This window comes from Lygodium microphyllum, chromosome 12, assembly GCF_053477565.2.
Source record: "Lygodium microphyllum isolate KBCC chromosome 12, Lygodium_microphyllum_v1.1.10, whole genome shotgun sequence".
Lineage (NCBI taxonomy): Eukaryota > Viridiplantae > Streptophyta > Polypodiopsida > Schizaeales > Lygodiaceae > Lygodium > Lygodium microphyllum.
This window is the reverse complement of record NC_141146.1, coordinates 124,622,624-124,766,802: the sequence shown is the minus strand read 5'-3', so window position 1 is coordinate 124,766,802 and position 144,179 is coordinate 124,622,624.

Below are 144,179 nucleotides of genomic sequence, written 5' to 3'. Positions count from 1 at the left end.
TGGCATTAATGATGTGATCCCTATACAACATTTTGATTCTATGAGTGCTATTCAATTGACTAAGAATTTGATCTTCCATGTGAAAACAAAGCAAATTGAGGTGCATTGCCATTTATCAGAGAGGTAATTGAGGATAAGTCCATCAAGTTCTAACCAAAATCCTATAGATTTACTAATTAAAAGTCTCTCAATGAAGTGTTTTGCATTCCTTAGGAAGATGATGGGCATTGGATGAGATCACATCTTTCCTCATCCTATTGTACTTTATATATGTTTGTACTTTGTCACCTTTTTTCTAGTTCTCTCCTCACTAGAGGCACATTCTCCTTTGAGTGGGAGGCTATTGGGAGGTAAAGACACCTATTCCTATGCCTCCTGTGTATTCACTACACTAGTAATACCTGCACATCTATACACTGTAGGTGGCAAGTACCCATCATTGTTACTTCATTCTTTATTCTTTCAATGACTAACAAAATAAGGGAGATTGGTCACACATTGTGACTATTGGAGTTCCCACATTGTGAGCCTCTTTCTCTCTTGCTAGCTTACTCCATCCACCATAGCTCACACCTCCATTACTTTCGCATGCCTTTTGTTACATAATTATGCATTCATAATTATACATGTGCTTCTATTATTGATGCTATATGCCAATGGATTCCATTGGAATCTACTAAAGACATGGAACAAGCCTTTGATATTCAAATTTATATGCTAGGTGGAATACTTGAGCCAGTCATAGTGAGTGATTGTTGGAGATTGTTAAATCTATGGGAGCATCTTTTGTATTGATAGAAAGCATAAGCATGGAGAGCTTTTACTTTTGAATTGATATTAGGAAGGTGAGCTTGTTTAATATTAGTGTTTTTTTGTTTATATTGGAATGACTATGCTTTGGAACTTATTTTTAAAAAATCCTTTTCTAGATGGAAAAAATAAGGGAGAAGAATTATATGGTACCAAATACTTTACAACAAGTCAGAATTTTTGCGAAGATAGATAATGTATCAAATATTACAAATTATTACAAAATTTTTAAACAATTTAAAATTGCATTGCCTACACATATCAAATAACTAGCCCTCATTCTCACTTTCTAACTCTATAACCATTACTTTGCTACCAAACACCCCTTGCACTTATCTCCTACCCCCCCTCCCCCCCGCCCCATGGATCACACTAATATTATGATGCCATATTGTGGCATGCTCTAAGCTTGCAACATCCTATCCAATACATGAATACCTACATTTGAGAGTACAATTTGGCCTTTGAGGATTCCAATGAAGACTATGTAATATGTGATCTTCTCAAGTACATCAATGACATAATGGCCTTTCCCAAATGAGTAAATCATTTTTGTGAAAATCTCACTCTATCTGTTTCAACAAGCTCCACCCTTGGGCAATCCAGGTTATTCAAAATAGATTAGCATGGCATTGATTTCCTCTCTTGGATTGCAACCTTTGTGTTGATGTTCAATGAAAGTGAGGAACCCCCTCCACTGATAGTGAGTGTACGAAAGAGTAGGTGGGAGGGTTGCTATGTCCTTGACCCAAAGCCTTTATCACTAGACAAGGAAAAAGAAGAAGTTGAGTCTATATAAGAAGTAAAATCTCTAGACCTTATGGTCAGCACAACTATAGTGACCATGGAGGCTAGCATGCAGATTGTGTGATATCCTGACTTTAATTTAAAATCTTCCAGCTTCTCGCGCAGAATGGACTTGAAGAACTCTAAAATCATTAAATAGAGAAGATTGCAAGCCAAAAAGACCCAAGGGTCATAACTCGACATTTTCCCGAATTAACAAAGACTGTAGCCATCCGTCACACAAAAGTGACCGTGCGAATGAGCGTTAGGAGGCATAAGTCGAATATGACTACACACATTTAAAACTTCGTAAGTAGAAATTAAATCACAAATCTTAAGCCTTAAAGCTTTAAAAAATCTTGAGAAAATAAGGAAGAGAGGAAGATGACGACGATCTAGCCGCCCCCCTCTTTTTTTGGGAAAAAAGGCATAATCTTTCCCCCAAACTTGGCATCTTTGATCCTAAACTAAAAAGCTTAAATTCACTATCAGTAGTTTCAGCAATTAACTCCAGCAATCTCCTCCTCTTTTTATTTCAACGAGAGGCTTGGGATGAAGCAAGAACCAAGAAAATTAGTCATGTCATCTCTGGTAGCCTTTCTAGACCTCAAAGATCAAATCACCAGCATCAGATTGCATCTTGGAAGCTTTAGATCGCTGATTTTGCCAAGATACCTTCCATAAAGAGTTCTTCTTCTTAGCCACAACCCTTCTTCTCCAATTTAGCTATAAATAAGAGGAATGGAAAGTCATTGAGAGCAGTCGGAGGAAGAAAGGAGAGGCCCCTCTTAGGAGTATAGAGCAAGAGGGAGTGGAGCAGGAGAAGTGCAAGCACGGGAATTTCTTGTCAAGAAGACAAGGAGGATACTCTGCGAGCTCTCGAATTTAATTTCTCCATCCCTTCTATCCTATTCCCCGTGGAATCAAGACTCTTCTCGATTTCTTAAAATTATTGGTGATCACTCCCCCCCCGGTCAATCAAAATTACATTAATCTAATTACCCCCAAGCTCCTTTGCCAAATTCCCCTTTTTATGATCTCACAATTAAAGACCATGGCCCCAAAGAAGAAAGCTACGAAGGTCACAGAGGCAAGAGCTGCCAATAACATTGCGGACACAATTACTACAAATGGAATGGCGAGTATGAGGATTACAAAAAAGCCACAAATACCATCAACCAAGCACCCGTCATGGATCCTTAGGTACTATTTTTCTTAAATAAAAAAATAGCTAGTATGCCTTTATCCCATGAACAAGCAACAAAAGCTGCATGTGTAAAATAAGATTTTATTCGATTACTGTATATAATTTCTTTGAGGAATTCTTAACTGCAAATTCTAAGGGGTAACTTGGGTTTGTATAAGATGAACCTAATCAAGTATGAGGAAGGTACTATGTCCATAAAAGATTTAATATTTCTGATTTTTTGTGTGGATCAAACGAAATCTCTGATGGGTAATCATAGACGCTAATCCTTGATATATAAGAGACCTTGAGATGCAATTGCCAAATGATATTGTTCATAATTAAATTAACCAATATTTTTGTTTAATTGCAAGCAAAGAAGCACCAAGGGAGTTATCCTCAAGTATGAAGTTTTCGCTTAAATTCAATCCAAACTAATCCCCACGGAAGAGGAAGTCCATGCAGACTATTTGCCACTTATGCCAATTTGTCTCGATGTTGTTGAGTATTTCCACTTACACTAATTTTTCCACTTATGCTATTTTGTCTTGATGTTATTACGTATTTCCACTCACGCTAATTTTTCCATTTATGCTAACTTGTCTTGAAGTTATTTTACCACTTATGCTAATCTGTCCCAATGTTATTAATTTTTAGAAATAAAATATTTGTATTGGAAACAAACTTGTTAGAAGTTTAAGTAGAATGCATTTGAAATATGCTCTAGACCTCCCCAAGGCCAACGTGAATAAAACCTACTCCAAGGGGTTTTCTCTTTTTCTTCGTGTTAGTGAGAATAGACGAATCATGACGGGAAAGGTCTTGTCATAGTAGGGAACTCTAGTCGGTAGGAGGAGGTGAGGATACCAGGGGGCTCTAGCCACAAACTCCTTAGGCTCTTACAAACTGCCAACTACCCTTCGATTTCCAAAATGTGTCCTAGAAGTTCCAATACTAGTTGGGAAATGGAACTTGGAGATAATAATACCTTTGAATAAGAAACTATTTGTAAAAGGTCATTTTTTTGAAAGGAATTATTAAGAAGGAATTGCTTTACTGTGTTTTTGTCTCATGAATTAAGGGCTTGTAAATGAATTTGTACTAGGGGATCATTCAAAGAAGTTGTTTTTATATGTTGAATCTAAAGTGGTAGCTAATTAGATAACTAAAACTACTCTCTCGAGGGAACTGGGAGTATGGACCCTCAATGGATCTAGATCTATGGCTAGGTGGTCTAGGTAAGCCAAGAACTTTTCTAAAAAGGAATAAAAATCACACTTAATGGACCATTAGAAAACCAAAAAATCTTAATTCTCATCACTTTAGAAATTGCTAATACTAATTAGCTGCTAATAATAGATTTGACCAAAAGAACTCAGGTCGATCCTTGTGGGAGCGGCTAGAACTTCCACTATGGGGGACTCAAGTGAGCCTAGTTAACAAACTCCTAGGGTTTTATCAAAATCCTAGACGACGCTTCCTAGGACATCTCTTGACGGGCTAGTAAGAACGTACTACCAAGGAAAGCTCTGATGGCACATTACAGAGTGGCTTGAATGAACAAGAGGACACCCCATCTATAGTTGATGCAGATTATTATACATTAACAAGCCACAATCACAATGTGGAGAAAAGTTTTAGAGTGAGAGAGGATGAGGCATTGTCAATGTTGGAAATTGCCAATGAATTTTCCTTGGTGTTAGAGGACATGCCCATGGAGTACAACATGAAAGGAGAGAAGGATCGAAGCTTGCACTCAAGAGCTATGGCGGGAGAGCAAAAGCAAGAAAGAGAGAGATAAGAAATGGAAACTCCAACAGTCAGAATGTGTGACCGGGCCTTCCTTTATTCAAATTGTCACTAAAAGAATAAAGAATAAAGTGACGGTGACGGGTGCCCACCACCTGCAGTGTGCACTGGTGGTGACTGTCAGTGTAGTAGTATACGGGTGGCTAGGTAGAGGCGCCTTTACCCCCAACAACCTCCCACTTAAAGGTGAATCTGCCCTAGTTAGGAGTGAAAAGAAAAAGAAGAAAGACAGTATAACATGTACACATGTACATCAGGATGAGGAAAGATGTCATCTCATCCCACACCCATCAACCTCCTGAGGAAGGCAAAGCGCTCTGTAGAGAGGCTTTTCATGAGCAGATCTGTAGGATTCTGGTCAGTCGAGATCTTGACAAGGTCAACAGACTTGTCCTCAATGACCCCACGTATGAAGTGATACCTCACCTAAATGTGTTTCATCTTCGCATGGAAGATCGGATTCTTGGCTAACTGAATAGCACTCATAGATTCCGAATGCAGTGTAGGGATAGCATCAATACCAAGGTCAGCAACCAAACGACCCAACCAAATGGCCTCCTTGCAAGCCTCAGTGCTTGCAACATACTCGGCCTCTGTAGTAGAAAGGGCTGTGCATTTCTGCACCCTGGACATCCAAGAAACAACACCTCCAGCATAGGTGAAGACATAGCCGGAAGTGGACTTTCTACTATTTGCATGTCGTGCATAATCAGAGTCAGTGTACCCCACGACTTCTATATCCTAGTTGCCATAGCATATGCACATATCTGCAGTGTCCTTCACGTACCTCATGATACCCTTCACGGCATCCCAATGCTTCTTGCCAGGTGTATCTATATAGCGGCCACAACACCAACTGCAAAGGCGATATCTAGACCAGTGGCTATCATGGCATACATAAGACTACCCACTGCGGATGCATAGTGTTGAGTGTTGAAATGACTTATTTTTTGGCTGATTTTTGTTGTTTTTGAGAGCTGAATGGTTGATTTTATGAGATGATTGATTGGTTTAGAAGTGGTTTGAGAGTGTTTTGGATGATATTGATTGTGTTTTGGAAGTTCATGATGTTTATTAGTGGAGATATGAGGTTCTGATAAGTTCTGATTGGTTCTATATACCTTCTGTATAGCTTCTGTTTTGTTCTGTTTTGTTCTGATTGTCTTCTGTAAGGAGGGATGGATTGATGATTGATGAAGATTGAGATCTTGTGAAAGCTTATTGAATAGTTTTTGAGAGTTTGGAATGGTTTAAGTATGAGTTATGAGGTTTTGATGACCTTCTGTAGGTCTTCTGTAGAGCTTCTGTCACTGTTCTGTCTCTGTACTGTAGCTCTTCTGGTATTGTACTGTGACTGTTCTGTATGCTTCTGTATGTGTTCTGTTGGATGAGAGTGTAGCTTAGGAAAGTTTTCTAGCCTTGGAAAGAGGTGAATACAAGTGCAAAAGAGCTAAAAGAAGTGAAAGAAGTAGCTGTTGAAGACTCAAGTAAAGACTGAAGTGAAGTGACAGTAGTGAGCTATGAAAGGACACTGTAGTGGCTCTAGTGACTCTTCATATCAGACATACCTCTTGGGAGGGGTATCCACGACCTAAGAAGGATTATTGAGAGTGATTATGGGAGATTGTAGTGAGGATATGATGTATTATTGATGGAGAGAGAGAGAGAGAGAGAGAGTCAGAGATAGTCAATTCTACTAAAACAGAGTGATTGTATATGAGAGATTGAGAGAGAAGACTATGAAGATATTGAAGATGAATACTATGTGATGTATTTCCATTCAAAGATGGTGTATTCCTTTGCTTTCTTTGTTATATTGATGGATTTTGTGAAGATATTGAAGAATATGGTTGATTCTATCAAATCCGTGGGAGATTTACATGATGCTGCATGAAGATTTGTTGTGCCTGGTGTTCTTTTCTTCATTGCGATCATATGAAACATAATAAACAAGCTTGTTGATGTTACAAGATAGATTTTCTTGCAAGAGAATTCCCTTTTCCTTGGTGTTCCTCTTGGGGATCCATGTTTTTGGTGCGCAGCCGGGGAAACTTGCCATCAACAAGCACGAGAAGAGGCTGAAAATGAAGGAAATGGCATTGCCAAGAAGAGAAGAATTCAATGGATGTTTGTAAAGTTTCTTCTTCCACTGAAGAGTTGGAATTTCTCATCATCAAAGCCACTTTCCACAAGAAGTTCATCCCACAATGGCGGAAACACATCATCATTATGATGCATGCTCTGTGTAGTGGACAGTTTCCTCTTCCTGTTGAAGCAGCAGAAACTTGCATCTTAGTGGCAAATTGTTTGGGAACAAACTGAAGAGCAGAAACAGAGAGAATGACCATACATGGAAGATTTAGCATTCATTGAGAAGTTTCCAGACATCATCAAGTGGGAGATTGTGAAGAAGCTTCAGGAGTCTTGGTCTGTAGAGGTTCACGAAGAAAAGAAGGAAAAGAGTTGGAATTTGTTCGTGGATGCTCAACAACAAGATACATGGGATGCTTGGTGCACTGATAATCTTATGTTTGTCCAATTAGCAACCCACTAGAAGTTGATAGACAGATTGTTCTTCACAACATACACTGTTGAAACCATCAGAAGCTGGCATTACTATGATGATGGCACCACTACAATGCTCACATGTATGCATTTTGACACCTTCAGAAGCGAATACCTTCCTCTGTGTAGTGGCATGAAAGCAGAATTTAGAGACGTTGAAAAGGAAGAAGTAGAAGAAATGTTGGCAAGATAGTCCTCCAGAGACTGAAGCCTTCTATTAACCCTCTGTGGAGCACTAACAACATAGTGGATCCAACCCCCTAATGAATGACGCAATAAAGAGGAAAGCGTTAGAACGAGTCCAGAGGTACGTGAGAAGAGAGAAAGCAAAAATCAAAGCTGAGAACGAGCTCACAGCAGAAGCTGCCTTTGACGCCCTTGCGGAACTCTTTACAAAAGTCCCAATGGCACATCAAGCCCTTCCTCCTCCTGCTAGAGGTCCACTTCCAAGCCAGATTTGTCCTGGAAATATTGATGACAGGCCAGCAAATGTAGTTCTGTTGAGAGTTTTTAAGGGAGAGTACAATGAAGACCCCGATCTTCATGTAGCAGAGTTTATGGTAGCATGTGTGGCTAACAATGCTAGAACCCTTGAGCATTGGTTAGCAATATTCCCCGCCACTTTCAAGGGTGCGGTGTTTCAGTGGTATGAGAGACAAGCAGCAGGAACTTTTGGCCCATGGGACGACCTGAAGTTGGCCTTCCTCACTAAATTCAGGCTTGAAGGTTTTGAAGAGCGGATGCGAGAGGAATTTATGAATTTAAGTCAGTCCTCTGGAGAAAGAGTAGAAGCTTATGTCTCACGAATGGAATCCATCCTGAAGAGATGGAATAACCATAATCTAGATGATGGCATTCAGAAGGGGGTGTTTCTCAGAGGATTACAACCAGAAGTCCGTAAGTTTGTGGAGCTGCAAAGACCAGCCACACTGCAAGCTGCAACAGAAGGTGCAAGACTGTAGGATGAAGTGAAAGCTAGATTGGCGATGAATCCAGGAAGAGGAGTCCTACCTCCTCTGATGCCAGGAATGATGTACCCACCAAATGCAGTCCCAAGGACAGTCCCCTACCCCTACCAATAGATGCCCCCAGTATCACAGTACAGTGCACCAAATCCACAGTGGCCACAATCAATGCCTCAAATGATGGTTCAACCACAACAACAATGGTCCCAACCAATTTCCCCAATGCCAAATCAGCAGCAACAATGGAACCCTACCAATTGGAGCCAACATCCACCAACAATTCAAACAGGAGCTCTGAATTAGAACCAGAACAGAGATCCCTCTGCACCAGCCCAACCTGTTTATGCAATGATTACAGAGACTCCTCAAAAACCTACTGCCAATACCTCAGGAGGATAAAGCTTGAAGGATTATTTATCCAACTCAGTTGCAAATATAAAAAAGAAGTTGATGGATGTGATTACAAAGCAGCTACAGACGCTGAAAGTGAATACTGCCAGCATATCCAACGTTGCAGGAGCAGGAAGAGAGGTGATGCGGTCAAATACTTGGTGTGCTAAGTGTCATCAAGCAGGCCATTTAGCCACTGAATGTACACGAAAACCAACCATCCCTGGAGCTTTTTGTTCCTATTGTTTGCGGAAGAACCATACAGAGGACATTTGCTCTCTGAAGGAGATGCATGATAGGAGAAGGAAGGAAGAAGACGCAAGATTCAACTTGCTGGAATCCAAAATGACAACACAGGATATTGGACCCAAGCCTAGAGAGTTTGGTCCTAATTTCAAACCCAGAAGATTTCCATCCCAAAGTTACAGAGGAAGACAGTCTAGCGGTGGTCAGAGATCGGAAGTGGAGTGTTACAGATGCGGAGAAAAGGGACACATTTCACCAAATTGTCAAAATCCCAGAAGGTCAGTGGATTACAAGCCGTTATGCAATCGATGCAAAGGAGAAGGCCACACTGCAAAAGACTGTCCAAGCCCAGCCCTAGTGAAAAACAGTTCTACTGATAGTCCAAGAGCCTACCTCCAATTTAGTGGAATTGGAAGATGCTGCCATCACATGTGCAAAGAAGAAGGAACCCCCTATCCAGAAAGAAAATAATCCTCCTGCCAGAACAGTGAAGTTCAATCTTCCACCAGAAGAACAGAAGAGAACAGCGCCTGACAGTGCCGTATAGAGCACTACAGTGCCACAGAGAGTCACAGAAACAGTTCCAAAGACAGGACCAGAGGTCCAGGAGATAGAAGAGGAGGAAGTGCCACAAGTGGCCGAAGAAGTCCCCATGATGCCCCTGTTGGAAGAAAGAGGGAAAATGAAAATGGGTGTTGCCCCATTTCCTAACCATTTAGAGAAGCCAGTGGATCCTATTAAGGAATACGATCTGGTCAGAGATCTAGATACCTTTAAACCAAACCTCACATTCCGAAAATTATTGATGTTGTCTCCCAGTTGCCGAAAAAGGTTCAAAAGTATACTAACAAGAAGATGTGGCTTAAGGATTGCTCCCTCAACAGCAACAAAGTCCAACAAAGCTCCAGAGCCTATCAAAGAAGTGGACGTGGCCAACGCCTTTCTAGATCCTGGTACCCCAGAGACTGGCATGTGGATAGAAGGCTGCTTTTTTGCAAATGCACTGATTGATGGTGGTTCATCAGTGAACATTATAACGGATGTGACAATGAAGGATCTAGGCCTACAAGGTGTGCAACCAACCCAATGGCTCATCAGACTGGCAGATCAGAGCAGAATCAAGCCTTTGGGCATTCTCCCATATGTGAAGACTACAATAGTCGGAGAATATTATTGGCTAACCTATCTGGTGGTGAAGCCAAACTCTTATGGTACATCCTACCCTCTGTTACTAGGTAGACCATGGCTTTTTAAAGCCAACGGATTGGTTGAAAGGAACCTTGACCTTGGGTAGAGGACCCAACAAAGTGGTGCTGAAGCTATATGGTTCTCAAAAAGGACATGGATCCACCTCCTTGGAATTATCTTTTGACTCCCCTAATGAGGCTACAGATGGAACATCAGCAGATGAAGATGTTGTCAAACAGATCCTTCCCAAGAAAACAGTGGCACGTTCCTTATCAGTGGTGGATACTGTAAGCCAACTCCCAAAAGATACAAAGCCATTATCAATGGGTAAATACTTCTTACCTGAACTAGGAACGATTTCCGAAATCACTTCTGACAGTGAGATAGAAGCGTGGATGTACTGCTCTCCCTGTTACATGGCCATAGTAGAGCCAGAGATGGAGGCAGAAGATAAAACAGAGAACATGTTCTTCTCTTACAGAGCTCCTACAGAGACAGAACCAGAGACAAAGACAGAGACAGAGACAGAAGAGGAGGGAGATGATATGGAAGAAGAAGGTTATGAAAGCGAGATGGAAGAGTCTCTCCCACCCGAAGAGGATACATATGAAGAAGAAGTTCCAAAAGCCTCAGAAGTAGACGAGCTCATGCTGTGGGACAGAATGGCGATGGTACCATTTGGTCTGGTAAATGGATCTTCTCATATGAAAAATCTTTATAAGAAATGGATTAAGAAGAACAAGCCGTCTTTGAGCAGTGGCTCTTGCCATCCTCAACCACCTTTGCCAAAGAAAGATGATGATAATGCATCGTGCCAATAAGCACTAGTCCCACAATTCCAACAGGCATCAGAGGTTCCCTGTTATGTGACGTTCTGGGACGTGTCATCAGAAGATGAGTCTTCAAGCCAAGAGGTAATTAATCTTGAAACCAAACCCGAAATGGCTCTAATCCCATTTCAACATCTCAAGGAGCACCCTAAGTCTCCACCAAAGGAAGAAGTTGGTTCTAGTGGGACATCAGAAGAGGACACCACTCCCTTGAAGGAGTCGGATCTGTACCCAGAAGCAATCCGCTGGACCTTCATCCGTGAAGTAGAAGGTGAAAGGCAGTTAACCTTTGTGGATGCAGATGGCACTGAACGCCACTTGAAGGTGGGTAGCAGCCTCCCAGAAGAGGAGTTGTCAACCTTGTATAACCTTGGACGTGTTTGCTTGGTCCTACAAAGATCTAAAGGGAATTGATCCCACAATATGTTAGCATCATATTGACTTCAAGCCTGATGCCAAACCAGTATGGCAACGACAGAGGCGAATGAACCCGAATTATTCCACATTGGTGAAAGCGGAGCTGCTGAAGCTTCTGGAAGCCGAGTTCATCTATCCAGTGGCAAATAGTGAATGGGTTTCACCCATCGTGGTGGTACCCAAGAAGAATGGCAAGCTTCGTATATGTGTGGATTTCCGCAAGGTGAATTCCAAGACCGAGAAGGATCACTTTCCTATCCCTTTCACAGACCAACTGTTGGACACAGTGGCATGACATGAGCTTTATTCCCTTCTGGATGGATTTCGCGGATACAACCAAGTGCAGATAGCAGAAGAAGACCAATCCAAAACAACCTTCACCACAGAATGGGGAACCTATGCTTATAGAGTGACGCCGTTTGGGCTCTGCAATGCCCCTGCTACCTTCCAACGAGTCATGATGGCCGCATTCCAAAATCATCTGCACGACTTTATTGAGGTATATTTGGATGACTTCTGTGTCTATAGTTTGATCCGTGAACAGTGGGGACACCTGGAACAATGCTTTGACCGATGCCAGGAGTATGGGATTCCCCTCAACCCCGACAAATGCATCTTTGGGGTCTCTTCTGGAGTTCTGTTAGGCAACATTGTCTCTGCACAAGGGATATCAACAGACCCTGCAAAGATCGAAATGATCGCAGCTCTGACAACACCCACCAACCTCAAACAGTTGAGGGAATTCTTAGGCCATGTGGGTTACTACAGAAGGTTCATAGCTCATTTCGCAACAAAGGCAATCTCCTTGCACAAGCTTCTGAGGAAAGATGCAGAGTTTGTTTGGACGGAAGAATGTGTCAAAGCCTTCAACACTCTGAAGCAGTGTCTGATCGAGGCACCCATTCTTCAACCTCCTGATTTGACGAAGGAGTTCCATGTACACACTGATGCATCCATTGAAGGCTTAGGCGCAGTTCTCTGCCAAAAGGGCTCCTCGAAGCTGGATCAACCGATCTATTACGCAAGCCGAAAAGTCACTGATAGGGAACGGAACTATACAGTGACAGAGCTGGAGTGCTTGGCAATGGTGTTTGCCTTAGAAAAGTTTTGCCACTACCTCCTATCTACCCACTTTAAATTTTACGTGGATCATGAGGCCCTATCCTTCCTACTGAACAAAGCGGATGTGAAAGGACGCATGATGAGATGGCTCCTTCTATTCCAGGAGTTCGACTTTGAGGTGATTACCAAACCAGGTCGTTCCCATGTTTTGGCTGATCATCTATCGCGTATCCCACAAATTGCAGACGAGGAGCAGGATGATCCAGACCTCCCTGATGCTTCCCTATTCTTACTAGAAACTATAGCCCCCTGGTATGCAGATATTGCCAATCTGCTGGCAACCCAACAGTTCCCTCTTGGAATTTCTAGTCGGGAGAGGAAGAAGCTTATGTTAGAATCAGCCCCCTACACCCTGTTAGGCGGTGCACTGTACAAGAAAGGCAAAGATGAAGTGCTTAGAAGATGTGTTGCAGGAGATGAGATTGGGATTGTTTTGAAGGCTTGCCATGAGGCCACTTTGCAGGAGAAGCCACAGCCAGGAAGGCTCTGCTAGCAGGATACTGGTGGCCTACCCTTCATAAGGATGCCTATGATTACTGTAAAAGATGTGATGCTTGTCAAAGAATGGGGAAACCCACGAAGACAAGTGCCATGCCACTACAACCTATCCTTCCCTTGAAGCCATTTGAGAAGTGGGGCATTGACTTCGTAGGCCCAATCGATCCTCCTACCAGAAGGAAACAAAACAGATATATCCTCGTATGTACGGATTATGACACAAAGTGGTGTGAAGCTAAAGCCCTAAAGCGGGACGATGGTAACAGCATGGCCTTGTTCATGTACGAGAATATCATCACCCGTTTTGGCAGTCCCTTAGAGCTGATAAGTGACAGAGGCACTCATTTCATTAATAAAGTCATGGAAGAGTTGACAAAGTTGTATAAGATCTGCCATCGCAAGTCCACTCCTTACTACCCCAAAGCCAACGGCCAAGTCGAAGTCACCAATCGCATCCTCTACTCGATCCTGACAAGAACAATTGCCGCACATTGTCATGACTAGGATGATCGACTTACAGAGGAGCTCTGGGCGTACAAAACCTCCCATAAAGCAGCAACAGGACAGACACCCTTTTAGCTGGTGTATGGTACAGAAGCTGTTTTCACTGTTGAACTGGAATTGCCCTCTTTGAGAGTGGCCATCAAAGAGCATTTGGGGGATGATGATTCACTGCAACGCCATCTCTTGCACCTGGAATGTTTGGATGAAACTCGCAGGATGGCTCTACAGTGCATGGAAGCCACGCAAGCTCAACGCAAGGCTTACCATGACAGCTTCATCAAGCACAAGGAGTTCCAAGAAGGTGATTTGGTCCTAGCCTATGATTCACGATTTGGCAAGTTTCCTGGCAAGCTCCAACAGCGGTGGATGGGCCCATATAAGGTACTTGCTGTCAACCCTAATGGCTCTGTCCAAGTGCAGACCATTGATGCCTCTGATGATCCCTTCCTGATCAATGGATATCACCTGAAAAAGTACTTCCCTCCTTGGGGATCTTTACAATCACGGTCATCTGATCCTTTCCCTCGTTGGCGCGGCACTGTACTTCTTATGACGCTACTTCTGATAGCTGTTCTTCAGCCACTCCTAATAAGGTGGATGCAACCCTCTGTCTCCTCAATCCCATCTTCCAGCCTTGATCTCTTATCCTCTATTTTCCACCAGCGACAGTGGCGAGGTGGGTTCTGACAAGTGGTATTTCTACCATTCCCTTGCTCAATTCGAAAAAAAAAACAAAAAGAAAGAATATACATATCGGTCATGGGAGAAAAGGACTTAGGTCCCTGTCATGCCGACCTATTCTTTGAGAAAAGGTGGAAACACCCTCGGGAGTAGGAGAAAAAGAAAAGAAAAAGAAAAACAAGAAAAAATAAAATCTGTTATGGGAGAAAAGGAAGCAATTCCCTGTCATAGCAGGCCTCGTTCCAAGAAAAGGTGGCAAACACCCTTGGGCGGGAAGCTGGCTGTGGAAAAGGTGGCAACACCCAATAGTCCAGAAAGTGGATTCATCAATTGAAATTTCCAGGATCCAGTTCCGAAGCTGCCTCCCTTGGTACGCTGTGTCCTGGGCCTCTCTGTAGAGCGTCTGACTGTCCTCTAGCACACGACATGTCCTATCTAACACAACGTTCGATTTGATGGCTACCTCCCTGGGTACATCTCTTCAAGAATTGACGACGCGATCTTCATCGATAAACAATCGAGTGATGTGAGCTTTCATCCTAACCGGATGGGGAAGTGAGTATGGTTTCCCTCCTGTATCTATCAGCAGAGTGTGAGATAGAGGGTGGGCCGAGAGACCAGTCTTTTCCCTTTAAGTCAAATGAGAGGTGAGCACTGTGAATGAAGTGTTGCACGCAGAGGATGGCCCTCTCAATGCACAAAGCACAATTTGTTTCTGTGCACTGCACCATAAGGCTCCATGGCCTTCCTTCTTGCACCATATGTCGGCACAGGGCGGGATGCACAATTGCACCATCAAATGCGCACAAGGCATACAACCTTTACACAAGTGACTGTGAGGATTACATCAATGGGTTTCAGGAAAGGGCTGCCCTCCTGTATCTATCAGCAGAGCATGAGACAGAGGGTGGGTTGAGTATGACTGGAGTTTCTTCAATCAATTATCGAGAGGTGAGATTGAGGGATGTTACGACATTTGGAGTCAGGTATGTTCCCGTTTCCCTATGCATCCACGGGATGGGTCTTTGCCATCAACACAAGACACGTCACCCTGTTCTATACACTGCACTGTAAGGCTCCCTTGCCTTCCTCCTTGCACTTATGCCAGACGGGTTGGATGCACTAATGCACCATCAACTGTGCACCCTGGCATACTCCTTCTGCACCATTCCCCTATCGATTTCTAAACCGAGTACAAGATATGGATTTCAATCATTCTTCCTCGAGTGATATTAGTCATGGGGCGAGTGACAGTTCTTTCATTCCATTTGAGTGATTGTGAGTTAAGTGCAATATCCCTCATCATCGATGAATTTCTTGCGATTCCTTCAACCAGCTACCTCCCTGGATGCTACCGCTTGGTCCGTGCCATGACGGATGTGTGCCGAGAAGATGCCTCGGTACCTCCTGCAGCCGACAACGACGGTGGAAGTGCCATCGACAATCGACCTTGATTCTCGACAATATGGGCCAAGTTTTTCTAACCCTACACCTTTTGTTTCTGAGTGACGGTCATGTTTTAAGTGTGGGGACGTTACTGGATGGTCTGTGGCATGGTCCTAGGTCCCTGTTGCTTGGTTAACCCTGTCCGTTAAGGTCTTAAGTGTGGGGACGCATCCCTACGTGTCTACATTGCATACCCCTCTGCATATGCCTCAACCTGCTAATGCCTCTATGCCATGACTTTCTTTTACCCTGATAGGGTTCCTTCCCATCCACTCGTTCATTTTTCATCCACCCTCGGGGCTGTTCCCTTGCAGTTTTCCTTCATTCCCTGATTTTTCTGTGTTTTCCATGTGAACACACACTATGTTCACCGAAGTCCACATCCAACTTCATAGCCCTGTTCCTCCCTCTGAACTGACCATTTTTCCTTTTTACCTACCCTTGTTCCGGGGCACGGTTTTTGAGTTATTAATTTTTGAAGCATTTTGCGCAAATTAGTCGATTTTCCATATGAACGTGCTTTGCTTGCTTCGGAACCGTGATCTAACATCATAACCCTACCAACCACTTTTCCCTTGATATTTTTCCTTTTTATTCCGTGTCCTTCCGATGCGCGGTTTGTCCAATATTAATTTTGAGGTTTTTAAAGACTTTTTCGTGCGTCTTTTTGACATTTTTCCATGTGAACCTGCCTTTTTCTGCATCGGAATTCCAATTTGATCTGATAGCCGTGTCCCCTGTGCCTTCCCCCACCTTTTTCCTTTTTCCTCCACCCACTTTCGCCTTCTGGATTTTTAATTATTAATTTTTCAATGTGTTTTCGGACGTCTTTTTGGTGTTTTTTGCATGTGAACCCCTCCTGCTTCAACCGGAACTGCGTTTTGCCATGATGACCCTGTACTCCCCTTCCTGCGGACATTTTTCCTTTTTACTGCCTGTCATTCCGGCGAATGGTTCGTCCAATATTAATTTTTGCTTCCATTTTCAGGTTTTTTTTTGGTTTTTCCTACGTGAACGCGTCTTATCTTAGTCGGCACTATGTTTTGATATGATAGGATTGTCGGGCACGTCTTTTTGCACATTTTTCCTTTTTCTTGCAACTCGTTCCGATGCACGGATCTTCCGATATTAATTTTTAATTACGTTTTTTGATCCGTTTTTTTTACGTTTTTGCACGTGAACGCCCTATCTTTCCCCCGAACCCCCGTTGCACATTTTCCCTGTCTTCCCCCTGTCGTCCTGCCCACTTTTTGTTTTTAGGAAATTTTTTTAAATTATCGGATTGGGAGATATTAATTTTTATTTATTTTTACATGTTCTCGTGTGATTCGTCGCGCGCGTGAACGCGCTCGTTTTCAATTTTACCTGTCTTAATGTGCCCCAATCGTGTCCGTGTGCCCCGTCCCGACATCCCGACGTCCTTTCAATCCCATCACGGCAAATTTTTTTACCCCGCCCCGCGCACAGGCACGGGACGGGGGTACCCCACCCCTTGGCACCTTCTTGGGCCCCTACCCTAACCTCCCTAACCTAACCTTTCCACCCCCTCCCCCTACCCCACCCCTCGGGCACCCCCCCTATGGGCTCCCCTACCCAACCCTATCCCTACCCTTCCCCGGGCACCCCCCACCCCCCATGGGCCCTTGCCCAGACCCTCCCGCCCCTTACCCCACCCCCACCTTTCCCTATCCCCTATCCCCTCTCCCGACCCCTCCCCAACCTAACTACCTTTCCCTCTCCCTGTTTGTACCCCCCTTCCCCTCCTCCTCCATTCCTTCCTCCTCTCGTACCTTCTCCTCCTCTGTTCCTCCCTCTCCTCCATTTTCTTCTCCCTCTCCTACTCTTCTTCCCTCCTTTCCCTCCCTCGTAGCCGCCCTCTCGTTGTGGCCCTCTCGATGCTGCCTGAGGATGCCTTGCCCGCCGTGATGACCTCCTGCACGCCGCTCGCGCCACCTTGTCGCGGCTCCTCACCGCTGTGGGACGCCTCCGCCCTGCCCCGCCTCGTGCCGCCTCCAGCCCATGACGTCTGCCCACCGCCGGGTCCTTCGGCCCTGCCACATGACAGCGCCCGCTCCCCCACCCGCTTGTGGCCCTCTGCGCCCGTGCCGTCGCGCCGCCTTCGTGGCCCGACGCCTCTGTCGTGCAGGTCTTCGTTGACCTCCTGCCCTCTTCCCGCCGTGTCCGCCGTACTACCCTGCCACGTGCCCTACCCACTAACCCTTACCCTATCTAACCCCCCTTCCCACCCTAAACCCACATTACTCCACCTAAGCCCCCCCCCCCCCCCCCCCCCCCCCCCCGCCCCCCCTACCCCACAAACACACAACAACATACACCCAACCCCCCCACCTAAGCCCCCCTTCACACTCAACCCACCTACCCCCATCCAAGCCCCCTTTCCCACCACCAACACCCACACACCCTACCCCCTGCAAGCCCCTAGTCACACACTCAAACCCTACCCTAACCCACACCCGCAGCTCACCACACCCCCTCCATAAACCCCCGTCCCACCCGCAGACACCCTCGAGACATGTGCAGGTGTGTACGCGCAAGTGCGTGCTTGTTCGATTGTTCGTGCTTGATCGTGTGATTGTGCGGGATCGGGTGCGCGAGCTTGATAGCTGCTTGTTCCCACGCAACTGCCACGCAGCCTATTTCTGGGTATTTTCCCAGATTTTTAATTCAAACACCTGAACCCTTTAAAAAAAACCATTGAAAATTAAACAAAAAAAAACATTAAACAACCTTTAAAATTCTGAAAAAAAAATCCAGAAAAATCTAGAAAAAATCCTACTATTTCTGCAACCAATTGCCTATTTTTTCTAACCTGTAAATTTCACGAAAAAAATTCAAACCATTTTCAAAATCCAAAATTCTTTTACAAATACTCAAAAAAACAAAAAAAGCACAATTCATTAAAAATGTTTAACAATTCCAACTTAATTATCGAAAAATTCTTAAAAATTCCATTAACATTTTTCCTTATTTTTGGCATGTTTTCTAGGCTGTACAAGTACTTCATTACCCACCTAAATTCATCAAACCTAAAAAATACACAAAACAACAATAAATTACAAAAATCATTTTTCATCCAAACACCAACTAAACATCTAAAAAAAATCCAGATCTTTTTTGGATTGAGGAGAGCGCATTCTTTGCATTTACATACACCCACTACCAGGTATTTTTCTTTTATTTTTTATTTTTTTCAGCTACCCCAAAACTCACGATTAATTTTTTTAATTAAAAAAAGAACCGTAAACACTACCATGGCATGCACGTTCGCGCTAAAAACACCATTCTTTTAAATAAAAATAAACCCGTCGTTCACTTAGTACGCGCTAAGTGCGCTAAAGAGGCACTTTAATATTTTTAATTAAAATGAACCAGCCGTCACACGAGCACGCACTGGCAAAAAAGCGCTCCACATCACCTTAATTTTTTAATAAATGAACTTGCATTTAGAGACCTAGTCTGGGTATCAAAGTCCGGGATTTGAATTAAAGCACCGTTTTAACCTAATAATTTGTAATTAAATTTTTAAGAAGGAACCACTGTTTTCCTGTTAAGGTTTATCACTTAATAAAAATTCACCCATTTCTTAATAATTGACTCAAATGAACCTTTAATTTCAATTAATTTTCCCCTCACTGCACTTAATTCCCCTTTTTAATGAACTCGTTTCGTGGGATGGGTACGCGCAGTCTTTGGAGTTCTCTCCATGGTCAAACAACTGATTCTCTCCATGTGTGGGTTGTTGTGATGTTTTGGTTCAGTTTCTTTGTTACGGTTAAGGGTACGGTGTGTAGTTTTTTTTCTTTATTGCCTGATACGGGGATTTGGGTGTTTGCATGTTTCATAGCATGAAGCTTTCGGTTGCATAAGTGTAGAGGTCATGTCGAATTTTTTCTAGCCTATGGTTTGCTTGGGGATAGTTGGTCGAGTCACGTTTTACCGTTTTGGTTTATATCTTATCCTTGGTTTTTTGGTCTGTTGCTTTGCAGGCATTCTCTTTGCTTATCTGTGTTTGTGGTGTGCGTGTAACCATCTGAATGGCGCATTCTCACGATCCTCCCCCTGTTTAGTATGTCCCACTAGTCAGTAGGGATTACTCTTCCCTACTCACTTTTGAGCCTCTCACGAAGGCGAGACTCACTGCTTTTGTGGCTACCTCCTTTCCATTGCTTCCAGGGGATCCATCGATGTGTGATGAGTTTCTGGCCTCTTACAGCAAGAAGTCGGGACTGGTTCAGGGTATTTCTATGACTTTGACACCTCGTGGCCTAGGGAAGGCTCTGTCTCTTCCTTCCAAGGGTGAACCCTTTGTTACCACTCGCCAGCTTTTCTCTAATGAAGAGATTTTGAAGCTGTTACAAAAGCAGACAAGGGAACTGCTGGATGTTAAGAAGGTGATCAACTCTTTAGGAGTTTCCTTTTCCATGATCACTGATCCTGTATGGAAGTTGGTCTGTCAGTTTCTCCAAGACAAGTTTATGCCTACAAAAATGCCATCCCATTACTTGTCCAAAGAGCTTTTCACAGCTTCAAGGATGGTGTTGAAAGGAGTCGCTATTGATCGGAGCACTTACCTACTCACTAAAATGGATCAACATTTCGTCAAAGTCACCAGGGGCAATGTTACCAATGTCACCTATGGATCGTATTTGTCTGCCTTCTTAACCTACTCAGGTTTACAGAAGAGTGTGCCTCCACCTCCTCCATCAGATCCAGTATCTCCTCCTCCACCTTCAAATGAGTCAGAACCCATTGATATAGAGGATGATGATTCTCCGCCTCCCCTGGTCATATAGCGCAAACGCTTGAAGCGGGTAGTAGATAAAGCTCATTCAGTTCTTCCTTCAGTGTCCATTCCTGCTACCTCTGGCAGTGATCTCCCTGGTTATCTCACCTGTAATAACCTGTTTAGAGCACATCGCGAAGGTTCGTTGGATATATCAGTACCCTCACTGCACAGTCTAGTCTCGGGAGATGCAATTCCTTTCCTATGTAAAGACATTCAGAGTTCCATTGAATTGTCAGTGACAGCCTGTGTTCAACAGCTGTACGCTTCCTTTTATGAAGAACTGATGCAGTCTAAGGACCAGTTGCATAAGGCAACATCCGAGTTAGCCTCTGCTAAGGATACCCTAGTAGATTTGTTTAAGCAGATGGAGCAACAAACCCAACTGGTTGCAACCCAAAGAGATGAGATATCTTCTTTGAAGATTCAATTAATCGAGGCTCAATCAGAGGTTACTAGCCTTTCAAAGGAGAAGGAGAGGATTTCCAAAGACGCGTAGGAGTTCCAAACTCTTTTATATGTCAAACTTTCAGCCTTACAGACTGCTAATGACACAGTGGAATCACAAGCTTCCCATATGAAGCAGTTGCAAGATCAACTGGCAAAGTCACGGTCTGTTCCTCCAAGACCTAATGTTCCCTTGATCCCTTCTCTCTCATAGCAGGACTTGGCAACTCTTCAGAGACAGGCTACCTTGTGTCCTCTATTCCAAGATAAAGTGGAAAGATTGCAATCCAAAATGGACTTGCTATGGTCTACATTTGAGCAGTTTCAGGAATATGTTCCTCCAGACCATTCTTTCTTTGTCCACTACCAATTACAGAAGTTGGCCTTCTACATGAAGCTTTCCACGATGGATCTTCCTATTCTAGAGGATGGTTGGAGTGGGGCTTGGTCTGCTGAGTTGCTGACAGAGGTGGTAAGGATGGTGTTTGAAGATTCTGTCACGACCGATACCATGTTGATGTCATATATGTATCTACGAGGAGACTTGTTGATTCCAGATGTAGTGGATATGGCTTGGTATGTGGGAGACGTGGTTCTACAAGCTGTTTTGTATGTCAATCATTTGGAGTTGCGAATAGATGACATGTTTTAGAGTTACTCCCCCGAAGTGGCTAATTGCCCTAATAATTCCTGGCATACCATGATTGATTATGTGGTCTTGAATCAAAGACAGAACACAACCCCTACCTATGCCCAGAGTACTAATCAACTGAGAGTGGATCTCTTAGCTTATCTTTCCAAACATAATCCATTTGATTCTACCTTTTTTGATGCCTATCATAGAAGATCTCTCTTAGGACCTTCTGTTCCTACCCTCCTGTATTACCAACAAACGGCTCACCGATATGATATATATCTTTCCCTTTGTCAAACTAATTCCACAACTATCTTACCCCTTCTTTTTCAGCCTCAATCTTTTCCTCAAATTTCCATTTTTACATACTGTTCTTTTATTGAGGATAGAGCATTTTCCCCTTCTCCACCATGTCCTTCTCCATCCATTCATGTACCTTCTACATTTCCTATTTATCAGTTAACACTCTTTTTAAGTGATTCCCTACAAATTTCAGCCACTCCTTCTTTAAATCATTCTTCCTTTTATGATTTTTCCTACCCCTCTCTTCATCCACTTTTCCTTATTCCACTTTCCTCTCCTGCCACTTCTATATCTCAACCACCTCAGGTGGTTAGTGACTATGACGGGTTTGATCATCAGATTTCCAAAAGAAGGGGATGGAGCTTGAATGATTCCCTTACAGGACCTCAGATAAACTGTCCAGTAATTCCAGGAGATTGGACAGCTGCCAGTCAAGCATATCAGAACTATATTCATTTTGCTCAGCAGTATTCATAGTCTACAGATCCTTCAGTGAGATTAACTGCTCACTTTGCTTCGTATCTGGCGTATATGCATAGGCATTCTCATAATGATTCAAATCCTATTCCAAAGTTGTGCATGAATGTCAATGTGAGCATTGATTCCCAGCAGCTGGATATATTGTATTTTCATGCTCTTTGTTTGCCTAGCAGATACCTTGTCCTGTTGGAAAGTATGTGCTGTCTTCAGTTTTTTCAGAATCCTCCCAAAACATTTGTAGATGAATCTTTATCTATGGATCATTTCTGAAATCACCAATCTTTCAAGAGGGATCATCTTCATTGATACATTTTCCAATGTATGGTGGATGCTTTTTAATGAAAATCTCTTTTTGGAGGAGTCATTCAGATGGTTGTGTTGTGTGTAGTGTTTGTGTTGTGAGTTCATTTATGTAAAAAGATTGTGGTGGTTGCCTATTGGATTGGCTTTCGTGAGAGCTACATTTTTGGAGAATTGTGGTGATGGGGTCGTGGTTGGAGAGTTGAAGATGCTGATGATGCAGAAGAAGAAGAAGAAGAAGAAACCTCTTATATCCTTTACAAGTTTGTTGTGATTTCTAGTTTGATAAGAAGTGTTAATGTATAAAGGGTTTTCCTTTCGTTGTATTTTTAATATTAGATACAGGTTATAAGTTCGGGTCGTGGTTGGATGGATTGCTTTTAAAGATATATTGAAGATCAAAGTTGAGTTTTGGACTGAACTTGTATTCCCTTTTTCCTGGGTCACGAGGACGCTTCCTTATTAAGTGTGGGGATATGTTGAGTGTTGAAATGACTTGGTTTTTGGCTGATTTTTGTTGTTTTTGAGAGCTGAATGGTTGATTTTATGAGATGATTGATTGGTTTGGAAGTGGTTTGAGAGTGTTTTGGATGATATTGATTGTGTTTTGGAAGTTCATGATGTTTATTAGTGGAGATATGAGGTTCTGATAAGTTCTGATTGGTTCTGTATACCTTCTGTATAGCTTCTGTTTTGTTCTGTTTTGTTCTGATTGTCTTCTGTAAGGAGGGATGGATTGATGATTGATGAAGATTGAGATCTTGTGAAAGCTTATTGAATAGTTTTTGAGAGTTTGGAATGGTTTAAGTATGAGTTATGAGGTTTTGATGACCTTCTGTAACCTTCTGTAGGTCTTCTGTAGAGCTTCTCTCTCTGTACTGTAGCTCTTCTGGTATTGTACTGTGACTGTTCTGTATGCTTCTGTATGTGTTCTATTGGATGAGAGTGTAGCTTAGGAAAGTTTTCTAGCCTTGGAAAGAGGTGAATACAAGTGCAAAAGAGCTAAAAGAAGTGAAAGAAGTAGCTGTTGAAGACTCAAGTAAAGACTAAAGTGAAGTGACAGTAGTGAGCTATGAAAGGACACTGTAGTGGCTCTAGTGACTCTTCATATCAGACATACCTCTTGGGAGGGGTATCCACGACCTAAGAAGGATTATTGAGAGTGATTATGGGAGATTGTAGTGAGGATATGATGTATTATTGATGGAGAGAGAGAGAGAGAGAGAGAGTCAGAGATAGTCAATTCTACTAAAACAGAGTGATTGTATATGAGAGATTGAGAGAGAAGACTATGAAGATATTGAAGATGAATACTATGTGATGTATTTCCATTCAAAGATGGTGTATTCCTTTGCTTTCTTTGTTATATTGATGGATTTTGTGAAGATATTGAAGAATATGGTTGATTCTATCAAATCCGTGGGAGATTTACATGATGCTGCATGAAGATTTGTTGTGCCTGGTGTTCTTTTCTTCATTGCGATCATATGAAACATAATAAACAAGCTTGTTGATGTTACAAGATAGATTTTCTTGCAAGAGAATTCCCTTTTCCTTGGTGTTCCTCTTGGGGCTCCATGTTTTTGGTGCGTAGCCGGGGAAACTTGCCATCAACAAGCACGAGAAGAGGCTGAAAATGAAGGAAATGGCATTGCCAAGAAGAGAAGAATTCAATGGATGTTTGTAAAGTTCCTTCTTCCACTGAAGAGTTGGAATTTCTCATCATCCAAGCCACTTTCCACAAGAAGTTCATCCCACAATGGCGGAAACATATCACCATTATGATGCATGCTCTGTGTAGTGGACAGTTTCCTCTTCCTGTTGAAGCAGCAGAAACTTGCATCTTAGTGGCAAATTGTTTGGGAACAAACTGAAGAGCAGAAACAGAGAGAATGATCATACATGGAAGATTTGGAATTCATTGAGAAGTTTCCAGACATCATCAAGTGGGAGATTGTGAAGAAACTTCAGGAGTCTTGGTCTGTAGAGGTTCACGAAGACAAGAAGGAAAAGAGTTGGAATTTGTTCGTGGATGCTCAATAGCAAGATACATGGGATGCTTGGTGCACTGATAATCTTATGTTTGTCCAATTAGCAACCCACTGGAAGTTGATAGACAGAGTGTTCTTCACAATATACACTGTTGAAACCATCAGAAGTTGGCATTACTATGATGATGGCACCACTACAATGCTCACACGTATGCATTTTGACACCTTCAGAAGCGAATACCTTCCTCTGTGTAGTGGCATGAAAGCAGAATTCAGAGACGTTGAAAAGGAAGAAGTAGAAGAAATGTTGGCAAGACAGTCCTCCAGAGACTGAAGCCTTCTGTTAACCCTCTGTGGAGCACTAACAACATAGTGGATCCAACCCCCTCATGAATGACGCAATAAAGAGGCAAGCGTTAGAATGAGTCCAGAGGTACGTGAGAAGAGAGAAAGCAAAAATCAAAGCTGAGAACGAGCTCGCAGCAGAAGCCGCCTTTGACGCCCTTGCGGAACTCTTTACAGAAGTCCCAATGGCACATCAAGCCCTTCCTCCTCCTGCTGGAGGTCCACTTCCAAGCCAGATCCGTCCTAGAAATATTGATGACAGGCCAGCAAATGTAGTTCCATTGCCAGTTTTTAAGGGAGAGTACAATGAAGACCCCGATCTTCATGTAGCAGAGTTTATGGTAGCATGTGTGGCTAACAATGCCAGAACCCTTGAGCATTGGTTAGCAATATTCACCGCCACTTTCAAGGGCGCGGTGTTTCAGTGGTATGAGAGACAAGCAGCAGGAACTTTTGGCACATGGAACGACCTGAAGTTGGCATTCCTCACTAAATTTAGGCGTGAAGGTTTTGAAGAGCGGATGCGAGAGGAATTTATGAATTTAAGTCAGTCCTCTGGAGAAAGAGTAGAAGCTTATGTCTCACGAATGGAATCCATCCTGAAGAGATGGACTAACCATAATCTAGATGATGGCATTCAGAAGGGGGTGTTTCTCAGAGGATTACAACCAGAAGTCCGTAAGTTTGTGGAGCTGCAAAGACCAGCCACACTGCAAGCTGCAACAGAAGGTCCAAGACTGTAGGATGAAGTGGAAGCTAGATTGGCGATGAATCCAGGAAGAGGAGTCCTACCTCCTCTGATGCCAGGAATGATGTACCCACCAAATGCAGTCCCAGGGACAGTCCCCTACCCCTACCAATAGATGCCCCCAGTATCACAGTACAGTGCACCAAATCCATAGTGGCCACAATCAATGCCTCAAATGATGGTTCAACCACAACAACAATGGTCCCAACCAATTTCCCCAATGCCAAATCAGCAGCAACAATGGAACCCTACCAATTGGAGCCAACATCCACCAACAATTCAAACAGGAGCTCTGAATTAGAACCAGAACAGAGATCCCTCTGCACCAGCCCAACCTGTTTATGCAATGATTACAGAGACTCCTCAAAAACCTACTGCCAATACCTCAGGAGGATAAAGCTTGAAGGATTATTTATCCAACTCAGTTGCAAATATAAAAAAGAAGTTGATGGATGTGATTACAAAGCAGCTACAGACGCTGAAAGTGAATACTGCCAGCATATCCAACGTTGCAGGAGCAGGAAGAGAGGTGATGCGGTTAAATACTTGGTGTGCTAAGTGTCATCAAGCAGGCCATTTAGCCACTGAATGTACACGAAAACCAACCATCCCTGGAGCTTTTTGTTCCTATTGTTTGCGGAAGAACCATACAGAGGACATTTGCTCTCTGAAGGAGATGCATGATAGGAGAAGGAAGGAAGAAGACGCAAGATTCAACTTGCTGGAATCCAAAATGACAACACAGGATATTGGACCCAAGCCTAGAGAGTTTGGTCCTAATTTCAAACCCAAAAGATTTCCATCCCAAAGTTACAGAGGAAGACAGTCTAGCGGTGGTCAGAGATCGGAAGTGGAGTGTTACAGATGCGGAGAAAAGGGACACATTTCACCAAATTGTCAAAATCCCAGAAGGTCAGTGGATTACAAGCCATTATGCAATCGATGCAAAGGAGAAGGCCACACTGCAAAAGACTGTCCAAGCCCAGCCCTAGTGAAAAACAGTTCTACTGATAGTCCAAGAGCCTACCTCCAATTTAGTGGAATTGGAAGATGCTGCCATCACATGTGCAAAGAAGAAGGAACCCCCATCCAGAAAGAAAATAATCCTCCTGCCAGAACAGTGAAGTTCAATCTTCCACCAGAAGAACAGAAGAGAATAGCGCATGACAGTGCCGTATAGAGCACTACAGTGCCACAGAGAGTCACAGAGACAGTTCCAAAGTGTAAACGCCCCGAACAACATAGTATGCTTAACAATTATGATATTTGCTTGTTTTCGAGATTTAATATAAAAGAGAATGAACACTTAAAGTTGAAAATGAAAATTACTCACAAAATTACAGCCATAAAAATGTAAAAGTAATGGAGACAAGATTGAGGGTTGAAGATGGGCAACCCCCCCCGAAGGAATGTATTTCTGCTCAACCCGAGTCCCTTAGGGAAGAGCTCAGTTACAATCAACCTGAGAGTGAGAAGAAGTAATTCTCACTCTCACAAGATCATGCAAAGATGTACAAACACACATGCATTATCTATTATGCAATGATAAGAACTGATTTCTTTACAGTATGAGAGAAGAAAAAGGGGAATTCAGCCTTTCTCCATCGTTGATCAGCAGTACAGGGATAGAGCTTGCTTCTTGTAGCTAAAATGGAAGAAAGAGCTCAAGAAGGAGGTGCTGTAATGAATTTACAGGCTTGCTGTCTTGTAAAACAGCAATGATAGAAGAGGGAATATGGAGGAATTTGATAATGGAGAAGTGGGGAATGATGATGGGGATGGATGGGGCCAGTTTCTGGCTATCTGTGGGTGCTGTACATGAGTTTACAGCAAAGAAAAATGATGCTCAATGAGTAAAAACGAGCTCTTATTTATAGGAGAGGGGAGAGCTAGTACAAAAGGGGAAAGTGGAGTAGCACAAGACAAGTGTCCAGCCACATGTCATGAGATGTGACAAGTGGTGGGACACTTGGAAACTTGTGTGACAAGTGTCTTGACACTTGTCTCTTCTTTATGGCCTTCCTTTTTGGGTTGAATACTGTCAAGAATAGAAACAACCAAATTTAGTAAGCACAGTCAGAGTACAGAACTTACTATTTTTAGAATGACATCCCTATTTTTTAGGACTAGCATTTTTAGGCTAATTCGAGGCTCCTAAAATTTAGGGACCTCCTAAAATTTAGAGATCTCCTAGAATTTAGGGACCCCCCCAATATGGGTATCATATGAAAGCTTTTTCCGTGTACATCGCAAAAATGGTATCCAAATCTTCATGTGACTTTCCTATGCAAAGAAATGTGCATTTCAAGCTTTCAGCCCACACATGCACATTATACAAGCATTTCATGATCATGCCATCTTGTTGATTGTAATTGTCTGTTCTGGTGGATCTAGCCCACACTTCAAGGCATCAATCATTTCTGTGTGCGAGTCTAACCTTGATATGCATGAGTTCTAGTCACAGGCGCCCAATCGGGTCATAAAGGTGGAAGTGTGAACTATCTTTTCTCTAACCCACCGTGTGGGTCCACCATAACCTGTGACCACTCAGCAGTGGCAAGCTCCAATGCACTTTTCTTTATATCTAATTAGTGCAAAGGAAATAAATTTAATAAATCATTATATAGATAAATTAATGAAAAAGGATACAAATTCTATTTCTATAGAGTTGTGACAGCCCTCTGGCTTTTATTCAGCTGTCCTCAGCTGAAAATCTTCTTGATATTGTTGTAGAATATTTGGGTAATCCTTCATGAATTTTTCATCTACCCACAGTGCATCTGTGGTGGGTAGATTCTTGAATTTTAGCAAGAATTTTTGTGTCACAAGGCCACTTCTCGTGGTTCGATCCTTGAGAAACAAAATCTTTTCAGGTTCCAAGAGTTGCTCTGTTTCTTCAACTTCTGGGGGATCTTCAGTAATGGGTTCCTTTGGTTCTGGTCCTATGTAAGGTTTTAGCAAACTTACATGAAGAGCATTGTGTATTTTCCAATGAGTAGGAAGCTCAAGTCGATAAGAAACTTCATTTATTTTCTCAATCACTTTGAAGGGTCCAAAGTATCTACTGGAGAGCTTTGGAAAAGATGAATTTTGACCAGAACCTTGTTTGAGCCTGCTTTTATCAAACTTTAGCAAGACATATTGACCTTTTTCAAAAGCCAAAGGTCTTCTTCGTTTATCTGCTTGCTTCTTTTGTCGCTCTTGCGCAACTTTGATAGTGGCTCGAACTTGATCCGTTGTTGTTTTTAAATCTGAAGCAAACTCATCAGTAGCAAAAATCTTATCTTTAGTGCGAATAATTGGAGGAGGAATCACTTTACCCTGTACTATTTCATTTGGAGCTTTCCCTATGGATGAGTGCACTGTATTGTTGTAAGCAAACTCCAATAATGGAAGATATTTCTCCCATTGTGACTTATGTTCACTAACATAAGCTTTCAACATATCCAAAAGAGTGAGATTCATCACCTCTGTTTGGCCGTCAGTTTGAGGATGAAAAGCTGAGGAGAACTTTAAAGTGGTTCCCAAATTCTCAAATAAAGCACGCCAAAAGTTACTTGTGAATTTGGAGTCTCTATCTGAAATGATCTCAGAAGGCATACCATGTAATCTGAAGATATGTTGAATGAAAAGTCTTGCAGCTTATGCGGATTTCAATGTTTTATGACATGGAATAAAATGTGATTGTTTGCTGAATCTATCAATTATGACCCAAATCATATCATGACCTTGAGGTGTTCTTGGAATACCTGAGATGAAATCCATTGTGATAGATTCCCATAGATCTTTGGGCACTGGAAGAGGTTGCAACAATCCTGGAATCTTCTGCCTATCATATTTGGATTTTTGGCATACCAGACAAGCCTCAATGAAGTTATGTGTATCTTTTCGTAATGTTGGCCAATAAAAGTAGCGCTCAATTGCACTTAGAGTGGCTGCCCTCCCTCTATGCCCTGCATAAGGGGGTTCATGACTTTGTTTAAGCACCTTTTGTCGAACAAGAAGAGTGACACAAAGGCGATTGTTCATGAGAAGGTAACCATCTTTGATGGAATAATCTGGATGAGAACCTCCTTGCTGTGAATTTGACCAAATTGCTGCAAAATCAGTATCTTCATCATAAGTATTCTTCATCGTTTGAAAATCTTCATGATGAGCCACTGTAATAGTTGCAATGCGAGGCACTCTAGAAAGTGCATCAGCAACTACATTTTGTTTCCCTGGAGTGTACATAATTTGAAAATGAAACATAGACAAGAAATTTTCCCATCTTGCATGTTTCTCCTGCAAATGCTTTTGAGTCTTGAAATACTTCAAGCTTTGATGATCGGTTTTAATAAGGAATTCATTGCCTAAAAGATAATGTTTCCATATCTTTAAAGCATGAACCACTGCTAAGAGCTCCTTTTCATAAATGTCATACCTTTTCTCCACATCATTTAGACGGTGACTTTCAAAGGCTACGGCATGGCCTTCTTGATTTAGCACTGCACCAATACAATCACCACAAGCATCTGCTTCCACCACAAATGGTTTTACCAGATCTGGAATGATAAGAACAGGTCCAGAAGTAAGAGCTGTTTTCAGCCTTGTGAAGGCTGCCTTCTCTTTTTCCTTCCATTGGAAAGAGATCTTCTTCTTTGTAAGGTCATGAAGTGGAGAAGCCATATGTGCAAAATGCTTGATGAAGCGGCGGTAATAAGAACATAAGCCAAGAAACGATCGCACCTCATGTACATCACGAAGATGAGGCCATTCTTGGATTATCCTGATCTTTTCAGGATCCATCTGAATCCCTTCAAAAGAGATGACATGCCCAAGGTAATTTATTTTATGCATGAAAAATTCACTCTTTTTACCATTTACCAAGAGTTGATTTTATTGTAGTAATTGTAGAACAATTTCCAAGTGTTGATGATGCTCCTCTTCATTCTTGCTAAAGACAAGAATATCATCAAAGAAAGTACCGACATATTGTCGATGCTCTCTAAAGATGCGCTCCATCATTCGATTAAAGGTGGCTGGTGCATTGGTTAATCCGAAAGGAACCACCAAGAATTCATAAAGACCGTATGAAGTGCGGAAAGCAGTTTTGTGTACATCTTGTGGTATTACCCTAATTTGATGATAACCACTCTTTAAATCAATGCGGCTGAAAACCTTTGAGCCTCCTAGACGATCCAAAATGTCGTCAAATCTGGGAATAGGAAACCGATTCTTCACGGTGATTTTGTTGAGGGCTCGATAATCAATGCACATCCTGAATGTGCCATCTTTCTTTTGAACAAGAAGAACCGGTGAACAAAATGGTGAGCTACTTGGCCTAATTAGCCCACGGTTGAGTAGGTCTTCGACTTGCTTTCTGATTTCTTCTTGTTGAGGATGGCTCACATGGTATGGTGCTATATTAGGAGGAGAACTGCCCGGGATAATATCAATATGATGGTCTTCTGGCCTTTCTGGGGGAAGCTGATAAGGAAGATCTTCCAAAAAACAATCTTTATACTTTTCCAAGAGCTGAAGTTGCTCTTGGTTTTCAGCATTCATATTATCTTTTACATCAGTGACATAAAGAAGACAACATTGAACACAATCCTTAATTGCTCTAGAGACTTGCATATGGCTTACCATAGGTATGGTGTCTCCAGAAACTCCAGCTTGGATCTCATACTTCTTGCCTTTGTTGGTGAGTTCTACCTTCTTTTTCTGAGAGAAGATGGTTGAATCTATTCTATGATTCCAGGGCATGCCAAGAATCACATCGCAACCATCAAGGTCTCCGATACAGAAGGTATCTTCGTCACTGTAGCCTTGAATTTGAAACTTGAGCTTGCCAATGTAGGGTATCACAGTCTTCATTGTGTCACCTTCATCAACATTTAAAGCTTGGCGAACTTCTACCGAAGTGTCCATCTCTTCATTCTTTAATCCAAGCTCTTTAGCTAATTGCAAGGAAATAATATTTTCATTCGCCCCAAGATCTATCAAGAATAGTGCTTGCTTACCTTGCAACTGTCCCCAAGCTTTTAATCATTTGCACGTCTCTGGAGTGTGAGTTGTGTTTGCAACTACATCACTGATAGCATTGATTTTCACTGGCGAATTAGGCTTGTTGTCAGAAACCTTGCTTTGTCCCTTGTTTGGACATTGCTTCGCTATGTGGCCTGTTTGTCCACATTTAAAGCACTTCCCTTCTTTCATGAAGCGTTGCTTTTCTTCTTCGGAAAATTGCTTTGCTTGTGGGTATAGATTGGAGCGAAATTGAGGAGCATTAGGAGGTGCATAGGGCGTCATCTTCTTTTGATTTTATGGCTGCTTTTGCCACTGTTTTTGTCCTTCATTTGGGGCTGAATACTCCTCATCATCAGCTACTCTCTTCTTATCATTCTTTTGGAATGATTTGTTGCCATTGTGCTCCATTTCCCATGTCTCAGCATGGTCAATGAGTTCCCTGAGACTAGAACAATGATAATGATTAAGAGCAGTACGAAGTTTAAAATGCAAACCTCCTTGAAACTTCCTAAGCTTTTTCGAACTGCTGATCTTCTTGAAATGTTGGACCTTCAAAAGTAGCTCCCAAAATCTCTTGGTATAGTCACCAAGTGACTCATTTTTCCTTTGCCAAAGCCGATCCCATTCCATTTTTACATCTCTTTTGAAATGAACAGGAAGAAATTGGCTTTGTATCAGGCGAACAAAGGACCGCCATGATTTTGGGGCAGCATGATCATATTCCAACCCCGTCCACCAAGTATGGGCTAAGTCGGTTAAATGTAAAGCTGCAAACTTAATCTTTTCTTTTTCTTTATACTTGTCACGACCATACAAAATTTGAAATTGACGAATAAACTTCAGAAGAAGATCAGGATTTCGGGAACCATCATACATACTGAACTTGATCTTCTTTTCAAGTTGAGATAGTGACTTAGTCTTCTTCTTCTTCTTATGCCTTCGTCCATGCTCGGATATTGAGGTTGAAGATGATGAAGTGCTTGATGGGGATGAAGATGGAGACGAGGGCGAAGAATGTTGACGCCTTTGACGATGATGAGGTCTTCCACGAGAAGGGTGTGACTCTTCATTACTAGAAGAGGATCCATCAGAATAGGCGCCAGATGACTTTGAAGAAGAGGATGAGCTTCGACGCGATCTCTTTCTTTGTCTTGAAGTAGAATGGGACTGCCTCTTAGAAGTAGTTGGACTTCTTGATCGGCTCCTTTCATTGGTATGGCTTTGTCTCCTTGAAGTAGATGGGCTTCTTTCCTTGAATTCTTTGGGATTCTCAACTTTTTCTAGTTTGAGAATTTGCTCACGAATTTGCTGATTCTCCTCTCTAAGACTTTGAATGGCTTGAAGGATAGCACTCGATTGATCCATTGAGACTAAAGAAAAAAAAAATGCTCACGCACTCAATGGAAGGGCTGAAAACAAACAAACTTATAGTTGTAAGCACTACCAGTGTTGGGGGTGAGGACCGAGCCAAAGCTCTGATACCACTGTAAACGCCCCGAACAACGTAGTATGCTTAACAATTATGATATTTGCTTGTTTTCGAGATTTAATATAAAAGAGAATGAACACTTAAAGTTGAAAATGAAAATTACTCACAAAATTACAGCCATAAAAATGTAAAAGTAATGGAGACAAGATTGAGGGTTGAAGATGGGCAACCCCCCCGAAGGAATGTATTTCTGCTCAACCCAAGTCCCTTAGGAAAGAGCTCAGTTACAATCAACCTGAGAGTGAGAAGAAGTAATTCTCACTCTCACAAGATCATGCAAAGATGTACAAACACACATGCATTATCTATTATGCAATGATAAGAACTGATTTCTTTACAGTATGAGAGAAGAAAAAGGGGAATTCAGCCTTTCTCCATAGTTGATCAGCAGTATAGGGATAGAGCTTGCTTCTTGTAGCTAAAATGGAAGAAAGAGCTCAAGAAGGAGGTGCTGTAATGAATTTACAGGCTTGCTGTCTTGTAAAACAGCAATGATAGAAGAGGGAATATGGAGGAATTTGATAATGGAGAAGTGGGGAATGATGATGGGGATGGATGGGGCCAGTTTCTGGCTATCTGTGGGTGCTGTACATGAGTTTACAGCAAAGAAAAATTATGCTCAATGAGTAAAAACGAGCTCTTATTTATAGGAGAGGGGAGAGCTAGTACAAAAGGGGAAAGTGGAGTAGCACAAGACAAGTGTCCAGCCACATGTCATGAGATGTGACAAGTGGTGGGACACTTGGAAACTTGTGTGACAAGTGTCTTGACACTTGTCTCTTCTTTATGGCCTTCCTTTTTGGGTTGAATACTGTCAAGAATAGAAACAACCAAATTTAGTAAGCACAGTCAGAGTACAGAACTTACTATTTTTAGAATGACATCCCTATTTTTTAGGACTAGCATTTTTAGGCTAATTCGAGGCTCCTAAAATTTAGGGACCTAAAATTTAGGGATCTCCTAGAATTTAGGGACCCCCCCCCCAATATGGGTATCATATGAAAGCTTTTTCCGTGTACATCGCAAAAATGGTATCCGAATCTTCATGTGACTTTCCTATGCAAAGAAATGTGCATTTCAAGCTTTCAGCCCACACATGCACATTATACAAGCATTTCATGATCATGCCATCTTGTTGATTGTAATTGTCTGTTCTGGTGGATCTAGCCCACACTTCAAGGCATCAATCCTTTCTGTGTGCGAGTCTAACCCTAATATGCGTGAGTTCTAGTCACAGGCGCCCAATCGGGTCATATAGGTGGAAGTGTGAACTATCTTTTCTCTAACCCACCATGTGGGTCCACCATAACCTGTGACCACTCATCAGTGGCCAGCTCCAATGCACTTTTCTTTATATCTAATTAGTGCAAAGGAAATAAATTTAATAAATCATTATATAGATAAATTAATGAAAAAGGATACAAATTCTGTTTCTATAGAGTTGTGACACAAAGACAGGACCAGAGGTCCAGGAGATAGAAGAGGAGGAAGTGCCACAAGTGGCCGAAGAAGTCCCCATGATGCCCCTATTGGAAGAAAGAGGGAAAATGAAAATGGGTGTTGCCCCATTTCCTAACCGTTTAGAGAAGCTAGTGGATCCTATTAAGGAATATGATCCAGTCAGAGATCTAGATACCTTTAAACCAAACCTCACATTTCGACAATTATTGATGTTGTCTCCCAGTTGCCGAAAAAGGTTCAAAAGTATACTCACAAGAAGACGTGGCTTAAGGATTGCTCCCTCAACAGTAACAAAGTCCAACAAAGCTCCAGAGCCTGTCAAAGAAGTGGACGTGGCCAACGCCTTTCTAGATCCTGGTACCCCAGAGATTGGCGTGTGGATAGAAGGCTGCTTTATTGCAAATGCACTGATTGATGGTGGTTCATCAGTGAATATTATAACTGATGTGACAATGAAGGATATAGGCCTACAAGGTGTGCAGCCAACCCAATGGCTCATCAGACTGGCAGATCAGAGCATAATCAAGCCTTTGGGCATTCTCCCATATGTGAAGACTACAGTAGCCGGAAAAGATTATTGGCTAACTTATCTGGTGGTGAAGCCAAACTCTTATGGTACATCCTACCCTCTGTTACTAGGTAGACCATGGCTTTTTGAAGCCAAAGCAAGGACGAATTGGTTCAAAGGAACCTTGACCTTGGGTAGAGGACCCAACAAAGTGGTGCTGAAGCTATATGGTTCTCAAAAAGGACATGGATCCACCTCCTTGGAATTATCTTCTGACTCCCCTAATGAGGCTACAGATGGAACATCAGCAGATGAAGATGTTGTCAAACAGATCCTTCCCAAGAAAACAGTGGCACGTTCCTTATCATTAGATACTGTAAGCCAACTCCCAAAAGATGCAAAGCCATTATCAATGGGTGAATACTTCCTTCCTGAACCAGGAACGATTTCCGAAATCACTTCTGACAGTGAGATAGAAGCATGGATGTACTGCTCTCCCTGTTACATGGCCATAGCAGAGCCAGAGACGGAGGCAGAAGATGAAACAGAGAACCTGTTCTTCTCTTACAGAGCTCCTACAGAGACAGAACCAGAGACAGAGACAAAGACAGAGACAGAAGAGGAGGGAGATGATATGGAAGAAGAAGGTTATGAAAGCGAGATGGAAGAGTCTCTCCCACCCGAAGAGGATACATATGAAGAAGAAGTTCCAGAAGCCTCAGAAGTAGATGAGCTCATGCTGTGGGATAGAATGTCGATGGTACCATTTGGTCTGGTAAATGGATCTTCTCATATGCAAAATCTTTATAAGAAATGGATTAAGAAGAACAAGCCGTCTTTCAGCAGTGGCTCTTGCCGTCCTCAACCATCTTTGCCAAAGAAAGATGATGATGATGCATCGTGCCAACAAGCACTAGTCCCACAATTCCAACAGGCATCAGAGGTTCCCTGTTATGTGACATTCCTGGACGTGTCATCAGAAGATGAGTCTTCAAGCCAAGAGGTAATTAATCTTGAAACCAAACCCAAAACGGCTCTAATCCCATTTCAACATCTCAAGGAGCACCCTAAGTCTCCACCAAAAGAAGAAGTTGGTTCTAGTGGGACATCAGAAGAGGACACCACTCCCTTGAAGTAGTAGGATCTGTACCCAGAAGCAGTCCGCGGGACCTTCATCCTTGAAGTAGAAGGTGAAAGGTAGTTAACCTTTGTGGATGCAGATGGCACTGAACGCCACTTGAAGGTGGGTAGCAGCCTCCCAGAAGAGGAGTTGTCAACCTTGTATAACTTGTTGAAAGAGAATTTGGACGTGTTCGCTTGGTCCTACAAAGACCTAAAGGGGATTGATCCCACAATATGTCAGCATCATATTGACTTGGAGCTTGATGCCAAGCCAATACGGCAACGACAGAGGCGAATGAATCCGAATTATTCCACATTGGTGAAAGCGGAGCTGTTGAAGCTTCTGGAAGCCGAGTTCATCTATCCAGTGGTGGTAAATAGTGAATGGGTTTCACCCATCGTGGTGGTACCCAAGAAGAATGGCAAGCTTTGTATATGTGTGGATTTCCGCAAGTTGAATTCCAAGACCAAGAAGGATCACTTTCCTATCCCTTTCACAGACCAACTGTTGGACATAGTGGCATGACATGAGCTTTATTCCCTTCTGGATGGATTCAGCGGATACAACCAAGTGCAGATAGCAGAAGAAGACCAATCCAAAACAACCTTCACCACAGAATGGGGAACCTATGCTTACCGAGTGATGCCGTTTGGGCTCTGCAATGCCCCTGCTACCTTCCAACGAGTCATGATGGCCGCATTTCAAAATCATCTACACGACTTTATTGAGGTATATTTGGATGACTTCTGTGTCTATAGTTTGATCCGTGAACAGTGGGGACACCTGGAACAATGCTTTGACTGATGCCAGGAGTATGGGATTCCCCTCAACCCCAACAAATGCATCTTTGGGGTCTCTTCTGGAGTTCTGTTGGGCCACATTGTCTCTGCACAAGGGATATCAACAGACACTGCAAAGATAAAAAAGATCGCAGCTCTGACAGCACCCACCAACCTCAAACAGTTGAGGGGATTCTTAGGCCATGTGGGTTACTACAGAAGGTTCATATCTCATTTCACAACAAAGGCAACCTCCTTGCATAAGCTTCTGAGGAAAGATGTAGAGTTTGTTTGGACGGAAGAATGTGACAAAGCCTTCAACACTCTGAAGCAGTGTCTGATCGAGGCACCCATTCTTCAACCTCCTGATTGGACGATGGAGTTCCATGTACACACTGATGCATCCATTGAAGGCTTAGGCACAGTTCTCTGCCAAAAGGGCTCCTCGAAGCTGGATCAATCGATGTATTACGCAAGCCAAAAAGTCACTGATAGAGAACGGAACTATACAATGACAGAGCTGGAGTGCTTAGCAATGGTGTTTGCTTAGAAAAGTTTCGCCACTACCTCCTATCTACCCACTTTAAATTTTATGTGGATCATGAGGTCCTATCCTTCCTACTGAACAAAGCCGATGTGAAAGGACACATGATGAGATGGCTCCTTCTATTCCAGGAGTTCGACTTTGAGGTGATTACCAAACCGGGTCGTTCCCATGTTTTGGCTGATCATCTATCGCGTATCCCACAAATTGCAGATGAGGAGCAGGATGATCCAGACCTCCCTGATGCTTCACTATTCTTAGTAGAAACTATAACCCCCTGGTATGCAGATATTGCCAATCTGCTGGCAACCCAACAATACCCTCCTGGCATTTCTAGTCGGGAGAGGAAGAAGCTTATGTTAAAATCAGCCCCCTACGCCCTGTTAGGCGGTGCACTGTACAAGAAAGGCAAAGATGAAGTGCTTAGAAGATGTGTTGCAGGAGATGAGATTGGGATTGTTCTAAAGGCTTGCCATGAGGCCACTTTGCAGGAGAAGCCACAGCCAGGAAGGCTCTGCTAGCAGGATACTAGTGGCCTATCCTTCATAAGGATGCCTATGATTACTGTAAAAGATGTGATGCTTGTCAAAGAATGGGGAAACCCACGAAGACAAGTGCCATGCCACTGCAACCTGTCCTTCCCTTGAAGCCGTTTGAGAAGTGGGGCATCAACTTCGTAGGCCCAATCGATCCTCCTACCAGAAGGAAACAAAACAGATATATCCTCATATGTACGGATTATGTGACAAAGTGGTGTAAAGCTAAAGCCCTAAAGCGGGACAATGGTAACAGCGTGGCCGTGTTCATGTACAAGAATATCATCACTCGTTTTGGCAGTCCCTTAGAGCTGGTAAGTGGCAGAGGCACTCATTTCATTAATAAAGTCATGGAAGAGTTGACAGAGTTCTATAAGATCCGCCATCGCAAGTCCACTCCTTACTACCCCAGAGCCAACGGCCAAGTCGAAGTCACCAATCGCATCCTCTACTCGATCCTGACAAGAACAATTGCCGCACATCGTCGTGACTAGGATGATCGACTTACAGAGGAGCTCTGGGCGTACAGAACCTCCCATAAAGCACCAACAGGACTGACACCCTTTTAGCTGGTGTATGGTACAGAAGCTGTTTTCCCTGTTGAACTGGAATTGCCCTCTTTGAGAGTGGCCATCAAAGAGCATTTGGGGGACGATGATTCACTGCAACGCCGTCTCTTGCATGGAAGCCACGCAAGCTCGACGCAAGGCTTACCATGACAGCTTCATCAAGCACAAGGAGTTCCAAGAAGGTGATTTGGTCCTAGCCTATGATTCAGGATTTGGCAAGTTTCCTAGCAAGCTCCAATAGTGGTGGATGGGCCCATATAAGGTACTTGCTGTCAACCCTAATGGCTCTGTCCAAGTGCAGACCATTGATGCCTCTGATGATCCCTTCCTAATCAATGGATATCGCCTGAAAAAGTACTTTCCTCCTTGGGGATCTTGACAATCACAGTCATCTGATCCTTTCCCTCGTTGGCGCGGCACTGTACTTCTTATGACGCTACTTCTGATAGCCGTTCTTCAGCCACTCCTGATAAGGTGGATGTAACCCTCTGTCCCCTCAATCCCATCTTCCAGCCTTGATCTCTTATCCTCTATTTTCCACCAGCGATAGTGGCGAGGTGGGTTCTGACAAGTGGTATTTCTACCATTCCCTTGCTTAATTCGAAAAAAAAAACAAAAAGAAAAAATATACATATCGGTCATGGGAGAAAAGGACTTAGGTCCTTGTCATGCCGACCTATTCTTTGAGAAAAGGTGGAAACACCCTCATGAGTAGGAGAAAAAGAAAAGAAAAAGAAAAACAAGAAAAAATAAAATCTGTTATGCGAGAAAAGGAAGCCATTCCCTGTCATAGCAGGCCTCGTTCCAAGAAAATGTGGCAAACACCCTTGGGCGGGAAGCTAGCTGTGGGTTGGAAAAGGTGGCAACACCCAGCAGTCCAGAAAGTGGATTCATCAATTGAAATTTCCAGGATCCAGTTCCGAAGCTGCCTCCCTTGGTACACTGTGTCTTGGGCCTCTCTGTAAAGCGTCTAACTGTCCTCTAGCAGACGACATGTCCTATCCAACACAACGTTCGATTTGATGGCTACCTCCCTGGGTATGTCTCTTCAACAACTGACGACGCGATCTTCATCGATAAACAATCGAGTGATGTGAGCTTTCATCCTAACCGGATGGGGAAGTGAGTATGGTTGCCCTCCTATATCTATCAGCAGAGTGTGAGACAGAGGGTGGGCCGAGAGACCAGTCTTTTCCCTTTAAGTTAAATGAGAGGTGAGCACTGTGAATGAAGTGTTGCACGCAGAGGATGGGCCTCTCAATGCACAAAGCACAATTTGTTTCTGTGCACTGCACCATAAGGCTCCCTGGCCTTCCTTCTTGCACCATATGCCGGCACAGGGCAGGATGCACAGTTGCACCATCAAATGCGCACAAGGCATACAACCTTTACACAAGTGACTATGAGGATTACATCAATGGGTTTCAGGAAAGGGCTGCCCTCATGTATCTATCAGCAGAGCGTGAGATAGAGGGTGGGTTGAGTGTGACTGGAGTTTCTTCAATCAATTACCGAGAGGTGAGATTGAGGAACATTACGACATTTGGAGTCAGGTATGTTCCCATTTCCCTATGCACCCACGGGATGGGTCTTTGCCATCAACACAAGACACATCACCCTATTCTATACACTGCACTGTAAGGCTCCCTTGCTTTCCTCCTTGCACTTATGCCAGACGGGTTGGACGCACTAATGCACCATCAACTGTGCACCCTGGCATACTCCTTCTGCACCATTCCCCTATCGATTTCTAAACCGGGTACAAGATATGGGTTTCAATCATTCTTCCTTGAGTGATATTAGTCATGGGGCGAGTGACAGTTCTTTCATTCCATTTGAGTGATTGTGAGTTGAGTGCAATATCCCTCATCATCGATGAATTTCCTGCGATTCCTTCAACCAGCTACCTCCCTGGGTGCTACCGCTTGGTCCCTGCCATGACGGATGTGTGCCGAGAAGATGCCTCGGTACCTCCTGCAGCTGACAACGACGGTGGAAGTGCCATCGACAATCAACCTTGATTCTCGACAATATGGGCCAAGTTTTTCTAACCCTACACCTTCTGTTTCTCAGTGACGGTCATGTTTTAAGTGTGGGGACGTTTGTGGATGGTCTGTGGCGTGGTCCTAGGTCCCTGTTGCTTGGTTAACCCTGTTCGTTAAGGTCTTAAGTGTGGGGACGCATCCCTGCGTGTCTACATTGCATACCCCTCTGCATATGCCTCAACCTACTAATGCCTCTATGCCATGACTTGCTTTTACCCTGATAAGGTCCCTTCCCACCCACTCGTTCATTTTCCATCCACCCTCGGGGCTGTTCCCTTGTAGTTTTCCTTCATTCCCTGATTTTGCTGTGTTTTCCATGTGAACGCACCGTACGTTCACCGAAGTCCACATCCAACTTTATAGCCCTGTTCCTCCCTCTGAATTGACCATTTTTCATTTTTACCTACCCTTGTTTCGGTGCACAGTTTTTGAGTTATTAATTTTTGAAGCATTTTGTGTAAATTAGCCGGTTTTCCATATGAACGTGCTTTGCTTGCTTTGGAACCGTGATCTAACGTCATAATCCTGCCAACCACTTTTCCCCTCATATTTTTCCTTTTTATTCCGTGTCCTTCCGATGCACGGTTTGTCCAATATTAATTTTGAGGTTTTTTAAGACTTTTTCGTGCGTCTTTTTGACATTTTTCCATGTGAACCTGCCTTGTTTGCATCAGAATTCCAATTTGATCTGACAGTCGTGTCCCCCGTGCCTTCCCCCACCTTTTTTCTTTTTCCTCCACCCACTTTTGCCTTCTGGATTTTTAATTATTAATTTTTCAATGTGTTTTTGGACGTCTTTTTGGTGTTTTTGGCATGTGAACCCCTCCTACTTCAACTGGAACTGGGTTTTGCCATGATGACCCTGTACCCCCGTTCCTGTGGACATTTTTCATTTTTACTGCCTATCATTTCGGCGAGCGGTTTGTCCAATATTAATTTCCGCTTCCATTTTTGGGTTTTTTTTTTGTTTTTCCCACGTGAACACGTCTTATCTTAGTTTGCACTATGTTTTGATGTGATAGGATTTTCGGGCACGTCTTTTTGCACCTTTTTCCTTTTTCCTGCACCTCGTTTCGATGCATGGATCTTCCGATATTAATTTTTAATTACGTTTTTTGATCCGTTTTTTTTACATTTTTGTACGTGAATGCCCTGTCTTTCCCCCGGAACCCCCGTTGCACATTCCCCCTGTCATCCTGCCCACTTTTTCTTTTTACTACATTTTGTTTTGATGATCGGATTGGGAGATATTAATTTTTATTTATTTTTACGTGTTTTCGTGCGCTTCGTCCCGCGCGTGAACGTGCTCGTTTTCAATTTTACGCGTCTTAACACGCCCCAATCGCGTCCACGTGTCCCATCCCAACATTCCAACGTCCTTTCAATCCCATTATGGCAAATTTTTTTACTCCGCCCCGCGCACGAGCGCGGGACGGGGGTACCCCACCCCTTGGGCACCTTCTTGGGGCCCTACCCTAACCTCCCTAACTATCACGGGCTTTCTTCATGTAAAGACATGGATCCATAGCACTCTTGCTGTAGCCTTGTGACTGCATAAAGGCATCAAACTTATGATACCACTCCCTAGGTGCCTGCTTCAAGCCATAAAGACTTTTCTTCAATTTCCACACTAGGTGCTCTTTGCCAAGTTTTGCAAAGCCCTTAGGTTGCTCCATATAAATCTCATCATGCAAGTCCCCATGTAAGAAAGCTGTCTTGACATCCATCTGGCATAAATTCAAGTCAAGATGAGCAACCAAAGCCAAGACTAAGCGCAAGGAGGTCATCTTAACCATAGGAGAAAAGAACTCATCAAAGTCCACACCATGCTCCTGCTTAAAACCCTTTGCTATCGGTCTAGCCTTGTATGCCAGCTTGGGGTGTCCAAGGGTACTTTTCAGCTTGTACACCCACTTGCGTGACAAAGCCTTCTTGCCTCAGGTAAGGAAACCAAATCCCAAGTTTCATTCTTTTGCAAGGAGTCTATCTCAGACTGCATAGCCCTCTCCAAGGAGTGACTTCACCCCTGCGCATAGCCTCATCATAGGTGAAAGGCTCTACTGTATTTGTAACCAAGACAGAATGCATTGAGGGCTGAAATCTATCAGGTGGACGTCTATCTCTATTAGACCGTCTCACAGCAGGCTCTGCTGCTGCCCAGCTGCTTGTCCAACACCCTGGCCATGAGCATCTACTGCAGCTGTAGGCTGTCCAACTGGATGTGCGGGAGCCCTCGGCTCCTCCTGAAATATGACCATGCGGATCTCAACAACTCTCTCAGGCTGCCTATGCATCTTGTCTTCATGGATGACTACATCATGATTGTGGATGACTTTCTGCACCTGCGGATCCCAGAGACGGTAACCCATCTCGCCTACATCCCCATAACCAAGGAAAATGCATTTGACACTCTTAGGATCCAACTTACTTCTCTTGTCCTTGGGCACATGGCAAAATGCCTCACATCCAAAGACACGGAGATGCGCATAAGAGAGGGAGATTTTCTAGTCCATACCTCCTTTGCAACCTGGAAATCCAAACCACTAGAAGGTGATCTGTTTATGATATGCACAGCTGTACTAACTGCCTCAGCCCAAAAGCTCTATGGTAGGCTGGCATGGCTAAGCATACTACGTACATGCTCCTAGATGGTTCTATTCATCCACTCAACCAAACCATTCTGGGGGGGTGTAGGGGGTAGTCAACTAACGCTTAATACCCCTCTCATCACATAACTGCTCAAAAGCACGTGAGACATACTCACCCCCATTATCTGTCCTTAGGCATTTTAGCCTATACCCAGACTGGTTCTCGACCAATGCAAGCCATCTCTGAAACATAGCCAAGACATCGGATTTCAGCTTAATGGGATAAGCCCAAAATTTCTATGAAAAATCATCTATGAAAGTAACAAAATACTTTGCACCACCCATAGACTAACAAGGCATGGGCCCATAGACATCCGAATGTACCAATGCCAAGGGCTCACTCATGCGTGGCCTACTAGACTTCTTATGTGTAGACCTAGTCTACCTTCCATAAAGATAATGCTCACATGAATCAAAACATGCATAATCAAGGGGTGGTAAGTACTATAAACCAGAAAGCATTTTCATTCCCTTCAAAGACATATGGCCAAAACGGGCATGGCAAAGAGATACATGTGGGATAGAACCCACAGACAAAACATGATCAAGGGAAGAAGCGGATACAATCAAGGGATAGAGGCTGTTGTGCTTGGCACCTCTCGCAATCACAAGTCTGCCACGAGTGATCTTCCATGCAGAGTCTCCAAAAGATACATGATAACCTACATCATCAAGCTGTCCAACTGACATGAGACTGCATGTCAAAGCAGATACATGATGTACATCCTACATAACAAAACTGCTACCAGAAGGAAACTGCAGCCTAACATCACCAATGCCCACAATATCAAGAGAGTTGTCATCACCCAAGCGCACAGAACCCGAAACAGTACGGTAGGAATGAAATCACTCTCGGCAAGGTGTCACATGAAAGGATGCACCTGAGTCCAAGAGCCAACACTGTGCATACATAGAGTGCATCTTTGTTATCTGTGAAGCACTAGAAGAAGCTGCAAGGATATAATCATCATCAACATCCTCAGGCTGCATAACATTGATCTCTTCAATTTTAACACTGGACTTTGCACGCACTATGCTGCGATCAGAAGACTTATCCTGCACTTTGTCATCCCCTTATCTTTGCGCCTTTCATTGCGCAGTTCATGGCATTGTGGCCTAATATGGCCCTTTTTCCCACAATGGTGACAAGTAACATCTACATTCCTGCCACAGGATTTGCTACATGACTTCCCACGAGACTTGGACTGAGATTTTTGGGAATCTCGTCCACGGCCACTGCCACTGCCATGCTTTCCATATCCATCATTCCTGCCTCTAACTCTCATAGCATGCGACACACGAGAGGCATTCAAATTCTTACGGTTAACCTCTTCCTGCAGAAGAGCACTCTCAACATCAGATAATTTCAAGGTAGCAGCAGAGGCACATAATGTAGTGTGAAATAAATCCCATGACTCATTAAGAGTACCAAGCAAGAAAAGAGGAGTGACATCCTCTGGAAAAATGATATCCTGCGAAGTCAAGTTCTCGAGTATAGCATGGAACTGGCTCAAGTGAGTAGACATGGTCACATTCTCCTTCATGCGCAGATCCATAAGCTGCTTCAGCCAATACATCTGACTTGCTAGACTTTTCTTGTCATAGAGATTCTTTATTTTATCCCACAACTACCATGCACTCTGTTCTTCCTCAAATACATTGTAATGAACCTGTTCTGTGAGAGATAATACAATAGTGGACTTGCATAACTCATCAATCTCAAACCACTCCTCATTTGGCATAGTTGCAGGCGGTTGCCCGCTGAACCTCAATGGTTTGATCTTTGATTTTTGCACCAACACTTGCCAAATCTGGCTCTTTCAATAAGAGTAATTCGTGCCATCGAGCTTAGTGATGTTGAAAATAGCATGATTAGTGGACGAACTCGCCATAATACAAGTTGGAAGACTACAGTCAGTTCAAAACTGCTTGCTGTTTACTACAGAAATTGACAAAAAAATCACCAAAATCGAGAGAAAATGGCGAGAAGGGTACATGTAACCAAAGTTGCTGCCCACCAAGTACTAGTGAAAGTATATCATTTCAAAATATTTCAACATGAAAAATCCATGTTAGTACAGAGTTATATGCTTGCTATAATAAATGACAGCAGGGTACTGTGAGAGTCAATTGCTGACCAAATCATTGCACCAAGTCAATAAATGATAGCCAAGACATGACCAGCCATAAACGGGCATAAATCAGCACCAAACAGTCATCAAGACCCTGAGCAAACACCCAAACATGTCACCAAAGCATCCGTTAGAGTAGGCATATCCCCTGGACAGTAGGGCAAAGTATACATAACACTGGCAAGACCTGACACCAGTAGGTGTATGCTCAAAAGAGTGCAAAGCCCAAGCTCAGGTCAAAAAGCAACTCCAAGATATTACTGCATGAACCATGCAATAGTTAAGTGTAAGAGATCCCAAAGTCTCAAGTATCTGCAAAATGCTCAAATAGCATAAACCTCCTGCTCAATGTCGGTAAAACATACAAGATGCTCCCACTGGCACAAAAGGCGGATAAACGAGCTCAACAGCTCAATCAAACCAAGTCAAAGTACCAAAGACAGGTAACCAAGACAATGCCTCAATAGCATCCCAAGAGCATGACGGCTACAAAACAACCGTAGGTAGCAACCATGAGCAAGACATACATCCCAATAAATATCTATGACAACCAAAGTGATATCCAATACAAAATTCTAGAATAGCAAATGAGAATCCAAGCCAAGTCTTCAAAGAACACTAAAGCTCAACATGTACATGGTTCACTGTGCCAATACAAATGCATCAAGCCGTAGGCGTTGGGTAAGCATGTACCCAAATAGCATATAACTGTCAAAGCATTGACCACCGTCAAGCATAGAACAATGCCAATAAGTGCAGGCTGAAATAAGCTCAAGCTTCCAAAAGCATCCAAATCCAATGACAAGCTCGAAGTCGTCCCTCGATGATTAATACATCATAGCATAACCCAAGACATACACCCGGAACCAATAGGCATATGTCAAAGCATGAAAGATAGCTTCAACCCAAGAGTATTTATCATGCATTTATGTTATAAACTAAGTATTTTCAGCTCTACAATTAGGCCAAAATCATAGCATTACATGTAGCTTCAACCCCCAAGTCATGGGATGCAATAAGCATCAAACGGATTATGTAGTCATGCCCAAACAAGCATAGGCATAAATTGTGAATGTAGAACTAGCACAAAATGTTTGTGGACTATTTATAATTGTCATGAAACACTGTTTTCAGCCACCAACCAATGCCTAATCCCAAAGGAGCAATGCCAAGCATCAATACATGTGCAAAAGGCCTGAAATGGAGCCCCAAACAAGTGCTTAATGCCAAGCTGGAGCGGGGGCTGGAGTGACTAATGTGTTGCTATCCACAAAATAGGCGCAAATTTGCATGGAGTTGCTGCTAGTCCTTTTGGTCCACGTGGCAACTTTGGAGTGGTTGGAGGGCTTAAACATGAGCCAAAGGGGCTTGGGAACAAGCCTCTAGTAGCCCACAACCGGGGGCAAAGAGATATGAAGGTTGGAAGCTTCAATGGTGGCTGCCCTATTTACCTAGACATATGGACTGAAGTAAAACTCTGAAATAACGAAGCAATACCTCAATGTCAATGTCGTGATGGTGCCTCAATAGGCCAGGAAGAAGCTCGGGAAGCCGGGGAGTGACAAGAGCTCAAGAGAGTGAGCTATGGCTGCCGAGAAGGAGACCCAATGCAAGTGGGGAGTCAATGGGAAGCTGAGAATGCCATGAGCCAAGCTCAAGAGTCGGGAAGCCGTGCTCTGATACTAGTTGAAAGGAGAGAAGGATTGAAGCTTGCACTCGAGAGCTATGGCAGGAGAGTAAGAGCAAGAAATAGAGAGACAAGAAATGGGAACTCCAACAGTCACAATGTGTGACCGGGCCTTCCTTTATTCAAACTGTCACTAAAAGAATAAAGAATAAAGTGATGGTGACTGACGCTCGCCACCTGCAGTGTGCAGTGGCAGTGACTGTCAGTGTAGTAATACACGGGCGGCTAGGCAGAGGTGCCTTAACCCCCAACACAACAATCCATAACTTAAAGATGTACAAGGCACAATCATGGCTCTTGGGAATGCCATCGACTTAGAAGAGTACATTGCAATCAACCCCCAATTGTTCAAGTCAATGCAAGCTATCTTGGTGGTGGGCTAGGTATCCCTACAACATGAAGAGTAGCAAGTGTTCAATTGAAGGTTGTTGTCAATGATGAGCAAGAAGTAAGTCTAACAATTGTCCGTATAGAGATTTTGTTTTACTTTGCATACTATTTTGAGCTGACTTATTATCAATGTAGGTGTAATATCTCCCCCGTGCCTCCCCCATGAGAACCCCCCTTTTAAATTTTTTAAAATTTAATTCAATTTTTCTCTCTCTCTCTCTTGCTGACAGCATGTCGGGGAGAGAGAGAGAGAGAGAGGGAGTAGAGTGGTAGAGGGGGCATGCACCCCCCCAGATGTGGGGTGGCGGCCGTTAAACAGTCGTCTCCCCCCTCATAAACCACCCCCTCCCCACTATTTAAAGGGACCCCCCCGTGGTATGGAGTAACGCCGTCCCCCCTCCGCCTGACATGCAGTGCCACCCCCCCGCTCTTCCTGAAATCGCCGCCAAGCTGCCAGGACGCCCCCCCCCACCCCCCACATCATCATCATCATTTTCATCTTCCTTCCTATCCTCAGTTCGACACCGTCAGGGTCCCCCTATCAGAAAATAGGAAATTTAAAAAAAAAGCTTCCAAGAAGCTTCCTAAAAGCTTCCACAAAAAAGCTTCCTAGGGGGTGTTTCACCCGCAGAGTGCGGAAGGACACAACCCGTTTGCGAAGGGAGTTCCCTTGCGGGAAGGAAGGTCTACCAGTTCGTGGAGAACTTCAACACACCCTCCACCTGCCCAAGCCCCAATTGCAATGGTCCCAAAGTGCCACATGAGAGGAGCACATGTGGGAGTAAGAGGAGCACATGTAGGAGTCCCCACCCGAAGTTTAAGGATTGATAACACCACTCTTGTAGATGTGCATTAAGTTTAAATTCGCACAGGAAAAACTTAATTGCATTATTAGAACGCTTTGTTTTAGAAAGATCATAGGAATGTTTGGGAAAGTTTTAAATCGCATCACAAGGTACTTATATTTCCTGCACCATCATGATGAAAGGTTGTTGCATTTTTGAATATATGGTTCATGTGTTAAAAGGTGCACTTATGCAATAAAGTCCTAGTTGCATCTCGCATATAGGTTAAATATAAATTGTGATGTTCTTGTGCATTGGAAGGTTTGCATTGAGTAATTTACTTTGGAAGAAATGAATTATGCATTTGTGCAACAAAAATCCCTTGCGATGACCGTAAATAGGTTAATTCATAGAAGGATGTTTAATTAAAGAATGGATTGTTTCTATGGAGAGGAGTAAAAGGGTTATATTTTATTTAGAATTCCATAAGCAATTGCATTCTTATTCGCGTGACTTACATGGGAAAAGAAAAGATTATGTTTTTATAACATTATAAATTTATGTAGCATAACTTGCACGCATAAGCAACTTGCATGCATAAGTAAATGTATGAAAAGGAAAAGGGTTATATTTCATTCGATGAAAAGCATAGAGGATGCAATACGCATTTAATGATAGTTAAATTCAATATGAAGATAGGGTAAGTTAAGTTAAAAAGTTGCTTAGTATTGCGCTTGCAGAGTTAATCCAGCATTCTCGTACTTTGATCATTCTATGTTGCAAGTAAGAGAGGGTACCAGGCCTTAGGACATGAATACTAGTAATATTGACAAACAAAGGGATGTAATTCCTCAAGATAGGCACTGCTACCTATCTCTTGCAACTAGTCTACAGGGTTAGATGCTATTGCAACTAACCCATAAGATGCTACTACTACATCTTAGGCCAAGGGAGCCAAGATCTAATTACTAGTTAGATTCGTTAAGAGGTCGAGTAGTTGCCCTACTACAACTCTCTCTCTTGGGGACCGATTTGTCAAACTTACGGAAATTGTGAATTGTTAAGAAGCAAATTGACCAACCGAGGACGACGGGGTTGTCCAAGATCTATTTGACTATAGTACAAGGAGACCTAAGGTAGGGTTAATTGGGGTCGGTAGGGTAGAAACCCTAACCCAAGGAAAAAGGGAAAACAAGCCACCTAGCTTGCCAAGCCCTTGGAATCTCGCCAAGTCACAAACGATCCAGGATCGAATGCTAGGAGTATTCGGGAAGAAGGAATCACACCTGAGTAGTTGGTCGTACGAACGACCAGAGAAATGATCGTGATTGTACACTTAGGTACATTGTTTGAACTTCTTTGCTCAAGGAAGTAATTCAAGGCCAAACACTTAATGCTAGCCTGGAGGGAGAGGCAGGTTTAGTTACCTTCGATTGCCTGCTTGGCACTATCCAAGGGGGTTGTTAGCCGCATTGGGTACATGGACCGAACCCACTGTGAGAGGTCTCTCCGTGGGTGCTGCTTGGAGCGAGAGGACGCTTGGGCACATGCCAGGGTAGGCTCTGGTTGTAAATTCCTTGCCTCCGGATCTCACACAAGAGGCCGACATGACTGGAGATGGGATCTTGAGGCTCGTGTACTAGTCTACGAGCAAAACTTGGAGCAGCAATCCTGTTGATTGCTAGGATAACCTTCGGGCATGATACTTGATGTATTCCAAGACTATGATAAATAAAGGTCAAATATTTGGAAAATGAACTTGCTTGACATTGTTTTTTTATGTTAGTGCCTAAGTTGCATGAAGGAACCTGTGTTTAAATTGATGAATTAAGGTAGCTGCTTTTGCATGCCAAATATAATGTGGTAGGTAATTAGATAGCTAAGCAAACCGAGAAAAGTGTGGTGGACGTGACTTGTGTCCATCCTATGGAAGGGTGGTCCCGGTTAGCTGGGAACTTTTCTCAAAAGACGTGATAACGAAATTGTGAAGACCTAGAGTCAGAAGAGTTAGAGTCTTGATTTATGTTGTTTTAGGGGAGCGGAATGGGACTATGCCTTATGGACAGAGAGGTTGAGCTTTGCATCCCTCTCGTTTCCCATTCTCCATGAACCAAGTGTAGCATAAATCCGCTTCGACTCTATTGTTCCTATGCAAAGTGGTTCATCTGGAGCTCGACGCTATCTACTTCCTAGAGACTTGGCTGATAGGAAAGAAACCCTGACTTCAGGTTGGTCCTAAGTGGGAACGGCGAGATACTTCCGCTTTGGGGCAGACTCAGGAAGACCTAGATCGCAGTGCTTTCTAGACTCCCCTCCCGATGGGCTGCTAAGACGTGTCCCACAAGTGGACAATCAAACACATTACAGTTGGTATTAGTGCAAACCAACGAGATCTTAATATTATAAGGGAACTTAATGGAGGAAAATAAAGGGAATAAGGGGGTAAACAAGGGAGAGTGAGTAGAATAGAGCAGCGTTTTCTATTGAAAACATTTCTTTACTCACTTATGGATGCTGGGTTGTAGAGTCACAAAGCATGGAGCAAGTTCTTGGTGTTCCAGGTCATGTTCATGACTTCAATGCATGCTTCAAATTATCGTCAAAGGCTTGGCATGATGAATATTCTGGACCGCATCTATAATCCTTCGCTTGTGTATGAGGAGCGGAGATGGATAGGAGACTCAAGAATATACTACATAGCAGCCCACCGACTCACGTACCTTCAAACCAACTTGAAGAGAATCAAGTGGATGGAGGATTTAAAGATCGTGAAGCTATTCATCTTTGTCGAAGCTCGCATGACCTCGGTGATCTCTGCTCAAAATCAAAGTATTAGGGCGCTATTAGAAGAACTAGTATCAAAGGAAGGGATACCCCAAGCTTCCTATGACTAACCGTTTCTTGAAAATCCATGATCCCAATCCATATTATTATTCTGTCCCTATAGTCGATTGTAACACAATCCTATTTTTTCCAAACTGATGTATCAATCAGCCAGTCCTACTTATCGAAAATAAATACACTCAAAGGAATATGCCTTGATGAATAAATAAGACTTTTTACAATTGTCTATCTTGATCATAAATGTTAACTGAGGTGTTAAGTGATTAAATCACTTAGCTAAAAAGCTGTGCTAGCCATATTAACATAATATGGGAATGTATGATAAGATGTTAACATAAAGAATCTTAATGTTTAGATGCAACCCCAAGCGTAGGTTCCAAATCCGACTCCTACACTAAGTCCAACTATGGCTCAAGAGAAGAAATTCCTTCTTAAAAAAATTAAGCCACCCGAGTTTGATAGCAAGGGAAGGACTGTTCAAGCCGACGCCGAGATTTGGATTGAGTCCATGGAGGATCATTTTGAGGCAGTAGGAACTGCACCTGCTAACCAAGCCATGCTCGCCAAACTTAATCTTACAGGCGAAGCGAGACTTTGGTGGAAATAGTGATGCAGGGACCAAGTGATCTCGGAGAGGATAGTCACTTGGGATAAGCTTAAGGAAGCTGTGCGAGGGAGGTATCTGCCACTTGCCTACCGCACAAAAAAGATGAATGAATTCTATGACTTGAAGTAGCTAGGATTATCCCTTGAAGCATATTATTCGAAGTTCGTCTGACTCCTAAAGTATGCACCTCCAATGGATATGACACAGCAGGTGTCAAAATTTGTATTGGTTTGAATCCACCCATAAACACTCGATTGGAATCAATGTGCCCAACGGATCTACAAGATGCACTCATTCGAGCTGCTCCAATAATACAGGAGGTGCAAACCAAACCAAGGAACAATAGGATTTGACCTTACAAATATCAGAATAAGGGCATGTCTAAGGCTCAGACTAGGAGAGCACGGGGTCAGAATCAGGGCCAAAGAAAGAAAGCTAGGGTCAATGCTGTCAACAACTTTGTCCCAACACAAAGCAATGATCAAAACCCACGTTGCTTCCATTGCAACGAGCCCGGACACTTCAAGAGGGAGTGTCCCAAGCTTGGCAGAGGGTATCCCCAGGGGCAATTCCAAGGTCAAAATAGAGCCACTCATGGCCAAGGAACCACCGTTATGGCCAGAGGGAGAACCTCCAGTGTTTCCAATAAGGAGATGGACAATGAAGAAGATCCATCCATGGATGCTGACATTGAGAGGGCAACCACTCTTCACAAGAAGGGTCCAAATCGCCAATTCTCGGTGATTCAAACTGCATCAGAATATCAAGGTAAAAGCTTCAAAACCTTGATTGATTGTGGCAGTACACATTCCTTCATTTCACTAACCTGTGCAAAAAGTTTAGGGATAACCTCAATAGATGCATCTACTTTACTTGTGGAATTAGCAAATGGTCGTGAGGTCACTTGTACTAGGCAAACTACTAAGGTGAAATTCCTACTGGGCGGGAAGCCAACTTCTATGAGATTCAAGGTAATGAACCTAGGTGTCCACGAATGTTTACTTGGAATGGATTGGCTAATACCCAATTATGCCCACATCCACTGTGGGAAGGGTCAAGTCTCCTTCCGCAATTCTGAAGGGGAACTAGTCACGACTCAAGGTGAGACTGGTAAGCCAAAAATACAGTTGGCAAAAGCAACATGGATAATAAAAGGTGTTTAAAAGGGTCTACCTATCTATCTGATTGAATTGAATAAGCTAGATCAAAATTAGGAATCCGGAGAAGAACCTTCATGGTTAAAGGAATACGCAGACGTATTCCCTGAAGATCTGACGGAACTTCGTCCCCAAAGGGAAGTCGACCACGAAATCAAACTTGTGCTAGGAGCTGCATTGGTCGCAAAGAGGCCATATAAAATGTCCATCCCGGAAGCTATCGCGAACTGAAAGAGCAACTCAAGCAATTGTTAGACCAAGGCTCCTAGCAGTTCTCCATGGGGAGCTCCAGTGTTGTTCCAAAAGAAGAAAGATGGAACGCTTCGCCTATGCAGCATTGACTACAGAGGGTTGAACCAAGTAACCATAAAAAATAAAAACCCCATTCCAAGAATAGATGAATTACTTGACCGTCTTCAAAGGGCGAAGATCTTCTCAAAGATAGATCTCAGATCTGGATATTATCAAATAAGGATCAAAGAGGAAGATATTCCAAAGACTACATTTAGTACAAGGTATGGACACTTCAAATTCCTAGTAATGTCATTTGGGCTGACAAATGCTCCGGCTACCTTCAGCAGGTTAATGCAGGATAACTTTAGGCCCTATCTTGATGACTTCATACTCGTCTTTTTTTACGATACCCTAGTATACTCAAAACAAGTAAAGAATCATGAACCCCAGCTTCGCATTGTTCTTGAAACAATGAGAGCACACAAGCTTTACGCCAAGAAGAAGAAGTGCGCATTTTTCAAGCGACAGATTGAATATCTGGGATTCATTGTATCAATAGAAGGAATTTTAGTAGATCCAGAGACATTCTGGAATGGCCAACACCAACCTCTGTCAAAGAAATACGAAGATTTCCTGGGTTGACAGGGTGGTACAGAATTTTCATCAAAGATTATGCCTTGGTTGCAACACCTCTAACTGATCTACTAAAGAAGCAAGTAGCAATTGCATGGTCACATGCTAAACAAACTAGCTTTGACAAACTAAATCAAAGCTTAGTATCAGCACCCATCCTGAAACTTCCTCATCTTAGTAAGGAGTTCTAAGTGGTAACTTATGCTAGCGCACTTGCTTTAGGATGTGTACTCATGCAAGAAGGTCATCTCGTAGAATATTCTTCAAGAAAATTGAAGATCCATGAAAGGAATTGTGCTACCCACGGCCTGGAGCTGTTGGCTATCATCCATGCTCTCAAACTTTGGAGACATTACTTGCTAGGTAACAAATTTTCCTTAGTAATGGACCATAAGAGTCTTAAATGGATTTTCACCCAGAATGAGCTCAATATGAGGCAATGTCAATGAATCAAAGTGCTAAATATGATTTTGAAATCAAATATAGGCCTAGAAAAGAGAATGTAGTTGCCAATGTACTTAGTCGCAAGGCATTTCTAAATTCTCTCATTTTGCAAGATCCATCAACAACAAGATCTCTAGCCACAAAGGTATTAATGCCAAACAACCCGATTCTTGAGCTAGCAAAAGAAGGGGCATATCATGACCCAGTCTATCAGAAAATGCTAATGGAGATCCCCATCAAGGATCAAGACCCGAAGCTAAAGACAAAGTATCAAGAATTCTCCATCAGTAATGGACTTGTCTACTTTAGGACAAGGTTATGTATCCCGGCAAGCCAAACTCTCAAGCAGAAGATACTTTGGAAAGCCCATGACTTCCCTTTCTCAAGGCATCCTGGTTATGCCAAGACCCTTAACATGGTCAGGAAGAGCTATTTTTAGGAAAGGCTCAAGGGAGACGTACTCAAATATGTCACAGAATGTTTTTCTTGTCAATGCATTAAGGCAAAACATGTTAAAATGCCTAGGAAACTGCAACCACTTGACATTCCACAAATGAAATGGGAGTTCATTAGTATGGACTTTATTGTTGGCTTACCCCAAGTTCAGGGAGGATGTAACTCTATTTTGGTTGTAGTAGATATGCTCACCAAGGTCGCACATCTCATCCCTGTCAAGACGAACTATAAAAAGGAAATATTCAAACTTCATGGGTTACCCAGAAGAATCATTAGTGATCATGACTCTCTTTTCACATCACACTTCTGGAGGGCTATCTTTGAGGCTATTGGAACTCAACTCTGTTTCAGCACAGCTTACCATCCCCAAACTGATGGTCAAACAGAATGAGTCAATCAAGTCATTGAAGATATGCTTAGGGCATACTATTGTTGCGAACCCAAAAAGCGGATTCAATACTTACCACTAATTGAGTTTGCTTACAATGCTTCTTACCAACAGAGTATTCAGATGACCCCTTTTCAAGCATTGTATGGGCATGATTGTCGTACCCCTTTGAACTTCTCAGATCCAACTTTGAGGATAGAAGCTTCAAGACAGATACTGGAAGACATGGATGATCAAATCAAATCAATAAGACAAGACATTCAAGCTGTCAAGGATAGATAGAAGGCTTACGGTAACTTGAAATGGCAAGACAAATTCTTCGTCGAAGGTGATATGGTCTTCATCCGTGTATGCCCTAAAAAGAGTTCACTGTCCTTGGGAGATTACAAGAAGCTAAGTTCGAGGTATTGTGGACCTTATAAGATCATCAAGTGCCTAGGGCCTAATGCTTATAGACTACAACTGCCCGTAACTCTAAAGATTCATAATGTATTCCACGTTAGCCTATTGAAAAAGTATCTACCTAATCTAAATCATGTACTTGATGATCAGCAAATTGTAATGCCTAGCCAAGGAGTCCTTGAGCTATGGCTTGATAGAATCCTAGATGTTAGGGAGAGGCATTTGAGATCAAGGACCTTGAGAGGGTGGAGGCATTTGAGATCAAGGACCTCAAATGCCTCCATCCTCTCAAGGTCCTTGATCTCAAATGACAACTAGGACTCCTTGATCAAGGACCTAGAAAGAGGCATTTTTGTCTTCCTCCCCATCCTCAGCTTGACGCCATCAGGGTTCCCCTGTCAGAAAATAGGAAATTAAAAAAAAAAGCTTCCAAGAAGCTTCCACAAAAAAGCTTCCTAGGGGTGTTTCAACCACATAATGCGGAAGAACACAACCCGTTTGCGAAGGGAGTTCCCCTGCGGCGGGAAGGAAGGTCTACCAGTTCACAGAGAACTTCAGCACACCCTCCACCTGCCCAAGCCCTAATTGCAATGGCCCCAAAGTGCCACACAAGAGGAGCACACATGGGAGTAAGAGGAGCACATGTAGGAGTCCCCACTCGAAGCGCAAGGATCAATAACACCCCTCCTACAGATGTTCAGGTTCCATCAAATTCACTCTTTTCATTTTCGCATGATATGGGTGCATTAAGTTTAAATTCGCATAGGGAAAACTTAAATGCATTATTAGAATGGTTTGTTTTAAAAAGATCATAGGAATGCTCGGGAAAGTTTTAAATCGCATCACAAGGTACTTATATTTCCCGCACCATCATGATGAAAGGTTGTTGCATTTTTGAATATATGGTTCATGTGTTAAAAGGTGCACTTATGCAATAATGTCCTAGTTGCATCTTGCATATAGATTAAATATAAACTGTGATGTTCTTGTGCATTGGAAGCTTTGCATTGGGTAATTTACATTGGAAGAAATGAATTATGCATTTGTGCAACAAAAATCCCTTGCAACGATCGTAAATAGGTTAATTCATAGAAGGATGTTTAATTAAAGAATGGATACTTGCTATGGAGAGGAGTAAAAGAGTTATATTTTATTTAGAATTCGCATAAGCAACTGCATTCTTATTCACGTGACTTGCAAGGGAAAAGAGAACATTATGTTTTTATAACATTATAAATTTACGTAGCATAACTTGCACGCATAAGCAACTTGCATGCATAAGTAAATGTATGAAAAGGAAAATGGTTATATTTCATTCGATGAAAAGCATATAGGATGCAATACACATTTAATGATAGTTACATTCAATATGAAGATAGGGTAAGTTAAGTTAAAAAGTTTCTTAGTATTGCGCTTGCAGAGTTAATCCAACGTTCTCATACTTAGATCGTTCTATGTTGCAAGTAAAAGAGGGTACCAGGCCTTAGGACACAAATACTAGTAATATCGGCAAACAAAGGGATGTAATTCCTCAAGATAGGCACTGCTACCTATCTCTGCAACTAGTCTGGAGGGTCAGATGCTATTGCAACTAAACCATATGATGCTACTACTACATCTTAGGCCAAGGGAGATATTACCGTGTTTCCGTAGCACAAAGGAGCGAAAAACGAAAAAAAGGGAAATAACAAAAAAGGCGTAGGATAAAAGCAGAAAAAGATAAAAGTAGGAAAAGGTGCCTTGACCGGCAACCAATCCCTGAAAAATTCAAATGTTCGGGCACGACCCTCAGAAAGCTTCGGTGTCGGGCCAAGGCAACGAAAGAGAAAAAATGCGCACCATTAAAATGCGGAAGCGCCCCCGAATGTATGTAAAAGAGTGCCAGGCTTGCTCCTGTGCAAAGTGTATGCATTAGTTGGGAATATGATGAATTAGAATGGTGGTAAATGGGAAAAAGGGCCTAGGCTACGGCCGGCCATGTAAAAGAGGGAAAAGGGGATGACCACCCAAAAAGGATTTAGGGCTTTGTATATAAAGTTGAAAAGTGAATGAGAAGCTCATTCTTTGGTGTGTGGCAAAAAGAGTCTTCTTCTTCCTCTCTTTTTCTCTCCTTCTTACTTGTGTGTGCTCTTAAGAGAGGGAGTGTGAGAGTGTGAGGGAGTGAGTGTGTGTGAGAGTGAGGGATCAAGAGGGTGAAGCTCTTCACCATCTCCTCTTCTCTTCTTCTCTTCCCTTCTCTTCTCTTCTCTTGCGTGCGCGGCTATGGAGGATGGAGCTTGGAGATGGAGGAGGCTTGAGGATGCTTGAGCTAGCATCAAGAATCGTGGAGCTACCGGAGTGCAAGAGAGAGAAGGGTACTTGATCGGGCATCAAGGTAAGCTCACTACACTCCTAGGATGGACGACGCGTCGGCTAGGTGAGAGATAGCCATTAGAGCTTGCTTGGACGCTTGAAACAATAAACGGTCCGTGGATCTTGGAGGTTTAGCGAAAGCTCCCACATTTTGGTTCCATTGCCAGGACCAACGGATTTAAGCTTGAGCACTTGCGCGCCTCACATCGAGCATCGAAGTAGGGTATTCATCCCCGAAACGGAGTTTGAGATAGGTAGGAAGTTGGGTGCTTTAAATCTTCAAAATAAGTAAGTATTTTGGGATATTCTGGTTGTTTGATGATTGGAAAGCATGGAGGATCTATTTTAGTTTTTTGCCTTCCATGTTTGTTGCATTTAGCGTAGGTTAGAGTTAGGAAATCGAACCAGAAAAGGGTAGGGTTTACTATTTCAAAATAGGGCAAAACAGGGAAAAAATCGTGCAAAATGCGCAAAATGCTTGCTAATGAGGCCTAAGATCGACAAGAGAGCGATTGGGGGGATCAACGCCACATTTGGGAAGGCATATAAGAGCCAAGGGGCCAAAAGAGAGCTCATTTGTGCCATTTCAATGAGAGAGAGAGAGAGAGAGAGAGAGAGAGAGAGAGAGAGAGCTAGAGAGCCCCAGCCCGTGTGATTGGATCGCATCATCGACGCACTCACCGACTCATTCAGGTATATGAATCCCTTCCTCTATCCCCCTAGATAGGATTTGGAGGGTTATGCTTGGTATGATTGTGTAAATCCCAAGAATCGATTGAAATCGACATTGCGATGTTTCTGTTGCGCCACGTTCGGCCCGTTCGAGCGATCGCTTTTGGGCCGAGTCCCAGAATCGGCCCTCGGTCCCTTACCATTCGGCCACTCGGCCCAAAACCCTAGTCGGCCCTCGGACCCCGTCCGAGGCAATGGTCCGAGTCAACCCACTCGGCCATCTGAGTCAAAGCTCTTGCCACATGGCACATCTACCCTTCGGCCCCCATCCGAACGACCCGTCCGAGTCCCAAATTCGAAACTCGGCCACACCCGGGATTCGGCCCTCGGCCAAGCGCTATTCGGCCCGTCCAAATTACCATGTTCGAACCTGCCATTCGGCCCATCCAAATAAAAATTATCTAAGTTGAATCCAGAGATTCGGCCCTTGACCCTGTGCCATTCGGCCCGTCCGAGTGACCCACTCGGACCCTGCAATTTGGACCAGTTGGTCCGAGTGTAACTTTTTGTGAAATTTGTCAGAAATTCAACCCGACCCGGCAAATACGCATTAGCGCAACTTGTCGAAACCCTTAGGGCGCTCAAAACTTGATTCTGGCACACGTGATAAGAGAAATTGTAGTACACAGCCGCTTAGCGGTTAGCAGTAGACAGTTGAGGGACCCAAGGACTCGGATGCGAGCCGTTGAACCGTAAAACGTGATCGACCGAAAGCGAACGAGACAACGTACAAGGAAACCCTAAACCCTGACTAAATGGCCAGAAAATGGACCTACAAGCCTATCGGGCCCAAAATGAGTGAGAGTGAGTAAGACGCCGAGGAATTGCTTGCAGCACTCACATTGAATTTCCGCACTTGAAGTACACTTAAGAAAGCTGAAAGCCTGATTGGGCATAAGTGCACGAGGAACAACATACTCACCGAGTGACCATAAATTGAGGTTTGTATTCAATAATCAAAGGAACTCACTTAGATAAATCGCTCAAGGAACCCACCAATAGGAGAGGACCCAAGACATAGACAAACACGCGAAGCGCAGGGTAGAACCAAGCAAGGAGCGCCAACGACGAGGATCTGTTCAACGACTGTTCAACCTAATTGACAGCACAGCGGGGCGCAAGAATTTGACCATGACGGAAGAAAGCTCAGACCATCAGTCTAATGAGGAGCTCGATTTGAGTGTATTCCCAAATGCTATACAGCAGATGGTGAGTAGCTACGACACACACGCCCGGTACGAGCACCGTGGTAGGATAGCAAATGCAATCATTGTAGACCTAGAGGAGGAGAGAAGGCTAGCCCGCAAGGCATTGCAAGGCATAGCTGATTATAATAGGGATCAACAGGCTAGGAGCCAAAGGCAAAGCATGGAGCTGCATGAGGTGTAGCGAGTGCTGAACTTGGCTGGCCGAAACCGAACAGACCATGAGAGAGCACTAGAGGGAGACCTGACACTGAGTGAGCTCCTCATGAAACGACTGTTTGATAACACTGCAGTAGAGCAGAGTGCCACTGCACTAGTGACGTCTCTGCTTGCAAGATTAGGGGCAAACCAGGGCTCAAAGAGCCAGGCCAAAATACCGATTGTTGCCAAGCAACTTGACAAGTACCAACTGCATGACGATCCGTACAACTTTGTTGAGCAGTTTGAGCAAGTCTGCAAAGCCAACGGCCTCAACGACCAGACTCAACATTCGCAAGCATTCGGGCTTTGCTTAGGCAACAAGGGTAGGACGTGGTACACAAGCCTAGATGCCGTGGAACGAGCCAACTTCAATAATCTCAAGGATCTCTTCGTCAAGAGGTTTGCCAAGCCTGGATACTCCGATAACCTGCTAGTATTCTTGATGAATGTCAAGCAGAAAGAGAAGAAGGACATCCGCGACTATGTGACCCATGTGAGAAGTCTCTTTAAGAGAATCCCTCTAGGCCAGCAAGTGACTGACAGAGCAGTTTCAACTATATTCATCAGCGGAATTAGAGACGAGGAGTTATATAAGGCATTGGCAGGAAATTCAAGCTTGTAGCGGGATGTGGTGGCTAGAGTTTTTGAGGAGGCCATTAGAGTCAATGATTAGTTGAAAGAGCAAAGCTCTAGGAGCTCAACTCTAGAAGAGACCAACCTGCAAAGCTTAGAGAGAACGTCAGCCTCTAGTGAGCGGTCAAACCCATCATCCCAAGATAAGGGGAAGGCCACCGAGAGAGACCAAGGCTTGGCTGAGGTCAAGATGGAATTAGCCAAGATACAAGACATGTTGAGATGACCAATGTGCCCGCACATCTAGTGCGTGTACTATGGCGGCCGGCCGAGTGTCAAGACCCTAGGTCAAGACCTTGCGCTAATTGTGGTAGGTTCAGCCACAATGTCGCACATTGCAGACTACCATGAAGACTTCCATACTCGCAACCCTACGGCCCAGCCTTATCTAGCTAACAAGCCGCAGCCATTCTTCGGAAGGGGAGCCCCATTGGCTCTACCCGCACCTAACGATATGAAACCAGCTGTCCCTAGAATGGACATAAATCCTACAGACATTCCTAGACCGCCTAGTCCTTATGTGACCCACCGCTCCAGTACACTACGTGGAGGAGCCGAATGACGAAGAGACCTACATATATCCTTACATCTTGCATGACGACGAGGGCAACGCGGTCCTCATGGATTATCGACCCATGCTGGTGATGGTGTTAGGACGAGGACGGGGTAGAGGCCTAGGAGGGAAGCCACAGGATCCAGTCACTTGTTGGACTTGAGGACACCCCGGTCATGTCTCATCACGCTGCCCTAAAAGAGAGCAGCAAAACAGGGACAAGGCTGACCAAAGGTGCGCAGAGTGCAGAATCACCCATCATTTCATTGACTGCCCAAAGCAAAAGCCATCCTCTAGCTCAGCTAATTTGCCATCCGTCCCATTGGGGCTGTTTGGTGTTGAAAACCCCGATGGGGAGGCTACCCCTATTCCCTTGCGAGTTATGACCCGAGCCCAAACGAAGCAGGCCGACATCTCTCTGCCAGGACCTAGCAATCTTGACGCAACCTCAATAGGAAAGAAAAGCCACAGGCAGAAAAAGAAGAGATCGGAAGCTAAGGTCGCATTAAAGACCGAGAGTGCTATGTCTTTACCTACTGGAAAGAAAGTCTCAGACATGGAGGCAGAGACTTCAGCCCCTAAGACAGCTGAAAAGGGAAGCGCTAAGATAGGGAAATACCTGCATCCAAAGCGACAATTAGAGGCCATAGAAAAGGTGAAGGAATGGGCGAGGGAGGCTCAACAGCATCTCAAAGATGCCAAACCCATCATAGAGGACGAGATCGATGATCTCTCCAACATGAGCACGCCAATGTCACCGCCTCAACCTAAGTCAGCCGAAACCACTGTGCCACAAGCAGTGCCGCTGAGACCAAGCCTAGACGCAATAGAGCCGCAGATCAGCCGCGGCCATTGGCCCGAACAGTCTAGGCTAAAAGAAGGACAAGTATCTAACAACCTCTTGACCACGCTAGTGACCACACCTGTAACACTTAGCCTGGGGGATCTGCTTAAGCAGCACCCTGCCCTATGGCAAGACCTTAAGCAGTGGGTCGAGGGATCGCAAGAGCAGGTCACGGTAGACTCTCGAGACCAGGATGTAGAAACACAATTGCCAAGCCTGACGCTGCACTCCGTGCCTAAATCTTTGCACATCAACGCCTTTTGGGAAGCCTCTGAGATGCACATAGTCCTACCCATCCTAGCCCTGGGTGACAAAACAAGGAAGGGAATCATAGACATGGGAGCTGGGGTTAGTGTGCTTAGCCACGCAGTGCTGCAGACTTGGGGAAACCCTCTTGTCGAAGCTGCTCGGTTTAATGTCACGCTAACAAACGGTATGAGAGTGAATCCATTCAGGGTCCTAAAGAATTGGCCAGTGAAGATCGCAGCTGTCCAGTTCTCTGTCGACTTTATAGTCATGAAGGGAGTGGACTATGATGTCCTATTAGGCCGACCCTGGATGCGCAATGCTAGAGTCATCAAAGATTGGGGTAACGGCTTGATCTTCCTTGGCAATAGAACTGACGCCGTAAGAATAGAGATGGACACTTGGAAGGCCTCACTAGTTGACCTAGATGCCATCTCTGCTATGCTCAAAGGGAATATTCAGGTCAGGAAGCCCTATGGGTCCTTGACCAAGTATATTCCATGCCCAGAGGATGAGCGAGATTGGATGCATGTTCTTGCTACAATTGACCTGCCATTCTTAGACCATGAGGCGTATGAGCAGGCCATCAAAACAATCGGCAAGACAAACGAAGCACTCTCTACACCAGTCTGCATGATGGCAGCAAGCCTCCATGGAAGGCCTAAGCCTGTTACCTTCCAAGTGCCATCCAACAAAAGGGAACTCCAGGGGGTACTGGAATACCTAACGGACCAGCTAGCAGGCAACCCAGCCGCCAACTTCAAACCACTCCCGGACCTCTTAGAGGATTCCAAGTGGCAATGGACCAGGGTGCACGAGCTAAACCTCATGTATAACTGGGCCCTGGTTCCTGACCAACGACACGGGGTATACCAAGCCCTAAGAGACGATGAGCAGTCGAATGACAAAGATTCCTGCGATGAATATGAAGACTGCCAATCCTTCAGTGATGAGAGCGAGGGTGAAGTGGACACCATAGAGTACGACATTGAAGGATGAGAAATTGAGCAGATATGAGCAGACGCCAAGCCGCAGAAAAGGCAGACCCTTAGACTGGAGCAAGGAGTTATGCGCATGAGATGTGATCGTGCGTGATTAGAATGTATAAGGGCCATAGACCTTGAGCAAGCAGGCCTAGCCCAATCAGAAACGATATCAATACTTAGAACTGAATTGCCATCCAAATTGCAGCCACCAGGGGAGACCACATCTTCTAGGGAAGATGGAGGGTTTGACTCTGAATCGGAAGTTACTTCGGATAGCGACCCAGAGATCCCTAGGCCGTCCATGACAAGATGCACCAAGGGGGACTTACCCGTCCACCTGAGGCGTAGACAGTCAAGGCAGGATGGGGCAAAGCACCCCAAGGATGCATGATCAGAAGAACGGCGAAAGCCGCAGGACCTCCCTAAACGCTTCACTAAATTCAAAAAAGGGAATAGGGTAGTGGTTTTGCTAGGTGCCAAGCGTAAAGGGCAGAGGAGCGAACCAATTGAAGGACCAGCCAAGGTCAAGGAGGTAAACCTAGCCCTGGAAGGGGAGATACCCTGACCAGTGTTCATCGCCGATGACTTGACTGGTGAAAAAGAGTCGAGTCTTGTCACTCTCTTGCGGGAGTACATAGACGTATTTTCCTAGTCCTTAGAAGAGCTACGGGGGGTAGATCTAAGTGTTGTGACTCACAACATACCCATGACTTCGGATGCAACGCCAATCAAGCAACGACCGTACCCCATGAATCCAAAACACGCTCATGCTGTCAAAGAGGAAATTGACAAGCTGATGAGAGCTGGATTCATCTACAAAATTGAGCACACAGACTGGGTATTACCCATAGTCATTGTGATGAAGAAGAATGGCAAAATTTGAGTGTGCGTCAATTACAAAAAGGTGAACGCTGCTACAAAGAGAGACAACTATCCCTTGCCGTACATGGAGCACATGCTTGAGAGGGTGGCGGCAAGGAAGCCTATAGTTTTCTGGATGGCTTCTCAGGGTACAACCAAGTGCAAGTGCATCCTGTAGACAGGTGCAAGACCGCCTTTGCCATTGAGTGGGGCGTCTTTGCGTACATAGTCATGCCCTTCGGGTTGACCAATGCCCCTGCCACTTTCCAACGCCTCATGTGCACCATCTTTAAAGACATGCCTCACAAGGAGTTAGAGGTCTTTATCGACGATCTGTGTGTCCATTTGACCTGGATTGAACACTTGGACAAACTCCGAGCAGTCTTTGAATAGTGTCTCTTATATCGTCTCTCCTTGAACCCCTTAAAGTGCCAGTTCTGGGTGAAACACGGATGCATCTTAGGGCACGTAGTGTCAAAGAATGGCTTTGCCACTGACTTTTCTAAAGTCAGAGTCATCGTTGACTTACCACCACCCGATAACTACAAGGGAGTTCAGTGCTTCTTAGGACACACTGGATATTATCGACGCTTTGTACTAAATTACGCACTAATTGCTAGGCCATTGTATAAGCTGTTGATAGTGTTCGAGTGGACTGAGGAATGCCAGCGCGCATATGAGGAGTTGAAAAAGGCTCTCGCTACTACACCAATCTTATGGGCCCCAGACTGGAACATAACGTTTCATGTACACGTAGACACCTCTAAGTTCGCTATTGGAGCCGTGCTATGCCAGCTTGGTGAACATAATTTAGACTACCCAATGAGTTTTGCCAGCAGGCAGCTCACAGAGACCGAGATGAACTATTCCACGACGGAAAGGGAGGGGTTGGCCATGGTATTTGCGGTAAAGAAATTCAGGCATTACCTGTTGGCCACTCCCTTTGTCTTCTTTGTTGACCATCAAGCCTTGCTATATCTTGTGAACAAGCCTTGCGCTACGGGACGCATAGCTAGATGGTTACTCCTACTTGAGTTTGACTTCTCTGTGGTTGTACGCAAGGGAAAGCAGCATTACATGGCTGACCACATGTCCCGCATACCCACAGAAGAAGTCGCTGGACAAGGCATACCTGACGATTTACCGGACGCTCATCTCTTTAACCTATCTAGCGAGAGAGAATTATTTAAAGCTGATCTAACGCCATATTGGGCCAAAGACATAGTGTGAGCACTAGAGAATGGACTACCTGAGCGACCCATTGAGAAGGCTAGGCTGAGAAGACTTATTCTGAAAATTCAGCCATACCAATTGACAACTCTACAGGTTGGGACAAGATGGTTTATTGTGCAGATGCATATGTGAGCATGAGATGCACGACGCATTGAAAGAAGCACATGGTGAAATCGCTGGAGGACACTTTAGCGGGGACACAACAGCCCGAAAGGTGCTACAATCCCAACTATGGTGGCCCACCCTTTTCCGCGATGCAGCTAAATTCGTAAAGCACCGTGATGAGTGCCAAAGGACCAAAGTGCCTGTGCGGAAAGACAAGATGGAGTTGATCCCTGTCATAGCTCGACAACCCTTTGAAAAATGGGGCATCAATTTTATTGGACCGATCAGTCCTGCGGCACAATATTCCCAAGCTTGCTACATCATAGTGGCAACTGACTATCTAACAAAGTGGGCAGAGGCACGAGCCATGAGGAAGAATGATGCTAGGACCACTGCAAAGTTCTTGTGGGAGCAGGTCATTTCATGGTTTGGATGTCCAATCGAACTTGTAAGTGACCAAGGTACGCACTTCGTTAATGAAGTGATTGCCCACCTGCTCTCTACCTTCCTAATAATTCATCGGAAGTCCTCTCCCTATTACCCTCAAGCTAATGGCCAAGCCAAATCCATAAATAAAATCTTAGTCAATGTGCTTACAAAGGTCCTGTCTACTTCAAGAAGTGACTGGGACAACAAGCTAATGGCGGCCTTGTGGGCCTATCGCATAGCTTATAAAATGGCTGTAGGACAAACACCTTTTAGGCTGACGTACGGAACTGAAGCTGTTTTGCCCTTAGAATTCTTCATCCCTAGCTTAAGGCTAGTAGTCTAGGAGTGTTGGGAGGGAAGAGAGGCTTGGACCAATCGCTTAGTGGAGCTAGAGCGCCTAACGGAGACCCGACTCCTCGCCACTCACTCTCTGATTTGTGAGAAGGCCCGACGAAAGATGTGGTTTGACAAGCATGTCAAACAGCGAGACTTTGAACAAGGGGACCTTGTTTTGCTATACTCTGTAAAAGGACATAAACAAAAGATGAAGTTTCGGTGTCTAGGGCCTTTCAGAGTACGCATGATTGGTAGAACAGGGAATGTTGAGTTGGAGACACTTGAAGGTGAAGGGATAGGCTTTTTTAATGGCAGCCACATAAAGAAGTACTATCCTCCTTCCCATCCATTACTTGAGCCACCCATGCTAGAACCCCCAATGAACGTCTGCATTGGCTACTATAACTGACCTTACAGATCAGGACAAAGAAGCAGTGGCACCGGCGTATCTACGAATCATAGTCGCAGCAGGAGCGATGTATTCTGTCGATGCCTTGATTGATGAAGGGGCCGACTACAAAATCTTGACGCATGACCATTGGACATGCATTGGTCAACCAAAACCACAACCCACTAATGCCAAACTCACCCTGTTTGGCGGTACTCCTTATTCACTCCTAGGGAAGTGCAAGGTAGTCATTTCCATCGAGTCTGAAAGTTTACCAGCTTTCTTCCATGTGTTGCCTGACACTAAAGGAGTTGGTAATGTGTCACTATTGGGTTGCACTTTCAAGAAGCAAACGAACTGTAATGTGGATTACAACCTAAACCGCATTCATCTTGCTATCGGCAATGTGCATATAGTGATGACTTTCAGCAAGGGCTGTCATGATTCCTCCACCATTACGAAGCCACCGGTAGAAACCCCTACGACCACGCTCCAGCCCGAGTCTAAACAGAAGAAAACTACGACCTCATGCCAGGCTCTCGACCTCAGGCCCAAACCCACCAAGAGTGCTTACAAGGCCAAGGAGTCCAAGCTTATATGGGTGCCAAAACAGCAAAAACCACATCCGGGTAGACCACCCAAACGTGATCCTAAACGCCAAAATCATCAGCTTGTCACGGCCTAAGAGGTAGCCTAGACGCTATTAACGTAGACACACAACCATGCTGCGATGGATCCCCAAAGGTATCTTGCAAGTACAAGGATACTACGAGGGCAACCCTTGGATTTGGGTGCCTAAAAATGGCCAGCTAAAAAGCTCATATGCAAGAAATCTCACACCAGTGAGGGAGGCTTACACACGTGGTGCCCAGAACATAGTCAGCACACCATCGCCAGCCGTGGCTAGTAAGCCCCAGCTCATCTATCGACCAAAGCAAATGACACAAGCCTTAAACTTACCTAACCCAGAGAACTTAAAAACCCCTATGATTGTTCACTCAAAGCCCAACACAACCCCCATGCCCCCAGAGCTTCCTACAGCACCTCAAGGTGCTTCGAAGTGCAAAGCCCAACCTATGACACCGATGATGGAGTCACCACTATCCAGTCCAGTTGCACCATCCCCACCAGCAGGTCTTAAACCTTCGTACGCGATACGACCTTTCCTCTCCTTGGCTAAGGACCTTACCGCGACTCCTGGGGATGACTTAATAACATGCATCAAGATGTTGGATGGAACTTTCACTACATTCACTAGAAGTTATGAGAGGCTAGACCTAGGCCTTCTTGACAAAACACTTGCTTCGGATGTTCGTGCATTACCGTGCACTTGGGAAGAATACAAACTTATGACCACTAAATTCCCCAAAATTGCTACCGAACTGATAGCAAACGACGAAATCTCAAAGGAGCAAGCTGCCCTCAGAAGGCTAATCACTTCATATCGTAAGCCTCCTCGTTCTGTTCCTAAACACGAGTTGCAAGAGCTCACGCTGATGGCAAGCTCGCCTTCCATATTTTTGCAGCAGTGGTTTGCTCTGAGAATCCAATGGGAGAAAAAAGGTTGCCGGATAATGATCAATGCTGAGCAGTGTAGGGCAGTCAAAACCATCGAATATGACCCTACTTATGTGGCACCTATCTCGTTTAGGATCTTGGCCATCACCCACAATCAGCATTTGGACGACCATGTGCTCGCTCACCCCTACATTGACCAATTCCTCACGGAAGAGGAGTTACATGTTGCCAGCCGCCTTAATATTGGAGATCTCTTTCACGATGTCTTGACCTACATCTCCCAAGTCTCCATCCAACCATCTGCTCTTGATTGTCATGCTCAACTGGAATATAATCCAAAATTCTACACGTGGCTTCTTCACACGTAAACTCCGACCCCAACAGGCCCAAAGCCCTTCACCTTTTAACCCCCAATCCTAGGAAGGATTCTTTTCTAAGCCGGAAGAGGAGGGGGTATGTGGGTATGCATGTGGGTATGTGGTGAAGGTGAAAAGAATCAGATAAGAAATGAATAAAAAGGGGGTACAATAAAGTAAAGGTAGTGAAAAGCATAAGCATATAGTATGAGAAAAATGGCTTCCTAAAAAATTCAGTCTCAAGAGTTTTTATTTTCGCAAAAATAGCAAAGTGATATGTGGAAAATGCTAACAAAAGTTACGAATTATGGCAGGAGCAGAAAATGTCGCAGCAAGACCGCGCCCATCGACTCCCGTTCACAGACAAGGAAAGGGAGCAGTATTGCATCCATTTAGAGAACCGCGCCTTCGGCTAGCTCAAGTTCCAAACCATCCACAACATCGAAGTCATGGTGGCGAAGGAGGAGGCAGTTCAGGAGGTAGTGGAACAGTGCAACCTTACAAAGTATATTGAAAAATTCTCGTAGGAGCCGGATCACTTAAAATGCGTAGAATTCCTCAAAACATACAATCCGGACTAGGAAGGTGGCATTGTAATAGTGGGCTGAGGAGAGGGTGCAAAGCAGGTGCAAGCCCGGTTGGATCCAGCCTTGGTGGAAAAGGCTCTGGGATTGGTGCGAAGGACAGAAAGGAGACAAAAAAGGGATGTTTATGCCTGCTGAAAATGAAGAAGGAAGAGGTGCTCATGAACGACAGCATAAGCATGCAGGACATCCCTGACACAGACGCTAGGTTGCAGGCCAAGTTGGTGCACGTGCTCTCTCCAACCAACGTTACAATTCCTTAATGCATTGAATTAGCATGCCAATGCTGGAGAATGTAGCAGCCCACAGCCTAGACGAGGTGGATTGAAATGGCTACATGCGGAAGATGATTGATCAAGTGGCCAAGGCACTAGCCTTGGAAAGTGCACCAACAAGAGGAGAATCTCCAGCTTCTAAGGTAACGGAAGGGAAGAAAGCCTCCTCCAAGGCCTCCTTCATCGGATACAAAGGAGTCTTGACTGCACTCATTCAGGAGGCAGTAAAGGCAGCACAGGAGCCGGAGGAGGGAGAAGGAGAAACGCCAGAGAGGTTGCTCCCTCGTCAGGACAAAGACAGGTCCACCGACAGAACGGAAACAGAAGAAGAAGGGGAGGAAAAAACTAGTAAAAAGACAATCAGGACAACGAAGAAGAAGGCTGCGCAGAGGAAGAAGAAGAATGACGAAGGTAGGAAGAAGGAAAGGGAAGACTTGGAAAGGGCAAAGAAGGAATCCCTGAAAGAAGCAAAGGAGAGAGAGAGAACAAAGAGACAGGAGGAGGAGAGGGAAAAAGAGGAGTTACAGAAAGCAAAGGAGGCGTCAAAACAAGAAGCTCAAGAGAAGAAAAGGAGGGAAAGAGAACAGAAAGGGAAAAAGAAGGAGGAGCAGAATAAAAGACAGGAGGAAAGGAAGAGAAAAGCGGATGAGGAGGAGGAGGAGCTACGAAGAAAGGAGGAAGAGGACCTGGCGGAGGCCACCCGCCGGTCCATCGAACAACAGTGCCGAGCAGACGAACTAAGGAACCTGAGCCCGTGCAGAGAAGAGGGGCTAGGGTCCAGCACACACGTGCCAAAGTTCATGCCACCTCCAGTTCCCGAAGGCAAAGGCAAGGCCCCGCTCCATCCGATCCCTACCCTCCTAGTGCCTTCCACGAAACTCACCACCATCACCCCCAGCATCCCCACTAGCACAGATGTGTCAAACTTCGTGGCGTGGATGCAGTATTTTATCAACAAGGAAATGGGCCAGGGCAGAGCACGGAGACTACGGCCACAGGACAGAAGAGGCCAGCCACGGATTCAGAGTCCAGGCAAGAGCCCAAAAAGCAAAAAGTCGAAGCCTCAACCTCACCCATTCACACAACGATGACGCCACCGGCTAATTACAATGAATACGTTGCTGAGCTGCTCTCCCAATTGGAGAGAGCGAAGGAGGAACGCAAGATAGCCTTGGCTGAGTTGGCAGCCGAGAAGGAAACTGTGGCCACCTTCCAGCTGGACAAGACAATAATGATAGCCTTGTAGCAGCGCAAGATTGCAGATCTGAAACAAGAACTGAAGGCTAGGGATGAGAGGGAGGAACATTGGAGGCAGCTGCTCGAAAACAAGACTCAAGAATTAGTAAGCATGCAAAGAGAGCACAAACTCTCAGTAGTGCAGTACCAGGAGCTTGCTGCGCAATCTGCTCAGATTGATGCACTCGTGATGGAGCTAAATGCCAGGGATGAAGAAAGAAAATGAGGCATGGAGGAGCAGCAGGAGGAACTCAAGCGCCTAACAGATCAGCTGACTTTTGAAAGAGGAGAACAAGAGAGGCTAGTCAAGGAACTAGAGGATTATGAGCAGAAAATCATGATGCTGACCTTAAGACAGGGAGAGGGCTTGGAAGTAATGAACAAAAGGGCAGAGGAGTGGGATGCGCACAACGAGAAGAGGGTGAAGACACTGGCACGCCACCTTGCTCTGACAGAAAAGAAAAAAATCATCGTAGAGAGCAAGGCAGAGGCAGCCCAAGTGGCCTTCAGCACTCAATAGAAGGCCTTCCTCGACACTATCTTGGACACCATGCATGTAGGGCAAGGAGAGCCACTGGAGGCAATGCAAAGAAAGCTGGGCATGGCAAGAAGAGCCCTACACGCTGGACTACAGATGCCACCATTATCGGCGGAGGTTAGGCTGAGTTTGGATGAACAACGAAAATACCTAATGCTGGCCGGCCTAACCCCCCCAGGAGATAGACGCCCTCGGGTTCGAGGAAGAAGCAGCACACGCAGAATGGAAGGGGGAAGAAGCAGAGCTGGAAATCGATGTGAATCAATTTAGGGAAGACGTAGTCCCACAACCCCCCTCGCCGCAAGCCCAAGACCTGCCACAAGAAGACCCAACTGCAGAAAGAAAAGCCATCTCTAAAGAAAGACGCAAAAAGCTGGTGGAGGAGGCCAGATAGAAACTGAGAGCCAAGCCAACCGTGCTACCGTCCGCACCTCTCCCTCCGTGCCCTGATGATCTTCCCGCAAAATTCCACGCAGAACTGGTGGTGTGGGAGGTACAGGAACTAGGAAAGGATCCATTCTCCTTCAGTTTCCTCCTACCCAACAATCTGCGGAGGGTCCTTCCTCTCAAAGTGATGGACGAGGTGATCGCAGTCGATGGCCGATTGGGGAAAAAATGGCTGGAGGAGCGGGAAAAGACCCAACCTCTTGGGGCACCAGAGTGGCTGACTACTGGCAAGATAAAATTTTCAAAATCCCCCACACTGTACAAAACTACAAGAGTCAACCCCTGTGGAGGAGGCAAGTATGCGACATAAGCATGCTCGCCTGGATGGCTTTTTGTAATACCCTTCCATTCGAGCGGAATGACCCTACTGACATGGCATACCCTCGAAGGGTGGGGGTAGATTTTGATGCCACCCTCCACGGGCGGTATGACTTTCCCGTTATTTATAGCTCCACTGTAGCATCCTTTGAGAACACCCTTCTGCAGAAAGCCTAGACGAGTCTATGATGCGCTTCCTTGCGGACTTTTCCTCATGTCTTGACCCCACTTTTATAACCACTCGTAATTATCTTAGGTTACTTAGGCTACTTCTTAAGCAGGACTCCACAAGAGCGCGGCCTGCCTCCCCTATTCTTTGACCCTAACGCTATCGATAATTGCGCCATGGCTCGTCTCATGATGAGGGTTAGTGTCCTTCCCTCTTTTTGCCTAGCCCTCCTAGAGGACATGAACGACAAGTAGCTCACTAGATGCAACCACCCCTTTCTCTCTACCACCTCCCTTCATGTCTGCATGAATCTAAAAGATTACATGCAAAGTCGCCAATTTTTGAGCAAGTCTCTCTGACCCCCTTCTCCTCCTCATTCCGACCAAGACAATTAGGCTTATGTATCATTTCAAAAAAAAAAGAAGAAGAAGAAGAAAAAGAAAAAGAAGAAGAAGAAGAAGCACCACAGTCACTGCACCTAGGGTTCTCCCTAGCTCCCTCCCCCACTTCACGCTTAGGGCACATCAAGGGCAGGACTTTCAGACCTGTCACCCTAAGGCTCACACTGCACCTCCAACAAAGCACAAGCTGGGTCCTCAAGTGTGGGACATTACCAAGGGCTTGCCCAAGGTTAGACCCATCTCCCAGTTCCACTGCCACGAGCACCACACACTACACGGCAAGTAGACACACCCCTTATGGAGTGCACAACTTTTCTTGCAGGTTATGTTTGACTCTCAAGAAATGGCTACCCATGAAAGATGATCACCCATGGCACCCTTTAATGGCCCAAACGTGTCGGCATCCAGCCATCCGCCTCTACTGATGGTCACCATGATCAAACCAAGTCAAGGTAGAACTGCCATTGGCATAGATCCTGGAACCGCATCGTCCAATGATCCATGCCCAATGCCTCAAGATCCACGGATCGCTTATTGATTCCACAAGCCTGAAGACCTTCAACTCAAAGACAAGGATCTTCAATCGAATCCACGGGTTTTCAAGACAAACAACGCTCGAGGGGTTTCTCCAGAATAAATCCCTCCAATACCATCATCCTAAGGGATTGGTTATTGCTTCAAGCGTTTCTCATACTCAAAAGACAACTGGCTACATAACTAGTGCCACAACCGTGTGACAGATGCCAAGTATCTTCATGGAGCCTAAAGCATGTTGGAATCTCTCCTGGTCATCATCCCCAACCTTCATCACCTATGAATCCCCCCAACCACCCACCTACCTGTTCCGCCTAACAGCCGACCTAACTAGCCACTATGTCCCACTGCAGTGCCATGGGACTGGCACTTGGCTAGGAGGGGGATAATGTTACCGTGTTTCCGCAGCACAACGGAGCGAAAAATGGAAAAAAGGAAAATAGCAAAAAAGGTGCAGGATAAAAGCAAAAAAAGATAAAAGCAGGAAAAGGCGCCTTGACCGGCAACCAATCCTTGAAAAATTCAAATGTTTGGGCACGACCCTCAGAAAGCTTCGGAGTCGGGCCAAGGCAATGAAAGAGAAAAAAGGCGCACCATTAAAATGCGGAAGCGCCCCCAAATCTATGTAAAAGAGTGCCAGGCTCGCTCCTGTGCAAAGTGTATGCATTAGTTGGGAATAGGATGAATTAGAATGGTGGGAAATGGGAAAAAGGGCCTAGGCTACGGCCGGCCATGTAAAAGAGGGAAAAGGGGATGACCGCCCAGAAAGGATTTATGGCTTTGTATATAAAGTTGAAAAGTGAATGAGAAGCTCATTCTTTGGTGTGTGGCAAAAAGAGTCTTCTTCTTCCTCTCTTCTTCTCTCCTTCTTGCTTGTGTGTGCTCTTGAGAGAGGGAGTGTGAGAGTGTGAGGGAGTGAGTGTGTGTGAGAGTGAGGTATCAAGAGGGTGAAGCTCTTCACCATCTCCTCTTCTCTTCCCTTCTCTTCTCTTCTCTTGCGCGTGCAGCTATGGAGGATGGAGCTTGGAGATGGAGGAGGCTTGAGGATGCTTGAGCTAGCATCAAGAATGGTGGAGCTACCAGAGTGCAAGAGAGAGAAGGGTACTCGATCGGGCATCAAGGTAAGCTCACTACACTCGTAGGATTGACGGCGTGTCGGCTAGGTGAGAGATAGCCATTAGAGCTCACTTGGAACGCTTGAAACAATAAGCGGTCCATGGGTCTTGGCAGTTGAGCGAAAGCTCCCATAGGAGATGAGATCTAATTACTAGTTAGATTCGTTAAGAGGTTGAGTAGTCGCCCTACTACAACTCCGTCTCTTGGGGACCGATTTGTCAAACTTAGAGAAATTATGAATTGTCAAGAAGCAAATTGACTAACCGAGGATGACCGGGTTGTCCAAGATCTATTTGATTATAGTACAATTGTGAATTGTTAAGAAGCAAATTGACCAATCGAGGATGATGGGGTTGTCCAAGATCTATTTGACTATAGTACAAGGAGACCTAAGGTAGGGATAATTGGGATCGGTAGGGTACAAACCCTAACCCAAAGAAAAAGAAAAGAAAAAAAAAACGAGCCACCTAGCTTGCCAAGCCCTTGGAATCTTGCCAAGTCGCGAATGATCTAGGATCGAATGCTGGGAGTATTCGGGAAGAAGGAATCACACCTTAGTAGTTGGTCGTATGAACGACCACAGAAATGATCGTGATTGTACACTTAGGTACATTGTTTGAACTTCTTTGCTCAAGGAACTAATTCAAGGCCAAACACTTAATGCTTTAGGTTAATAGCCTGGAGGGAGAGGCAGGTTCAGTTACCTTCGACTGCCTGCTTGGCCCTATCAAAGGGGGTTGTTAGGCATGCTAAGTACAAGGACCGAACCCGCTGCAAGAGGTCTCTCCGTGGGTGCTACTTGGAGCGGGAGGACACTTGGGTGCCAGGGGAGGCTCTGGCTATAAATTCCTTGCCTCTGAATCCCACACAAGAGGCCGACGCGACTTGAGATGGGATGTCGAGGCCCATGTACTAGTCTACATGTGAAACTTGGAGCAGCAATCCTATTGATTGTTGCTGGGATAGCCTTTGGGTATGATACTTGATGTATTCCAAGACTATGATAAATAAAGGTCAAATATTTGGAAAAGGAACTTGCTTGACATTGTTTTTTAATGTTAGTGCCTAAGTTGCGTGAAGGAAACTGCATTTAAATTGATTAATTAAGGAAGTTACTTTTGCATGTCAAACATAATGTGGTAGGTAATTAGATAACTAAGCAAACCAAGGAAAGTGCAGTGGACGTGACTTGGGTCCGTCCTATGGAAGGGTGGTCTCGATTAGCTCGGAACTTTTCTCAAAAGACGTGATAATAAAATTGTGAAGACCTAGAGTCAGTAGAGTTAGAGTCCCGATTTATGTTGTTTTAGGGGAGGGGAATGGGACTATGCCTTATGGGCAGAGAGGTTGAGCTTCACATCCCTCTCGTTTCCCATTCTACATGAACCAAGTGCAGCATAAATCCGCTTCAAGTCTGTTGTTCCTACACAAAGTGGTTCATTTGGAGCTCGACGCTAGCTACTTTCGAGAGACTTGGATGATAGGAAAGAAACCCTGACTTCATGTCGGTCCTAAGTGGGAACGACCAGATAGTTCCACTTCGGGGCAGACTCGGGAAGACCTAGATCGCAAACCTTGTGACATTCCTTGCGAGTGCCAGGTGGCAATTTCTAGACTCCCCTCGCGATGGGCTGCTAAGATGTGTCCCACAAGTGGAAAATTGGGCACGTTACAGTAGGCTATGTTCAATATCAATGAATTCACAAGTCAACAAAAGGGCTAAGGAGATTTGGGGAAGGATGCCTCAATAGGAAAATATATCACATGGATCCTTACTTGTGATATTGTCATCATACATACAGATTTCACCTCAAACCGGCAAACTCACTTCTCCATTTTGAAGGTTGTATCGAAGGTGTTGTTCAAACATGCACAAAATAATCCTTATAACGGAGTTGGTAAAGCACATGTTTGATAGACACCTATGCAAGAGGGTGCTACAAGACGGGTATTGGAAGGGCCATATGGGTGAGCGAGGGGGCGTAAAGTAGAGTGTCATGATTGGATTGTTGTTGTCAAATGCTAGAGAGTGGTGGCAGGTGATAAAATCCATGGTGGATCTAGAGCTTAGTTACTAGATAAGGTGGAAAAAAATCATATTGAAACATTTCAACTAAGTAAAGAAGGGAAACGAATAAAAGAAACTAGTCTGGCCAGCACTTACAAGACATTGCTCCAAGATCTTACTCTATTTCTTGTTTTGAAATATGAGCTAAGTACATCATTTTATAGCTTCTCACCTAGAACATAATACATTCTCTTTGCTTATGGGATACAATACATTGCATGTGACTTTAGCATAGATTGTAGCACCATACCTTTTAACATCCCCCCTTGGTGCTAGCTTATCCTTTAGATAAATGCACCTAAGAATGTAGGTTACCCCCCTGAATGCCTACAAGGCCTTTGGCTTATGCAGTGACAAAGAGTATAGGCAATACAATTCAAATTTTTGGATTCTTTTGGTCCTCTTGGCTACATCACTGGTGCCGATGGTGGACATTTTAATTTTTATCTTTGGTGCTTATTGTTCTTTGGCTCTTTGTTAACCTTCTTAGATTTGATTCTCTCCTCTACTTTTTGCTCTACTTTTTCTCTTCTGCCTTTATTTCTTGGGATTTGACATTCTTTGGTAGACTTCATGGTGTCCTTACACCTTTTGATCTTCTTGGACTTCTAACTTCATGTCCTTCATCTTTGTATTGGACTTTTCTTTAATCAAGTTTTATGATAGTCTCTTTTGCTCAATAAAATGGATACACATAGATACATTACTTTAGCTTGATAGCTTCATAGCATACATGGTTTTATGAGACATTACATAGATCATTTTTGAATTCATGAGATTTGGGATTTTGTCGAACTTTTTCTCAATGGTTTCATGGAGTATATGGCATTGTATTTGCTTTTGAACAACGAAATTGGGCACTTGTGCATAATGGAAATAGAACATTCTTTTATGAGATATAGGAAGGTTTTACCAATTTGCATTTTTTGCTAAATGGTAATGTCTAATCCTGGTTGCAAAGAAGTAAATATTTAAATATTACAAGTGTATATATTAATGCATCATGGAGGGGGCACCATCATAACTTATAAACATGGTGGCCCATCTAGAGTTACAAAAATAGTTCACCACCCTTCCAATTCATGGAATAGGGGAAGACCCATCTATAACTCTCCAAAGAATATTGGGCAACAAGACCATTTCCAACATACTAATAGAGACGATAAAATTCATGGTTATGATCCCTTCTATGTCACAAATCACGTGATGGAGGGATTTGCTTGAGCTGTTGCACCAAACACACACCATATGCACTAGAAGAAGCTCACTCAAGAATACAAGAAGAGAGATGGAAGCCAAAATGTTTTCTTGTTGGTTTCTTCTTCTTCCTTCTCACACAATACAATGTACACAAAGTATAGATAAGATGCAACATAAAGGAAAGTGGCCTACTAAGTCAAACACTACATAACTGACTATACTTATTGATTGGCACTATAACTATGCCAATTGCAAGTAAGTGCAACAAACTAAATATAATAAGTGATAACTCAGTGGCCATGTGAGGATCAATGACCATGCTGACATGATAAGTATAGATGTGCAGACCCATCTAGCTAGGTCCTCCATCATCAATGTCTGTACATGTTGAGCTTACCATCTCAACACTCCCCCCTTAATGTCAACTATATCTCTACAAATCCAAGTAAGCTTTGAAATTTTTGAAGCTTCTTTAGACCCAATGCCTTTGTGAAAATGTAAGCTATCTGATCCTGCGTGCTAACATATACCAAGTCAACCTCTCCTACAAGTACATTCTCTCTTACAAAGTGGTAATGCATCTTAATATGTTTTATCCTAGCATGGAACACTAGATTCCTAGCTAGCTATATGCTGCTCATGATGTCACAGTGAATGATAACTAGACCATCTCCTTACACATCTAAATCACCCAATAACTTTTGCAATCATACCACCTCACATGCTACCATAGAAACACCTCTATACTTAGCCTTTGTACTCCGTGTAACTGATTTATGCCACTTCGTGTAACTGCTGCACTACAAGGGAAACATGAATCTGTTAATAGATCTTCTGTCAGACATGCTATCATCCCAATCTATATCTGTGTATCCAAACACCTATATATTCTTACCTGCCTCACAAAAAATTCCATAATACAAAGTGGAGATCACATACCTTAGCATGCATCTAACTGCATCAAAATGAGTCTTTCTACTAGTAGGCATTTGCATAAGCCTACTCATAAGGCCAACAATATAACTCAAGTAGCCTTGTGAAAATCATATAAATTATACTCCCTACTATACTCCTAAACATAGTAGGGTCTTCTATCTCATCCCCAACATCAGCACTCAACTTCACATTTTTCTCCAATGGCACTGAAAGGGACTTACATATTTTTATATTATACTTGGAAAATATATGCAAGCCATATTGCCTTTGGGACAGGCATATACCATCATCACATTTGATTATCTCAATATGAAGAAAGTACCTCAACTCACCTAAGTTCTTCATCTCAAACTTCTTCAAAAAGTCCTTAACTTCAATCTCAATGTTATTGTGACGTATAATATTCAAGTCATTCACATAGATAACTATGATGACTAAGCTTGCATCTCCCTTTCTCACATAAAGTAAGAGATGAGCATTAAAAACAAAAAAGCCAATGTTGACAAGATACTGTGCAATCTTATTATGCCATGCTTTACGTGCCCATTGAGTGTCTTCTTTAACTTTCACACATATGTGGGATGCTCTAAATCCTCATAACCTGATGGCTACTCCATATACATCTCTTTTTGCAATTCACCATGCAAGAAGGAATTCTTGACATCCATTTGCAGCAAACTCCAACCTTTGGCTGCAAATAAAGCAACCACACATCTAGCAGTTGCCATTCTATCAACTAGACTGAATGTCTCTTCATAATCTATGCCATATACTTGAGCATAGCCTTTTAAGAGTGGATTTTAAAGTCGGGATTCAAGTCCAAAAATATCCTGAGACCCCTAAAAGAGGCATTTTTGGTGCAAAATAAAATAGTTACAGATCAAGGAGCTAGAGTTTTTCTAGATGCATTTTGATGTCGGAAATCCAATGCAAGTGTCTATTCATCAATCAAAGTCTGTTTGACTCTCCATTTGATGACTACAAGCTTTAGCATTATGAAGTAGTTACTCGATCCAAGAGCTAGAGACCATGTGATGGAGGTCAAGGTGATAGATTTCGATGCCAGAATGTGGACGATCCAATCGGATCGCAATTTCGAGGCCATTGGCCCCACTAACTGGGTGGGAACCACTTCTAAGTGTAAAAATGCCAACTTTAAGCTAGTTATTTGAGAGGTTAGTGTTAATCTTGATTAAAGAAGAGTTAAAGAAGAGGTATAAACTCAAGAAATGAGATGCCATGGGGAGAGGTGCATTTTTTTTGCGCCTCCTTTTTCCCCTAAAAATTGATATTTTCAAGAGCTAGCATCATTTCCTTCCTACTCTTGGGTATCAAATCCACCGTTTTTTTGCTCTCCATGGCTCCAATTATTGTGCAAAATGATGTAGTATTCCACAACATCAGAAATCAGTCTTTCTCTCTTATGTTTCTCTCTCCTCTTTGTTCCTTGTTCATATGCTGAAATGACAAATCAATTATGAACGATGATTCACTTTTGTAATGGGAAGTAGATCAAGTGATTTGGAAGCATCAATGGTGGCTAGGAAATTGTGTCTCTATTTCCTCAAATTATGAGATGTATGTATGTGAATTTTCGAGTAAGTGAACGTTATTTAGTTTTAAAGATGAATCGTTAGTACATATATGATGAGAGAATGGTTGCAAATGTTTGAAACATGTTTTTTTATTTTTGCAATGTCAAAAACTCATTTGTTTTCTTTCACCTATACGAAAAACAATAAAACCGCAAAACTCGAAACATGAGATTTAATGAAAAAGAGGATAATTCTTGGGTTTTGGAGGTCAAATTATGTTCGTATGGCATGAAATTGAATATGATAATGGATCACATTTCACAAAGTCTTAAAAATTAAAAAAATCATTGATAATAATAATATATGTTTAAGTAAATAGGAAAATTCATGAAAAATGGTTAAATAAAGGGAAAATTTTAAGAAAAATAGTTTTTGTGCATAGAAAAGTATGAAAATTTAGAAGAATGTTTGTGAATATATAATAAAGGTGAAGCATAAGGATTTGTTTCAGCTTTCCTTTATTTATATGTTAAAGTGCATGTTTTAGGACTTGTTTCTATGGAAATTTATCTCAAAATCACCCTACATTTGTACACTCAATCTAAATGCAAATGGTAGGGGGTGTGAGACTAATATGGAAAAATATTTGATTAAGTTAATGATTTCTTTACATATCTTAGCATATAGGATGTGGTTCATATAAGTTTTAAGAGGTTTAGTAGCACATGTTAGCTCGGTGACGTTCCTTAGCAATGCTACATGATGCTAGTAGAAAGAAATCATGAAAAGATTGTTTGTGCACTTCATGTTAGGTGGTTTTTAGTTAAGTTGTTTGAGCATGGAGTGCCATACACATTGCATATGCAATTTAAATATGGTATCAAAATATAAATTCTTGGATGCATAGTAATTATATATTTAGGTGACAACCAATGTTGAGAGTATAAGATTCCCTTTTGCAATAGTAGGGTAGTTCACAAGGTATACTTTTACCAACATATTGCTTAGAGTTTCCAAAGGATGTGACTGAGAGTTAGCCCACCTTTTACTCTCACCCCATTCTCGTAAGATCTCTCATTCTAATAAAATTGGCCGTTAAAGAGTACTTGATGTGTAAGGTTTGCTTAATCAAACATTATGCCCACTTCTTGAGGCATAAAATCCAAAAAAGGAGGATAAGAAGAAGAAATAAAATGAAAAGGAGAAAAGGCTCTATTCAGTCAAATACATCCACTATCATTGCACCTAGGGGTCCTCAACTTAGAGACACTCATGGCCTTGGTTGGCTAGCTCCATCTCTCTAAACCCCTAGCCCATTTCTTCACATCACAATTCAAGGCACCTCATGGAATGAACAAGCATTGAGCACTCCCTCTATTGGAGTTTGGAAGGGCAAAACCATTTGACTGCAGTCGATATAAACTTGTTAGCTATTTAAAGTAGTGTATAGGTATCCGAAACTCTTGGCCGCAAGGCTGTGAGGGTGGTCAAGTGAGTATAAGAGGCCCAAATAGAGCCTTAGTTCCAAGAGTTGCTAATAATAAGTGGTGATTGTTGAATCTTAGTTAATTAGGGACTAGTCAACTAGTTTATGTTAAAGAACATTGAGATAGATAAGTTATTTTATTGATAGGTATTGTCAAGCCAAGATTCAATGACAAGAAAGAGATGGAAGGGCTAAATAGCAAGTTTAAATCATTAGGAGATATTCTCCTAAGCGTAATAGTCTAATATCCTTAAGAAAGAGAGGTCTTGTTGACCCAATAAATATCCCACTTAGTTTGTCAAGGGGAGAAGGAAGCTCTAGCATTCCCCTTTCTTTGAAATGCCAATCTACTTCAAGTGGGAGTATAATCCCACAATACAAACTTCTAGAGCAAACATGATCATCATGATGGTGCAACCCATTGCAATACTTATAGGAACACTAGATTTTCCAAACTTAGGTTTTCCTCTACCCATTTTTAATGGGTTAATAGAGGAAGATGAGGAGCTTCACATCAATGAGTTCTAGAAATTAATGTTAAATCGCCAAATACAAGATGAAGGACATCTTATGATGTTTTTCAACATGACTCTAAAAGAAAGAGCTGCAATGTGGTATCATGGCTTGGAAGCTGAGACCATAACCATGATTGATTTATTCTTTGTAGCCTTTCAAAGAGAGTTTGGCCCTGAGAGAGGTGGTCAGTATTGGTTGCGTGTTTTGAATGCGATATGTTAAGAGTCCCATGAGAATGCTTGAGCTTATGCTGCCAAGAAACTAAAAGAGATGTTTTCCAAATTGCAAATCTCTATTCCTATTCTACCTGATGTTTGTTGCTTAATTGTAGGACTTTTTATATGGGTTAGACTTTAATATCCAAGGGCATTTGAGTAGTGTTACTCTTGCTAATATAGACACTGCTATTATATATGCAAAAAATGTAGAGTCTTGCTTACAAGCGGCCTACATATCTAGGATTTTGAGTCTAGGTCTTGGGAATAATTTGGCATTGACTAATGGAAGTCAAGGTGTGACTAGTACACCTATGACCAATGCGAAGGAAAGAGAAAGCATAATGCAAAATGTGTCCATGTTGTCAGCTCCTCTTAATGTTGCTATGTCAATGGCTAGCTAAATGATTTCACTAAATAGTGGAAGCCAAATGATAAATCCTAATGTTGTGCCAATTAATCAGTTGGTGACCAATCCCTAATCAAGTGGTTCGGCTAGTTAAACGATAAGCAAATGATCACTGTTATGAGTCTAGTGCATCAAATGTTATTGGCAAAGTTAAGGACACGATGAAGAATTATACTGATATGATAATATAGCAATATAGACAAATAGTCGTGGATGTTAATTTCCTAAAGAAACAATAAAACTTGATAAGAAGTCAATGTCTTGAAGAGGGTGATCCATCAATTTTTAGCTGTAAGTACTGTGGTGGTCAACACTTTTTGAGAAATTGCCCTACTATCAAATGTGGCATATGTGGGAAGTTTGGCCATCTAGCTTGGAGTAAGATCAATTCTCTTCAACAAAAGGGAGTAAGCAATCATGTCCAATTATTCATCAAGCATAAGGGAATAACCTTCAACAACATGAGGGACCAAATAAAATATTACAAAGAGGAAAAGCTATGGTAGAAGATCTTTCCAATGGTAGTGATGTCAACCTTATTGAAGCTCTATGTGTTAATACCACTGAGGCTTCCAATTTGCTAGCCATTACAAGAGGACAGAAGGTTAAATAAGGCATTAGAGATAATGTAAAACCTATTGAGATAAACCTTAGATAGGATGATAAGGGGACACAAGGCCTTAATCTTGATATGGAAGTCGGTCCTCTAAAAGCTGCTAGTGGCAAAGCTAATTTCAATAAGGAGCTACCAAAGAAGAAGATAAAAGCCAAGAAAGAGGCATCTAAGCCTATTCAGTGACCAAGAGAAAGAATGGTCTAGAAGAAAAAGAGAACCATTGCTAATTATCATGAATTTGACTTAGCTAATTCTCTTTGTGAGGTAAAGCCTAATGTGAATCTCCTACAGTTGATCAAGCTATCATGAAGAGTGTGTAAAGAGTTTAAGAAGATTCTTCTCATCAGATATATCATCAAATCCTTGGGAATAGCCCGTGTAGGAGATGACTGGTTTGAACATGCTAAAAAGCATTGTTCAAGGGTGGTGGCATATTTTAATAGCATATTAATGGATGGTGCCATAGTGGATATGGGATCCTCCATCAGCGTTATGAGTTCAAAATTGATGGAAAGACTAGGAGTGAAAATCCAAAAGGATGTCTCCACAATTCTTCGAATAGCTGATAATAGTTTAAGACAATCAGAAGGTTGCATTGCCAAAGCCCATGTGATTGTTGCTGTGTGAAATGCATTCTAGACTTTAGAGTTATTACATTTGCAGGGTAGCCAAGCTATCAAGTATTATTAAAAAGGCCATGGATCTTGTAATCTGACTGTCAAGTTGATATACCCATCGGTCCTTTGATTTTCGACATAGGTGCCAAATGTGTGATAGTGGATGCATATCTTGAATCTCCTCAAAGCAAGAGAGTACCTTTATCTTTGACAGAATTAGATACATTAGAGGATCCTCCTCGCAATGGAATTCATCAAGCAATGAATCCAAAGAAGGGTCCACTACAGAATATGTCTACCATGTGACTCTGAATGAGCTGGTAGAAGCTCAAGATAGAATCAAAATTCTGGATGTGATTGAGCTAGATCTCGGTACGTTGGTGTAATGAAGGAGACATGAGAGAGAGAAGGAGAGGAGGGAGAGAGTGCAGAAGAGAGATAAAGACTGCAGGAAGAGAGAGAAGAACTATAGAGAGAAGAGAAAGAGAGAGAAAGAGGGTGACGAGGAGAGAGAAATACTAAGAGTAGAGAGAGAAAGACAAAAAGAGGAGAGAGAAATGGCTCTCAGCCATGAAAGGACAGGGAAGAAGGTGAAAGGACACATGTATATTCGAAAAAATGGTCCCATGCGAGTGTCCTTCACGCCTTTTATACCTAGGTCAGTGTGACACTAGGTATTTCCCTCCATTACAATCCATCCCTGCTTGGATGTTTTTGTCCCAAAAACAAAGGAGGAACTTATTACATGGGTAAGGAAATTGTAGTGGAGAGGATATGGGACTCTATGCAGGTGTACAAAGATATTACAATCTCCAAATCTTCATATGGTGGGTTATGTATATGACTGCAAGCATATTATCATATGCATACATCAATTGTGGAACCATAGGATGATGACTTGATGCATTCTTTTGCAATCATGAATTGCAACCTGATAGAATAACCATGCTATCCTGTAGACCCTGCTGTAGAAAAACTGCCATAAGTTTGGGTAGGATGAACCAAACCAATCGTTTAATAGCTCGATAGAAAGATCTTTTAGTGTACTATCAACTGATGTAAGTAGTACATATCTATAATCAATTCAAAATATTAAAGAGCTCAAAACAAAGAGCTGGCAGGAAGTAGACTGCAGTGAAACAGGGCACTTAACTTGCATCCTTTGCATCCAAAGATCATCATGAAGATATGAGGATTAGCCAAGATGCTTACTGACCTACATAGAGTTTTTAACACCCCTTTTGTCCACCCGGATCAAAGGGAAAAGTGACATCACTGCCATCCATTGGGTCATCATCCCCAACACCATAAGCAAATAGGGCTAAGTCAATTGATGTCTTATGGATGTAATCCTCAACCATCAGCATAAATTGAGTCTTTGATTCTCCTGTGATGCACTCAAAAGCATACAAGGCTACATATGCTAAAACATTCATTGCATCATCCATTGTATTTACTATGGTTGGGGAAGTATGATTAGTAGTTTGCTCAATTTGATCAACAATCTGCCCACAATTTTCTTCCTTGAGCTGGAGTCCTTCTTTCATTTGACTCTCATAAAGATTACCTTCAGCAATATCTTTCTCATTCTCTGCATTGGCTGCCTTGTTGCATTTGGACTGAAGGGTCTCCACAGCATGATGCTCCAATGAAACGCTCGCATCTTGTAAAGATGGCTGAAGTTGCCCCTTATGACTGCACCAAATCACATTTAATGCTAGCATTTGCCTTTTTAATCTAGCATTCTTTAGTAGATGAGTTTCAGCGAACTCCACACAATCTCGAACCTCTTTACTATGAGTACAAAGATTAACAAGTATAATAGCAGCATCTTCCTTAGCCTTAGTAGAACCTGTTTCAAGTATATTGACCAATGGAGGGAGGCCACCTGCACTCGCAATTATCCATGCCCATTTTCTGGCATTAACCTCTGCATTAAGAACGAAGAGAAGTGTTGCAATGGATTCATCTTGCTATTGTCGTTGCTTAGATAGCCATCCTAATAATGATGTGAGCATCCAAACTCCCTTTCTCCCTCAAAGAGATTGCCAAAGATTAATACCATTGCTGCAAGGTTCTCAAAGATTCCATGAGATCTCCTTGAGCCTCTGCATTGACCATGGGTATCAATTTAATGAGCATTTGCTTGGCTTCCACCTTCAATTTATTGGGTCTGCTAGAGAACCATGTCTCATGCTCGTGCAAGGTGTTATAGAGTTGACTGAGCTCTCTAAGAATCTGATCATCCTCAAATGGTCCTTGGCCATTGCTAAGATCCTGAAAATGCATTGCTATTGTCAACTATGGATTGTTTTCCAAACAATGCTTCCTGAAAATGATTATCAGCACTGGGACTGCTTCCAATCCAATTGTTACTATTGCTTAGCTCGGCACAATGCTAATGCATCGTCTATTGCAGCTTCTGTTGCTGCACCATCATCACAATGCATTCACAACTGCAACCACAATCACAAATGAGGTGCAACCACATCAAGTCAACAGCAGATCAATGCATTTACTTCTTCTGCTTTTGTAGTGACCATACAACCCCAAGCACATGCATTTACTGCAGCTGTGAACAGTCTACATCCTGATGAACTTTTGTGACGGTTCTTTACCCAACCCACATACACCTACAAGAGGCCTCCATACTCAGGTCTACATTTATGTCAATTAGCAGACTCACGCTTCCATTTTTGTCCTGGACTGATGCTTTGAAAAGGTCTGTCTATGGCTAACAAACAGTTATGGCCTGACTGATCCATGCTAGGTAGGTTCCACATTTTCAGGGTTAGACACCAAAGCAAGGTATGGGCTGTGGAAATGTAGCCTCAGGTTCTAATTTTCCACTTGTTGCTACAACACAGACTGTGCCTGGCTATGTTGAACGCGTTATGTCTACCCTTGGAAAATATGCATGAATCACTTACCCTTTTCTAGTCTGCAAGCAGCTTGGATCATGGTCACAACTTAATCTGCAATCATAGGCGACTATCAAAGAATAGCTTCTTTACTGTGTTCAGCAAGAAGAAAGCTAGAACGTCCTCAAAAATGTATGTGACACTGTAGCAAAAGTAGCAACAAATGTTGCAGAGGATGCCCCGTGGTTGGAACTTCTTCCCTTTTTATTTCAATGTGTGAATTCTACTGTGAGCCGATTGAAAGTCAGCACTTTGCTTATATTTGGCCAGGTGTCCCAATATATGAGTCCGTAGTTGCATGGCTCTGCTGAGGAAGCACGCTGTGAGGGGAATAGAAGACATACTGCCCATTTCAGTAGTAGTCCGAACAGGACAAATGCAACACTGCAGAATTGGGTAGAGACCTTCTAAACTCACTTGATGAGATCACTAATCCAATCTAGGTCCGGTACTTGCTGTTCTATGTTCTCCGTGTGAACTTCATTGAAAACTTTAGCTCTTAAAGGAGAGCCTTTCCCAAAGTCATGGACTCTCCACTGATCAACTTGCTCACTGGAGAAAACATTATCTGAACTTGGTAACTGTTGAAACTGTGAGAGTTGCAAACCAGAGAGTTCTGGTCATTTGGCCAGCAAATCACAATTGTTAACTTGCTTGTACTCGGTTGATCTCTGCCTTACTGCTTTAAAGGCATTGATTGCTTGCAAAGTTGCTTTCACCACTCAGTCGTTTTCAATAAGCACTGAGGGTAAAGTAGCATACCAGAGAAACTAGAGCCTCCTGATCATCCAAAGAAAAGGCTCGGAACTTTGAGAAGCAAGCTCCAATGAGGTCAATGAAACATTTCCGAAGTGCAGTGTGACATTATGATCCTTGACTGTCACACTGAAATTTTTACTTGGGTGTTGGCCAACACTCTGATGCCAAAGAAAAACAACAAGCATTCGATATTGCACAAAAATACCTGGAGCGTGCAGCTACCCTTGAAGGAAATCCTTTGGATGTCCCATTGTACAGGATCACTTAAGGAAATGAGCCTTTCTTCTTCACCAAGTATTTTGATGATTGGGACCTAGCAAAAGCTGTTGTTCAAGGAGACTCCTTTCAGAAACGATTGTCAGCTTTATTGGGCTCGCTTGCACAAGCTGTGGATGGCCCAAAGAGGCGCACATCATCTGTGGAGGCAATTGATACTAGTTCTATTGGGGAATCATCTCCATCACCTGCCAAGGTTCGTGGTAATGTAGAAAATGCGGGTGCCACACAAAGAACAGCAACTCTACAAGCATTATCATCAACTTTGAATACTACTAGCATTGCAGATGTGCTAAAGCCATTCATAAAACCAATCCGGGTCAGACTCCCTTCTACTGACTGTCAAGATTGTGGGAGAGAAGGAAGGAGTCTCACTTGAAGCTTTCTTGCTTGCACAATGGGGGAATACACACAAGGGTGGAGGCTGAAAACAGTTTTCCTCTTCTTAGTTGTGTAAGCTAAAAGAACTCTAGTACAAAGAAATAGAAAAACCCTATATATGGGTCTCAAACCAAACTCAACTAACTAAGGTGGCATACTAATTGAGCCACGAACTAGAGTAGATAAGGATAGCTATCATGTAGCTATTATTCATGGGCGGTGTACCAACCGCGTCTGCAACTGACAAGTCGGTGACATAAATACACAACGGTCACCCTGGCGTATCACGAGTGGAGCTCGATATCTCAACACTGACATCCTAGAAAATCTTCCTCCAAAGGAAGAAAAGGCACAAAGCCCAAAAGAGCCTACTATATCTTATGCAGAAGAAGATACCATAGTCAAGGTGCACGAGGAGAGCCCGACAGCCAACAGTGGTGTAGATGCTGTAGAAGAGCACCAGAATGGAGATGTGGTAGAATGTTCTTTTTATAGCTATGATAGACTTAAAGCAAGATCTGTAGACCCAGCTCTTGGGATCCCTCCCTCTCCCTATAGATGGCTCCCCACCATCAAGGCCATGAGCTCTTCTGGACAGTAGTCCTCTCAAGGGGCTGCTGGAGAATGGTTGCACACTGTCGGAAAATGGCCCAGTGATCCAAATGACAAAGGGATACAAACAAGTCCAGACTCCCACTTTTTTGGCATCTCTTCGGAGTTCCCAGAGTTCAGTAACAAAGATAAGACTTTGGTGCTCCAATTATTTGGTCAAGCATGAACAGGATCTTGATTGTGGTGGCGGTTATGTGAAACTATTAAGTGGCACTGTCGATCAATCAAATTTTGGTGGGGACACTCCTTACAACATCATGTTTGGACCTTGGTATAGAGCTATATAGTAGGTCAAATCAGGCTCTCTATTTGACAACATTTTGGTGACCGATGACCCTGAGTATGTGAGGAACTATGGTGAAGATGTTCGCCGACACAGAAAGCCTGCAATAACCAGGCAACATACCCCCAGCTAAGGGCCCAAGAATCACAGCCACATGGGATTTGGATCTTGTTCCATGAGCAGTCCCGTTCTTAAGCACCTCTACTGGAAATGGTCCACGTAAACCTTTGAATGCTGTAGGCCCAAATTTGTCTCTGACACCAGAAGCAACACATCCTGAGAAGAGGTTATGTGATAGGGAGAGGTACTGCAGATGCGACAGATGCCATAGCTCAGGGGGTAGAGGACCTTGAAGGGAGTTGTTGAAGAGGTGAGGTGAGACCGGAAGGGGATGTTCCATGGCAATGACAATGAGACAGGGAAAAGTGTTCTGAGTTAGGTTCGGGCGAGCTCGATGTGAAGAAAGGTGGAGAACTATATTTCCCAAAGTTGAGAGGGCTCGTCGTCTCATCAAAGATGATACACTATCAGATTGTGGGAAACAAGGCTCATCCCTTCAAAATAGCATGTGAATGAAAATGACCTGTTAATTTTAGTGATCGGCCTCCATTTTACCTCCAACTTCTGAGAATGCCTTCAATGCAGCCTGCCTTCTCCTTGGGAATGTCCATTGGTTAATGCACTGCTGCGTGTAAGTCTGTACTCCTAGTACTTGTCTGCCATAGATGACCTGATTAAAGAAATAGGAAAAATTCATTGAAATGCAACCAAACTGGGATCAAGAAGCCTAGGCTTTGATACCACTGTAATGAAGGAGACAGGAGAGAGAGAAGGAGAGGAGAGAGAGAGTACAGAAGAGAGATAAAGACTGCAAGAAGAGAGAGAAGATCTGTAGAGAGAAGAGAAAGAGAGAAAAAGGGTGACGAGAAGAGAGAAATACTAGGAGTAGAGAGAGAAAGACAAGAAGAGGAGAGAGAAATGGCTATCAGACACCATGAAGGACAGGGAAGAAGGTGAAAGGACAGATGTATATTCAAAAAAATGGTCCCATGCCAGTGTCCTTCACACCTTTTATACCTAGGCTAGTGTGACACTAGGTATTTCCCTCCATTATAGTTGGATGAGCCACGATCAATTAAATTAGGATCTATGCTTACTCTGGAAGAGAGGAAGGACTACATGTCCTTGATTCAAGAATTCTGTGATATTTTTGCCTAGATCTATGATGAGTTGAGGGGTATTCCTCCTAGTCTAGCTGTGCATACTATTTCCCTGAAGGAAGGTAGTTGGTGTATTCAAAAAAAAGTAAGGTATATGTATTTTGAGCTAAGGGGCACACTATTTGAGGAGCTACAGAAATTGCATAAGACTAGCTTGATATTCCATGTATAATACACAAAGTGGTATTCACTGGTAGTTATTAGAAAAAAGAAAAATAATCAAATCTAACTTTGTGTAGAGTTTAGGGAGCCCAATAAAGAGATAGTTAAAGATTATTATTCGCTGCCATTTATTGATCAAATTCTAGATCAATTTTAGTGGATAGGAATATTTGTTTGTTTATGGATTGCTTCACTGGTTATAACCAAATGGCTATTCGCACAGGAAGTCAAATTGAAAATAACATTTATCACTATATTTGGCACCATTGCATATCATGTTATTGCTTTTCACATATGCAATGTGCTAGGGTCTTGGCAATGTACGACTAATAAAAATTTTGATGATATTTTTCTAAAGGAGTCGAAAATCTTTATTGATGATCTAGGGGCAACCATCACAAGAAAAAGACAAGTAATCATTCTAAGAAAACGCTTTCAGCAGTGTACCCAATTGTGCATCTCTTAACCCAAGGAAATACATTTTTGGAGTGCCCTATGGATTGTTGTTGGGCCATGTGGAGCATGTGGTTAGCTTGCCTACTATTGTGATTGATCCTAAAAAGATAAAGGTTATCATCATTATGAGTTTGCCACATACTCCTAAAGAAGTGCATAGCTTTCTATCATGAGTTAGATATTATCAACGATTTATTAATGCATTGGCTGAGAGGACACTGCCATTGACAAATCTTTTGTCCTTTAACTGTGTGTTTGTTTGGAGTGATCCATGTCAAGTATCCTTTGAGGATATGAAGCAAGAATTGGTAAAAGTTCCAATCTTGAAAGCACCTAAAAGAGGTGAGATATTTTGTATATTTTCAATGGGTATGATTTATAGTATCAACTATTGTTTAGCCTAGAATTGGGAGGACAAGAAGTGGTATCTTTTGATTGCATCTGCCAATCATAAATTCGGACTATCCAAGATTAATTATACTTATATAGAGAAATTGTGCCTTGGAATGGTCTTTACAACAAAGAAATTCAAGCACTACATACTGTAGTATGAAAATGTAGTATTTTATACAAAGACAAAAGGACTGAGGCATTGTTGAATAAGTTGTAGCCGTCTGATCGCCTAGCAAAGTGGTTGACCACTTTGCAAGAGTTTGATTATGAAATAAGGAGTAAGTCGCCAAAGTTGCAGGGCATCGTTGAATATTATGGATTTTGGGGATCCAAAGGAAGTCTTGGCTAAAGGTAGTGACCTCGAGGCTCTATCCAAAGTAGATATGACCTCCATTCCATATCCTGATATGCTACTATAATGCACTATTTATCCACACAAGGGGCTAGAGCCACTTTATCAAAGGCTGAAAAGAGAAAAATTAAGCAGCAAGCCTTGAAATTTTCCTTGATCACAAGAATGCTATATCAATAAGGGGTTGATAATTTTTATCGTTGATGTGTTATGCCTAATAAGGTTCCATTTATCTTGGAAGAGTGTCATGACTCCGCTTGTGGAGGGCACTTTGCTAGACGGTTGACTACACAAAAGGATTTAAGAGTCAGATATTGGTACGTATCCATTTTCCAAGTTGCATTTGCATATGTTAAGAGATGTGATACATGTCAAAGACATGATAATAGGGAGAATAGATAGTATCCACTGACTCCTATCATGGCCATATTACCATTTGAGAAGTGGGGCATTGATTTCATTGGACCTATAGATCCTTTGTCAACTATGAGAAAGTGTTATATCATTGTGGAATTAGACTATTTCATGAAGTGGTCTCAAGCCCATGTTATAATGAAGGATAATGTCAAGGAAATTACTAGTTTTATTTTGGAATAGACTAGTTGTCATTTTGGTCCACCTAAGGAGCTTATATCTGATGATGGGACACATTTTTTGAATAAAGTGATCGAGGCTTTGATGGAAGCTCTAAAAGCTAAACATAATAAGACTATGCCTTATAACCTCCAAGCTAATGGGAAAATGGAGAGTATCAGTAAGCAACTTGTGGGGATTTTATCCAAGACTGTATTCGAAGGTAAGTGTAATTGGGATAAGAAGTTGTATGTGGCTATTTGGGCTCATAATACAACATTCAAAAGAGTGATATGCCACACCCCTTTTAAATTAGTATATAGAGAAGAGTGTGCTTCACCTTTGGAGATTGAGCTACCTACAATAAGGTTTACTCTAAAACACTCTTTGGATGAAGAGGAAGCATTACAACAAAGGTTCATTTCCCTTGCACATCTTGATGAGATTAGGCTACAAGCTTTGTCACATCAAGAAGTAGGGAAGAAGTAATGAGAATACTTCATTACCTTCAAGATAAGCAGTATAAATTTGCTAAGGTTCAATTGGATTTATATTATGATGTCTATCATGAGCTCTTCCCGAGCAAGTTGGAATCCAAATGGGATGGTCTTATAAAATTGTTCATATAGGAAAGAATTGCTTTGTAGCCCTTTTAGCAGATTTGCAAGGGGTAAAGTTCAAAACTAAATTAAATTTTAATAATCTGAAGCCCTATTATGTATAGAGGCTAATGTTGTACTTGCTGCCCTTGTGGGTTCTTCAAGATTTAGCTTAAACTTATAGAGGGTACCAATACTATTGGATGGAGAACATTATTCCTTATCTTGAGCATCCACATTTAGAGTACTGTTAGCACCAAGGCAAAGTGATTTGGTGGAGTAAGGGTTATCACATTACTAAGTGGCAAGATGGATCTTTTATGTGGGATATTAAGGTCTATTTCCACCACTATCATAGGGTTCTTACGAGTGTTCCTATTGAGTTCAATGTGAGGAAGGAGGAATTGTACTTGTTCTACAACCTCTCTCTCTATTAGACTTTGACTATCATGAGTATAAGTACGTTGATTACTATGGCAGGTTATATGAATGAAGCTTGGGTTTACACATTATATTTTGATAGAGCTTCTCAAGGATTGACTAAGCATATGAGTGTTGGGGTTGTCATATAAGATCCCCTAGGTACCTCTTTTACAAATAACATGGCAAAATACAAGGCCTTGATTATGGGACTAAATCTGGCCAGACATGGTGGTATTCACTAGTTATTGGTGAAAGGTGACTCATAGTTAATAATCAACCAACTGAATGGAACTTATAGTGTGAGGGATCCCATTCTAAGAATGTACCATCATGCAACTTGGATTCCCTTGAGATCTTTGAGGTAGTGACTTGCTACACCTTATTCCCAACAGTGGAATTGCTTTGTAAATTCCCTGGCTAATTATGCATTTGCCGAATATATCTTTCTTAACTGTGATCCTGAGGGGCTTTTACAATTTCCTCTTGATGTTAATCTAGGGCTACTATGGGAATAGCTTGTTGATATGTCCTATTTTGGTCACCAATGGTTAGTATGGGTTACGAGCTAGACAGTGACCAACCATCTTCCTATTCTGTCAAGGATGCATCGGATCATTCAATGGAATATTCATATAACATCCCTTGTCATTTATGCAGGGGGCTAGCTAATAATTTGATCCATTTATTATAGGGCTTGAGCAACCCATCCCCTTGGTTTAGTTTCATGCTTCAATATGGTTTATGTGGGGACCAAGGATTTGTTTTTAGTAGTAGGATATTGAATGGCGTGCTTCAGTGGTTATTTTCGTTAGGCCAAGAGGGCTACTTATTTTGCTGTGAAATGGTTTATTTCATTAGGCCAAGAGGGCCATTTGTTTGTTTGATACGCTATAATTATTGTGCTTATCCATTTAGAATGTTCAACTAGATAAATAAATTGTGCTTGCAACAAATTTTCAACCTCTTCTTTTAAAATAAACATTTGTTCTAAAGTTAAGGGCTTTAATTTATAATAAATTGGTTTCACATATTCTTTAAGTTCAATTTTCTACCCTTCCCCTTGCATACCTCTAATTTCTATGTAAGAAGTTACAAAGAGATTTGGATACTTTTACTTATGATGGTTTGGTATTGTTTTTCTCTCCCTTTGTCAAGTCATCACGACAACATTTTTTCCAACAACTCTCTTTTCGTTGACGAAACTTGAGATCATCCCATCAATTCTTCTAACTCCCCTAGTGTCCCTTCTTCATCTTCTCCAATCATTATGCTATCTTTAACTTCTTGCATTTTTAGGTCTGATATTTGAACTCTAGATTGCCTTTCTTCTTTTGCAGACTCTTCTTCTTTTGATGTCCCCTCATCCCCTTCTCTTTTGCTGCTGAAGGAGTTGTCTTACTCCTTCAAATCATTTTAGACACTCTTAAAAAAATTATATTTATTTTTTTACAACCCGGATATCATGTATATCTTATTGCAAAGGAAAGGATGCAGTGCTTAGAAGGGTGCCAACAGCAAAGGAGATTATGGGTGTGATTAAGAGCTACCATGAGGGGGTTTGTGGCGGACATTTTGCTCAAGAAATAACCAGCAGGAAGATTCTCCAAGCCGGTTTTGTGTGGCCTTGTCTACATCGAGATGTGCAACATTGGTGCCGCACTTGTGATGATTGCCAAAAGGCCGGACCAAGGAATCTAGTGCATGAGGAACAAAATCCCATAACTACATATGGTCCATTTGAGAAATGGGGGATTGATGCAATAGGGCCACTCCCACGAACTCAGTCTGGCAAGGAATACATCATAATCTTCCAGCAAGTGTGAGAATGCCAACTTTGAACTAGTTATTTGAGAGATTAGTGTTAACCTTTATTAAAGAAGGGGTATAAAATCAATAAATAAAACACCATGGGGAGAGGCATATTTTTTAAGTGCCTTCTTTTCCTCCTAAAATTTTGATATTTTCGGGCTATCATCATTCCCCTCATGGTCTTGGGCATCAGATCTACCATTTTTTTGTTCTCCATCTCTCTTGCACAAAATAATGTAGTATTCAGTAAGATAAAAAATCAGTATTTCTCTCTCCTCTTTATTCATATGGTTGTTTATGAGAGAGAGAGGGGGGGCTGATATGATGAATCGGTAATGGAGGATGGTTTGCAAGTGTAATGGGAAGTAGATCTGGTGATTTGGAAGCGTCGGTGAATGGCTGGGAGATTGTATCAGCAGCTCCATTTTCTCAAATTACAAGACATATGTATACGAATTTTTGAGTAAGTGATCATTATTTAGTTTTAACGATGAATCATTAGTATATATGATGAGAAAACAATTGCAAATAATTAAAATGTATTAGTTGATGTCTAAAATGTCAAAAATTCATTCATTTTCTTTCGTGTATACTAAAAACAATAAAATTGCAAAACCCAAAACACGCGATTTAATGGAAAACTGGGTTGTTCTTGGGTTTTGGGGATCAAATGATGTTTCTATGGCATGAAATTGAATACGCTGATGGATCACACTTCACATAAGTCATATAAATCAGAAAAATAAAAAAAATCAATAATTTATATTGAAATAAATTAAAAAATCATGAAAAATAGTCAAGTAAAGAAAAAAATTAAGAAAAATAATATTTGTGCATAAAACATTATAAAAAGTTGAAAGAATATTTGTGGATGTATAATGAAGGTGAAGCATAAGACTTTGTCTCAATTTACCTTTATTTATATATTAAATTGTGTGTCTTAGGTCTCATTTCTATGAAAATTTGTCATGAAATCACTAGGCTACATTTATGCAATCAATCTAAATGCAAACGGTAGGGGATGTGGGAACTGAAATTGAAAGAAATTTGATTAAGTTGTCAATTTCTTTGCATATCTTTGCATATATATTGTGGTTCATATAAGTTTTAAGAGGTTTAGTAGCACAAGTTCCTTAGCAACACCGTGTGACGCTAGTAGAAAAAAATAATGAAAAGATTGTTTGTGGACTTCACATTGGATGATTTCTACTTAGGTTATTTGAGCAAAGAGTGCCATATACTTTACATATACAATTTAAATATGGTATTAGAATATAAATTCTTGGATGCATGGCAATTGTATGTTTAGGTGACTACCAACATTGAGTGTAAGATTTCATTTTGTTATAGGATAGTTTGATATCTTGGGGAATATCAATTAAGTGAGAAATATATACAGTCTCCTAGATTTTTATGTTTATATTATGAGAGTACTCTGTTACATTGGTGTTTTATGTGTAGGACGGCGCATCCCGGGACCGATGCCCAGGGTGTAGAAGAGCGTAGGAGCCATAGCATTCTACTAGGGGGAGCTCTTTATGTATGTAAATCAAGGTATTGATCACTTGAATGTTTGGGTACTCTCTATATTGGAGTCGAGAATGGTAAAATTGTTAGACTACAATAAATACAAATGCATTATTTATTTAAAGTAGTATATAGATGCTATCTAATACATCTGGCCGAGAGACCATGAGGGTGGTTTGTGCATGTAGGAGAACCAAATAGAGCCCTAGAGCTAGTTTCATACTCATTTTAGATTTCAACACCTTTTGCAACTAGCCTAGTCTTATACATGGTAAAAGAACCATTTGCAGTATGCTTGATTTTGTAAACTCTTTTACAGCCAATAGCTTTCTTTCCCTTAGGCAAAGATACTAGATTCCAAGTCTTATCGGCTTCTAATGTATCCATCTCATCATTCATTGCTACATCCAAATGATCATGACTAACAACATTTTCAAAACAAGGGGGACTCAACATCCTCAACCACCTTTACCATATTAGTATAATGGTGAGCTGCATAACCTTCAAAGCCAAATCTTTTAATAGGGATATTTGACCCTACTAGACTTGCATACCATTGGAACACTTAGTGGAGCCTTTACATTACCATGTGCTCTCCATACACCTGGTGTCTTGAATAAAGGGTACCAAGCTTATCATCGAAACTCTTTAAACCACTTGAATCTCCATCAAATTCCAAATGACTAGTAGATGCATCATTAATACCCGAATATTTTTTATTCCCTTTGTCTTTACTTATAGTACTTTTAGATATACTTGTAGATGTGGGGTCACTCAGTCTCCCAAACCAAGGCCTATAGATCAAGGGATAATTGCAGATGTACTATGGGATAATGTTTCTGGTCCATTAAGGCTCCATGATTCTTACTTTCCTTTTATAGGTAACTTCATCATTAGCCAATGTATCACCACTAGATGCATACCAACTGCTCATCTCATAAAAAATAATATCCCTACTCACTTTAAACTTACTTGTGATAGGGTTATAGTAATGGCATACTTTCTTTTCTAAAGAAAATCCAATAAAAATACATTTTTTAGCCTTTGGATAAAGCTTCTTTCACAAATCATCTAGCACATGAACATATGCAATATAACTAAACACTTTCAAGTATAACACATCAGGCTTCTTGCATGTAAAGCATTCTTTGGGTATCATTTCATAAACTACACACATGTGAGTTCTACTCATAATATAGAAGAAAATATTAATAGGTTAGATGAAAAGTATTTTGGTATTTTTTTTCAATCATGAATCCCCACACAACTTCTACAACATGTCTATTTTTCCTTTCTACAATCCCATTTTGCTTTGGGATATATCTGTAAGTAAACTATCTCTTTATCCCATGAGACCTCAAAAAGTCACTAAACTCATTAGAGAGATACTCTCCCCCTCCATTTGAACTCAAGCACTTAACTTTCAAGCTTGTTTCTATTTCAATAGTAGCCTTTCAAGTTTTGAATTGCTCAAATGCATCACTCTTTTACTTCATGAAATATATCCACAACTTTCTTGAACAATCATCAATAAATGTGACAAATATTTACTACCACCAAGGGATATGTTTAATATAGGCCCCCAAACATCTATATACACAACATCAATTATATTTTTACTCACATCTCTATCTTGTGAAAAAGATTTTCTTGCCTACTTATTGAATTGATATGCTTCACACTTTATAAAAATTTATCACTCTAAAAGCAAGTAACCCTGTAACCAGCCCTTTGGATTGCATTTATTTTAGAATTTGCACATTTGTATGTCCAATACATTTATTTCATATTTCAATATTTTCAACCACTCATTTTTTAAAGCATACATAGCAACATTCATAGAAGGAATCCCAACATCTAAAGTGAACATGCAACCAACTCTACTTTCTTTTGCAACCAACTTGCACTTATCATTAAAAATCTTCCACGAAGTATCCTTTTACATTAAATCAAACTTGCAACCCTTGTTCTACCATATGACCAATAGACACTAAAGTCTTTGTGGTAGATGGCACATATAATATGTTTGATAGATTCTTTGTTTAACCATCATGCAAGGACAAGGGAATCCTTTCAATGTGTGAAATTGGGTGGTATGATTCATCACCCATCTACACATAACCTGGATTTTGTAAATCATGTAGCTCTCTAAACCATTCAACATGACTAGGCATATGATTAGATGCACCTGAAACAACATACCATACATCATCATGTGTCTCCTTTCTTATAATAGCATTCATCATATACTACATAACAAACAAACGCTCATGTTTGTCTTTATTTGACCATGAAGGTGATGCATAGTTTTCTTATTGCAATTTACCACTGTGGATATCACCCTTCTTAACATAATAATGGGCTGCAATATAACTTGTTTTGCTACAATAATGACAAACAATACCAAAATTACCAAAACCTCTATTTTGCTATCCACCACTTCCTTAGAGCTCCCCATGCCTCTAAAGTTTCCATAGCCTCTTGAAACCTGCATTTCACCACGCATTTTACCAAACTGCTAATTTAATCTGTTTTGTTGGTTATTACCAATACATCCCATACCATGGCCTCTTAAAGAAGATTTTCCACGTCCCATTCTTGAACTTGAGTAAAATGCTTGGACCTGTTCACCCACTTCTTTTAGATGATTCACTTGGCATGTTGATCTCTTCAGTGATCATGAGAGAGACCAACTCATCAAAATCTTGAAATGGCTTCTATACATATACAAAAATAGCAAAATATTTCCAAGACTTTTTATTATTAAGACCATCCAAAGTAGATAATACAAAATCATCATCATCAAGCATTTCATTAATTGCTCCTCACCTTCAAAACATACTCATTGATAGACATTTTTCGTTTCTTCAAAGTATTCATCACTTATGTAAGTTGAATCTTATGTACCTTTGTATTCATAGAAATTTCCAATGTGTTTCATGCTACATGTGAAATTTTTGCATTTCTAATACGTCCAGTATAGTATTATCAATTACTATAGACAGCCAATATATCACCTTTTTGTCATGCACATTTCATTCTTTCTATATCTAATTCATCTAGAGTCATAGGGTCATTTAGCTCTGGCTCATTTTCTTCACGTGAAATGAACTTGTAAATGTCATTTTTAATAATAAAGTTTGTCACATGGAACTTCCATGATGGATAGTTGTTCTTATCTAGCTTCTTCATGATGGGGTTGTCACTATTTCTCTGCTTTTATTAAAAAATTGATCCTAAACAACAAGCAAGTCTTCTGTAACCTTTCACAATAAATGCACAACAATACACCTAGCAACGTTTTTACTGACTGTTCAAAAGTACACATGCAATATACAACTTGTTTATAGATAAAACTTATGTTTTCTTCTTGACAAACATCTTAGAACTTATAGATTCAAAATCTATAACATGTGCACCAACTTTTGGTTAATATAATTGAAATCACAATATACCATGAAATTATTGTCTACAACCTTGTGGGTTTGAAATAGGGCCAAAACTAGCCTCAAATGGCAAAAAAAGTAGCAAAATCAAATCTCTAAGCAATTTGAGATTTTTGCTTTGCCTTGCTTCTGGTGCCTCCCATAAGCACTATTCAGGAGAAATAGTAGAAGAATGGGAGATTTTCTTACCCATTACTTTTTTACTCAAAACATTACTTCTTCTCCTTCACTTGAGCCTTCAAAGCTAGCTCCCTCAGTGGCATCGCTCTAATACCATATCATGAATCGCGTGGTGGGGGACTTGCTTGAGTTGCTCCACCAAACACACACCATATACACTATAAGAGGAAGCTGACTTAAGAACACAATAAGAGAGATAGAGTCTAAAACATTTTCTTGTTGGTTTCTTCTTTTTCTTTCTCACGCAATACAATGTACACAGATTATAGATAAGATACAACATAAAGAAAAGTAGCTTATTAAGTAATATAGTACATAATTGATTATACTAATTGATTGATACTATAACTATGCTAGCTGAAGGTAGGTGCAATAAACTAAATGTAATGTCCCCATTAATTAGTTTATTTTAATAAAAAATGTGTATACATTCTAAAAATTGATTAATGCTGAAAACAAAATGGTAAAGATTGCACATTTTTAAAACAAGCTCTAACTATGAAGATAATTGATGAGGTATTATGCCAGCTCATGGAAGGACAGCTTGGGAAACCCTCCCAAGACAAGCTTATTAAAACTATGTTTGTAATGTAGAACAACAAAAAGAAATAGCCTAGTGGATAGTCACTTGGCAGTTAAGTGTGCTTGGGTGATGACACTGCCGAGATGGGTGACCTCCCTGTGAGAAGCTTTTCCTACAAGCTAGTGGGAGCTTCTCGCACGCAGCCAACAATGCCAATGAAGCCTTCATAACCCAATTCCAAGTATGCTAAGGCCAAGATGCCAGGGTCTATGCCTTGGTCGATGCCTTAGTCGTGAGCCTTGGAGTGACGCTGTCCGATGACACATAGCATCTCCACGCTACGTTCCAAAAACAGAGTCCCCTCTCTGATATCATCGATGATATCATCAAAAACACTAAAAGCAAGCGTTCTCTCTTTATCATCGATGATGTCATAAAAAATGCTAAAATAAAGCATTCTCTCTTTTACCCTCTCCTCCTCATTACTATATAAACAAGGATAGAGTGTCACATCAGAACAACAACCCATGCAAAAGTCTCTCTATTGTTGATGCAAGAAAGATCTACTGCAATTAGCTGAGCCTCTCTCTCTCCATACCTATGTAGAAGCGTAGCTCAAATCCATCAATATTTTTCCATGGCTCCCAAGAGACGTTGAGATGCTGAGGGAGGTCGTGCTCGGAGAGCTCCCCAACGTGAGGAAGTAGTCGCTCTACTGAGGGAACTCAACACGAAGCTGAAGCACAAGCAAAAGTTACCCCCAAATCCATTCAACTTGAAGGACCCAATATTCCACAACAAACGGAGGTTGCAGTCATAACACGTAATCACAATGGATGGCCGAACGAAGATAATCAGGTTTGGTACATAAGAAAAGGATTACTTTTAAGCTATCTACAACTTTCTAATTTTTCTATTTTATATTATTGTTTTTTTGCATATTACGATAAAATGAGGGATAAGTTAGTAATGTTAGAAAAGCCCATAGGATAATTCTATTACATAGATTATGATTAGTTAGAACGTACTTAAACTTACAAAAACATATCAGTATTATCAATTTCTTTTTAGAAAAGAACACGGGAATTAATGAGGGGGATAGATTCTATGCATCGCATACATTGACAAGTGTGTTAAAAATATTTTATGGTTATGACTGCTTTTGGATTTGTGAATGATGAATTATGTCTCTTATGATGTTGTGCTTGTAATAGCTGAATGAGTTGTGGATTGTGGTGGTTCAGGAGATTGGGGTCCCCAACCCAATGCCCCTAAACACTCTACGAAGTATGGAAAAATTGTAATGAAGGAGACTAACTATCCTAACTAAGGGGAAAGAGAGAGAGAAGGACAGAAAGGCAAGAAGAAGAGAGAGAAAGAGGGAGAGAGGAAGAAGAAGAGGAAGCCATGGGAGCTTGAGAAGGTGAAAAGAGGGTGACAAGGAGAGAGAAAGGCAAGAAGAGGAGAGAGAAATGGCTGGCAGCCATGGAAGGACAGGGAAGAAGGTGAAAGGATAAATGTGTATTCATCAAATGGTGCCCATGCAGTGTCCCTTACCCCTTTTATACCTAGGCCAACTTGACCTAAGTATTTTCCTATTTCCCCCCATTACAATCCATCCCCATTCAAAATGAAGTTTTTTTCCTCAAAAACAAAGATCGGACTTATTGGTATAGCCAAGTAGTGGGCTACAGAGTACTACTCTGTACAGCATTACAAGTGGCAAAAGATAGTGGGGGGGGGAGGGATTCTTGGCATAGACCCAGTAAAAGATTGCCTAATATTCAAGAGTAGTACTAGTTTATGCAGAGGGTCAAGGTCAGCCTGTAGCCACCCGGATCAAAAGGGAAAGTGGTATCACTGCCATGCATTGGATCAACTTTCATGAGGTCAAAGTCAAGTATAATTGGAAGCATGATCAGCATGGTAGTATTTGCTAGCTCTTCCATAAGCCTCTCAGGCATCACCATGCTCTGAATGACTGAAGCATATGAAGCTGAAGTCACCATTGCATGGACTCCATCAGCCCCTAAGTGCTGCATATTCATGGACCCTGCATTCTTAGTGATGTCCAAGAATTTAAACTCCAGGTCTGTGGACTGAAGGGGCTCCCGCATGGGGTCATGATCATCCAAATCCACATGCTGCCCATGGTCTTCTTTCTTAAACTGAGGTTCTTGTTGTGGACCCATACCAAAATGGTCTTCAACAAGATCTTCTCCATCCTTTGCATCATAATAATCTAATACCAAGAGTATTTTGGCAGTCTTTGCCTTGCATGTGGCTTGATGATTACAAGATATTGGCTTAGCACATCAATAGCATAAGCCCGCAACATGCAATTCCCGTATCATATCAGTAGTAAGATGTCTAATGCATTTATCCTTAGATAGCAATTTACACACGTGCTCATCACCATTGGTCAGCTCAGTAATAGTTATGACATGCTGCTCATAGTCATCTTGCTGCTCATGTACAACATATGGATGTCCATGCTCATGACCATAATGCTCGTGCTGTCCATATGGATGGTCATACCAATGTGGCTGCTGCTCATAATGGTATTCATGCTGTCCATACTGCATATGGTGATAATAGCCCTACTGTGCATCAAAGGGACAATTTGGTTGAGCATATGCATTTGCTTCCGCTGATGTTTGCTGCTCACATACATAAGCATACTACTCATATACAACAGATGGCTGTCCATGCGCATGACCATAATGCTCATGCTGTCCATATGGATGGTCGTAGCAATGTGGCTGCTGCTCATAATGATACTCATGCTGTCCATACTGCATGTGGTGATAATAGCCCTGCTGCACATCACACGCATAACCTTCATAAGCATGCTGCCTTTGATCATTGATCCCACAGCATTGGTCATGCTGTCCATAATCTCTATGAGAATGCATGTCACAAGAATGTTCATGCTGATGCCCAAATACATCTATTTGGTTTTGCCTACTACCAAAACTTTGGTCATATTGTTGCCCATAAACATGCTGCCCAAGATTGCATGATGACTGTCCAACATGACTACAATGGTGTCCTTGCATCCTAGGCTAACCATAAGTATGATGATTGGCAAGTCCATGAGCATAGGTATTGGCATGATGTCGGTCATAATCACTTGCTTGCCACTCCTGCATTGCATCAGGGTCTCCATGAGGCAGCTGCCCATATGGTTGCATGGCATAGGAATCTCCATATGCATGCTGCTGATAGGAACCATGTTGTTGTCCATAGGGACAATGTGATTGAGTATATGCATACATGCTGCCTACTAATGTTGCTCACTGTTGCTTTAAACTTCAGACCACGTAAGCCATTGTTGCCCACTATTGCTTCAAGCCTCAGAACTGCTGCTGCAGATTTCAGACCACTTAAGCAACTGTTGCTCACTATTCACGGCTCACAAACATATTCACCACTGATGCTAGAGTACTTTCAGGGTATACGCGTCAAGTTCGGCATCAAGATCAACAGTGGACTTGTCACAATAAATGCAAAGGGTGAGAATACTAGGTCCTCCTCCATTTATTCATGAGCCTAGGCCTTCAAACTGCAATGTGCTGGACAACTCAGGGACACCTAAGAGGCCCATTGCTGATCACTTGAGCTGCTTGCTTGCCAAGATAGGTGCATTTGCCTCAATCTCACCTTCAGTCCCTTCCGGGGTCATTAAGACTTTGACTTAGTGACCATCTATGCCTGAAGTATCAGAAGTTGTAAAAGTTATGTCCCTAAAGCTCCAGACAGTAGTAAACCCTCTACCCCCAGATCTGACCAATGCTACTGTAGAAATCTACTCTTGCTTGAGTGCATAGGTAGGGTTACCAGCATGAGCTTGCTATTTGATGAAGCTAAGCATTCAGGCTCTTACTTGATGTTACCCCTAATTATTGTGTCAAAGGCCTTATCACTAGCCGGTGTGAGCTGCATTACCTATTCCAACTCCTAATACGATTCTGATACATATGTTCAACAGAAAGCTTCTACCAAGTTGCTGATGTTAGTGACATACAAACTCATCATCTTGAAGTGGCAATGTATGGCAGGGATTCCAATATGAGCTCAGTACCCAGACTGGGCACTTGGTGTATGCATGGACCCAAATGGAGGACTTGTGGTTGTGGGCTCCTATGTTCCCAGGACTACAAAACAAGTTGAAGCCTTGAATCTAAGTTGCAGCGATCTCATTCACTGCCTTACAGTTGAAGTCAGGACCCTCGTATTTGGCTCAGAGGCTTTGCGTCAGGCATAAATCAACCAAGCTGTTACAAGGCATCTAGTTTCAAACATTCTCTAGACTTACATGACTCTGCAAAACATCTTCAAAATGTGTTAAGCACATTCCATAGAATACAGTGTACAGAATTAAAGGAGCTTGGCTTAAATTAGGGACAACTTCATGCTTAGCTTTGGCTGTACAACCTTGTTTACAAGGGGCATGAGACGAGTCGTTCAATCCATTTCGTGATTCTATGACAAACACTCTCCTCTGTACTACCAAAATGTACAATTTGGTGCAATCTTCTAGTTAGCAGTACCTACATATAAGGTTCTTAACCAGAGCTTTGGGAATCTCTTTGTTGTCTACTTGGAAGAGGACTGAATGTGTATCAATATTTTTGTTCATTACAGAACTTGCACAATTCAACACACCAAAAGTCTCAAATAGTGGTTCAACTGAAGTTATTTATGCATTGGCAGAAAATAACCCAGCACACTTTTATACACCTCTGACCATATAACTCTCAAGCATTGCAAAGCACCCCATATAAAATCCAATAAGCATAATGGGATGTCTCAAGGACCCCAAGATTGCTCTTCCAATTACGAGAGCAGCTGCTAAGACAATGGTGAGAATTATGCCTAGAATTATTTCAGTGACCTACTGATCTCAAAACTTGATGGTGAGCAAGTAGCTACATTGCATCTCTGACCAACACGCCCAACACCACCAATTGTCATGAAAGGGTCTTCACACACCCTGCCTTGGAAATGCCTTACTGTTAGGCCTGTGCTTAATTATTCTTGCACCATGAAGGTCGAGCACCCTTTTTCTAAAGCTTCCACACAAGTCCAACCAAATAAGTAGGAAATAGGAAAATACTTAGGTCAAGTTGACCTAAGTATTTTCCTATTTCCCCCCATTACAAAAACTCACCTATGGGAGAGGGATCCTATGCTCCCAAGGGAGGTAGGTGTTTTTGGTTTTTGATCACTCGATCACCTGAGAGGGCAAAGGGCCGAGTACTAAGTGCCCCTGTTATGTAGGATGGCTCCTAAGGCTCAGGAAATCTTAGAGGGGCTTTGAGCCAGTAAATTCCATGTTGACCACAAATGGAGTGCGATCACATACATCCTAATCTTATGAGATTGGAAGGTCTTAGGACAATGTATTTTTGCTAAAAGATGATTTTCTACCACTCTGCAAAGTGATTGTTATGCTTGTTATTATGAAATAGAGTATTTGATTTCTGAATTGTTTGTTATGTGCTAAAGATTGAGTTTAACAAACCCAGTTTAACTGAGTAATGAAATGAAGCTATTTTTTATATGTCCAAATAGCATGGTAGTATGCTTTGCTAATTAGAAAACTAAAGTAAACCCAATCGAGGAAAGTGGGAGACTTCGATCCTAATGATCAAATGCATATGGGGCTGGGTGGACCCAATAAGTCAGGTAACTTTCCAATACTAGATAGAGTTGATTAAATTGTGGCCCCTCCTAATATCAGTAGGATGCTAGGTTTAATACCGTTTTAGGGGGACAGAGCTAAGATTTTACCTTATGGGTAGGGGAATCAAGTTACACTCTTCCCTATCTCTCATCTCTTTGAACCAAGTGCAGTGTTAACCTCACTCCTCCCTTTGATTGATTACAAAGTGGTCTTTCTTAGGTGGGTGTTAGATTGCTGTTAGGGGTGACTTGTCCACTCTTGAAGTGGAACTGAGATTCCCATGTTCAACTAAGTCCTAGGTTTTCCATGGGGAGACTGGATGGTGATATGCATGGATATGAATTTCGGTCAACTACTAAGAGGACTCCTTCGGGTTAGGAGGCACCTTACACTAAATATAATAAGTGATAAGTTAATGGCCATGTGAGGATCATAATGACCACTTGCGTGATAAGTGTAGATGTACGGATCCATCTAGCTAGGTAGTCTATCATCAATGTCTGTACACGTTGAGCTTGCCATCTCAACATTCTATAAATAATTTTATCCACAAAGTGCTCAAGTGACTAATGCTAGACATTGACATAATCAATAAATACATCAAGAGCCAAGAAGGGATGGCAAATTTTAGCATGATGAAGATTTAGATAAAATGTTGCCACATGTTCAACCCAACCAAAGTCATCCGTCACACGGGACTCATTCAATGGGTTATTATTCTTTTGGAAATAAGAAAAATGGGCAACATTCCTTCAATAATAATCTTGGATAGCAAACATTGAGTAGCTTCTCTAATAGATAGCGCTCAATTGATTTACCCAATAATAATTGTCAGCATTATCACTATGACAAAGAATACAAGGAGAAGATTAGTATACCACAATTCAAAGGAGACAACCCTTGTCAATGGAGCTAGAAGAATGGATCAACAAATTGTAAATGTACTTTATTCTCCATCCATGCAGTAACAAAGCAAAGATTTGTTATGCAACCTTACATCTTAAAGGATATGCACACACTTGGTGGAGATATATGAGAAAAGTTGGACAAAATTTTGAGACTTAGGAAGACTTTAAATCAACCACGTTTCAAGCTTTTGTATCTCCAATGGAAAAAGAACGATGAGAAAGGAAATATTATGATCTTAGACAAAGATGCTCCATAGTGAGAGAGTATTCCAATAAGTTTTTAAATCTCTCTATGTATGTTAAGGGTATACCTGATTCAAAAAAATTGAGCAAGTACATTTTTGTATTGATCCAAACCTTTTAGTAAAGGTTGGGGTAGCAAAGCCTACAAATGTGCATACAACCATACAACATATTAAACTCTATAGTCAAAAATATAGAAGGAAATTGAATGCTTTTCAACCCAAAACAAGAGTCACTTATTATTCAAATTAGCCAATGAGAATTGGATAGCAGTTTAGCCAACAAAGAGAGGGTTATAGACAAGAGAACAAGACTCCAAATACTTTCAACAAGATTCCCACTCACTCTATAGCATATAATTTTAAACAAGGCAATAAGTTTAGTAAAATGTTGAATCAAAAGGGGATTTCAAGAAAGTTGAAAGTGGAACTAAATAATCATCAGATAACATCAATAGCAAGCCCTTTTCTAATGATAAATTGAAAGGATTATGTTTCAAGTATGGTGACTAGAAACAATCACCCAATCATAAACAAAAATACAAAGGCAACAGTGCCAAGTTTAATATAGTAGAGAAATGGGATGATAAGGAAACATATGAAGAAGGTCTATTACAAGTAAAGGTAGTTCCTACTTGTGATGAGATGCTTATCCATGATGATTAGTGCACACATGATGATTTAGAGCTAGCCAATAGTTTTTCATTTAATCTGGGTGGATTGCAAATGGATGTTTCTTTACCTATGTCTTGTTCACCTATGATGTATTCTATATCCCAAGATTATTGGATGGAATGTAAAGGAGAGAACACACTTCAATTCAAGGGGACTATCAATTCTAAGGTTGCTCATATTCTCATAGATATGGGCAGCATACATAACTTTGTCAATGCTAAACCATTGTATGAGTTGAAGTTATTATCTCAAGAAATGGCCACATCCTTGAAGGTAAAAGTTGCAAATTGAGCTCAAGAAATGAGCAAAGAGATATGCTTACAAACTCCTATCGAGTTATCCCAATCTTGTACTATAATGATGGGCTTGATTGTCTTAGATATGGAACCTATTGTCATTATTATTGGTTGTGATTGACTCAAAAAGCTTGGAAATTTTTTTATTAATAAAAAGAAGATGAAGAGGAAAATCAATGAAATGTCTTGTATTTTTCAACTTCTCCTTTCAAAGGTACATGAAAAATATCAGTAAACTTGTTCACTCAAAGAGTGTGATCCATGTCTATGTAAACTTTTGGAAGAGTTTAAATACATATTTCATCCTCCTACATCTTTACCTCCAAAGTAAGAAGTGGACCACCCTATTGATTTGGAATCTCACACTGAACCTATCAACAAAACATCTTACAAGTTATTAAAGTATGAAAGGAAAGAAGTGAAAAATAATTTAAATGTAGAAATGACGTTTATTCAACCTAGTTAGTCACCTTTTTCTTCTCCTATCCCACTTGTCAAGAAGAAAGATAGTGCCTATAGATGTGTATTGATTATAGAGACCTAAACAAGAGAACCATAAAGAACAGGTACCCAATCCCACACATTGATGATTTGTTGGATGAACTCAAGGATGCAAAGGTGTTGACCAAGATTGACTTGAGGTAAAGATACTGCCAAATTAGACTAAAGGAAAAGAGGTTTCTATCACTTCTTGGTTATGCCATTTGTTCTTTCCAATGCACTGCTACTTTCTAGGCTCTCATGAACAAAGTCTTATATCCATTCCTATACAGATTTATCTTGGTATTATTTGATGATATCCTTATATATAGTAGGAATAGAGAGTATCATTTACAACATGTCCTTGAAGTCCTAGTCACATTTGAGAAGACATAATCTTTTTGCAAAGGAAAGCAAGTGTACTTTTATAGCCTATGAGATAGAATATTTGGGTCACATTGTGGGTGAAAAAGGGATCATGGTTGATCCAAAGAAGATCAAGTGCATCAAGGATTAGCCCATACCACAAAATTTTGCTTCATTACAGGGATTTATAGGACTATTCTCTTTCTATCAGAGATTTATCAAGAATTATGCCCATATAACACCTCTTCTCACACTGATAGTTGAAGAAAAAAGCTTTCTTTTGGGATGCTATAACAATGAAGAGCTTTAATGAGCTAAAAAGTCTTCTTATTTGAGAACCTATTTTAGTGTGTCCAGACTTTTCCAAGGAGTTTACCACACTTACTAATGCTAGTGGTCATGGTATTGAGGTTGTTTTATGCAAGATTGTGGAGTTATTGCATATGAAAGTAGGAAGATGGATAAGAAAGAAAGGAAACTCCACATCTATGAACATAAAATTTTAGGCATTCTTCATGCCATTAAGAAGTGCCATCATTACATGTATGGTAGCCATTTCAAAGTTAAGAGTGATCATCGAGTGCCAAAATATTTTCTTTCACAATCTAATCTTTCTCCTAAGCAAAGAAAGTGGTTGGTTACTCTCTAGGGACTATGAGTTTTCTTATATGGCAGGAAAGGATAATGTAGTGGTAGATGCATTATCTAGGATATGGGCATGTTCCGTTTCTACCACTCTTCATAAAGATTGGATTCAGGATATTTAAGAGGAATATTTGTTAGATGAACATACTGTCAATATAATGAAGAAATTACAACAAGGCAATGAATCTGAATTTCTCAATTGCAAGTGGCAAAATGGTCTTCTTTGGTTCAAATGGAGAGTTTATTTGACTCTTCAAACATCATTTAAGGAATGCATCTTACAAGAGATGCATTCTTCTCATTTGGCAAGCCATATTGGATTATTCAAAACCTTTGACAAGATCCACAAATGTTTGTATTGGAAAGGACTTTAGAAAGATGTCAAATATTATATTATGAAGTGCTTAGTATGTCAACAAAATAAAGATTTCAACTTGTTACCTAGTGGTTTACTTTAGCCTTTATCCATTTCACATAGCAAATGGACTGATATTAATACAAATTTTATTATAGGATTACCTACCACTAAGCAGGTTGGAATAGTATTTTTTTGGTGGTTGATCATCCGACTAAATCAATCCACTTCATACCTACCAAAGTCCAATATTCATCCAAGCAAGCAAAAATCACTTCATGGAAGGAATTTTCAAACTTCATGGGTTGCCTATAAGTATTGTTTCTAATAGAGATACAAATTTTAAGGAGAGTTTTTGAAAATTCATTTTTACTTCAATAGGAATCAAGTTAATACATAGTATATGGCCTATCATCCATAAACAGATGGACAAACTGAAAGAGTCAATAAATGGCTAGAAATCTACTTAAGATACTTTTGCCATGACACACAAAATACATGGGACTGGGATTCATGTCATGGATTTTTGTTACAACAATACATATCACATGAGTATAGGCATATTACCCTTTGAGGCTTTGTATGGATATAAGGTGCAAGCACCTTCAACACTATTCCATGATGATGTGAATCCTCTTGCTCTCACAATGAGTTAGAAAAGATGGAAGCCTTAATGAAGCAATGAAAGAAAAATTTTCAAAAGGCTCAAGAGGCTATGAAGTCTTATATAATGATTAAAAAAGGCATGTGGATTTCGAAGAAGGAGAATAGGTATTTTTGAAGGTACCTAAATCTCATTATACGTTGCTTAAGGGAGGACATAATAAGCTTGCTTATCACTATATTATCCATATCAAATCGCAAGGAAAATTAAGGATCATTCCTACCAACTTCATTTGCATTGAACCACATGCATTCATATCATTTTTCATGTCTCTCAACTCAAGAAGTTTATTGTCCCTCACATTTAAGTTCTTAAAGGACTATCTCCCCTTGATGGGGATGGGTTGATCATTTTTGAACCCGCAAGGATTGTTGGCAAGCAGGAGAAGGTTCTAAGGAACTGTGTTATCATGGAATATCTTATTAAATGGAAGATTTTACCTATGGAGGAGTCCTCTTCATAGCATGCTTCATATTTGGAACAATTTTCATGGCCGCTTGAAGAATATCCTTAGCATACTAAGTAGTGGATACCTTGCTCTATTAAATTTTTATTTTGAAAATAATTGATCTACTGTCATAAAATTAATTTTTGATGATATGGATGGATTTTTTATGAAGTAAACTTCATTTTTACACCTTATATATGCTAATCCATCATTTCTATCCAAAGTTATGGGCCATTCTCTAAAACTACCCTATTTAGGACAGCATGCTAGTTCTCACTATTTAAATCTTAGTGATACTTCTACAAGGCTTCTTCATTATTGGCCTCTCCATTTTCCATTTCTCCATCCATTTACCATTTCCTCAATCTTCAAGTTTTGAGGAAAATTTTTTGAGTAGGGATGCATTGTAATAAAATAAAGCTCATATATTTAGTTAGGGAATTAGCTTTAAAAGAGTTGGAGTATAAAAGGAAGGAGGGTGATAATATAATATATATTTTTACTCATTTGCTAAATATCTCCATTTCTTGGAGCTTGAGGGTTTCTATCTTTCCCACCAACATTGAGGGTGTATACTCAATACACACTACTACAAGAGTTGGATTTCTTGTAGCATTCTCACCATAATTCTCATTGTATCTTTGATCCATTCTAGGTATGGCTTCATTGTGCTATAGTTTTAATACAAGTTCAGCTATGGCATGGCTATAGTTAGTTGATTCAATTACTTTTTCTTGAATTTATTACCATTTTAATTAAATTTAGACTAAGTTCATTTTAAACAAGGTTATTTGAGATAAGCACAAAGATTAAGAAGCTGTAGCTCATCTTATATCAAGTTAAAAAAGAGAATTTTTTTATCAATGACTATGCATTAAATATCAACAACATTGTGGAAGCTTTTGGATCTAATAGTATGGTAGTTTGATGCTGATGATATTATGTAAGTATTTTTGGATGGACTTAGAGATGAGTACAAGAGCTTCAAGTCCTCTATGAATACTAGGCATGAATGACATCCTTGACTTTGCAAATTTAATCTCTATGTTGATACTTGAGAAGAAGAACCTTGGATTGGTTTCTCTTCTTCTCAAAGTAAGAGTAAATTTTAATAGATATGTTACTCTACTAGTAGAGATAAAGGTGTCATGAATTGGTGGAGGGATTTGCTTGAGCTACTGCATCAAACACACACAATACACGCAAGAGAACACTCACTAAAAAAATACAAGAAGAGAGATGGAGACCGAAATGTTTTCTTACTTTTCTTCATTCTTTCTCACATTATGAAATGTACACAAAGATAGATAAGATATAACATAAAGGAAAGTGGCCTACTAAGTCAAATAGTTAATAATAAACTATACTAATCATTTGGCACTATAATTAATCTAGTTATAGGTAGGTGTAACTAACCAAATAAAAATAAGTGATAAGTCAATGGAAATGTGAAAATCATATTAACCACTAATATGCTAATTGTAGATGTATAATCTATCTAACCAAAAAGTCCATCAATTTTCACACTGTTGATCTTGCCATCTAATTTTTTGTGATATGTTGGTGATATTATTGTTCAAGAAGCCTTGTATGTTCATTATCTAGAGATAGAGATTGGTGAAGTTTTTTAGGCTTCCTCTTCTAGGGTGGAAAGTTATTCCTCACATCTCCTTGTGGATTCTATGGTTCTTAATCAATGAGAATCCAAAGCCACCCTCGCTCATACGCATAATCCCAACCAATTGAGGATGGATCTTTTATCCTATCTTTTCTAAAACTACTTGTTTAATTTTTAATTTCTTTGATGCTTATTCTTATCATTCTTTCCTAGGCCCAACAATTCCATCCTTGATATATTATTAGTACTTTTCTCACTAATATGAGGCCTATCTTTCTTTGCTCCATACTCAATATTAGGTTATTTATCATGTCACAAGAAGAGGACTAGGAAGAAGAGAGAAGAGTGCAAAAGAGAGAGAAAAGAGGAGAGATAAATACTAAAGAGGAGAGAGAAAAACATGAAAGAGGTGAGAGAAGCCATGACACTTAATGAAGGAGGTGAGATGAAGATACTATAAATTGGTATTAATGAATGGTGAAAAAGGTACAAGTCTCCACATCTTTTATATGTATTTTGATGCGAGATGGTATTATTTCTCAACTCGCTAAAATAATCTCTTTCCAGTTTCTTACGTTGAATCCTTGCCCTAAGGTTTTTGCTCACAAAAACAAAATTGGAAAGTTATTACAATGGTTGACAGTATGGACATAATAGATTACACTATGTTTTACAAACATACAAATGATAGAAAATGGAGGAGAAAAATGAAATCCTTGATAGAGATGAATATGTGGATAGAAGTATTTGCAATGTAGAGTATGTGAATACCTTTAAGAAATATTTTAAGCTATTAAATCTTTATGGAAAGGTCTCTGCAATCAATAAATAGCTTGCTATAATAATAGACCCTGGTGGACAAAAACTGCCATAACTCTTCAAGGGGTAGCCTAAGCAGGGTGTACCACACATCAATACAAAGCTCTCAAAGAGTATTTTCACAATATGTAACTGACACTTTCATTAGGGGAGATTTGGACTCAAATTTGGGCCTTTTAGTTTTAGAGAGGGAAAGCGTCTCAACCAATAGGAGGAGAGCTATCGTTATGATAAAATAGGAATTTTCCAATTTGAAGTCTTTTATCTCATTTTTAAAGATTTTTGAAAAGAAGCAATTTTAAGTATTTTTGGAGCATAAATTCATGGAGGCACAAGAAACAAGAGATACTGACATAATTAAAGCTAGTAGATAGAGATATTTCTTGTCAGTCCCACACAACCTTGCAGTATCCCTGTGATTTTCTTGATTTTCTTGAATAATACATCCAAACATTTTCCCTCTAGTGTAGTATCCCTCCATTTTTTCCAAAAAACTCAAACAGTTTAGGAAAGTGTGTGCCATCCCTTCATTTTTGCACAAGATTTTCTATTTAATTCTCTTTTTTTACTCAACGTCTTCTTTTGCTTCATCTTCTATGTCAATGGAAGGCTCACGTCCTCAGCGTCCATCCTCTTTTATCAAAGCAATCATAATCTACAATAATTTTAATCTTGACAACAATAGGTGAATTCCTACTACCATGTCTATTGGTAGTTGGGTTATGTTGCAGACAAGGAAGAGATGACGATGTGGAAATGAACTCATTGACACCTACAAGGGGTGAGTCAAGGATTTCAAGGTTGAAGGATAGGGGGAAAAAATCAAGGAGATGCTTATACAACATGTGTATATGCACTCTGAAATGTGTTTGCAAAAATAGCCTATTAACGGCCCTAGACCAAACTGTAAGTTCAAAAAATGTCAATATGCTTGAAACCGAGATTTTATGTTGAAAGGATCTAATATGCCTGAAGTGAACCTTCAAAATCATCGTGAATGGGATGTAACTCCTGAGGATGTAACTTGCTTTTAAACAACATCATTAAACAAAATGCCTAAGCCAAGCCATACAGTACAGCTCTGATGGTCAAGACAAAGCTTTGGGCAGGTATTGATTGGCGATATGTATTACTGTCACTAATTATGCACTTACAAGGCTGCATTGTCATTTCAAGTGACAACGGGAACGACAACTACTGCATCTGATTCATTGCAGATGATCAGAAATAGACGCCGTATCAATGCATGGCAGAATGGGAGAGGAAACAGACAGAACAACTCACTAAGCCCTAATGGCAGCAGAAATGGTGGTTCGATACGATTGCAGCTCACGGACCAAACATACATGGACATAGAGAAAGAGAGAGGAAGGGATGCACGTTTAGCTTGGCTACAACTTCGCGATTGAGGTTAGGCCCTGGAAGAACGTGACTGCTCTTGTCCGTCGATGCGGCCATCGCGATCGGTGTCTGCTGGCTGGAAGTAGGCATTAAAGAGATCAGGCGCAGCAATGGCAATGGCAATGGCGGAGGCAGCAACGTTGTCTGTTGTTGGTCTTTACTTACAAACACTAGTATTTATACATGGACAATTGTATGTTGCATTTTCAAGGGTGAAATCCGCATGTGGTGTGAGGGTCTTACTGGATGAGAATGGAAGCATTGTGAATGTCACGTCGAATATTGTGTACAAGGATGTACTTCAAAAGATGCATTAAGGTGCATTGCTTTTTTGCAGAGATGCATACAGGGATGTATTTTTTGGAGTAATATGCTTGCATTTTTGCAAAGATTTATCTGCTGAATTTTGATAGCTTTGTAGTCCTTGCTTGGCATATATGTGAAATGGCCTTTGTGCTATATTCAGTTGTGGCATATACTCGGTGGTAATAGAGTATATATTTCCTACAACACTGTATATAAGTGTTTACTTGACTTTTGTAGATGCCTCCAAGCTAGGGCTATCATCCAGCTTCTAAGTAGCGTGCAATGACAACACATGATATTATAAGAAGAACGCTTGCAAGGGTCATTGACCATTTATATGATGATGTCAATATAGAGATTTTACTTCCAGTTTTTATTGAGGTGGTGCATTGTGGGTATACTCAGTGTTTTCGAGTGCATATGTGTGAAGTTGAGCAAGAAAAGAGGTTTCGACGATCTCACACTGATAGAATACCGAGGGGGTGGTCGGCGTATGAATTTAAGGACCTTGGTTGTTTTGTGACACTACATCAAGCTTTGACAATACCTACCGAGTGGTTTGAAAATGTTAGGCTAGGTCTTGTTATTCTAATGCTAAGTAATATTTGTCAATTGTTAGATGTGTTCACGTTTACGTTGTGGCCTTTTAAAAATTTAGGTGCAAGAAAGAGAGGAATGACTATCATGTCCCATGTATCATCACCGGGACGAAGAGTGGTAATGGGACTTGCTTCACCTGGGCATGCTGTGCCCGCTTCTGCCTCCAATAGGAATCTGATAAGGGAAATGGTGGGGCCCATTGCCATGTTAGTTTTGTGATCCTCCACGCGGCGCGGACTTGATCAGCATTTCACACTCCAGAGCTTTGTCTACCTCCCCCAAAGAAAAGAGGGAAAGCTACAGCATAATGTGAGCTAAGGAAGGGGCTCGATAGTTTTTCATTATTGAAGTTATGAATTACATAAATGTTTATTTTCTTTATTTCCTTCTTTACCTATGCAAGCATGGGTCATTAGGGCACCTCTAAAGAGATAGTGTTTAACCAAAACTAAAATGACCAAGAAATAAATCGATAAGTGAAAAACACTTGGGATCATATGTGTTGTCAAGTGTTAGGGTATATGCCTAGTGTGGATTTGCAACCTCCTTCACCCTCTCTCTCTCAACACATTACTTACAAACTTTTTCCTATAATTTTGCAACTTGCTTAATGTGGACTAGCATTCGTGCGCAAGGAATGCTATCCCGCTTCGCTGCCGCAAAGCGGGGTGCAAGGGAAGTGAAGCTTCCACTTCCCTATCACACAGCGGGTAATGCTATCACAAAAACATCACATGCTTTACTCTCCTCTACTCGCAACCCCTCTATCTCTCACCCCTTTTACACCTCCCCCCTCTATATCCACACTCACTCACTCAATCACTCTCTCCCTTCCTCTCTCACCCTCTCTCTCTCTCTCTCTTACACACATGTATAAAAGGCCAGATATGCATTTGCATCTAGAAGTGCATAGACGTATATATACATGCAATGACCATGCACCAAATTTGTGAACTTGTATCCATACTTGCTCTACACAACAATTAGAAGTAGCTCTAGATGATCCTTGGATGCTACAATGAGAAATAAAATTGCTATGGTGAAACGAACCACAAATGAAAGATATATGAACCACACCACAAAGTTTAAGTCTCTCTCCGAGCATTACATGCAAACTCTCAGTATTAATAACCCACACATGTGAAGCAAAGCCTGAAACCAAAGTTTGTTCTAGAGACTGCGCCAATAACCTTGCACTACAAATTCAAGTATCAACAAATCACAAAGTATTACTCCTTGATTGTGCCTATGCATCTACATCCAACTGTTACAAAATTTTTGAAACTTCCCATGGGGCCTAACCAAAACGAAGCTTTCTTTTCTTTGAGAAGTAACAGGGAAAATTTCCACTCTCCAATATAGCATGGCTAGGCGAAGCAAGCCCCATCGCCACTCTTCATCTTGTTGATGGTACAAGGGACATGATAGTCTTTCCTCTCTTTCTTGCACCTAAAATTTTAGAAGCCCACAGCGTAAATGTAAGCACATCTAACAACCAAAAAAGACTACTTAACATTAAAACAATAATACTTGGCCTAATATCTGCAAACCACTCGGTAGGCATTGTCATAGCTTGATGCAGCGTCACAAAAAAATCAAGGACTTTAGATTCATACATCACCCACCCTCTTGGTACTCTATCAATATGAGATCATCGAAACCTCTTATCATGTTTAGCTTCACCCATATGCACTTGAAAACACTAAGTATATCCACAATGTATTCCTCCCTCCCCTGGTCTATGCCTCTCCTTTGTTTGTGACCCCTCTCCCACACAATTTTTACATCTCTCTCTATCTTTTCACACACACACACACACACACTCTCTCTCTCTCTCTCTCTCTCTCTCTCTCTCTCTCTCTCTCTCTCTCTCTCTCTCTCTCTCTCTCTCTCTCTCTCTCTCTCTCTCTCTCTCTCTCTCTCTCTCTCTCTTATGTACACATGCATAAAAGGATAGACATGCATTTGCATCTAGGTATATAGAGACTCACATATGTATGCAATGCCTTTTATGCACCAAACTTGTAAACTTTACCCATACGTACTTTGCATGATATCTAGAAATAGCTCTATACAATCCTTGGATGTTACAATTATTGGAAATAACATTGCACCAAACCATAAACGAAAGACATACGAAATGCATATTTTGTATCCTTGAGTGCAAGAAACCATATGCTTGCTTACTATATTCTCTCTATCCCAAATCTCTCTCACCATTTTTTGCCTCTTCCTCCTTCTCCCTACCCGTCTTCACCCCCCTCCATTTGCAACTCTTCTCTCCTATATTTGTTACCCATCTCTTTTTCTCACATCTATCATCCTCATTCCCTCCCTCCTCCCTTGTTATCTTTCTTCTCCCTCCGCAACCTCTATCTTTTTCACCTCTCCCTCCCTCCCCTCTTTTATCCCTCTCCTCTACTCTATCTCTCATCCCTTTTACACCTCTCCCTCTCTATTCACACTTACTCACTCTCTCCCTCCCTCTATCTCTCTCTTACATGCATGTACAAAATGCCAAACATGCATTTGTATCTAGGAGTACATAGACTCATATATACATGCAACGACCATGTACCAATATTGCAGCTGCATCCATACTTGCTCTGCACAAGTATATCTATATGATCCTTGGGTGTTACAATTAGAAATAAAATTACTAAGCTGAAACAAACCACAAAGTTTAAGCATATTCAAGCATCAAATACAGACTCTTGGCAGTATTAACAATCCACACAGGTGAAGCAAAGCCCAAAACCAAACTTGCTCCCGAGCTGATAACTTTATATCATAAATCCAAGTATCAACAAACCACAAAGTGTCACTTCTTGATTACACATATGCATCTACATCCAAACACTAGAAAAATGTTGAAACTTTCCATGGGGCCTAACCAAAATGAAGCTTTCTTTTCTTTGAGGAATCACTAGGAAAAATTCCATTCTCCAACACAGCATGCCCAGGTGAAGCAAGTCCCATTACCACTCTTCGTCCTGGTGATGATACAGGGGACATGATAGTCGTTCCTCTCTTTCTTGCACCTAAATTTTTAAAAGGCCACAATGTAAACGTGAACACATCTAACAATTGACAAATATTACTTAACATTAGAATAACAAGACCTAGCCTAACATTTTCAAACCACTCGATAGGTATTGTCATAGCTTGATGTAGTGTCACAAAACAACCAAGGTCCTTAAATTCATACGCCGACCACCCCCTCGGTATTCTATCAATGTGAGATCATCAAAACCTCTTTTCTTGCTCAACTTCACCCATATTCACTCAAAAACACTGAGTATACCCACAATGCACCACCTCAAGAGAAACTGGAAGTAAAATCTCTATATTGACATCATCATATAAATGGTCAATGACCCTTGCAAGCATTCTTCTTATAATATCATGTGTTGTCATTGTGCGCTACTTAGAAGCTGGATAATAGCCCTAGCTTGGAGGCATCTACAAAAGTCTAGTAAACACTTATATACAGTGTTGTAGGAAATATATACTCAATTACCACCGAGTATATGCCACAATTGAATATAGCACAAAGGCCATTTCACATATATGCCAAGCAAGGACTACAAAGCCGTCAAAATTCAGCAGATAAATCTTTGCAAAAATGCAAGCATATTACTCCAAAAAATACATCCCTGTATGCATCTCTGCAAAAAAGCAATACACCTTAATGCATCTTTTGAAGTACATCCTTGTACACAATGTTCGGCGTGACATTCACAATGCTTCCATTCTCATCCAGTAAGACCCTCACACTACATGCGGATTTCACTCTTGAAAATGCAACATACAATTGTCCATGTATAAAAACTAGTGTCTGTAAGTAAAGACCAACAACAGACAACGTCTGGCCTTGCAACTTATTGATCGTTATAGCAAACGCCAATCGAATAGAAAATAGCCTCCACCTCATAGTAAATGGAAATTGCAAGGTGCTAGGAATAAAAGTGATCCTAGGAATGAAAACTCGTTCCTCTACATTTGTCCCTGTTATTATCACAGCATATATCACCTTTTTTTTTAATGCTTTACATATCAACCATGTACCATTACACAAACCTTTTGCTGGATTTAAGTTCCTAAGTAGAATAATAGGTGCATTCATCTTTAGCAGCAAATGATAGAGAGGAAATCCACCTCTAAGATCTAGTGTATTTAAATAATCTACAGAGTATAAAAATGATTGTCTCTACAAATTGAATCCGCACTATATTACTGTATAACTTCTCCTGGCATCGATTGCAATGCACAATGATTCAAAGAATCCACCTATGTATTCTACATTGCAAGTATAGCACGCTCGCTGAAATATACTCCAAAATCTCTCACTGTGGACACTTCACCATACACACTATCAACCAAGGTTTTAATAGAGTGTCCTTTCAATACTATGCTAGATGGAATATGTAACTTATCACAATTCTATGTAATACCTGCTCCATCCTTTATCCCTTGAATCCAACTAAGAAATCCATTATCCATTATACCACCAATGGTTGACATCCTCATATTCCTAGACAACCTTAGCACCTTAACATACTGCCATAAATGAGAGTAACATAGTGCCGCATTAACAATATCTTCACAGGAGCCCTTCATCATGACAGGCAGGATATGCCTAAAATCACTTCCAAGCAAAGTGACCTTTTCACCAAACAGTTTATCACAACTCATAACACCTCTTAAAGTTCTGTCAGCAGCTTCAAATGCAACTTTGTGCATCATGGGAGCCTCATCCCACAAAATAAGACTCAACTGTCTGAATAGTTGAGCAAGATCGCTATGAACAGGAATATTACAAGTTGATCGATTACATAGATCCAATGGAATTTTAAACCTCGAGTGAGCAATATGATCGCCCTATAGAAGCAAAGCAACAATGCCAAATGATGCTGTTGATAATGCTATATGCCAATCACTACACAATCTAGCAAGCAAACACTTGTAAAGAAATGTCTTTCTAGACCCATCGAGACCATCCAAAAAAAAAACATCCCTAGAATTTCCACCAATAGCACCTATAATTGCATTATATGCAACTCTCTGTCCGTGGAGCCCCAAGAGGAACACCAAGGAAAATGAATTCTCTTGCAAGAAAATCTATCTTGTAACATCAACAAGCTTTTATTTAATCCTTTTGATCATCAAAACAAAGAAAACAACAATTCTTCACGTAGCATCATAGTAGATATCTCCCACGGATTTGATAGAATCAACCATAATCTTCAACATCTTCATAAAATTCTTTGATACAACAAAGAACACAAAAAACAATACACCATTTTTGAATGGAAATCAATCACATATTATTCATCTTCAATGTCTTCATAGTTCTCTCTCTCAATCTCTTATATACAATTATACTGTTTTGATAGATTTGACTATCTCTGACTCTCTCTCTCTCTCTCTCTCCATCAATAGTACATCATATCCTCACTAAAATGCTTGCATAATAACCATCAATAATCCTTCTTAGGTCATGGATGCACCTCCCAAGAGGTATGTCTGATATGAAGAGTCACCAAAGCCACTACAGTGTCTTTTCACAGCTCACTACTGTCACTGTCACTTAGTCTTCTCTTCAGTCTTCAGCAGCTATTTCTTCCACTTGTTTTAGCTCTTTTGAACTTAGATTCATCCTTTTCAAATGTTAGAAAACTTTTCCAATGTCACACATACATTCTACAAAACACTTACAGAAGGCCTATAGAACAGTCACAGTACAGCACCAGAACAGCTACAGTACAGTTACAGTACAGAGATAGAGCAGAGATAGAGGCTCTACAGAAGGTCTACAGAGGGTTACAGAAGGTCATCAAAACCTCATAACTCATACTCAAACCATTCCAAACTCTCAAAAACTATTCAATAAGCTTTCAAAAGATCTCAATCTTCATCAATCATCAATCCATGCTTCATATAGAAGACAATTAGAACAAAATAGAAGCTATACAGAACCAATCAAAACTTTAACAGAACATCACAGAACCTCATATCTCCACTGAGAATCATCATGAACTTCTAAAAAATAATCAATATCATCCAAAAAACTCTCAAATACTTCCATTAGCAATCATACATCACTCTAAATCCATCAAAAATCAATCATTTAGACCTCAAAAACAACAAAAATCAGTAAAAAATTCAGTCTTTTTCCACTCTCAACTTATCCCCACACTTAGAAAGGAAGCATCCTCGCAACCTAAGGAAAAGAAGAATATAAGTTCACTAAAGAGCTCAATTTGAATCTTCTGTCAGATGTTCAATAATCTTGCCAAAACACGACCATAACTTATCACCTGTATTTGAGAGAAAAAACTACTAAAGGAAAACTCCATTATTCAATAACTCATCGGATTAATCATTTAAAAGCCATAACAAATTTTTAAAGGATATAAGAGGTTCTCTTCAACTTTCCACCATAGGCTTTGCATCCACCAGCAATCTTGTGAAAAGAGCTCTCGAACAAGTTATTCGCAATCAACATGAACTCATTACATACAATTAAAATAACACATACACAAACACTAACACAACCATTTGAATGATACTTCCAAAAAGAGATATATATCATTAAGAATCTTCCAAGATACATTGCAAACGCATCAATGAAGATGATCCCTTTTATAAGGCTTGATGGTTTCGGAAGCGATCCATAGAGAAGGATTCATCTATAAATGTCTTTGGAGGATTTTGAAAGAACTGCAAGCAGCACGTCCTTTCTAGCAAGATAAGGTATATGCTAGGGAGACATAGGGCATGAAAATACAGGACATCCAACTGGTGGGAGTCAATGTTCACATTGACATTCATACAAAGTTTTGGAATGGCCTTTTGATCATTATGGGAATGCCTATGCATGTATGCTAGATACCAAGCAAAATGAGCTGACAATCTCATCGAAGGATCTAGAGACTCTGAATATTGGTGAGTAAAATGAAGGTAGTTCTGGTATGCTTGATTGGCAGTTATCCAATCTCCTGGAATAATTGGCCAGTTTATCTGAGGTCCTGTAAGAAAATCATTCGAGCTCCATCCTCGTCTTTTGGAAATCTGCTTATCAAACCCTTCATATTCACTAACCAACTGAGGGGGTTGAGAGATAGAAGTGGCAGGAGATGGAAGTGGAATAAGTAAAAGTGGATGAAGAGATAGGTAGGCAAAATCATAAAAGGAGGAATAGGTTAAAGAAGGAGTGGTTGAAAATTTTAGGGAATCAGTTAGGAAAGGTGTTAATTGATAAATAGGAAAGGTAGAAGGTACATGAATGGATGGAGAAGGACATAGTGGAAAAGGGGAAAATACTCTATCTTCGATAGAAGAGCAGTATGTAAATATGGAAATTTGAGAAAAAGATTGAGGTTGGAAAAGAAGAGGTAAGATGGCTGTTGAATTGGTTTGATAGAGGGAAAGATATATATCATAACGGTGAGCCATTTGTTGGTAATACAGTAGGCTAGGAACAAAGGGACCTAAGATAGAACTTCTCTGATAGGCATCAAAAAAGTGGAATCAAATGGATTATTTTTGGAAAGGTGAGCTAAGAGATCCACCCTCAGTAGGTTAGTGCTCTGTACATAGATAGAAGCTGTGTTCTGTCGTTGATTCAGGACCACAAAATCAATCATGGAGTGCCATGAATTATCAGGGCAAGTAGCCACTTTTGAGGAGTAACTCTAGAACATGTCATCTATTTGCAACTCCAAATAGTTGACATACAAAACAGCTTGTAAAACCACATCTCCCACATACAAGGCCATATCCACTTCATCTGAAATCAACAAGTCTCCCCGTAGATACATATATGAGAGCAACATGGTATCTCTCGTGACAAAATCTTCAAACACCATACGGACCACTTATGTCAGCAACTTAGGAGACCAAGCCCACCCATCCTCTGGAAGAGGAAGATCCATCGTTGAAAGCTTTATGTAAAAGGCCAACTTGTGCATTTGATAATGGACAAAGAAAGAATGGTCCGGAGAAACATATTCCTGTAAATGCTCAAATGTAGACCATAGAAGATCCATCCTGGACTGCAATCTTTCCACTTTATCTTGGAAGAGAGGACACAAGGTAGCCTATCTCTAAAGAACTACCAAGTCCTGCTGTGAGAGAGAAGGAATCAAGGGAACATTAGGGCTTGGAGGAACAGACTGTGACTGTGCCAGTTGGGCTTGCAACTGCTTGATTTGGGAAGCTTGTGAGTCCACTGTGTCATTAGCAGTCTGTAAGGCTGAAAGTTTTACATCTAAGAGAGTTTGAAACTCTTGCGCTTCTTTGGACATCCTCTCCTTCTCCTCTGAGATGCTAGTGACTTCTGATTGAGCCTCTGTTAACTGAATCTTCAAAGAAGATATCTCATCTTGTTGGGTTTCAATCGGTTGGATTTGTTGCTCCATCTGCTTAAACAGATCTACCAGGGTATCTTTAGCAAAGGCTAACTCGGATGTTGCCTTGTGCAACTGGTCTTTAGACTGCATCAGTTCTTCATAAAAGGAAGCATACAACTATTGAACACAGGCTGTCACTAACAGTTCAATTGAACTCTGGATGTCTTTACATAGGAATGGAATGGCATCTCCCGATACTAGACTGTTCAGTGAAGGAACTGATATGTCCAAGGAACCTTCTCTATGTGCTCTGAACAGGTTGTTACATGTGAGATAAGCAGGGAGATCATTGTCAGATGTAGCAGGAATTGTAACTGAAGGAAGAATTGAAGGAGATTTATCTGCCACCCACTTCAAGCGTTTGCGCTGTATGACCAGGGGAGGAGGAGAATCCAGATCCTCTATATCAATTGGTTTTGACTCATCTGAAGGTGGAGGAGGAGGTACTGGATCAGATGGAGGAGGTGGAGGCACACTCTTCTTTAAACCTGAGTAGGTCAAGAAGGCAAACAAGTAGGATCCATAGGTGACATTAGTAACATTGCCCCTGGTTACTTTAACGAAATGTTGATCCATCTTTGTGAGGAGGTAAGTGATCCAATCAATAGCTACTCCTTTTAACACCATCCTTGAAGCTATAAAGAGCTCTTTGGACAAGTAATGGGATGGCGTTTTTGCAGGCATAAACCTGTCTTGGAGGAACTGGCAGACCAACTTCCATACAGGATCAGTGATTATGGAAAAGGAGACTCCTGAAGTGTTGATCACTTTCTTAACATCTAGAATTTCCTTGGTCAGTTTTTGTAACAACTTCAAAATATCATCGTTAGAGAAGAGGTGGCGAGCTGTAACAAAGGGTTCACCTTTGTAGGGAAGAGACAGAGCCTTCCCTAACCCTCGAGGTGTCAAAATCATGGAAGTACCATGGACTAGTCCCGACTTCTTGCTGTATGAGGCCAGGAACTCATCACACATGGATGGAACTTCTGGAATCAATGGAAAGGAGGCAGCCACGAAAGTCGCAAGTCCCGCCTTTGTGAAAGGCTCAAAAGTGAGTAGGGAAGAGTAATCCCTACTGACCAGTGGGACATACTGGATAGGGGGAGGAGCGTGAGGCGCCATTCAAATGGTAAACACACACACCACAACACAGATAGTCACAAAGAATGCCTGCAAAACAACCAAAGGGCTATCAAAAAGGGATCAATCCAAAAAGAAAAACACTCATACAGACATAGACGTAACTAACCCAATTACCACCCCAGACAATACACAGCCTAGAAAAATTTCGGCATGACCTCTACACATATGCGACCAAAAGCTTCATGCGATGCAATATTTAAGCACCCAAATCCCCGTATCAGGTAAAAAACAAAAAACTACACAACGTACTCGTAATCGTAACACATGGACAAATCAGACTACCATAAAAATGTACATCAAGACTGGACCATAATTGGACCATCAGTGTCAACGAAGAGACGTTTACGCGCCCATCTCACGAAGCGAGTTTATTAAAAAGGGAAAAAGAAGTGCACTGAGGGGGAATTACTTTAATAAAGGGTTCATTTTAATAAATGATTAACAATGGATAACATTTTATTAGGTGATAAACCTTAATAAGAAAACGAGGGTTCCTTCTTAAAATTTTAATTACAAGTTATAAAGGTGAAACGGTGCTTTAATGCAACCCGGACTACGATGCTCAAACTGGGTCTCTAAATGCAAATTCCTTAATTAAAAATTAAGAGTAATATGGAGCACTTTTTTGCCAGCGCGTGCTCTTGTGACGGCTGGTTCATTTTTATTACAAATTAAAGTTCCTCTTAAGCGCGCGTAGCGCATGCAAAGTGAACGGTTGGTTGATTTTTAAAATTATGAAATTGTGTGTTTAGCGCGAATGCGTGTGGAAAATGTGGGTGAAAAAATGATTTATTTTAGCAATTAATTTGTGATTAAGGGGGAATGAAAATAAATAAAGCTCACAAAAGAAATACTTGGTAGGGGTATGTATGCAATGGCCTGAAGGTGCACGGAAGAGTCCCCCAAAAGCAATGAATCTAGTCAAAGAAAATCAAAGACCATTGATGATTGAACAACAAAGACAACACCTTATTGGATGTGTCGATTATTATTATTATTTTATTACGATTTTTTTATTTTTTTATTTTATTTTTTTTGGTATTTTAGGTGTGTTTGTGTTGGTTTTATAATGTGGTTTGGTTAAGTTATTTTATTATGTGTGGTTGTTTGGGTTATGTGTGTTTTTCTGGATTTGTTTGTTAATAGATTGTATGTGGTTGTTTGTTTTTTTTTTCGTTTAATCAAAAGGAATTAAATAAGGATATGTGATGAAGGAAAAATAAAATTGCAGCCATTTAGGAAATATCCACAATTAATGTTATGAAAATAAGATGTGGATTTGTATGTTTAGTATGTTTGGTTTGTTTGTTTTTTTTTGTTTTTTTTTTAAAATATGGGTGCCTTGTATGAAAATATTTTAAAGTGAAAAATGAATGAAAAAAGGTCAGGGGGTGGGTGGAATTTTCTAGAATTTTTAAGATTTTTTTGTATTTTTAAACTACTTTTAAATGAATTTTCTGTATTTTTTAAGTAATTGGGAATAAATTGTCAAATACTTAATTTTCTATAATTTTAGGGGTGGAAATTTCCACTTAACAAATTGCCAAAAATTTACAAAAATATAAGGAAAATTTTAGAAATTTTTCTGAAATTTTTCTAAGTTGAAATGAATTTAAAAATTAACTAAGTCAATTAAATTAGGGAAAGCAGCTTAGTTTGGTAAGTAGGGTCAAATCAAGTCAGCTAAGTCCTGTGAGTCTGGGTAAATCAGGTAAGTCAGACTAAGTCGAGTCAGGTTAGTCAAAGGGACCTAGGTTAGTCTGGGTTAGTCTAGGTTAGTTAGGTAAGCTAAGTCAAGGCAGGTTAGGTTAGTCTGGGTTAGTCTAAGTTAGTTAGGTAGGCTAAGTCAGATTCTAACTAACCTAGGGTTAGTTAGTAAGGTGGGGACTAACCTAAGGTGGGTTAGTTAGATTAAGGTTAAGTTAAGGAGACTAGCGTTAGCTAACTAAACTAAGGTTAGTTCAACTAACTTAGGGTTAACTAACTAAACTAGGGTTAGTTCAACTAACTTAGGGTTAACTAACTAAACTAGGGTTAGTTCAACTAACTTAGGGTTAACTAACCTAAGTAGGGTTAAATTAACCTAATTAAAGTTGGATTAACTTAATGAAGGTTAGTGTAACTAATGTAGGGTTAGTTGACTAATGGAAGGTTTGTGTAACTAACGTGTGGTTGTGGTGGCAAGGAGGGAGGAGGAGGAGGGGAAAGAGGAGGAGGAGGAAGGAGTGGAGGGAGGAAGGGGCGGAGCAGCGAGAGGCGACGGCGCTGCGGGGAGGGAGGGCGGCGGCTATTGCGGGAATTCGGCGAGTATGCGGCAGGACTCGACCTGGTGCTCCCGGACGAGGGCCAGCATGTTGCGCACCATGCGGGTGAGGCGGTATCGCAGGAGAAGGAACCCAGGTGGACGGTCAACTCGGCGTCCTGCTGGGGGTCCGCGGGGGCGGCACCGAGCTTGCTGGCGAGCATGTGGGCAGTGGAGGCGGCCACCTCGACGCCGAGGGGCAGTGAGCCGAGCAAGGAGGTGTTAGGGGCGAGGCCGAGGCCGCTGGCAGTGGTGACGGAGCGTGGAGGAGACAGGAGGAGTGTTGGGCGCAGGAGGCCACCGAGCGGGGGAGGGCATCGTGAGGAGGCTAAGCGGGGGAGGGCGCAGGAGGAGGCGCCGAACGGGGAGGGCGTCGTGAGGAGGCCGAGCGGTGAAATTGTTGGGAGGGAGGGGAAGGAGGGAGACAGAGAGGTGAAGGGAGGAGAGAGAGAAGAGAGGGAGGGAAAGAGAGCTGGAGGGAGAAGGAGAGAGAAGAAGAAGAAGACGAAGAAGAAGAAGAAGGGAGAGCACGAAAGGGCAGGTAACATGTACGTGATTTTTTTAAAAAAAATTAATTTCGTTTTTATATGTTTGTGTTTTTTTTGAATATTTGGGTATTCTTATTAAATTGTTTTGGTTTTTTTTTTCTTTTTGGTGTTTGGGTGGTTGTTGGGTTTGTTTCTCCTCGTTTTTTTCCTTTTCTTTTTCTCTTTTTTTTTCTCTTTTCTCTGTCTTTGTTTTCCCTTTTTTTTTTTGTCTTGTTGAAATTAAAGTTAGATTTTTTTATGATTATTATTATTGGGATTATTTTCTTATTATTTTTCTTATTTGGAGTTTTTATTGTTTTTTTTAAATAATGTGGATAGGTTTTTTTTTGCTTTTTTAAATTTGTTTTTCTGGTGATATTACATAATGAAAAATAAGAAAAGAACACATCCCCGGCCCGTGCGCATGCGCAGGCAGGGGTAAAAAAATTTGCAGTGACGGATGCAAATGGACATGGACGAGGACGCGCGAGCCACGGGCGCCACGGGGGCATCCCGGGAAGCATAAAACCAAAAACAGGCGCGTTCACGCACGAAGTGAAAAACACGATTAACGGGAAAAATTAATAAAATCCAAACTGTGTGTCGGATCAAAAATCCGTAAAAAGGAAAAATAGGACGGGAGACAAGGGGAAAATGTTGGAAACATGCAACACGGGTTCCGGGGCAAAATCAGGGTGTTCACATGGAAAAAACGCAAAAAATAAACCTGAAAGCACATACGGGCATTAATATTGGAAAATCCGCGCATTGGAACGAAGTACGGAAAGAAGAAAAAGTGTGCAGAACAATGTGTGCAACGACCCTATCACGTCAAAACACAGTTCCGATCGAGATAGGATACGTTCACATGGGAAAATCCCAAAAATGGGTCTAAAAATAGACTCGAAAATTAATACAAGAAGAACCGTGCGTTGGAATAGCAGGCAGTAAAAATGAAAAATGTCCAAAAAAAAGGAATTCACAAGACTAGTACATCAAAACTCAGTTTGGCGGAAATGAGAACGGGTTCACATGGAAAAACTACGAAAAATGCATTCGAAAACACTCTGAAAAATTAATAACTAAAAATCCAGCAGTCGGAAGAGGGAGGAGGAAAAAGGAAAAAGTGGGGGAAATGCGGGCAGGACACGACTGTCAAATCAAACAGGAATTCCAATAAAAATCGGGCAGGTTCACATGGAAAAATGTGAAAAATAGGCACGAAAAATGTCCGAAAACCTGCAAAAATTAATAACGGATGAACCGTGCATCGAAATGACACGGAGTAAAAACAAAAAATGTCAGGGAGAAAGGGTAGGACAAGTTTGACTCATGAGATCAGGGTTCTGAAGCAATCAAGATGCGTTCACATGGAAAACTATCCAATTTACGGGAATTACTTCAAAAATTAATAACTTGAGAATCGTCTGTCGAAACAGGGGTCGGTAAAAGGGAAAAATAGGAAATTCAAAGGGACAAATAGGGCTATAAGGTTGGATTGAGTTTTCGATGAAGGTAAGGTCCATTCACATGAAATAAGCACAAAACCAAGAATAAGGGCAAACAGTCACGGAACAACCCCTAGGACAGGGTGAAATAAAACGTAAGGATGGGGAAGGGACCCCAACAGGGGTGCATGAAATCATGGCATAGATGCATGATCAAAACAGGGTGTATGCATGGGGGTATGCAACATAGACGTGCAGGGATGTGTCCCCACACTTAAGACCTTAACAGGGAGGTTAAACCAAACTTCAAAGACTTGGTACCCCACATCAGACCAACTACAAACGTTTCCACACTTAAAACATGACTAGTATTGAGAAACAAAAGGTGTAGGGTTAGAAAAACTTGGCCCATATTGCCGAAAAGGAATGTCGACTACTATCGATGTTGCATCTGGTGTCGTCATCGGTTGTAGGAGGTAACAAGGTGTCTTCACATCACACATTCTTTGGCCATCGTGGCAGGGACCAAGCCGCAGCACCCAGGGAGATAGCTGGTTGAAGGAATCATCGAAAATTCATCAATGTGACAAGGGATATTACACTCAACTCACGATCACTGAAATGGAGTGAAAGAACAGGCACTTGCCCCATTACTACTGTCACTTGAGGAAATCAGGATGAAACCCATATCCCACACCTGGTTTAGGAATTGACAAAGGAATGGTGCAAAGTGAGTATGCTAGGGTGCACAATTGATGGTGCATTGGTGCGTTCAACCCATCTGGCATAGGTGCAAGGAGAAAGGACAGGGAGCCTTGTAGTGTAGTATGTTGAACAGAATGATGTGTCATGTGCTTATGGCAGAAACCCAGCCCGTGGGTGCATAGAGAAATGGGAACGTACCTGACTCCAAAGGTCGTAACGTCCCTCAACCCTCACCTCTCGGTAATTGATTGAAGAAACTCCAGTCACACGCGGTCCACCCTCTGTCTTACGCTCTGTTGAAAGATACAGAGGGCAGCCATGTCCTGAAACCCGTTGATGTAATCCTCACTATCACTTGTGCAAAGGTTGTATGCATTGTGCGCATTTGATGGTGCAACTGTGCATCCCGCCTTGTGCCGACATACAGTGCAAGAAGGAAGGCCAGGGAGCCTTATGGTGCAGTGCACAGGAACAAATCGTGCTTTGTGCATTGAGAAGCCCTTCCTGTGCGTGCAACACTCCATTCACACATCTCACCTCTCATTTGATTTGAAAGGAAAGACTGGTCACTCACCCCACCCTCTGTCTCACTCTCTGATAGATACAGAGGGCAGCCCATACTCACATCCCCATCCTGTTAGGATGAAAGCTCACATCACTCAAGGGGTTGGTGATGAAGATCATGTCGACGGTTAGTGTCATCAGGATCTTAAGGAGGAGGCATACCTAGGGAGGCAGCCTACAAATCTCGTACATCAATGGTTTATAAGAAGAGTCGTCGGTTAAGAAGGGTAGACGGATTGATATTGTAGAGACAACGCACCAAGGGAGGTGGCTTCAAATTGCTTGCTAAAGAGGTTCTGCTTGTGAGTCAGCTATCTTGAACTGCGGGGTCTTACCACTTTTCCACAGTCAGCTTCTCGCCCAAGAGTGTTTCCACCTTTTCTTGGAACAAGGCCTATTATGATAGGGAATTTCTTCCTTTTCTCCCATAATAGTTTCGTTTGTTTTGTTTGTTTTTTTTCATTTTCTTTTTTCTTTTTTTTTTCTTTTGGATTTTTTTTCCATTAAGAAAGAGAATGGTAGAAATACCACATATCAGGACCAACCTCGCCACCATTGTTGGATCAGATGAGAAGAGAACAATGTCGGATTAAGATGTTTTTGCGAGGGGGTAGCAGAACAAGACTGCTTCATGAGGAGAATCATAAGGGCTATCAAAAGCACGACAAGGACAGTGCGACACCCAAAAGGGAGAGGGTAGGTTGACTGTGATTGTCAAGATCCCCAGGGAGGGAAGTACTTCTTTAGGCGATATCCATTAATCAGGAAAGGATCATCAGAGGCATCAACAGTCTGCACCTAAACAAAGCCATTAGGATTGACGGCCAGTACCTTGTACGGGCCCATCCACCGTTGTTGGAGCTTACCAGGAAACTTGCCAAATCTCGAATCATAGGCTAGAACAAGATCACCTTCTTTGAATTCCTTGTGTTTGATGAAACTGACATGATAGGCCTTGCGTCGCGCTTAAGTGGTTTCCATGCACTGTAGGGCCATCCACTCTATTTCGCCCAAGCATTCCAAGTGCAGGAGACGACATTGCAGTGACTCACTATCTGTACTTGGAATGCTTCTGTACCATATACTAGCTGGAAAGGGGTCTGTCCTTTAGCTGCCTTATGGGAGGCTTTGTACACCCAAAGGGCCTCTGTAAGTCGATCGTCCTGGTCGCAACGATGTGCGGCAATCGTTCTTGTCAGAATCGAGCAAAGGATGCGATTGATGACTTCAACTTGGCCATTGGCTCTGGGGTAATAGGGAGTGGACTTACAATAGCGGATCTTATACAGTTCCGTCAGCTCCTCCATGATTTTGTTAAGGAAATGAGTACCTCTGTCACTTACCAGCTCGAGGGGATTGCCAAAACGGGTGATAATATTCTCGTACATGAACATGGCTACACTATTACCATCGTCCCGCTTTAGGGCTTTAGCTTTACACCACTTTGTGATATAATCCGTACATACTAAGATGTATCTGTTCTGCTTCCATCTGGTAGGTGGATCAATGGGACCCACAAAATCAACCCCCACTTCTCAAACGGCTTTAGGGGAAGAATGGGTTGCAGTGGCATGGCACTTGTTTTGGTGGGTTTCCCCATTCGCTGACAAGCATCACATCTCTTACAGTAATCATATGCATCCTTATGGAGGGTCGGCCACCAGTATCCTACTAATAGAGCCTTCCTGGCTATCGCTTCTCCTACGAAGTGTCCACCACATGGTTCGTCATCGCATGCTTTCAATACTATGCCGATTTCATCTCCTGCAACACATCTTCGTAGCACTTCATCTTTGCCTTTCTTGTACAGTGCACCGCCTAACAAAGTGTAGGGGGCTGATTCTAAGAGAAGCTTCGTCCTCTCACGACTTGAGATGCCAGGAGGATACTGTTGAGTTGCTAGGAGATTGGCTATGTCTGCATACCAGGGAGTCATTGTTTCAACTAGAAACAAGGAAGCGTCAGGAAGGTCTGGATCATCCTGTTCCTCTTCTTCTGTTTGAGGGATCTGTGATAGATGATCAGCTAAGACATGGGAATGGCCAGGCTTAGTGACTACTTCAAAGTTGAACTCCTGGAATAGGAGCAACCATCTCATCAATTGTTCTTTAACATCTGCTTTGTTCATCAAGAATGACAGGGCCTCATGATCCACATAGAACTTGAAATGTGTGGACAATAGATAGTGTCGAAACTTCTCTACTGCAAACACCATTGCCAAGCACTCAAGCTCTATCACTGTATAGTTTTGTTCCCTATCAGTGACCTTTCGGCTTGCATAATATATTGGTTGATCTAATTTCGAGGGGCCCTTTTTGTTGAGATATCGAGCTCCACTCGTGATACGTCAGGGTGACCGTTGTGTATTTATATCCCCGACTTGTCAGTTGCAGATGCGGTTGGTACACTGCCCATGAATAATAGCTACATGATAGCTATCCTTATCTACTCTAGTTCGTGGCTTAGTTAGTATGCCACCTTAGTTAGTTGAGTTTGGTTTGAGACCCATATATAGGGTTCTTCTATTTCTTTGTACTAGAGTTCTTTTGTCTTACACAACTAAGAAGAGGAAAACTGTTTTCAGCCTCCACCTCTGTGTGTATTCCCCCATTGTGCAAGCAAGAAAGCTACAAGTGAGACTCCTTCCTTCTCTCCCACAATCTTGACACTTTTGACATAGGAAAGCACCTAGCCCTTCAACGGATGCATTTGTGTGCACATGAAACTCCTTCATCCAGTCAGGAGGCTGTAAAATAGGTGCTTGGATCAGGCATTGTTTTAGGGTATTAAAGGCCTCTTCACAGTCATCAGTTCAAAGAAAATCAGCTTCTTTCCTTAGGAGCTTGTACAGAGGGGCTACCTTGGTTGCAAAATGTGCAATAAATCTTCTGTAATAGCCCACATGGCCAAGAAATCCTCTCAATTGCTTGAGGTTTGTTGGTGCTGTTAAGGCAACAATCTTTTCAATCTTTGCCGGGTCAGATCCAAATGTTGGGCAAAACATAGGTGCCCATCTCTCTTTACATTTCTCTTGTTTGCTATTATTTCAATAGGGTTTGATGTCGTTTCTTACTGTTATTGTTGTTTTATTGCAGAGGTTGTTTTGGGCAAGAGGTAGAGGTGCTCATCTCTCTCCTCTCTCTCTCTCTCTCTCCTTTCTTTCACCCCTCTCTCTATGTGTTGTTTCTCTTTTATGTTGTGTTTTCAATAGAATTTGATGTTGGTTCTAATTGTTGTTTTCTTGCAGAGTTTATTTGGAGCAAGAGACAAAGGTGTTAATCTCTCTCTCTCTCTCTCTCTCTCTCTCTCTCTCTCTCTCTCTCTCTCTCTCTGTTTGGGTTTCTTTTTGGGTGCTATCTTTTCAATACAACATGATGTTAGTTCTAACCTTTGTTGTTGTTTTATTGCAGAGATCATTTTGGGTGACATTGCATAAGTGCTCATCTCTCTCTTCCTCTCTCTTTCTCTCTCTATGTTTCTTCTTTTCTATTGTTTTTTCAGTATACCTTCATGTAAATACTAACTCTTGCTATTGTCTTTTGCAGAGATCAATTTGGGCAAGATTGGATAGGTGCTCACTTCTTTCTCTCTCCTGTGTACTCACACATACTCTCTTTCTTCCTCTATGCATTTTCCCTTTTCTACTATCTTTACAATAGGGTTTGATGCTAGTTCTAACTTAAAGGAAGTGAACTGAGTAAAACTCAATTCATTTATGATGGGCATTCTACTGAGTGCATCAGCCACTATATTATACTTCCCTTTTCCATACCTTATCTTATAGTCGAACTCTTGGAGGAGTTCGGCCCATCTAGCTTTACGCCCTTGTAACAGTTGGTCTGTAAAAGGGATAGGGAAATGTTCCTTCTTCATCTTCAAATTGAGCTTTCGAAAGTCGACACATATTCAAAGTTTCCCATTCTTCTTGGGTACTACCACAATGGGCGAAACCCATTCACTGTTAGCCACGGGATAAATGAACTCAGCTTCAAGAAGTTTCAATAATTTTGCCTTCACCAGAGCAGAGTAATTAGGATTCATCTGCCTTTTTCTTTACCTTACAGGTTTGGCATCGGGCTCTAGGTCAATGTGATGTTGGCATACTATGGGATCAATCCCCTTTAGGTCTTTGTACGACCAAGCAAACACATCTAAGTTCTCCTTTAGTAGGTCTCGCAGGACCACTAGTTCTTCTTCTGGAAGATTGAGACCCACTTTCAGGTGACATTCAGTACTGTCAGCATCTAGGAATGTTACTTGTCTTTCACCTTTCAGTTCGCGGATAAATTGCTTCTGGGTAGAGTTCTGACTCTTTCAAGAGAGTAGTATCCTCATCTGATGTTCCACTAGAACCAGTGTCCTCCTTTTGAACAAATGACTCATTTGTCTATTTAGGTTGCTGGAAGGGTATCAGAGCTTTGTTTGATTTTGTTTGAGTGGTGATTTCTTCAGGACTTAGGGATTCATCTTTAGAGGATGCGTCCAGGAATGTCACATAGCACGGACCTGCTAGAGGCCGTGGCTTTAAGAGCTTGGGCTTCTGTTGGGAGGGGGCATCATCATCATCTTTTCTTTGGACTGAACAGTCAGGGCAACAAGAGCCACTGGTCAACTTAAATTTTATGCTTTTAATCCATTGCTTATACAGATTCTGCATACTTTGTGGTCCATTGACCAACCCAAATGGAACCATGGTCATTCCATCCAGCACCCAGAGATATTCGACCTCTGAGGTCTCTGTAGGGACATCAACAAGATCATCCTCTATCAGAGGGAATTCATCATCTGCTCCTTCATAACCTGCTTCATTTTCTTTCTCATCATTTTTATCCTCTTCCTCTGAAGGCTCTGTCTCTGCTTCTGTAGAGGCTCTGTAGGAGAAGAATAGATCTTCTGCCTCTGCATCTGCTTCTGCTTATGGCTCACCAGTTCTGACTCTACTTCTGCCTTTGGCTCTGGCTCTGTATCTGTTACTGTCTCTGTAACTGTCTCTACATTTGCTCTGTCTTTGTTCTGTAGACGCTCTATATCTGCTCTACCTCTGTACTGTCTCTGCTCTGTAACTGTACTGTCTCTGCTCTATCTCTGCAACTGTCATGTAACAGGGAGAACAGTACATCCATGCTTCTATTTCACTATCAGAGGTGATTTCAGAAGTTAATTCTAATTGAGGTAGGAGGTATTCACCCATGGACAAGGATTTTACATCCCGTTGCAGTTGGCTTACAGTGTCCACTGTTAGGGACTGTGCCTCTGTTTTCTTAGGAAAGATTTGCTTAACAGCTTCTTCATCTCCTGATGTACCATCTGTTACCTCATTAGAGGAGTCAGTTATGACTTCAATGGATGTGGATCCATTGCCTTTTTGCGATCCATACAGCTTTAATACAGCTTTGTTGGGTCCTCTTCCTAGGGTTAGGGTTCCTTTGAACCAGTCCGTCCTGGCTCTTGCTTCAAAAATCCAAGGTCTTCCCAACAACAGAGGGTATGAGGTTCCATAAGAATTTGGTTTGACCACCAGATATGTCAGCCAATAGTCTCTTCCTGCAAGGGTTGTTTTTACGTATGGGAGGATGCCCAACGGTTTGACTCTACTTTGGTTTGCCAATCTGATAAGCCACTATGTAGGTTGAATTCCTTGCAACCCTAAGTCCTTCATTGTGACATCCGTCATTATGTTTACTGATGAGCCTCCATCAATCAATGCATCTAAAATGAAGTATCCTTCTATCCATACACTAATCTCTGGGGTTCCAGGATCTAGGAAGGCATTAGCCACATCTACTTCCTTTACAGGCTCCGGGGCCTTATTAGTCTTGGTTACTGTTGAAGGAGCGATCCTTAGTCCATGCCTTCGTGTCAAGATGCTTTTGAATCTCTTTCGGCAACTGGGAGATAGCATCAGCAATTGTCGGAATGTTAAGTTTGGTTTAAAAGTGTCTAGGTCCTTGACCAAGTCATAATCTTTGATAGGATCCACAGGCTTCTCCAGCCGGCTGGAGAATGGGGCTACACCCATTTTCATATTTCCTTTTTCTTCTAACAATTGCTACATCGGCACTTCTTCTATTTTTGGAAGTGCTTCTGTATCATCTATCTCTTGGGCCTCTGGTCCGGTCTCTAGGACTGTCTATGTAGCCTTCTGTGGCATTGTAGTGCTCTGTACTGTACTGTTCTATTCTGTACTGCTCTGTCCCTCTGTAGGTAGGTTGAACTTCACAGTCTTGGCAGGAGAGTCATTTTCGTTCTGAACCACTAGTTCCTTCTTCTTGGTGCATGTCACAACGGCAACTTCCAACTCTACCAAATTGGAAGCAAGTTCTTTTACCTTCTGTTGCCTATCAGTGGCATTGGCCTTTACAGGGGTTGGATTGGGGCAGTCCTTTGTAGTGTGGCCTTCTCCTTTGCATCGGCTTCATAAGGGCTTGTAATCCACAGATCGTCTAGGGTTTGGACAATTTGGGGAGATATGTCCCTTTTCTCCACACCTATAACATTCCACCTCTGATCTCTGACCACCGCCAAACTGTCGTTCTCCATAACTTTGAGAGGGAAACCTCCTTGGACCAAAATTAGGACCAAATTCTCTAGGCTTGGGTCCAATATCCTGTGTTGTCATTTTGGATTCTAGCAAATTGAATCTTGCATTTTCATCATTTTGTCTTCGTTCACGCATCTCTTTCAGAGAGCAAATATCCTCTGTATGGTTCTTCCGCAAACAGTAAGAACAGAAGGCTCCAGGAATGGTTGGTTTTCGGGTACATTCAGTGGCTAAATGTCCCGCTTGATGACACTTTTTGCACCATGTATTAGAGCGCATCATATCTCTTCCAGCTCTCGCAGGAGTGGATATATTGGTGGTATTCACCTTCAGCGTCTGTAGCTGCTCTGTAATCACATCTAGAATCTCTTTCTTGATACTTGCAACTAAGTTGGATAAGTAGTTCTTCAAATTTTCATCTCCTGAAGTGCTTGTGGTAGGGTTTTGGGAAGCTTATGTAATTACTGCATACACTGGTTGGTAGATCCAGAAGGTCCTCTGTTTTGGCTCTAATTCAGAGCTCCTATTGTGACTTGGGGTTGTTGATTCCAGTTGGTAGGGTTCCACTGGTATTGATTCGCCATTGGAGGAAATGTTTGAGGCCATTGTTGTTGTGGTTGAACCATCATTTGAGGCACTGTCGTCTGTGGTGACCACACTGGATTAGGTGCACTATACTGCGGCACTGTTTGCATCTGAGGATAGGGGTAGGGAACTATCCCTAGGACTGCATTTGGTGGGTATACCATTCCAGGCATATGAGGAGGTAAGACTCCTCTTCTTGTAGTCATTGACACCCTTGCTTCAACTTCGTCATACAATCTTGCACCTTCCACTACAGCTTGCAGATTGACTAGTCTTCTCAACTCCACGAACTTGCGAACTTCTAGTTGTAGGCCCCTGAGAAATATCCCTTTCTGGATTCCTTCGTCCAAATGGTGGTTAGTCCATCCCTTCAAGATGGATTCCATTCGCGAGACATAAGCTTCTACTCTTTCTCGAGCGGACTAACTTAAATTCATGAACTCCTCTCGCATCCGCTCTTCAAAACCTTCACGCTTGAATTTAGTGAGGAAGGCCAACTTTAGGTCGTCCCATGTGCCAAAATTTCATGTTGCTTGTCTCTCATACCATTGAAACACTGTGGCCTTGAAAGTGGCGAAGAATATTGCTAAACAATGCTTAGGGGTTCTGGCATTGTTAGCCACACATGCTACCATAAACTCTGCTACATGAAGATCAGGGTCTTCATTGTATTCTCCCTTAAAAACTGGCAATGGGACTAATTTGCTGGCCTGTCATCAATATTTCCAGGACGAATCTGACTAGGAAGGGGACATTGAGTCGCCATGGAGACTTCTGTAAAGAGTGCTTTTAAGGTGTCAAAGGAGGCTTCTGTTGCGAGCTCGTTCTCAGCTTTGATTTTTGCCTTCTCTCTTCTCACGTACCTCTGGACTTGTTCTAACGCTTGCCTCTTTATTGCGTCATTCATCAGGGGGTTGGCTCCAACCAGTTGTTTTGGACTCAACAGGATAGTATCAGAGGGGGCTTCAGTCTCTAATAGATTCTCTAGCCAACATCTCCTCTACTTCCTTCTTTTCAACATCTCTGAATTCAGCTTCTTTCAAACCACTACAGAGGGGGAGATATTATGTTTTGAAAGTATCAAAACTCATTCTCCTTAGGATTGTTGTTGCATCATTATAATAATGCCAACTTCTGAGGGTTTCAACAGTGTATGTTGTGAAAAATACTCTGTCTACCAACTTCCAGTGGGATGCTAATTGAACAAATAGAAGATTATCAGTGCACCAAGTATCCCAAGTATCTTGCTGTTGAGCATCCATGAACAAATTCCAACTCTTTTCCTTCTTGTTTTCGTGAACATTCACAGACCAAGACTCCTCAAGATTCTTCACAATCTCCCACTTGATGATGTCTGGAAACTTCTCAATGAATGCCAAATCTTCCATGTATGGTCATTCTCTCTGTTTCTGCTCTTCAGTTTGTTCCCAAATAGTTTGCCACCAAGATGCAAGTTTCTACTACTTCAACAGGAAGAGGAGACAATCCACCACATAGAGCATGCATCATGATGGTGATATGTTTCCGCCATTGTGGGATGAACTTCTTGTGGAAAGTGGCTTTGATTATAAGAAATTCCAACTCTTTAGTGGAAGAAGGAACTTTACAAACATCCATTGAATTCTTCTCTTCTTGGCAATGCCATTTCTTTCATTTTCAGCCTCTTCTGGTGCTTGTTGATGGCAAGTTTCCCCAGCTACGCACCAAAAACATGGAGCCCCAAGAGGAACACCAAGGAAAAGGGAATTCTCTTGCAAGAAAATCTATCTTATAACATCAACAAGCTTTTATTTAATCCTTTTGATCATCAAAACAAAGAAAATAGCAATTCTTCACGCAGCATCATAGTAGATATCTCCCATGGATTTGATAGAATCAACCATAATCTTCAACATCTTCATAAAATTCTTCGATACAAAAAAGAACAAAAAAGAATACACCATCCTTGAATGGAAATCAATCACATATTATTCATCTTCAATGTCTTCATAGTTCTCTCTGTCAATCTCTCATATACAGTTACACTGTTTTGATAGATTTGACTATCTCTTACTCTCTCTCTCTCTCTCTCTCCTTCAATAGTACATCATATCCTCATAAAATGCTCTCATAATAACCCTCAATAATCCTTCTTAGGTCGTGGATGCACCTCCTAAGAGGTATGTCTGATATGAAGAGTCACCAGAGCCACTACAGTGTCTTTTCACAGCTCACTACTGTCACTGTCACTTAGTCATCTCTTCAGTCTTCAACAATAGCTGTTTCTTCCACTTGTTTTAGCTCTTTTGAACTTAGATTCATCCTTTTCAAATGTTAGAAAACTTTCCCAAAGTCACACATACATTCTACAGAATACTTACAGAAGGTCTACAAAACAGTCATAGTATAGCACCAGAGCAGCTACAGTACAGTTACAGTACAGAGACAGAGCAGAGACAGAGGCTCTACAAAAGGTCTACAGAGGGTTACAGAAGGTCGTCAAAACCTCATAGCTCATACTCAAACCATTCCAAACTCTCAAAAAATATTCAATAAGCTTTCAAAAGATATCAATCTTCATCAATCATCAATCAATGCTTTATATAGAAGACAATCAGAACAAAACAGAAGCTATACAGAAGGTATACAGAACCAATCAGAACCTCAACAGAACATCACAGAACCTCATATCTCCACTGAGAATCATCATGAACTTCTAAAACATAATCAATATCATCCAAAACACTCTCAAATACTTCTATTAACAATCATACATCACTCTAAATCCATCAAAAATCAATCATTCAGACCTCAAAAACAACAAAAATCAGTCAAAAATTCAGTCTTTTTCCACTCTCAACAGTCTGTCATTCAACATTGCCTCCATAGAAACACAAACTCTGCGTTGCTCTAGTATATCATATGCATATTCATCTTCTAAAAGAGGGTTAGCACACAATTGAGAATCTGTTTGCGATGAGGTTCTGGCAATCCATCAAAGTCAAACAATCTTCGCCCATGCTGTCGTAAAAGATCCTAAGATGCAATAAATCCCTGTTTGATGCCTCTTGTTGTAGAACTGGAGAAGATATATGCACATGCTCTGGCTGTAACTTATACAAAATATCCTCTACCATTGGTGACATAAACCTATCCCAAAGCTGACCAAGCTGCGCAGGCTCACAGAAGACCAAAATTGCAGCAAACAAAGCACGCAACTGGGCACCAATTTGTATAGATGAAACTTTTTCCAATCACACAACACACTCATAATAACCCTCTAACATGCCCTTTGCAATGCATGCTTCCTTAAAGGTGTTGTACACCATGTTTCCAACAATACACAAATCATCAAAAGACATTTCTCAAGACACTATCAAGAGCATTCGCAAGCAATAACACTCACCAGATGTGGGCAATACAAATTATATTCAACCGCACGTATTTCCACACTTTCTCTTCATCCATACCTTTCTTTGTGCATTCCACACCCAATATACTAGGAAGTCTTGATAGCAAATAGCTTGAGCCTCTGGATGAATACAATTACACACAAGCCATTCCGTAAGAGTAGTTTTCCTGATATCTTCATTCTGCATAACATCAGATATATTGTCTGTATCTTGAAACACCACACAATTCTCATCATGCAAGTGCACCTGCAACTGCAACATGCATTTAAATAACTCTCGATCTCATCCAGTTCACGAAAGGTCATACCATTTAACCCTCAGTTTCCAAATGAAAATTTAATGGTTGCACGATCATGTTCCTTGTATATATACTTATACAAACACTTAATAGCTTCCACCGTTGAGCATACCTCAACATTTATATGTGTATTGTATTTTTTACTCAAGTAAGGATTGTATGGAACAATCTATCGATTATCAATAGTATTACCCTTTATTGTGACCGTTTTCCATCATCTCATCCTCTATAAATAGGATAGCCAGAGCAATCAATAGTTGTTACATTTACAAACCTCTGAGATAATTTTTTAGTACATCAACCATTGTGCATGCAAGGGCTCTTGGGATTCATTGCAATGCTTGCAAGGACCATGGACATTGCATTTTGAGATAGTTTCAAACAAAGCTAAAAACTTTGCTTTATTAGGAAACTCAACACAAACAAATCTATTATAATGGCATGTTTTAGAGGGTTTAAAAGGGTGCTCCAAAATTAGCAAAGTATGGGAATGCGGTAGCCCCTGCTTTTGAAACTGAATCACACTAACATAGCCTGTAACATTCCCAAATAGATTCCTTTTCAACAATGTATGCATCATATCAGCATGTTTTTTATGAAAAACTCAAGCGGTCAAATCAAGAGGATCATAAACAGTCTGTCCAAGCAACAAAGCATTAGTTATCCATAACCACTTTGGATTACATGTCATCATTATAAAGAGATCAGGTTTTCCCTTTCTCTGCACTATAGTTGTGGCATCCTGATACAATTGATACATGTGCCTTGACCCACCAATAAAAGAAGATGGCAAAAACACCCTTTTACCAATAGAGACACCAATAATTCCCACTAGCCCATAATCCATCACTCCCATCATATCTACTAAGCCCTTATAAACTTCCGAGTGTAAAACCGATTGATTCTGACGACACCAAGCCAACCTACTTAGCTATGTTGGGGGTAAAGGCGCCTTGCCGCCCGTATATTACTACACTGACAGTACCTACCATTGCACACTGCAGGTGGTGGACGCCCATCACAATCACTTATTATTTATTCTTTTAGTGACAATTTGAATAAAGGAAGGCCTGGCCATACATTGTGGTTGTTGGAGTTCCCACTTTTGAGTCTCTCTCTCTCTTGGCTCTTGCTCTTCATCCACCATAGCTCTCACCGCCAAGTGTCTTCCTCCTGGGTTCCACTTCCCTTTCAACTGGTATCAAAGCAAAGGCATTGGGAGCTTGCCTGACATTCTCTTCAGCCCGGATTTGAAGAGCTTTAATGGCAGCCATGGCACCTTCATTTGCAGGTATATTTTGATCTTCTGCCTCCTCTCCGAGATTCCGGACCTTCATTGGCTTCTTCCAAGCCTGCATTGGATCCCCTCGACATTACCAAGTGTCCCTGAGGCTTGTTGAAGACCCCCCATCCCCTAGGAATAGCAAGTGCAAATTTCAGCGCATTTTTAGGGGGCTGGGTTAACCTGCTCCTGGCATTTCCCAGCTCTTCCTGGACTTCTCGGCACTCTTGGCTATCTTCCCGATCTCCGCGGCATTAGTGCTTGGCTCCCAGTGATCGGTTCGAGTGCTTCCCCCCTTCAACCCTTGCTTTATACACAGTCCTAAGACTGTCAAAATAGGGTAGCACTTGACATTTAATGTTTGATGCTTCTTGGCATTGCCCGTTTGATGCTTATTGATGCCTGGTGATGCCTGGATGCTATGTATATGCTTTGGAACTAATTTGGAGTAGATTTGAGCACTTCATTTAACAGTAAATTCCTTGTTGTAATACAATGGGCTGAAGCTTATTTACTTGGCATATGGATTGGTTTATGGATACGGGATGCTTACTGGATGTTTGAATGATCATACCGATGTATCTAAAGGTTGTCAAATGCTTCTTCTTGGCTCCAGAATGCTTTTGAGCTTGGATTAGGCTTCGCCTTGGTCGCCCTTCGCTAGCATTTGGCTTCAGTTGGCATGCTTTGGACCGGTTTATGCCTATTGTCACTACTTGACATTTAGACTTTTTGCATTCATGCTTTGGTCAGATATGGATGCCACTTGGTTTGCCCATGCTTGAGAGTTACTTGGAGCTTCGTCTTCAGATGTATTTAAGCATTTTGGATCTATTGCGCATTACATTTGGTTGTCAGTTACATGCTATTTGGATGCATTCAGGCTTATGCTTTACGGGTCTAAGATAGCTTAGGATTTATGCTCCGGATGTACCCTACTGGGATTTTCCATGTCCGATGCTATGTATTTGATGTATTAGAGTGTTGCTTGCTCTTTTTTCATTTGACT